Source organism: Tachyglossus aculeatus, chromosome X1 (assembly GCF_015852505.1).
Source record: "Tachyglossus aculeatus isolate mTacAcu1 chromosome X1, mTacAcu1.pri, whole genome shotgun sequence".
NCBI classification, from domain to species: domain Eukaryota; kingdom Metazoa; phylum Chordata; class Mammalia; order Monotremata; family Tachyglossidae; genus Tachyglossus; species Tachyglossus aculeatus.
This window is the reverse complement of record NC_052101.1, coordinates 136056658-136200836: the sequence shown is the minus strand read 5'-3', so window position 1 is coordinate 136200836 and position 144179 is coordinate 136056658. Positions and strand designations below refer to the sequence as shown.

At 50.4% G+C, this 144179-nt stretch overlaps 1 protein-coding gene and 1 pseudogene across 1 annotated transcript; one reads left to right on the top strand and one right to left on the bottom strand.

The window, feature by feature from the left end:
- Positions 1-59519: 59519 nt before the first annotated feature.
- Positions 59520-62482, bottom strand: LOC119949986 (annotated as a pseudogene).
- A 12359-nt stretch (positions 62483-74841) lies between these two features.
- On the top strand, positions 74842-138695 carry LOC119949985 (maestro heat-like repeat family member 5). Its single transcript, XM_038771842.1, is given in 34 exon segments — positions 74842-74900; positions 76640-76884; positions 79181-79322; positions 85264-85399; positions 86304-86463; positions 89333-89388; positions 89924-90031; positions 90832-90948; positions 91238-91357; positions 93532-93723; positions 94861-94983; positions 95380-95459; positions 101284-101419; positions 104627-104722; positions 105969-105977; positions 106217-106312; positions 107548-107683; positions 108350-108468; positions 110374-110523; positions 111972-112126; positions 116224-116374; positions 117713-117844; positions 122271-122434; positions 123436-123550; positions 124363-124506; positions 124756-124932; positions 128374-128523; positions 128961-128966; positions 129153-129208; positions 129899-129965; positions 135476-135578; positions 138434-138479; positions 138621-138661; positions 138664-138695. Coding segments are annotated over 34 exon segments (3819 nt in total).
- Positions 138696-144179: the final 5484 nt, after the last annotated feature.

Here is a 144179-nt window from a genome sequence, read left to right as displayed (position 1 = left end):
CTCCACACATCCAGGACAGGAAAGGCCAAGACACTAGCAGAGGTTTCCAGGGCAACTGTTGACCGAACAAGGATGTGGGAAAGCCCGTGGTGCCTGGGACTTAATCTGCTTTCTAGGGTCCCTACCAAGACTCAGGAGGCACAACACTCTAGAGAAGAATAGGGGTAGCCAGACAGACACATACACACCGTCTTAGTCTTAACACGGACCTCCCTCTCCCCTGAGAACATCCCCTTAAGGCTACAGAGAGGTCCTTACTATGAATGTTACAGATGTGTCAGGCATTTGCAATGCCAGGGCTGTTCACTAGGCTCTACCCTACTCTTGCACTGGACCCCTCTCTACCCCTAAAGATTCCTCCCCATGTTACCCCAGGTATCAGACCTGTATGGTTATTTCCGACTTTAAATGATACCCCACACCTCTATATATCAAAATCAGTTTCTCGTAAAATGCCTGCATTTTCAACCCTCCAGCCTCTTTTCAACTCACTCGCTTCCTCAAACTGTCTCACCACTGACATTTCTCACAATGAAGACGCCTTAATTGTTTTAAGAGGATAAAGGAGACCATGGTCTTCCCAACCTCTCCTCAAAAAGCACCATCCTCCTCTCTTACTGAGAAGCGACTGCCAGACACAAAAGAGTCCCTTTGTGGGAGACTGAGGATGTACAGAGTGACTCTGGAGACGGGACTGTGAGCACCCAGAGATTAGACCCATCTATAAAATTAAGGGCCCTGGGTCTTCTCAGACCCACAGTCGAGTCAAACAGAACCAGTTCCCTCAACAGAGCCCCAACCCCCATTTCCAGAAGCAGCTTGAGTATCCTCACTGGCTTCCTCTTCCTTGCTGCTCTCTCTCCCCCAATCCAGCTAACCCTATACACACACACACACAAAAAAAAAAAACCACCCATCTTCCCTTTGAGGTGACAGTACAGCCCACAGCTCCATCTCAACAGCACATCAAGTCTAATACTTGACCCGATGGTCCAAATGGCAGAGGGGTAGTCCATGAGGCTGGGAAATGTATTGGGCATCTGCTGTAGAGAACGTAAGAGCTAGTCAAAAAAAAAAATTTGCTTTGGGCATCCCACCCCAACCTATGCCTGGCCAGGTGTTGAGGCTGCAGAACTTGTGGGAAAACAATGTAAAGTTGGAGTGGCGAGTTAATTTCTTTTGTTTTCTTAGGGAAAACTGTAGCCATGTTTGATAGCACTGAGAGAATAATTCAGCACAGAGAGCGGTAGAAGACGGTCATCGGGACGGGAAAAAATGTGGTTGTGAGTTTCAGATGTGCCAAGCTAGGGGAATCAAAGTTGGAAGGAAATATTTACAAGTCAGGTGGGACAGCTGGGAAGAATTAAGATGGATGTGGAATAGGTGAGGAACCTTTGGGAAGAATGAAGATGGATGTAGAATAGGTGAGGAACATTTGGGGACAGGGTAAATCCAGGGGCTTCACAGGCACCTGACTCTTGGGTAGTAACAATAACATTTATTAAATGCTTCTGATGTATAGAACTCTGCTTTGAGTACTGGCATTTGCCTCAGTGGGCAAGGAGGGAGTAGGGAACAGTGGGGATTTAAGGGCTGGAGCTAAATCTAGACCAGATGAAGGCAATACCCTTTGGGCAGGGGGGTGTCAATGAGGGAGGGAAACCGTTGTTGTTGAGCACAGAAGAGAACAAAGTTGAATTCACTCTCACCTGCCATGAGAGGATCGAGGTGGTCCTAGTGCCCAGATGGTCCCCAACAGCACTCCGTGGGCACAAGAGCAAAGAGTGAAGGAGATCTGAAGGGGCTCCTGGGGGCTGAGAAGGAAAGGGAAAGACAGGCAGACGATGCAGTTTCTCTCAAACACATTCCTCCACAACCCCCAAAGCAACAGATTGTAGCAAAAAATAAAAATAAAACAAAATCCAAAGAAAAAAGAAGCCACCACACATAATGAGGCACCCACACAGATAACCTGGCTTCTCCACTTTTGACTTCCCCTGACACTGCATCTCCACAAACCCATGGCAAGGATAGCATGGACAAAAAATAAATAAATAAATAAGTGACAACAGGTCCTTCTCCAGGGCAACTACTGACTGAACAGGGGTGTGTTAAGGCCTGCAATGCCCAGGACTTTATCTGCTATGTTCAATACACACACACACAATCTTGACACTCACCTCCTGCACCCCTGGGAGCAACCCCTTACAGATACTGAAAAGGTTCCTTCTGTGGAAATTACATCTGTGCAGAGCAGTTCCAAAGAACTGTTCACTATGCTCAACCCCTCTCGACCGTCAGTATCAGACCTATAAGGCTGGTATTTCTGACAAATATACCCCACACTTCTGCATATTGAAAAGTCAGTCTAGTACCATGCCTGCATTTTCAGCTCTTCACCCTCTAGGCAACTTACTCACCACACCTCATTCTCTCACCAAAGTCCCCATAATTCAGTTTCTCAGATGATCACGTAGACCCACTTCCCTGCCTCTCTCTTCACAAAACCACCTCCCCTCCCCAGAAGTGACCATCATACTCAGAAGAGTCCCTTCGTGGGAGACTGAGGATGTACAGAGTGACTCTGGAGATGGGACTGTGAGCACCCAGAGATTAGACCCGTCTATAGAATTAAAGGTCCCGGATCTTCTCAGACCCACAGTCGAGTCAAACAGAACCAGTTCCCTGCACAGAGCTCCAACCCCCATATCCAGAACAAGCTTCCGGGTCCACAGTGGCCTCCTCTTCCTCGCTGTTCTCTCTCCCCAAATCCAGCTAAACCTATCCATTCAAACACACACACACACACACACACACACACACACACACACACAGAGGAAAAAAAACCTTCCCTTTGAGGTGACAGCACAGTCAACAACTCCATCTCAACAGCAGGGCAAGTCTGATACTTGACCCGATGGTCCAAACGGCAAAGGGAGAGTCCATGAGGCTGGGAAATGCATTGGGCATCTGCTGTAGAGAAATTAAGAGCCAGTCAAAAAATTAGAAGAAAAAAAAAGTCACTTTGGGCCTCCCACTCCACTCCGGTGTTGAGGCTGCAGGACTTGTGAGAAAAGGATATAAAGTTGGAGTAGCAGGCTATTTTTTGTTTTGTTTTCTTACTTAGGGAAAACTGTGGCCATGTGTGATAGCAATGAGGAAATAATTCAGCACAGAGAGCGGTAGAAGAAGGTCATCAGGAAGGGAAAAAAGTGGTTGTGAGTTTCAGATGTGCCAAGCTAGGGAAAGCAAAGTTGGAAGGAATATTTACAAGTCAGGTGGGACAGCTAAGAAGAATGAAGATGGATGTGGAATAGGTGAGGAACATTTGGGGACAGGGTACATCCAGGGGCTCCACAGGCACCCGACTATTGGGTAGCAATAATAATGCTTGTTAAATGCTTCTGAAGCAGCGTGGCTCAGTGGAAAGAGCCCGGACTTTGGAGTCAGAGGTCATGGGTTCAAATCCCGGATCTGCCACTTGTCAGCTGTGTGACTTTGGGCAAGTCACTTAACTTCTCTGGGCCTCAGTTCCCTCATCTGTAAAATGGGGATGAAGACTATGAGCTGCACGTGGGACAACCTGATTACCTTGTATCTACCCCAGCGCTTAGAACAGTGCTTTGCACATAGTAAGCACTTAACTACCAACATTATTATTATTCTGATGTACAGAACTCTGCTTTGAGCACTGGCATTTGCCTCAGTGGGCAAGGAGGGAGTAGGGAAAGGTGGGGAATTAAGGCAGGAGCTAAGTCTAGACCAGAGAGTGAAGGCAATACCCTGGGTGTCGATGAAGGAGGGGAACCATTGTTGTTGAGTACAGGAGAGAACTGTTTAATTCACTCTCACCTGCCATGAGATGACCGAGGTGGGCCTAGTGCCCGGATGGTCTCCAGCAGCACTCCGTGGGCACAAGAGCAAGGAGTGGAGGAGATCTGATGGTGCTCCTGGGGGCTGAGAAGGAAAGGGAAAGAAATGCAAACGATGCAGTTTCTCTCAAGGACATTCCTCCACCAGGCACCCACACAGACAGCCTGGTTTCTCCACTTTTGCCTTCCCCTGACACTGGATCTCCACAAACCCACACCAAGGATAGCGTGGACGAAAAAATGACAAACAGGGCAACTACTGACTGAACAGGGGTGTTTTAAGGCCTTCAATACCCAGGACTTTATCTGCTTTCTATGTTCCCTACCAATAACAAACTCAGGTAGAAGGCGACAATACTCCAGAGAAGAATGGGGTGGACACACACACACCCGAGAGCAAGCCCTTACACATACAGAAAACATTCCTTCTGTGGACTCTAGAGAGGTGCAGAGCAGTTCCAAAGAGGACTGTTCACTATGCTCTACCCTACTCTTACACTCAACCCCTTTCTACCCTCAGTATCAGACCTGTAAGGCTGGTATTTCTGACGTAAATAGATCCCACACTTCTACATATTGGAAAGTCAGTTTCTACTACCATGCCTGCAGTTTCAGCCTCTGGCAACCTACTCATGTTCTCTCTCACCACTGACATTGATCTCACAATCAACTCCCCATAAGTCAGTTTCCCAAAAGATCAAGTGGACAATGGCCTTCCCTGCCCCTCTCTCCACAAAACATCTCCCTCCTCTCTTCTCCCCAAAAAACTGTGTGACACAGAAGAGTCCCTTCAGGGGGGCAGGGGATGTACAGAGTGACTCTGGAGACGGGACTGTGAGCACCCAGAGATTAGACCCATCTATAGAATTAAGGGCCCTGGATCTTCTCAGACCCACAGTCGAGTCACACAGAACCAGTTCCCTGCACAGAGCCCCAGCCCCCATTTCCAGAAGCAGCTTATGTGTCCACAGTGGTCTCCTCTTCCTCACTGCTCTCCCACTCAAACCAGCTAACCCTATCCAGTCACACACATACCATGTGCATACACACACACACACAGGAAAAAAAAAGAAAGAAAAGAAAAAGCCAACACCTTCCCTTTGATGTAGCAGCAGAGCTCACAGCTCCATCTCAATGGCTGGTCTGAGATTAGAACCAAAAGGTCCCAAAGGCTGACGGATCGTTCAAGAGGCCAGGAAATGCATCGGCCATCTGCTGTAGAGAGACTAGTGGAAAAAATAATTTTCATTTTGGTCATCCCACCCTAACCTGTGCACTGCCAGGTGTGGAGACTGAAGAACTTCATAAAAAGAATACAGAGCTGGAGTGGTGGGTCAGTTTTTTGTTGTTTTTTTAGGTGGAACTGAGGCACGTTTGTAAACATTGAGGAAGGAAGTAATTCAACACAAGAAATAGCAGAAGATGGTCATTGGGAAAATAAGACAAGGGGATGTGAGTGTTTAGAATGTGTGAGCTAAAGAGAATCAAAGTTGATGGAATGATTTGGAAGTCGGGCAGGTGGGATGCCTCTGAAGAATGAGGGTGGATGTGGAATAGGTGAGGAATATTTAGGGGCAGGGCAAGCATCATCTGCTTATTTATTAGTAATAGTTGTGATTACATACTCTCTCAGAAGAGAGCCCTGTTTTGAGCATTGGCAGTTGCCTCAGTGGCAAGAAACAAGTAGGGAGCACTGGGGATTTAAGGCAGGACTTAAGTCTACAACAGAGGTTAAAGGCAATAGGAATTCCCATCTGGACTACTGCATCAGCCTTCTCTCTGATCTCCCAACCTCGTGTCTCTCCCCACTTCAATCCATACTTCATGCTGCTGCCCGGATTGTCTTTGTCCAGAAACGCTCTGGGCATGTTACTCCCCTCCTCAAACATCTCCAGTGGCTACCAATCAATCCACGCATCAAGCAGAAACTCCTCACCCTGGGCTTCAAGGCTCTCCATCACCTCGCCCCCTCCTACCTCACCGCTCTTCTCTCCTTCTCCAGCCCACCCCGTCCCCTCCGCTCCTCTGCCGCTAATCTCCTCACCGTTAGGCCTCGTTCTCGCCTGTCCCGCCATCGACCCCCGGCCCACGTCATCCCCCGGGCCTGGAATGCCCTCCCTCTGCCCACCCAAGCCAGCTCTCTTCCTCCCTTCAAGGCCCTACTGAGAGCTCACCTCCTCCAGGAGGCCTTCCCAGACTGAGCCCCTTCCTTCCTCTCCCCCTCGTCCCCCTCTCCATCCCCCCATCTTACCTCCTTCCATTCCCCACAGCACCTGTATATATGTTTGTACATATGTATTACTCTATTTTACTTGTACATATCTATTCTATTTATTTTATTTTGTTAATATGTTTGGTTTTGTTCTCTTTCTCCCCCTTTTAGACTGTGAGCCCACTGTTGGGTAGGGACTGCCTCTACATGTTGCCAACTTGTACTTCCCAAGCGCTTAGTACAGTGCTCTGCACACAGTAAGTGCTCAATAAATACAATTGATTGATAGGAATGGGCCTTAATGATGGAGAGGAATCATTGCTGCAGGTGACAACAAAGTTGAATTCACTCACCTGCTGAGAGGCTTGAAGGGTCCTAGTGCCCACATTGCACCCAATAGCACTCCAAGGCAAGATAGGAGTGGAGAACGTCTGATGGGGCTCCTGGGGGCTGAGAAGTAAAAGGAAAACAATGCAGTTTCTCTAAAGCATACATTCCTTCACCACCCCAAATCAACTTATTGTTCAAAACACATGAGGACAGCCACGGACATCCTGGCTTCTCCACACTTCCCTCCCCCTGGATACCCACACACCCAGGCCAGGAAAGAAAAAGACACAAACAAGAGATTTCCAGGGCAACTGCTCACTGAACAGGGACATGGGAAAGCCTGCAGTGCCGGGGACCATACCTGCTTTCTAGGGTCCCTAAAAAAAAAAAAAAAAAACAAACAAACCTCAGGAGGCTACAACACTCCAGAGAAGAGTAGAGGTAGGCACACAGACACATACACACCGTCTTAGTCTTAACACTGACCTCCCTCTCCCCAGAGAGCAGCCCCTCACAGCTAGGGAAAGGTCCTTTCTGTGAAAACTATAGATGTGTAAGGCATTTGTGATGCCAGGACTGCTCACTATGCTCTACCGTGCAGTTGCACTGGATCCCTCTCTACTTCTGGAGATCCCTCCCCATGTTGCCCCAGGCAGCAGACCTGTACGACTGGTATTCCTGACTTCAAAAGATACCCCACATTTCTGTATATCGTTAAGTCAGTTTCTAGTACAGTGCCCACATTTTCAGCCCTCTGGCCTCTTAGCGACTCACTCACTTCCTCACTCTGTCTCACTGCAGACATGTCTCACAATGAAGACTCCTTAATTGAGTTCAAGAGGATAAAAGGAGACCATGATCTTCCCCGCCTCTCCTCAAAAAGCACCTTCCTCCTCTCTTTCCCAGAAGCGACTGCCAGACACAGAAGAATCCCTTTGTGGGAGACTGAGGATGTACAGAGTGAGTCTGGAGACGGGATTGTGAGCATCCAGAGATTAGACCCGTCTATAGAATTAAGGGCCCTGGGTCTTCTCAGACCCACAGTCGAGTCAAACAGAACCAATTCCCTGCACAGAGCCCCAACCCCCTTTTCTAGAAGCCGCTTCTGTGTCCACAGTGGCCTCCTCTTTCTCGCTGCTCTCTCCCAATCCAGCTAACCCTAACCCTCTACACACACACACACACACAAAAAAAATCTTCCTTTTGAGGTGACAGTACAGCCAACAGCTCCATCTCAAGAGCAGGTCAAGTCTGATACTTGATCCAATGGTCCAACTAGCAGAGGAAAAGTCCATGAGGCTGGAAAATGCATTGGTCATCTGCTGTAGAGAAATAAGAGCTTGTCAAAAAAAAGTTATATATCTTGCTTTGGGCATCCCACCCCAACCTATCCGGGCCAGGTGTTGAGGCTGCAGAACATGTGGGAAAAGACTGTAAAGTTGGAGTGGCAGGTTGCTTTTTCTTTTGTTTTCTTACTTAGGGAAAACTGGGGCCACGTTTGATAACGCTGAGGAAATAATTCAGCACAGAGAGCGGTAGAAGGAGGTCATTGGGAAGGAAAAAAAAGCGGTTGTGAGTTTCAGACGTGCCAAGCTAGGGGAAATCAAAGTTGGAAGAAATATTTACAAGTCAGGTGGGACAGCTGGGAAGAATGAAGATGGATGTGGAATAGGTGGGACAGCTGGGAAGAATGACAATGGATGTGGCATAGGTGAGGAACATTTGGGGACAGGGTAAATCCAGGGCCTTCACAGGCACCCGACTCTTGGGTAGTAATAACGTTTATTAAATCCTTCTGATGTACAGAACTCTGCTTTGAACACTGGCATTTGCCTCAGTGGGCAAGGAGGGACTAGGGAACAGTGGGGATTTAAGGCAGGAGCTAAGTCTAGACTAGATGAAGGCAATACCCTGAGCAGTGTCAATGATGGAGGGAAACCATTGTTGGTGAGCACAGGAGAGAACAAAGTTGAATTCACTCTCACCTGCCATGAGATGATTGAGGTGATCCTAGTGCCCAGACGGTCCCCAGCAGCACTCCATGGGCACAAGAGCAAAGAGTGGAGGAGATCTGATGGTGCTCTTGGGGGCTGAGAAGGAAAGGGAAAGAAATGCAAATGATGCAGTTTCTCTCAAGGACATTCCTCTACAACCCCCCAATCAACCGAGACATCCTGGCTACTCTACTTCTGCCTTCCCCTGACACTGGATCTCCACAAACCCATGCCAAGCATAGCGTGGACAAGAAATGACAACAGGGCAACTACTGACTGAACAGGGGTGTGTTAAGGCCTGCAATGCCTAGGACTTTATCTGCTTTCTATGCTCCTATTAAAAAAAAAAAACAAAAAAAAAACAGGTAGGCTACAATACTCCAGCAAAAAATGGGGGGGGGGGGGGCCCACTCACGTGCACATACACACATACTTTTAATCTTGACACACCTCCCTCACTCCTGAAAGCAACTCCTTACAGATACTAAAAAGGTTCCTTCTGTGGAAGCCACATAGGTGCAGGACAGTTCCAAAGAGGACTTCTCACTATGCTCTACCCTACTCCTGCACTCAGCCCCTCTCTACCCTCAGTATCAGACCTGTAAGGCTGGCATTTCTGACAAATATACTCCACACTTCTGCATACTGGAAAGTCAGTTTCTAGTACCATGCCTGCATTTTCAGCTCTCCACCCTCTAGGCAACTTACCACACCTCATTCTCTCACCGACATCTCTCACCAAAGTCCCCATAATTCAGTTTCTCAGATGGTCAGGTAGACCAACTTCCCTACCTCTCTCTTCACAAACCCCCGCCCCCAACCCCAGAAGTGAATGTCCTACACAGAAGAGTCCCTTCGTGGGAGACTGAGGATGTACAGAGTGACTCTGGAGACAGGACTGTGAGCACCCAGAGGTCAGACCTGTCTATAGAATTAAGGGCCCCGGGTCACCTCAGACCCACAGTCAAATCAAACAGAACCAGTTCCCTGCACAGAGCCCCAGCCCCCATTTCCAGAAGCAGCTTCTGTGTCCACAGTGGTCTCCTCTTCCTCACTGCTCTCCCCTTCAAGCCAGCTAACCCTAACCCTCTCCACTCACACGCAGACACACACACACACACACACACACACACACACAAAAAAAAAAAAAAAAGCCAACACCTTCCCTTTGCTGTAGCAGCAGAGCTCACGGCTCCATCTTAATGGTTAGTGAGATTACAAGCAAAGGTCCCCAATAGGTGACAGATGGTTCTCGAGACCAGGAAACGCTGTGGGCATATGCTGTCGAAAGAATAGAAAGAAAAAAAAAAGTTTTCTCCCTTTGGTCATCCAACCCTAACCTGTGCACTGCCAGGTGTGGAGACTGCAGAACTTTATAAAAAGAATATAAAGCTGGGGTGGTGGGTTTTTTTTTTTTTTTTTTAGCAGACCTGGGGCTTGTTTGTAAATATTGAGCAAGGAAGTAATTCAATACACGGAATAGAAGACAGACATTGGGAAGATACGACAAGGGGATGGGAGTGTTTAGAATGTGTGAACTAAAGGAAATCAAGGTAGACGGAATGATTTGGAAGTCCGGCGGGTGTGATGTCTGCGAAGAATGAGGATGGATGTGGAATAGGTGAGGAAAATTTGGGGGCAGGGCAATTCTAGTGGTTTGAGGAGCATCATCTGCTCGCTTATTAGTAATAGTCATTATTAACTACGCTCTCAGCAATGGGCCCTATTTTGAGCATTGGCAGTTGACTCCATGACAAGCAAAGAGTAGGGATGTAAGGGCTTTACTTACCTGGGGATTTGAGACAGGACTTTAAGTCTACTGCCGAGGTTAAAGGAATAGGAATGGACATTAATGATGGAGAGGAATCATTGTTGCTGGTCACAGGTGACCACAGTTCAATTCACTCACCTGCTGAGAGGGTTGAAGGGTCCTAGTGCCGACATTGCACCCAACAGCGCTCCAAGGCAAGGAAGCAGGAGTGGAGAACATCGGATGGGGCTCCCGGGGGCTGAGAAGGAAAGGGGAGGAAAGGCAAACGATGCAGTTTCTCTAAAGCACACATTCCTCCACGACCCCCAAAGTCAACTTATTGTTCAAAACATATGAGGACAGCCACACACACCCTGGCTTCTCCACACATCCAGGACAGGAAAGGCCAAGACACAAGCAGAGGTCTCCGGAGCAACTGTTGACCGAACAAGGATGTGGGAAAGCCCGCGGTGCCCAGGACTTAATCTGCTTTCTAGGGTCCCTACCAAGACTCGGAAGGCCACAACACTCCAGAGAAGAATAGGGGTAGGCAGACAGACACACACACACCGTCTTAGTCTTAACACGGACCTCCCTCTCCCCTGAGAGCATCCCCTTACAGCTACAGAGAGGTCCTTACTGTGAAAATTACAGATGTGTCAGGCATTTGCAATGCCAGGGCTGGTCACTAGGCTCTACCCTACTCTTGCACTGGACCCCTCTCTACCCCTAGAGATCCCTACCCACTTTTCCCCAGGTATCAGACCTGTATGGTATTTCTGACTTCAAATGATATCCCACACCTCTGTACATAAAAGTCAGTTCCTAGTAAAATGCCTGCATTTTCAGCCCTCCAGCCTCTTTTTAACTCACTTGCTTCCTCAAACTGTCTCACCAGACATTTCCACAATTAAGACTCCTTAATTGTTTTAAGAGGATAAAGGAGACCATGGTCTTCCCAACCTCTCCTCAAAAAGCACCGTCCTCCTCTCTTACTGAGAAGCGACTGCCAGACACAGAAGAGTCCCTTTGTGGGAGACTGAGAATGTACAGAGTGACTCTGGAGACGGGACTGTGAGCACCCAGAGATTAGACTCATCTATAGAATTAAGGGCCCTTGGTCTTCTCAGACCCACAGTCGAGTCAAACAGAACCAGCTCCCTGAACAGAGCCTCAACCCCCATTTCCAGCAGCAGCTTGTGTGTCCACAGTGGCTTCCAATTCCTTGCTGCTCTCTCTCCCCCATTCCAGCTAAACCTCTACACACACACAAAAAAAAAACCAAACACCTTCCCTTTAAGGTGACAGTACAGCCCACAGCTCCATCTCAACAGCACATCAAGTCTAATACTTGACCCGATGGTCGAGGGGTAGTCCATGAGGCTGGGAAATGCATTGGGCATCTGTTGTAGAGAAAGTAAGAGCTAGTCAAAAAAAAAAAAATTTACTTTCGGCATCCCTCCCCAACCTACCCCTGGCCAGGTGTTGAGGCTGCAGGACTTGTGGGAAAACAATGTAAATTTGGAATGGCGAGTTAAGTTGTTTTGTTTTCTTACTTAGGGCAAACTGTAGCCATGTTTGATAGCACTGAGGGAATAATTCAGCACAGAGAGCGGTAGAAGACGGTCATCGGGAAGGGAAAAAAGTGGTTGTGAGTTTTAGATGTGCTAAGCTAGGGGAATCAAAGTTGGAAGAAATATTTACAAGTTAGGTGGGAAAGCTGGGAAGAATGAAGATGGATGTGGAAAAGGTGAGGAACATTTGGGAAGAATGAAGATGGACGTAGAATAGGTGAGGAACATTTGGGAAGAATGAAGATGGACGTAGAATAGGTGAGGAACATTTTGGGGACAGGGTAAATCCAGGGGCTTCACAGGCACCTGACTCTTGGGTAGTAATAATAACATTTATTAAATGCTTCTGATGTATAGACCTCTGCTTTGAGCACTGGCATTTGCCTCAGTGGGCAAGGAGGGAGTAGGGAACATGGGGATTTAAGGGCTGGAGCTAAATCTAGACCAGATGAAGGCAATACCCTTTGGGGTGGGGGGTGTCGATGAGGGAGGGAAACCATTGTTGGTGAGCACCGAAGAGAACAAAGTTGAATTCACTCTCACCTGCCATGAGATGATCGAGGTGGTCCTAGTGCCCAGACGGTCCCCAACAGCACTCCGTGGGCACAAGAGCAAGGAGTGAAGGAGATCTGATGGTGCTCCTGGGGGCTGAGAAGGAAAGGGAAAGAAAGGTAGACGATGCAATTTCTCTCAAACACATTCCTCCACAACCCCCAAAGCAACAGATTGTACCAAAAAATAAAAATAAAACAAAATCCAAAAAAAAAAAAAAAAAGCCACCACACATGATGAGGCACCCACACAGATAGCCTGTCTTCTCCACTTTTGCCTTCCCCTGACACTGCATCTCTACAAACCCATGCCAAGGATAGCATGGACCCAAAAAAAAAAAAAAAAAAAAAAAGACAACAGGTCCCACTCCAGGGCAACTACTGACTGAACAGGGGTGTGTTAAGGCCTGCAATGCCCAGGACTTTATCTGCTATGTTCACTACACACATATACAATCTTGACACTTACCTCCTGCACCCCTGGGAGCAACCGCTCACAGATACTGAAAAGGTTCCTTCTGTGGAAATTATGCATGTGCAGAGCAGTTCCAAAGAACTGTTCACTATGCTCAACCCCTCTCTACCCTCAGTATCAGACCTATAAGGCTGGTATTTCTGACAAATATACCCCACACTTCTCCATATTGAAAGGTCAGTCTAGTACCATGCCTGCATTTTCAGCTCTTCACCCTCTAGGCAACTTACTCACCACACCTCATTCTCTCACCAACATCTCTCAAAGTCCCCATAATTCAGTTTCTCAGATGATCAGGTAGACCAACTTCCCTGCCTCTCTCTTCACAAAACCACCTCCCCTCCCCAGAAGCTACCATCATACTCAGAAGAGTCCCTTCGTGGGAGACTGAGGATGTACAGAGTGACTCTGGAGACGGGACTGTGAGCACCCAGAGATTAGACCCGTCTATAGAATTAAAAGCCATGGGTCTTCTCAGACCCACAGTCGAGTCAAACAGAACCAGTTCCTTGCACAGAGCCCCAACCCCCATATCCAGAACAAGCTTCTGGGTCCACAGTGGACTCCTCTTCCTCGCTGCTCTCTCTCCCCAAATCCAGCTAAACCTACACAAACACACACACACACACACACAAAAAAAAAAAACCCTTCCCTTTGAGGTGACAGCACAGCCAACAGCTCCATCTCAACAGCAGGGCAAGTCTGATACTTGACCCGATGGTCCAAATGGCAAAGGGAGAGTCCATGAGGCTGGGAAATGCATTGGGCATCTGCTGAAGAGAAATTAAGAGCTAGTAGAAAAATTAGAAAAAAAAAATCACTTTGGGCCTCCCACCCCGGTGTTGAGGCTGCAGGACTTGTGAGAAAAGGATATAAAGTTGGAGTAGCAGGCTAGTTTTTGTTTTGTTTTCTTACTTAGGGAAAACTGTGGCCATGTGTGATAGCAATGAGGAAATAATTCAGCACACACAGCGGTAGAAGACGGTCATCGGGAAGGGAAAAAAGTGGTTGTGAGTTTCAGATGTGCCAAGCTAGGGAAAGCAAAGTTGGAAGGAATATTTACAGGTCAGGTGGGACAGCTAGGAAGAATGAAGATGGATATGGAATAGGTGAGGGACATTTGGGGACAGGGTAAATCCAGGGGATTCACAGGCACCCGACCCTTGGGTAGCAATCATTACGCTTATTAAATGCTTCTGATGTACAAAAGTCTGCTTTGAGCACTGGCATTTGCCTCAGTGGGCAAGGAGGGAGTAGGGAATGGTGGGGAATTAAGGCGGGAGCTAAGTCTAGACCAGAGAGCAAGGGCAATTCCCTGGGTGTCCATGGAGGAGGGGAAACATTGTTGTTGAGTACAGGAGAGAACAAAGTTGAATTCACTCTCACCTGCCATGAGATGACCGAAGTGGTCCTAGTTCCCAGATGGTCTCCAGCAGCACTCCGTGGGCACAAGAGCAAGGAGTGGAGGAGATCTGATGGTGCTCCTGGGGGCTGAGAAGGAAAGGGAAACAAATGCAAACGATGCAGTTTCTCTCAAGGACATTCCTCCATCAACACCCAATCAACTGACTGTACCAAAAAAAAACCACACACCACACATGACAAGGCACCCACCCATACAGCCTGGCTTCTCCACTTTTGCCTCCCCGACACTGGATCTCCACAAACCCACGCCAAGGATAGTGTGGACAAAAAGTGACAACAGGACAACTACTAACTGAACAGGTGTGTGTTAAGGCCTGCAATACCCAGGACTTTTTCTGCTTTCTATGTTCCCTACCAATAACAAACTCAGGTAGAAGGCTACAATACTCCAGAGAAGAATGGGGTGGGGACACACACACCCTCACCCCTGAGAGCAAGCCCTAACACATACAGAAAACGTTGCTTCTGTGGACTCTATAGAGGTGCAGAGCAGTTCCAAAGACGACTGTTCACTATGCTTTGCCCTACTCTTGTACTCAACCACTTTCTACCCTCAGTATTAGACCTGTAAGGCTGGTATTTCTGACAAATATATCCCACACTTCTGCAGATTGGAAAGTCAGTTTCTACCACCATGGCTGCAGTTTCAGCTCTCCAGCCTCTAGGCAATCTACTCATGCTATCTCTCTCACCTCTGACATTCATCTCACAATCAACTCCCCATAATTCAGTTTCCCAGAAGATCAAGTGGATAATGACCTTCCCTGCCTCTCTCTTCGAGACATCTCCCTCCTCTATTCCCCCAAAACAACTGTGTGACACAAAAGAGTTCCTTCAGGGGGGCAGGGGATGTCCAGAGTGATTCTGGAGACAGGACTGTGAGCACCCAGAGATTAGACCCATCTATAGAATTAAGGGCCCTGGGTCTTCTCAGACCCACAGTCAAGTCAAACAGAACCAGTTCCCTGCACAGAGCCCCAGCCCCCATTTCCAGAAGCAGCTTCTGTGTCTACAGTGGTCTCCTCTTCCGCCCTGCTCTCCCCTTCAAGCCAGCTAACCATCATCATCATCATCAATCGTATTTATTGAGCGCTTACTGTGTGCAGAGCACTGTACTAAGCGCTTAGGAAGTACAAATTGGCAACATATAGAGACTGTCCCTACCCAACAGCGGGCTCACAGTCTAAAAGGGGGAGACAAAACCAAACATACTAACAAAAGAAAATAAATAGAATAGATATGTACAAGTAAAATTAAAAAAAATTGAGTAATAAATATGTACAAACATATATACATATATACAGGTGCTGTGGGGAAGGGAAGGAGGTAAGATGGGGGGGATGGAGAGGGGGACGAGGGGGAGAGGAAGGAAGGGGCTCAGTCTGGGAAGGCCTCCTGGAGGAGGTGAGCTCTCAGTAGGGCCTTGAAGGCAGGAAGAGAGCGAGCTTGGCGGATGGACAGAGGGAGGGCATTCCAGGCCTGGGGGATGACGTGGGCCGGGGGTCGATGGCGGGACAGGCGAGAACGAGGTACAGTGAAGAGATTAGCAGCAGAGGAGCGGAGGGTGCAGGCTGGGCTGGAGAAGGAGAGAAGGGAGGTGAGGTAGGAGGGGGCGAGGTGATGGACAGCCTTGAAGCCCAGGGTGAGGAGTTTCTGCCTGATGCGCAGATTGATTGGTAGCTACTGGAGATTTTTGAGGAGGGGAGTAATATGCCCAGAGCGTTTCTGGACAAAGATAATCCGGGCAGCAGCATGAAGTATGGATTGAAGTGGGGAGAGACATGAGGATGGGAGATCAGAGAGAAGGCTGATGCAGTAGTCCAAAGGGGATAGGATGAGAGCTTGAACGAGCAGGGTAGCGGTATGGATGGAGAGGAAAGGGCGGATCTTGGCGATGTTGTGGAGCTGAGACCGGCAGGTTTTGGTGACGGCTTGGATGTGAGGGGTGAATGAGAGAGCAGAGTCGAGGATGACACCAAGGTTGCCGGCTTGTGAGACGGGAAGGATGGTAGTGCTGTCAACAGAGATGGGAAAGTCAGGGAGAGGGCAAGGTTTGGGAGGGAAGACAAGGAGTTCAGTCTTTGACATGCTGAGCTTTAGGTGGCGGGCAGACATCCAAATGGAGATGTCCTGAAGGCAGGAGAAGATGCGAGCCTGGAGAGAGGGGGAGAGAGCAGGGGCAGAGATGTAGATCTGGGTGTCATCAGCGTAGAGATGATAGTTGAAGCCGTGGGAGCGAATGAGGTCACCAAGGGAGTGCTTGTAGATCAAGAACAGAAGGGGACCAAGCACTGAACCTTGGGGAACCCCCACATTAAGGGGATGGGAGGGGGAGAAGGAGCCTGCAAAAGAGACAGAATGAACGACCGGAGAGATAAGAGGAGAACCAGGAGAGGACGGAGTCTGTGAAGCCAAGGTCAGATAGCGTGTTGAGGAGAAGGGGGTGGTCCACAGTGTCGAAGGCAGCTGAGAGGTAGAGGAGGATTAGGACAGAGTAGGAGCCGTTGGATTTGGCAAGCAGGAGGTCATTGGTGACCTTTGAGAGGGCAGTTTCCGTGGAATGTAGGGGACGGAAGCCAGACTGGAGGGGGTCGAGGAGAGAGTCGTTGTTGAGGAATTCTAGGCAGCGCGTGTAGAGAACTTGTACAAGGAGTTTCGAAATGAATGGTAGGAGGGATATGGGGCGATAACTAGAAGGTGAGGTGGGGTCAAGAGAGGGTTTTTTTTAGGATGGGAGAGACATGGCCATGTTTGAAGGCAGAGGGGAAGGAACCAGTGGAGAGTGAACGGTTGAAGATGGAAGTTAAGGAGGGGCTAAGGAAGTTAAGGAGGAGGAGCTAACCCCAACCCCCTCCACTCACACACAGGCATGCAGACACACACACACAACTTCTCTTTTATGTAGCAGCAGAGTACACAGCTCCATCTCAGTGGCTGTTCTGATTAGAACCAAAGGTCGACAGCCAACAGATGATTCTCAAGGCCAGGAAACACATAGGGCATCTGCTGTAGAGAAACTAGGGGTGTGCGGGGGGGGGGGAGGGGGAGGAAACAACAAAAACAGAGTCTCACTTTGGTCATCCCACCATAACCTGTGCACTGCCAAGTATGGAGACTTCAGAACTTTATAAAAAAAGAATATAAAGCTAGAGTGGGGGGTCAGTTTGGGTTTTTTTTTAATTAGTGGAACTGGAGCAGGTTTGTAAGCATTAAGGAAGGAAGTAATTCAACACAAGGAATAGTACAAGATGATCATTGGGAAGATAAGACTAGGGGATGGGAGTGTTTAGAATGTGTGAACTAAAGGGAATCAAAGTTGACAGAATGATATGGAAGTCAGGCAGGTGTGATGTCTGCAAAGAATGAGGATACTGTGGAACAGGTGAGGAAGATTTGGCAGCAGAGCAAATCCAGTAGCTTGAGGATCATCTGCTCAGTTATTAGTAAGAGTCTTTATTAAATACTCTCAGAAGAAAAACAGCCCTATTTTGAGCATTGGCAGCTGCCTCAGTGGCAAGGAAGGAGTAGAGACCACTGGGGATTTGCGGCATGACTTAGGTCTAGAACAAAGGTTAAAGGCCATAGGAATGGGCATTAACAATGGAGAGGAATCATTGTTGCTGGTCACAGGTGACAGTTAAGTTCACTCACCTGCTGAGAGGGTTAAAGGGTCCTAGTGCCCACACTGCTCCTAACAGCATTCCAAGGCAAGAGAGCAGGAGTGGAGGACATCTGATGGGGCTCCTGGGGGCTGAGAAGCAAAGGAGAGGAGAGGCAAATGATGCAGTTTCTCTAAAGCACACGTGCCTTCACCACCCCCAGATCAACTGATTGTTCAAAACACATGAGGACAGCCACACACACCCTGGCTTCTCCACACTTCCCGGCCAGGAAAGGCCAAGACACAAACAAGAGGTTTCCAGGGCAACTGCTGACTGAGCGGGGAAGCTTACAGTGCCTGGGTCTTTATCTGCTTTCTATGGTCCCTGCTGAGATTCAGGAGGCTACAACACTCCAGAGAAGAGTAGGGGTAGGAAAACAAATACACACCATCTTAGTCTTGACACTGACTTATCTCCCCTGAGAATGTCCCTATACGTCTACGGAAAGGTCCTTTCTGTGAAAACTATAGATGTGTAAGGCATTTGCGATGCCAAGCCTGCTCGCTAGTTTCTACTCTGCTCTTGCACTGGGCTCCCCTCGACTCTTAGAGATCCCTCCCCATGTTGTCCCAGGTATCTGACCTGTATGACTGGTATTTCTGACTTCAGAAGATATCCCACACTTCTGTATATCATAAAGTCGGTTTCTAGTACAGTGCCTGCATTTTCGGCCCTCCAGCCTCTCTGGCTTCCTCAATCTGTCTCACCACAGATCTCTCACAATGAAGACTCCTTAATTGAGTTTATTTTATTCTATTTATTTTATTTTGTTAGTATGTTTGGTTTTGTTCTCTGTCTCCCCCTTTTAGACTGTGAGCCCACTGTTGGGTAGGGACTGTCTCTATATGTTGCCAACTTGTACTTCCCAAGCACTTAGTACGGTGCTCTGCACAAAGTAAGTGCTCAGTAAATACGATTGATTGATTGATAGTGGAGACCATGGTCTTCCTTGTCTCTCTCCTCAAAGAGCACCTTCCTCCTCTTTCCCAGAAGTGACTGCTAGACACAGAAGAGTCCCTTCGTGGGAGACTAAGGATGTACAGAGTGACTCTGGAGACGGGACTGTGAGCACCCAGAGATTAGACCCATCTACAGAATTAAGGGCCCTGGGTCTTCTCAGACCCATAGTCGAGTCAAACAAAACCAGTTCCCTGCACAGAGCCCCAGCCCCCATTTCCAGAAGCAGCTTCTGTGTCCACAGTGGTCTCCTCTTCCTCACTGCTCTCATCATCATCAATCGTATTTATTGAGCGCTTACTGTGTGCAGAGCACTGTACTAAGCGCTTGGGAAGGACAAGTTGGTAACATATAGAGACAGTCCCTACCCAGCAGTGGGCTCACAGTCTAAAAGGGGGAGACAGAGAACAAAACCAAACATCCTAACAAAATAAAATAGAATAGATATGTACAAGTAAAATAGAGTAATAAATACGTACAAACATATATACAGGTGCTGTGGGGAAGGGAAGGAGGTAAGATGGGGGGATAGAGAGGGGGACGAGGGGGAGAGGAAGGAAGGGGCTCAGTCTGGGAAGGCCTCCTGGAGGAGGTGAGCTCTCAGTAGGGCCTTGAAGGGAGGAAGAGAGCTAGCTTGGCGAATGGGCAGAGGGAGGGCATTCCAGGCCCGGGGGATGACGTGGGCCGGGGGTCGATGGCGGGACAGGCGAGAATGAGGTACGGTGAGGAGAATAGTGGCAGAGGAGCAGAGGGTGCGGGGTGGGCTGTAGAAGGAGAGAAGGGAGGTGAGGTAGGAGGGGGTGAGGTAATGGACAGCCTTGAGCCCAGGATGAGGAGTTTCTGCCTGATGCGCAGATAGATTGGTAGCCATTGGAGATTTTTGAGGAGGGGAGTAACATGCCCAGAGCATTTCTGGACAAAGATAATCCGGGCAGCAGCATGAAGTATGGATTGAAGTGGGGAGAGACACGAGGATGGGAGATCAGAGAGAAGGCTGATGCAGTAGTCCAGATGGGATAGGATGAGAGCTTGAATGAGCAGGGTAGCGGTTGGGATGGAGAGGAAAGGGCGGATCTTGGCAATATTGCGGAGCTGAGACCAGCAGGTTTTGGTGACGGCTTGGATGTGAGGGGTGAATGAGAGAGCGGAGTCGAGGATGACACCAAGGTTGCGGGCCTGTGAGACGGGAAGGATGGTAGTGCCGTCAACAGAGATGGGAAAGTCAGGGAGAGGGCAAGGTTTGGGAGGGAAGACGAGGAGTTCAGTCTTCGACATGTTGAGCTTTAGGTGGTGGGCAGACATCCAAATGGAGATGTCCTGAAGGCAGGAGGAGATGCGAGCCTGGAGAGAGGGGGAGAGAGCAGGGGCAGAGATGTAGATCTGGGTGTCATCAGCATAGAGATGATAGTTGAAGCCATGGGAGCGAATGAGGTCACCAAGGGAGTGCGTGTAGATGGAGAACAGAAGGGGACCGAGCACTGAACCTTGGGGAACCCCCACAGTAAGAGGATGGGAGGGGGAGGAGGAGCCTGCAAAAGAGACTGAGAAAGAACGACCGGAGAGGTAAGAGGAGAACCAGGAGAGGACGGAGTCTGTGAAGCCAAGGTCAGATAGCGTGTTGAGGAGAAGGGGGTGGTCCACAGTGTCAAAGGCAGCTGAGAGGTCGAGGAGGATTAGGACAGAGTATGAGCCGTTGGATTTGGCAAGCAGGAGGTCATTGGTGACCTTTGAGAGGGCAGTTTCCGTGGAATGTAGGGGATGGAAGCCAGACTGGAGGGGGTCAAGGAGAGAGTTGTTGTTGAAGGGGAGAGTTGTTGCTCTCCCCTTCGAGCCAGCTAACCCTAACCCTTTCCACTCACACGCAGACACACACACACACAAGCCAACACCTTCCCTTTGACGTAGCAGCAGAGCTCACGGCTCCATCTTAATGGTTAGTGAGATTACAAGCAAAGGTCCCCAGTAGGTGACGGATGGTTCCCGAGACCAGGAAACGCTGTGGGCGTATGCTGTCGAGAGAGTAGAAAGAAAAAAAGTTATCTCCCTTTGGTCATCCGACCATAACCTGTGCACTGCCAGGTGTGGAGACTGCAGAACTTTATAAAAAGAATATAAAGCTGGGGTGGGTCAGTTTCTTTTTGGCGGACCTGGGGCGTGTTTGTAAATATTGAGCGAGGACTTAATTCAATACATGGAATAGTAGAAGACAATCATTGGGAAGATACGACAAGGGGATAGGAGTGGTTAGAATGTGTGAACTAAAGGAAATCAAGGTTGACAGAATGATTTGGAAGTTCGGCGGGTGTGATGTCTGCGAAGAATGAGGATGGATGTGGAATAGGTGAGGAATATTTGGGGGCAGGGCAAGTCCAGTGGTTTAAGGAGCATCATCTGCTCACTTATTAGTAATAGTCGTTATTAAATACTCTATCAGTAAAGAGCCCTATTTTTAGCATTGGCAGTTGCCTCCGTGACAAGCAAAGAGTAGGGATGTAAGGGCTTTACTTACCTGGGGATTTAAGGTAGGACTTTAAGTCTACTGCCGAGGTTAAAGGAATAGGAATGGACATTAATGATGGAGAGGAATCATTGTTGCTGGTCACGGGTGACCACAGTTAAATTCACTCACCTGCTGAGAGGGTTGAAGGGTCCTTGTGCCCACATTGCACCCAACAGCACTCCGAGGCAAGAAAGCAGGAGTGGAGAACATCGGATGGGGCTCCCGGGGGCTGAGAAGGAAAGGGGAGGAAAGGCAAATGATGCAGTTTCTCTAAAGCACACATTCCTCCACCACCCCCAAAGTCAACTTATTGTTCAAAACATATGAGGACAGCCACACACACCCTGGCTTCTCCACACATCCAGGACAGGAAAGGCCAAGACACTAGCAGAGGTTTCCAGGGCAACTGTTGCCCCGAACAAGGATGTGGGAAAGCCCGTGGTGCCTGGGAATTAATCTGCTTTCTAGGGTCCCTACCAAAGACTCAGGAGGCCACAACACTCCAGAGAAGAATAGGGGTAGGCAGACAGACACACACACACACACACACACACACACCCGTCTTAGTCTTAACACGGACCTCCCTCTCCCCTGAGAACATCCCCTTACAGCTACAGAGAGGTCCTTACTGTGAAAATTACAGATGTGTCAGGCATTTGCAATGCCAGGGCTGGTCACTAGGCTCTACCCTACTCTTGCACTGGACCCCTCTCTACCCCTAGAGATCCCTCCCCACTTTACCCCAGGTATCAGACCTGTATGGTATTTCTGACTTCAAATGATACCCCACACGTCTGTATATCAAAGTCAGTTTCTAGTAAAATGCCTGCATTTTCAGCCCTCCAGCCTCTTAACTCACTCGCTTCCTCAAACTGTCTCACCACAGACATTTCTCACAATGAAGACTCCTTAATTGTTTTAAGAGGATAAAGGAGACCATGGTCTTCCCAACCTCTCCTCAAAAAGCACCGTCCTCCTCTCTTACTGAGAAGCGACTGCCAGACACAGAAGAGTCCCTTTGTGGGAGACTGAGGATGTACAGAGTGACTCTGGAGACAGGACTGTGAGCACCCAGAGATTAGACCCATCTATAGAATTAAGGGCCCTGGGTCTTCTCAGGCCCACAGTCAAGTCAAACAGAACCAGTTCCCTGAACAGAGCCCCAACTCCCATTTCCAGAAGCAGCTTGAGTGTCCACAGTGGCTTCCTCTTCCTTGTTGCTCTCTCTCCCCCGATCCAGCTAACCCTCTACACACACACACAAAAAAAAACCCCACCTTCCCTTTGAGGTGACAGTACAGCCCACAGATCCAGCTCAAAAGCACGTCAAGTCTGATACTTGACCCGATGGTCCAAATGGCAGAGGGGTAAGTCCATGAGGCTGGGAAATGCACTGGGCATCTGCTGTAGAGAAAGTAAGAGCTAGTCAAAAAAAAAAAATTTGCTTTGGGCATCCCACCCCAACCTATCCCTGGCCAGGTGTTGAGGCTGCAGGACTTGTGGGAAAACAATGTAAAGTGGGAGTGGCATGTTAATTTGTTTTGTTTTCTTACTTAGGGAAAACTGTAGCCATATTTGATAGCACCGAGGGAATAGTTCAGCACAGAGAGCGGTAGAAGGTGGTCATCGGGAAGGGAAAAATGTGGTTGTGAGTTTCAGATGTGCCAAGCTAGGGGAATCAAAGTTAGAAGGAATATTTACAAGTCAGGTGGGACAGCTGGGAAGAATGAAGATGGATGTGGAATAGGTGAGAAACATTTGGGGGACAGGGTAAATCCAGGGGCTTCACAGGCACCCGACTCTTGGGTAGTAATAATAATATTTATTAAATGCTTCTGATGTACAGAACTCTGCTTTGAGCACTGGCATTTGCTTCAGTGGGCAAGGAGGGAGTAGGGAACAGTGGGGATTTAAGGCTGGAGCTAAATCTAGACCAGATGAAGGCAATACCCTGAGGTGGGGGGTGGGGTGTCAATGAGGGAGGGAAACCAGTGTTGGTGAGCACAGATGAGAACAAAGTTGAATTCACTCTCACCTGCCATGAAATGATCTAGGTGGTCCTAGTGCCCAGATGGTCCCGAACAGCACTCCGTGGGCACAAGAGCAAGGAGTGAAGGAGATCTGATGGTGCTCCTGGGGGCTGAGAAGGAAAGGGAAAGAAAGGCAGACGATGCAGTTTCTCTCAAACGCATTCTTCCACAACCCCCAAAGCAACAGATTTTACCAAAAAAAAGCCACCATACACGATGAGGCACCCACACAGATAACCTGGCTTCTCCACTTTTGCCTTCCCCTGACACTGCATCTCCACAAACCCATGCCAAGGATAGCATGGACAAAAAAAAAAAAGTGACAACAGGTCCCTCTCCAGGGCAACTACTGACTGAACAGGGGTGTGTTAAGGCCTGCAATGCCCAGGACTTTATCTGCTTTCTACGTTCACCTCCACCCGCTCCCCCCCCCCCCCACACACAATCTTGACACTCACCTCCTGCACCCCTGGGAGCAACCCCTTACAGATACTGTAAAGGTTCCTTCTGTGGAAGTTACATATGTGCAGAGCAGTTCCAAAGAACTGTTCACTATGCTCAACCCCTCTCTACCCTCAGTATCAGACCTATAAGGCTGGTATTTCTGACTTAAATATACCCCACACTTCTCCATATTGAAAAGTCAGTCTCTAGTACCATGCCTGCATTTTCAGCTCTTCACCCTCTAGGCAACTTACTCACCACACCTCATTCTTTCACCAAAGTCCCCATAATTCAGTTTCTCAGATGATCAGGTAGACCAATGTCCCTGCCCCTCTCTTCACAAAACCACCTCCCCTCCCCAGAAGTGACCGTCATCACAGAAGAGTCCCTTCGTGGGAGACTGAGGATGTACAGAGTGACTCTGGAGACAGGACTGTGAGCACCCAGAGATTAGACCCGTCTATAGAATTAAGGGCCCCGGGTCTTCTCACACCCACAGTCAAGTCAAACAGAACCAGTTCCCTGCACAGAGCCCCAACCCCCATATCCAGAACAAGCTTCTGGGTCCACAGTGGCCTCCTCTTCCTCGCTGCTCTCTCTCCCCAAATCCAGCTAACCCTATCCATTCAAACACACACGGAGAAAAAAAAAAACCTTCCCTTTGAAGTGACAGCACAGCCAACAGCTCCATCTCAACAGCAGGGCAAGTCTGATACTTGACCCGATGGTCCAAATGGAAGAGGGAGAGTTCACGAGGCTGGGACATGCATTGGGCATCTGCTGTAGAGAAATTAAGAGCAAGTCAAAAAATTAGAAAAAAAAATCACTTTGGGCATCCCACCCCACCCTATCCCGGTGTTGAGGCTGCAGGACCTGGGAGAAAAGGATATAAAAGTTGGAGTAGCAGGCTATTTTTTGTTTTATTTTCTTACTTAGGGAAAACTGTGGCCATGTGTGATAGCAATGAGGAAATAATTCAGCAGAGAGAGCGGTAGAAGATGGTCATCGGGAAGGGAAAAAAGTGGTTGTGAGTTTCAGATGTGCCAAGCTAGGGAAAGCAAAGTTAGAAGGAATATTCACAAGTCACGTGGGAAATCTAGGAAGAATGAAGATGGATGTGGAATAGGTGAGGAACATTTGGGGACAGGGTAAATCCAGGGGCTTCACAAGCACCCGACTCTTGGGTAGCAATCATTACGCTTATTAAATGCTTCTGATGTACGGAACTCTGTTTTGAGCACTGGCATTTGCCTCACTGAGCAAGGAGGGAGTAGGGAACGGTGGGGGATTAAGGCGGGAGCTAAGTCTAGACCAGAGAGCAAAGGCAATACCCTGGGTGTCTATGGGGGAGGGGAACCACTGTTGTTGAGTACAGGAGAGAACAAAGTTTAATTCACTCTCACCTGCCATGAGATGGCCGAGGTGGTCCTAGTGCCCAGATGGTCTCCAGCAGCACTCCGTGGGCACAAGAGCAAGGAGTGGAGGAGATCTGATGATGCTCCTGGGGGCTGAGAAGGAAAGGGAAAGAAATGCAAACAATGCAGTTTCTCTCAAGGACATTCCTCCACCACCACCCAATCAACTGACTGTACCAAAAAAAAGCCACACACCACACATGACAAGGCACCCACCCAGACAGCCTGGCTTCTCCACTTTTGCCTCCCCGACACTGGATCACCACAAACCCACGCCAAGGATAGTGTGGACAAAAAGTGACAACAGGACAACTACTAACTGTACAGGTGTGTGTTAAGGCCTGCAATACCCAGGACTTTTTCTGCTTTCTATGCTCCCTACCAATAACAAACTCAGGTAGAAGGCTACAATACTCCAGAGAAGAATGGGGTGGGGACACACACACACACCCTCACCCCTGAGAGCAAGCCCTTACACATACAGAAAGTGTTCCTTCTGTGGACTCTACAGAGGTGCAGAGCAGTTCCAAAGATGACTGTTCACTATGCTTTGCCCTACTCTTGTACTCAACCACTTTCTACCCTCAGTATTAGACCTGTAAGGCTGGTATTTCTGACAAATATATCCCACACTTCTGCAGATTGGAAAGTCAGTTTCTACCACCATGCCTGCAGTTTCAGCTCTCCAGCCTCTAGGCAACCTACTCATGCTATCTCTCTCACCTCTGACATTCATCTCACAATCAACTCCCCATAATTCAGTTTCCCAGAAGATCAAGTGGATAATGACCTTCCCTGCCTCTCTCTTCACAAGACATCTCCCTCCTCTCTTCCCCAAAAACAACTGTGTGAAACAAAAGAGTTCCTTCAGGGGGGCAGGGGATGTCCAGAGTGATTCTGGAGACAGGACTGTGAGCACCCAGAGATTAGACCCCTCTATAGAATTAAGGGCCCTGGGTCTTCTCAGACCCACAGTCGAGTCAAACAGAATCAGTTCCCTGCACAGAGCCCCAGCCCCCAATTCCAGAAGCAGCTTCTGTGTCCACAGTGGTCTCCTCTTCCTCACTGCTCTCCCCCTCAAGCCAGCTAACCCCAACCCCCTCCACTCACACGCAGGCACAGGCATGCAGACACACACAAACAACTCCTTCTCTTTTATGCAGCAGCAGAGTACACAGCTCCATCTCAGTGGCTGGTCTGATTAGAACCGAAAGGCGACAGCCAACAGATGATTCTCAAGGCCAGGAAACACACAGGGCATCTGCTGTAGAGAAACTAGGGGCATGGAAGAAACAACAAAAAAATGAAGTCTCACTTTGGTCATCCCACCATAACCTGTGCACTGCCAAGTATGGAGACTTCAGAACTTCATAAAAAAGAATATAAAGCTAGAGTGGTGGGTCAGTTTGGGTTTTTTTTTTTAATTAGTGGAACTGGAGCAGGTTTTTAAGCATTAAGGAAGGAAGTAATTCAACACAAGGAATAGTACAAGATGGTCATTGGGAAGGTAAGACTAGGGGATGGGAGTGTTTAGAATGTGTGAACTAAAGGGAATCAAAGTTGACAGAATGATATGGAAGTCAGGCAGGTGTGATGTCTGCAAAGAATGAGGATTACTGTGGAACAGGTGAGGAAGATTTGACAGCAGAGCAAATCCAGTAGCTTGAGGAGCACCATCTGCTCGGTTATTAGTAAGAGTCTTTATTAGATACTCTCTCAGAAAAAAACAGCCCTATTTTGAGCATTGGCAGCTGCCTCAGTGGCAAGGAAGGAGTAGAGAGCACTGGGGATTTGAGGCATGACTTAGGTCTAGAACAGAGGTTAAAGGCCATAGGAATGGGCATTAACAATGGAGAGGAATCACTGTTGCTGGTCACAGGTGACAACAGTTAAGTTCACTCACCTGCTGAGAGGGTTGAAGGGTCCTAGTGCCCACACTGCACCCAACAGCATTTCAAGGCAAGAGAGCAGGAGTGCAGGACATCTGATGGGGCTCCTGGGGGCTGAGAAGGAGAGGAGAGGCAAACAATGCAGTTTCTCTAAAGCACACGTACCTTCACCACCCCCTGATCAACTGATTGTTCAAAACACATGAGGACAGCCACACACACCCTGGCTTCTCCACACTTAGGGGCCAGGAAAGGCCAAGACAATATTTACAAGAGGTTTCCAGGGCAATTGCTGACTGAGCGGGGAAGCTTACAGTGCCTGGGTCTTTATCTGCTTTCTATGGGCCCAGCTGAGACTCAGAAGGCTACAACACTCCAGAGAAGAGTAGGGGTAGGAAAACAAATACACACCATCTCAGTCTTGACACGGACTTCTCTCCCCCGAGAATGTCCCCTTACAGCTACGGAAAGGTCCTTTCTGTGAAAACTATAGATGTGTAAGGCATTTGCGATGCCAAGACTGCTCACTAGTTTCTACTCTGCTCTTGCACTGGGCTCCCCTCTACCCCTAGAGATCCCTCCCCATGTTGTCCCAGGTATCTGACCTGTATGACTGGTATTTCTGACTTCAGAAGATACCCCACACTTCTGTATATCGTAAAGTCGGTTTCTAGTACAGTGCCCGCATTTTCGGCCCTCCAGCCTCTCTCGCTTCCTCAATCTGTCTCACCACAGATCTCTCACAATGAAGACTCCTTAACTGAGTTTATTTCATTCTATTCTATTTATTTTATTTTGTTAGCATGCTTGGTTTTGTTCTCTGTCTCCCCCTTTTATCAATCAATCATATTTATTGAGCGCTTACTATGTGCAGAGCACTGTACTAAGCGCTTGGGAAGTACAAATTGGCAACACATAGAGACAGTCCCTACCCAACAGTGGGCTCACAGTCTAAAAGGGGGAGACAGAGAACAGAACCAAACATACCAACAAAATAAAATAGGATAGAAATGTACAAGTAAAATAGAGTAATAAATATGTACAACCATATATACATATATACAGGTGCTGTGGGGAAGGGAAGGAGGTAAGATGGGGGGATAGAGAGGGGGACGAGGGGGAGAGGAAGGAAGGGGCTCAGTCTGGGAAGGCCTCCTGGAGGAGGTGAGCTCTCAGCAGGGCCTTGAAGGGAGGAAGAGAGCTAGCTTGGCGGATGGGCAGAGGGAGGGCATTCCAGGCCCGGGGGATGACGTGGGCCGGGGGTCGATGGCAGGACAGGCGAGAACAAGGTACATTGAGGAGATTAGCGGTGGAGGAGCGGAGGGTGCGGGCTGGGCAGTAGAAGGAGAGAAGGGAGGTGAGGTAGGAGGGGGCGAGGTGATGGACAGCCTTGAAGCCCAGGGTGAGGAGTTTCTGCCTGATGGGCAGATTGATTGGTAGCCACTGGAGATTTTTGAGGAGGAGAGTAATGTGCCCAGAGCGTTTCTGGACAAAGATAATCCGGGCAGCAGCATGAAGTATGGATTGAAGTGGAGAGAGACACGAGGATGGGAGATCAGAGAGAAGGCTGGTGCAGTAGTCCAGACGGGATAGGATGAGAGCTTGAATGAGCAGGGTAGCAGTTTGGATGGAGAGGAAAGGGCGGATCTTGGCAATGTTGCGGAGCTGAGACCGGCAGGTTTTGGTGACGGCTTGGATGTGAGGGGTGAATGAGAGAGCGGAGTCGAGGATGACACCAAGGTTGCGGGCTTGTGAGACGGGAAGGATGGTAGTGCCGTCAACAGAAATGGGAAAGTCAGGGAGAGGAAAAGGTTTTAGACTGTGAACCGACTGTTGGGCAGGGACTATCTCTAGATGTTGCCAACTTGTACTTCCCAAGAGCTTAGTACAGTACTCTGCACACAATAAGTGCTCAATATATACGATTGATACATAGTGGAGACCATGGTCTTCCTTGTCTCTCTCCTCAAAGAGAACCTTCGTCCTCTTTCCCAGAAGTGACTGCCAGACACAGAAGAGTCCCTTCGTGGGAGACTGAGGATGTACAGAGTGAGTCTGGAGACGGGACTGTGAGCACCCAGAGGTCAGACCCATCTATAGAATTCAGGGCCCCGGGTCTCCTCAGACCCACAGTCGAATCAAACAGAACCAGTTCCCTGCGCAGAGCCCCAGCCCCCATTTCCAGAAGCAGCTTCTGTGTCCACAGTGGTCTCCTCTTCCTCACTGCTCTCCCCTTCATGCCAGCTAACCCTAACCCTCTCCACTCACACGCAGACACACACACAAGCCAACACCTTCCCTTTGATGTAGCAGCAGAGCTTATGGCTCCATCTTAATGGTTAGTAAGATTACAAGCAAAGGTCCCCAGTAGGTGACGGATGGTTCTCAAGACCAGGAAACGCTGTGGGCATATGCTGTCGAGAGAATAGAAAGAAAAAAAAAAAAAGTTATCTCCCTTTGGTCATCCCACCCTAACCTGTGCACTGCCAGGTGTGGAGACTGCAGAACTTTATAAAAAGAATATAAAGCTGGGGTGGTGGGTCAGTTTTTTTTTTAGCAGAACCTTGGCATGTTTGTAAATATTGAGCAAGGACTTAATTCGATACACAGAATAGTAGAAGACAATCATTGGGAAGATATGACAAGGGGATGGGAGTGTTTAGAATGTGTGAACTAGAGAAAATCAAAAGGTTGACAGAATGATTTGGAAGTTGGGCGAGTGTGATGTCTGTGAAGAATGTGGATGGATGTGGAATAGGTGAGGAAAATTTGGGGGCAGGGCAAGTCCAGTGGTTTGAGAAGCATCATCTGCTTGCTTATTAGTAATAGTCGTTATTAAATACTCTCTCAGGAAACAGCCCTGTTTTGAGCATTGGCAGTTGCCTCCGTGACAAGCAAAGAGTAGGGATGTAAGGGCTTTACTTACCTGGGGATTTAAGGTAGGACTTTAAGTCTACTGCCGAGGTTAAAGGAATAGGAATGGACATTAACGATGGAGAGGAATCATTGTTGCTGGTCACGGGTGACCACAGTTATATTCACTCACCTGCTGAGAGGGTTGAAGGGTCCTTGTGCCCACATTGCACCCAACAGCACTCTGAGGCAAGGAAGCAGGAGTGGAGAACATCGGATGGGGCTCCCGGGGGCTGAGAAGGAAAGGGGAGGAAAGGCAAACAATGCAGTTTCTCTAAAGCACACATTCCTCCACCACCCCCAAAGTCAACTTATTGTTCAAAACATATGAGGACAGCCACACACACCCTGGCTTCTCCACACATCCAGGACAGGAAAGGCCAAGACACAAGCAGAGATCTCCAGAGCAACTGTTGACCGAACAAGGATGCGGGAAAGCCCGCGGTGCCCGGGACAATCTGCTTTCTAGGGTCCCTACCAAGACTCGGGAGGCCACAACACTCCAGAGAAGAATAGGGGTAGGCAGATACATACACACCATCTTAGTCTTAATACGGACCTCCCTATCCCGAGAGCATCCCCTTACAGCTACAGAGAGGTCCTTACTGTGAAAATTACAGATGTGTCAGGCATTTGCAATGCCAGGGCTGGTCACTAGGCTCTACCCTACTCTTGCACTGGACCCCTCTCTACCCCTAGAGATCCCTCCCTATGTTACCCCAGGTATCAGACCTGTTAGGTATTTCTGACTTTCTGACTTCAAATGATACCCCACACGTCTGTATATCAAAGTCAGTTTCTAGTAAAATGCCTGCATTTTCAGCCCTCCAGCCCCTTTTTAACTCACTCGCTTCCTCAAACTGTCTCACCACAGACATTTCTCACAATGAAGACTCCTTAATTATTTTAAGAGGATAAAGGAGACCATGGTCTTCCCAACCTCTCCTCAAAAAGCACCATCCTCCTCTCTTACTGAGAAGCGACTGCCAGACACAGAAGAGTCCCTTTGTGGGAGACTGAGGATGTACAGAGTGACTCTGGAGACGGGACTGTGAGCACCCAGAGATTAGACTCATCTATAGAATTAAGGGCCCTGGGTCTTTACAGACCCACAGTCGAGTCAAACAGAGCCAGTTCTCTGAACAGAGCCGCACCCCCCATTTCCAGAAGCAGCTTGTGTGTCCACAGTGGCTTCCTCTTCCTTGCTGCTCTCTCTCCCCCGATCCAGCTAAACCCTCTACACACACACACACACACACAAAAAAAAACCCACCTTCCCTTTGAGGTGACAGTACAGCCCACAGCTCAATCTCAACAGCACGTCAAGTCTGATACTTGACCCGATGGTCCAAATGGCAGAGGGGTAAGTCCATGAGGCTGGGAAATGCATTGGGCATCTACTGTAGAGAAAGTAAGAGCTAGTAAAAAAAAAAAAATTTGCTTTGGGCATCCCACCCCAACCTATCCCTGGCCAGGTGTTGAGGCTGCAGGACTTGTGGGAAAAGAATGTAAAGTTGGAGTGGCAGGTTAATTTGTTTTGTTTTCTTACTTAGGGAAAACTGTAGCCATATTTGATTGCACCGAGGGAATAATTCAGCACAGAGAGCGGTAGAAGGTGGTCATTGGGAAGGGAAAAAAGTGGTTGTGAGTTTCAGATGTGCCACACTAGGGGAATCAAAGTTAGAAGGAATATTTACAAGTCAGGTGGGACAGCTGGGAAGAATGAAGATGGATGTGGAATAGGTGAGGAACATTTGGGGACAGGGTAAATCCAGGGACTTCACAGGCACCCGACTCTTGGGTAGTAATAATAACATTTATTAAATGATTCTGATGTAGATTCTGATTCTAAATGATTCTCTGTCCTAATCCTCCTCGACCTCTCAGCTGCCTTTGACACTGTGGACCACCCCCTTCTCCTCAACACGCTATCTGACCTTGGCTTCACAGACTCTGTCCTCTCCTGATTCCCCGCTTATCTCTCCGGTCGTTCTTTCTCAGTCTCTTTTGCAGGCTCCTCCTCCCCCTCCCATCCTCTTACTGTGGGGGTTCCCCAAAGTTCAGTGCTTGGTCCCCTTCTGTTCTCAATCTACACGCACTCCCTTGGTGACCTCATTCGCTCCCACGGCTTCAACTATCATCTCTACGCTGATGACACCCAGATATACATCTCTGCCCCTGCTCTCTCCCCCTCTCTCCAGGCTCGCATCTCCTCCTGCCTTCAGGACATCTCCATCTGGATGTCTGCCCGCCACCTAAAGCTCAACATGTCGAAGACTGAACTCCTTGTCTTCCCTCCCAAACCTTGCCCTCTCCCTGACTTTCCCATCTCTGTTGACGGCACTACCATCCTTCCCATCTCACAAGCCCGCAACCTTGGTGTCATCCTTGACTCCGCTCTCTCATTCACCCCTCACATCCAAGCCGTCACCAAAACCTGCCGGTCTCAGCTCCGCAACATCGCCAAGATCCGCCCTTTCCTCTCCATCCATACCGCTACCCTGCTCATTCAAGCTCTCATCCTATCCCGTCTGGACTACTGCATCAGCCTTCTTTCCGATCTCCCATCCTCGTGTCTCTCTCCACTTCAATCCATACTTCATGCTGCTGCCCGGATTATCTTTGTCCAGAAACGCTCTGGGCATTTTACTCCCCGCCTCAAAAATCTCCAGTGGCTACCAATCTGCGCATCAGGCAGAAACTCCTCACCCTGGGCTTCAAGGCTGTCCATCACCTTGCCCCCTCCTACCTCACCTCCCTTCTCTCCTTCTCCAGACCAGCCCGCACCCTCTGCTCCTAATCTCCTCCCCGTACCTCGTTCTCGCCTGTCCCACCATCGACCCCCAGCCCACGTCCTCCCCCTGGCCTGGAATGCCCTCCCTCTGCCCATCTGCCAAGCTAGCTCTCTTCCTCCCTTCAAGGCCCTGCTGAGAGCTCACCTCCTCCAGGAGGCCTTCCAAGACTGAGCCCCTTCCTTCCTCTCCCCCTCGTCCCCCTCTCCATCCCCCCATCTTACCTCCTTCCCTTCCCCACAGCACCTGTATGTTTGTACATATTTATTACTCTATTTTACTTGTACATATCTATTCTATTCATTTTATTTTGTTAGTATATTTGGTTTTGTTCTCTGTCTCCCCCTTTTAGACTGTGAGCCCACTGCTGGGTAGGGACCGTCTCTATATGTTGACAATTTGTACTTCCTAAGCACTTAGTACAGTGCTCTGCACATAGTAGGTGCTTAATAAATACGATTGAAGATGATGATGATGTACAGAACTCTGCTTTGAGCACTGGCATTTGCCTCAGTGGGCAAGGAGGGAGTAGGGAACAGTGGGGATTTAAGGCTGGAGCTAAATCTAGACCAGATGAAGGCAATACCCTGAGGTGGGGTGGGGGGGGGCGGGTGTCAATGAGGGAGGGAAACCGTTGTTGTTGAGCACAGAACAGAACAAAGTTGAATTCACTCTCACCTGCCATGAGATGATCGAGGTGGTCCTAGTGCCCAGATGGTCCCAAACAGCACTCCGTGGGCACAAGAGCAAGGAGTGAAGGAGATCTGATGGTGCTCCTTGGGGCTGAGAAGGAAAGGGAAAGAAAGGCAGACGATGCAGTTTCTCTCAAACGCATTCTTCCACAACCCCCAAAGCAACAGATTTTACCAAAAAAAAAAAAAAAACCCAAAATCCTAACCAAAAAAGCCACCACACACAATGAGGCACCCACACAGATAACCTGGCTTCTCCACTTGTGCCTTCCCCTGACACTGCATCTCCACAAACCCATGCCAAGGATAGCATGGACAAAAAAAAAAAAAGTGACAACAGGTCCCTCTCCAGGGCAACTACTGACTGAACAGGGGTGTGTTAAGGCCTGCAATGCCCAGGACTTTATCTGCTTTCTATGTTCACCCCCCCCCCCCCCCCACACACACACACACACACACAATCTTGACACTCACCTCCTGCACCCCTGGGAGCAACCCCTTACAGATACTGTAAAGGTTCCTTCTGTGGAAGTTACATATGTGCAGAGCAGTTCCAAAGAACTGTTCACTATGCTCAACCCCTCTCTACCCTCAATATCAGACCTATAAGGCTGGTATTTCTGACTTAAATATACCCCACACTTCTCCATATTGAAAAGTCAGTCTCTAGTACCATGCCTGCATTTTCAGCTCTTCACCCTCTAGGCAACTTACTCACCACACCTCATTCTTTCACCAAAGTCCCCATAATTCAGTTTCTCAGATGATCAGGTAGACCAATGTCCCTGCCCCTCTCTTCACAAAACCACCTCCCCTCCCCAGAAGCGACCGTCATCACAAGAGTCCCTTCGTGGGAGACTGAGGATGTACAGAGTGACTCTAGAGACAGGATTGTGAGCACCCAGAGATTAGACCCATCTATAGAATTAAGGGCCCCGGGTCTTCTCACACCCACAGTCAAGTCAAACAGAACCAGTTCCCTGCACAGAGCCCCAACCCCCATATCCAGAACAAGCTTCTGGGTCCACAGTGGCCTCCTCTTCCTCACTGCTCTCTCTCCCCAAATTCAGCTAACCCTAGCCAAACACACACACACACGGGGAAAAAAAAAAAAAACGTTCCCTTTGAAGTGACAGCACAGCCAACAGCTCCATCTCAACAGCAGGGCAAGTCTGATACTTGACCCGATGGTCCAAACGGCAGAGGGAGAGTCCATGAGGCTGGGAAATGCATTGGGCATCTGCTGTAGAGAAATTAAGAGCAAGTCAAAAAATTAGAAAAAAAAAATCACTTTGGGCCTCCCACCCCACCCTATCCCGGTGTTGAGGCTACAGGACTTGTGAGAAAAGGATATAAAGTTGGAGTAGCAGGCTATTTTTTGTTTTGTTTTCTTACTTAGGGAAAACTGTGGCCATGTGTGATAGCAATGAGGAAATAATTCAGCAGACAGAGCAGTAGAAGACGGTCATTGGGAAGGGAAAAAAGTGGTTGTGAGTTTCAGATGTGCCAAACTAGGGAAAGCAAAGTTGGAAGGAATATTTACAAGTCAGGTGGGAGAGCTAGGAAGAATGAAGATGGATGTGGAATAGGTGAAGAACATTTGGAGACAGTCTAAATCCAGGGGCTTCACAGGCACCCGACTCTTGGGTAGCAATAATTACGCTTATTAAATGCCTGATGTACAGAACTCTGTTTTGAGTACTGGCATTTGCCTCACTGAGCAAGGAGGTATTAGGGAACGGTGGGGAATTAAGGCAGGAGCTAAGTCTAGACCAGAGAGCAAAGGCAATACCCTGGCTGTCGATGAGGGAGGGAAACCATTGTTGTTGAGTACAGGAGAGAACAAAGTTTAATTCACTCACCTGCCATGAGATGACTGATGTGGTCCTAGTGCCCAGATGGTCTCCAGCAGCACTCCGTGGGCAAAAGAGCAAGGAGTAGAGGAGGAGATCTGATGGTGCTCCTGGGGGCTGAGAAGGAAAGGGAAAGAAATGCAAACGATGCAGTTTCTCTCAAGGACATTCCTTCACCACCAAATCAACTGACTGTACAAAAAAAAAAAAAAAGCCACACACCACACATGACAAAGCACCCACCCAGAGAGCCTTGGCTTCTCCACTTTTGCCTCCCCCTGACAGTGGATCTCCATGAACCCACGCCAGGGATAGTGTGGACAAAAAGTGACAACAGGGCAACTACTAACTGAACAGAGGTGTGTTAAGGCCTGCAATGCCCAGGACTTAATCTGCTTTCCATGCTCCCTACCAATAACAAACTCAGGTAGAAGGCTACAATGCTCCAGAGAAGAATGGAGTGGACACACACACACACACACACACCCGAGAGCAAGCCCTTACACATACAGAAAACGTTCCTTCTGTGGACTCTACAGAGGTGCAGAGCAGTTCCAAAGAGGACTGTTCACTATGCTCTGCCCTATTCTTGCACTCAACCCCTTTCTACCCTCAGTATTAGACCTGTAAGGCTGGTATTTCTGACAAATAGATCCCACACTTCTGCATACTGGAAAGTCAGTTTCTACTACCATGCCTGCAGTTTCAGCCTCTACGCAACCTACTCATGCTCTCTCTCACCACTGACATTGATCTCACAATCAACTCCCAATAAGTCACTTTCCCAAAAGATCAAGTGGACAATGACCTTCCCTGCCCCTCTCTCCACAAAACATCTCCCTCCTCTCTCCCCCAAAAGCTGTGTGACACAGAAGAGTCCCTTCAGGGGGGCCGGGGATGTCCAGAGTGATTCTGGAGATGGGACTGTGAGCACCCAGAGATTAGGCCCCTCTATAGAATTAAGGGCCCTGGGTCTTCTCAGACCCACAGCCAAGTCAAACAGAACCAGTTCCCTGCACAGAGCCCCAGCCCCCATTTCCAGAAGCAGCTTCTGTGTCCAAAGTGGTCTCCTCTTCCTCACTGCTCTCCCCCTCAAGCCAGCTAACCCTAACCCCCTCCACTCACACGGACACACACACACACACACACACACACACACACACACAAAAAAAAAGACAACTCCTTCCTTTTTATGTAGCAGCAGAGTACACAGCTCCATCTCAGTGGCTGGTCTCATTAGAACCAGATGTCCCAATGGCCAAGGGGATGATTCTCAAGGCCAGGAAATGCACAGGTCATCTGCTGTAGAGAAACTGGGGGGGAGGGGGGCGGGGGGGGGGGAGAATCTCACTTTGGTCATCCCAGCCTGACCGGTGCATTGCCAGGTATGGAGACTTCAGAACTTTATAAAAAGAATATAAAGCTAGAGTGGTGGGTCAGTTTGGGTTATTTTTTAATGGAACTGGGGCATATTTGTAAGCATTAAGGAAGTAATTTAAACACAGGGAATAGTACAAGATAGTCATTGGGAAGATAAGACTAGGGGACGGGAGTGTTTAGAATGTGTGAACTGAAGGGAATCAAAGTTGACAATGATTTGGAAGTCAGGCAGGTGTGATGTCTGCAAAAATTGAGGATTACTGTGGAACAGGTGAGGAAGATTTGGCAGCAGGGCTAATTCAGTGGCTTGAGGAGCACCATCTGCTCAGTTATTAGTAATAGTCTTTATTAAATATTCTCAGAAAAAGAGCCCTACTTTGAGCATTGGCAGCTGCCACAGTGGCAAGGAAGGAGTAGGGAGCACTGGGGATTTGAGGCATGACTTAAGTCTAGAACAGAGGTTAAAAGGCGATAGGAATGGGCATTAATGATGGAGAGGAATCATTATTGCTGGTCACAGGTGACAACAGTTAAGTTCACTCACCTGCTGAGAGGGTTGAAGGGTCCTAGTGCCCACACTGCACCCAACAACGTTCCAAGGCAAGAGAGCAGGAGTGGAGGACATCTGATGGGGCTCCTGGGGGCTGAGAAGGAAAGGAAAAGTAAACAATGGAGCTTCTCTAAAGCACACGTGCCTTCACCACCCCTAAATCAACTGATTGTTCAAAACACATGAGGACAGCCACACACACACCCTGGCTTCTCCACACTTCCCTCCCCCTGGATCCCCACACATCCAGGCCAGGAAAGGCCAAGACACACACAAAAGGTTTCCAGGGCAACTGCTGACTGAATGGGGAAGCCTGCAGCGCCCGGGTATTTATCTGCTTTCTATGGTCCCTACTGAGACTCAAGAGGCTACAACACTCCAGAGAAGAATAGGGGTAGGCAAATACATACACACCGTCTTAGTCTTAACATGGACCTCCCTCTCCCCCGAGAACATCCCCTTAAGCCTACGGAAAGGTCCTTTCTGTGAAAAACTATAGTTGTGTAAGGCATTTGTGATGCGAGGACTGTGTGCTATGCTCTACCCTGCTCGTGCACTGGATCCCTCTCCCCCTAGAGATCCCTCCCCATGTTGCCCCAGGTATCGTTCCTGTAAGACTGGTGTTTCTGACTTCAAAAGATACCCCACACTTCTGTATATGGTGAAGTCAGTTTCTAGTACAGTGCATGCATTTTCAGCCCTCCGGCTTCTCTGCGACTCTCTTGCTTCCTCAATCTGTCTCACCACAGACATCTTTCACAATGAAGACTCCTTAATTGAGTTTAAGAGGGTAAAGGAGACTATGGTCTTCCCTGTCTCTCTCCCCTCAAAGAACACCTTCCTCCTCTCTTTCCCAGAAGCGACTGCCAGACCCAGAAGAGTCTCTTTGTGGGAGACTGTGGTTGTACAGAGTGACTCTGGAGACAGGACTGTGAGCACCCAGAGATTAGACCCATCTACAGAATTAAGGGCCCTGGGTCTTCTCAGACCCACAGTCGAGTCAAACAGAACCAATTCCCTGCACAGAGCCCCAGCCCCCATTTCCAGAAGCAGCTTCTGTGTCGACTGTGGCCTCCTCTTCCCCAACCCAGCTAATCCTAAACACCCTCCATTCTCTCTCTCTCTCACACACACACACACACACACACACACACACACAAAAAAAAAAGCAAACAAAAAACCCCTTCCCTTAGAGGTAGCAGTACAGTCCATGGCTCTATCTCAATGACTGAGCAGCTCCAAAATTTAAGCCCAAGGTCCCAGCGGCAGAGGGATGGTCTGAGGCCAGGAAGTATTGGACATCTGCTGTAGACAAGAGTCATAGCAAATAAAAATCTCCCTTTGGTCATCGCACCCACACGTGCAGGCACTGTAGCTGCATGACTTGTAGGAAAATGAGGTAGTACTTGGGTGAGGGACCACTTAAATAAAATGAGACATCAAGGAACTGTGAGCATCTTCAAAAACATTAAGGAATTAATTCACCACAGGAATAATTGAAGATAATCAGGAAGGGAAGGAAAGTGAATGTGTGAAGGATGTGTGAAGCAAGGGGGAAAACCAAACAGTCAACAGATTTCAAAATCTAGCAGGTGGCATAGCAAAGAACAATGAGAAATGTCGAGTAGGTGAGGAAGGTTTGGGGACTGGGCAGATCCAGTGGCTTCAGGTATCACCAGAGTCTTGGTTAGTAGTAAAGCCTTTTAATACTTCCCAAGTGCAGAACTCTGTACTAAAACACTGACAGTTGCCGCAGTGACAAAGAGGGAATATTGAAAACTATGGAAGTAAGGCAGAAGTCTACAACAGAGGGTGAAGGTAACAGGTATTAAAGTCAGTGAGGGAGATGAGCCATTGTCACTGAGTCGGGCAGAGAGCAAAGTTGAATTCCTTCCCACCTGCTGGGAGATGGTGGAGGTGGTCCTAGGGCCCAGATTCCCCACAGCAGCACCCTGCAGCATGACAGCAGGAGTGGAGAAGATAGCCGATGGGGCTCCCCGTGGCTGAAAAGGAAAGGGTAGGAAATGCAAACAAATTATGACATTCCTCCACGCCCTCAAAAAAAAAAAAAAAAAAAAAAAAAAAAATCAACCTATTGTTCAAAAACCATTAGAGAGCCACCACAGGCACCCTGATTGCCCCACTCTCCTCGGGATCTACACAAACCCAGGCCAAAGAAGACATGGGCCCAAAGGACAGGAGAGTTTCAGGACAAACGCAGACAGAACAGGGATGTGGGAAAGCCTGCAATACCTGGGGCTTTAACTGCTTTCTATGCTCCCTGTTAAATCTCAGGCAGGTGGCTAAAGGACTCCAGAGACCAATGCTGTGAAGATCAATCAATCAATCGTATTTATTGAGCGCTTACTATGTGCAGAGCACTGTACTAAGCACTTGGGAAGTACAAATTGGCAACACATAGAGACAGTCCCTACCCAACAGTGGACTCACAGTCTAAAAGGGGGAGACAGAGAACAGAACCAAACATACCAACAAAATTAAATAGGATAGAAATGTACAAGTAAAATAAATAAATAAATAGAGTAATAAATATGTACAACCATATATACATATATACAGGTGCTGTGGGGAAGGGAAGGAGGTAAGATGGGGGGATGGAGAGGGGGACGAGGGGGAGAGGAAGGAAGGGGCTCAGTCTGGGAAGGCCTCCTGGAGGAGGTGAGCTCTCAGCAGGGCCTTGAAGGGAGGAAGAGAGCTAGCTTGGCGGAGGGGCAGAGGGAGGGCATTCCAGGCCCGGGGGATGACGTGGGCCGGGGGTCGACGGCGGGACAGGCGAGAACGAGGTACAGTGAGGAGATTAGCGGCAGAGGAGCGGAGGGTGCGGGCTGGGCAGTAGAAGGAGAGAAGGGAGGTGAGGTAGGAGGGGGCGAGGTGATGGACAGCCTTGAAGCCCAGGGTGAGGAGTTTCTGCCTGATACGCAGATTGATTGGTAGCCACTGGAGATTTTTGAGGAGGGGAGTAATATGCTCAGAGCGTTTCTGGACAAAGATAATCCGGGCAGCAGCATGAAGTATGGATTGAAGTGGAGAGAGACACGAGGATGGGAGATCAGAGAGAAGGCTGGTGCAGTAGTCCAGACGGGATAGGATGAGAGCTTGAATGAGCAGGGTAGCAGTTTGGATGGAGAGGAAAGGGCGGATCTTGGCAATGTTGCGGAGCTGAGACCGGCAGGTTTTGGTGACGGCTTGGATGTGAGGGGTGAATGAGAGAGCGGAGTCGAGGATGACACCAAGGTTGCGGGCTTGTGAGACGGGAAGGATGGTAGTGCCGTCAACAGAGATGGGAAAGTCAGGGAGAGGACAAGGTTTGGGAGGGAAGACAAGGAGCTCAGTCTTCGACATGTTGAGCTTTAGGTGGCGGGCGGACATCCAGATGGAGATGTCCTGAAGGCAGGAGGAGATGCAAGCCTGGAGGGAGGGGGAGAGAGCAGGGGCAGAGATGTAGATCTGGGTGTCATCAGCGTAGAGATGATAGTTGAAGCCGTGGGAGCGAATGAGGTCACCAAGGGAGTGCGTGTAGATTGAGAACAGAAGGGGACCAAGCACTGAACCTTGGGGAACCCCCACAGTAAGAGGATGGGAGGGGGAGGAGGAGCCTGCAAAAGAGACTGAGAAAGAATGACCGGAGAGATAAGAGGAGAACCAGGAGAGGACGGAGTCTGTGAAGCCAAGGTCAGATAGCGTGTTGAGGAGAAGGGGGTGGTCCACAGTGTCAAAGGCAGCTGAGAGGTCGAGGAGGATTAGGACAGAATATGAGCCGTTGGATTTGGCAAGCAGGAGGTCATTGGTGACCTTTGAGAGGGCAGTTTCCGTGGAATGAAGGGGACGGAAGCCAGACTGGAGGGGGTCGAGGAGAGAGTTGTTGTTGAGGAATTCTAGGCAGCGTGTGTAGACAACTCATTCAAGGAGTTTGGAAAGGAATGGTAGGAGGGATATGGGACGATAACTAGAAGGTGAGGTGGGGTCAAGAGAGGGTTTTTTTAGGATGGGAGAGACATGGGCATGTTTGAAGGCAGAGGGGAAGGAACCAGTGGAGAGTGAGAGGTTGAAGATGGAAGTTAAGGAGGGGAGAAGGGATGGAGCGAGAGATTTCATAAGATGAAAGGGAATGGGGTCAGAAGCACAGGTGGCCGGAGTAGCACTTGAGAGGAGGGAGGAGAGTTCCTCTGAGGATACCGCTGGGAAGGATGGGAGGGTAGCAGAGAGTGTTGAGAGCCGGGGGGATGGAGAAAGGGGGGAAGAGACTTTGGGGAGGTCGGACCTGATGGATTGAATTTTGTTAATGAAGTAGGAGGCCAGATCGTTGGGGATGAGGGAAGGAGGAGGGGGATGAGGGAAGGAGGAGGAGGGGGATGAGGGAAGGAGGAGGAGGGGGATGAGGGAAGGAGGAGGAGGGGGATGAGGGAAGGAGGAGGAGGGGGATGAGGGAAGGAGGAGGAGGGGGATGAGGGAAGGAGGAGGAGGGGGATGAGGGAAGGAGGAGGGGGGGGATGAGGGAAGGAGGGGGGGGGGGGATGAGGGAAGGAGGGGGGGGGGGGATGAGGGAAGGAGGAGGGGGAAGATGGACACACACACACCCCTTACTTCCTTAACACCGACCTCCCACTCCCCTGGAAGCAACCCCTTACAAATATGGAAAAGTCCCTTCTGTGGGAACTACAAGTATGCAAGGCAGTTCCAATAACAGGACTGTTCATGCTACTGTACTCTTTCACTGGACACCTCTCTCCCACAAAGATCCTTATCTTCCCCCCTTCCAAGTGTCAGGGCTGTATGGCTACTATTCCTGACTCCAAAAAAAAACCCCACATTTCTGTATATGGCAAATTCATTTCCTAGTACAGATGTTTACACTTCCACCTCTCCAGCCTCAATGCATCTCCCTCTCTCTCGCCCGACAACCCACTCACACTCAAGTCTCCATAATTCAGTTTTTCAGAAGAGAATAAAAGAGACCAAGACCTTTCCCGCCTCTACCTTCACAAACCACCTCTATCTTCTCCCAGAGTGACCGTCCGACACAGAAGAGTCCCTTCGTGGGAAGCCGAGGATGTACAGAGTGACTCTGGAGACGGGACTGTGAGCACCCAGAGATTAGACCCGTCTATAGAGTTAAGGGCCCCGGGTCAACTCTGACCCACAGTCGAGTCAAACAGAACCAGTTCCCTGCACAGAGCCCCAACCCCCATTTCCAGAAGGTGCTTCTGTGTCCACAGTGGCCTCCTCTCCCTCACTGCTCTCTTCCCCAATTCTGCTAATCCTTTTCGGTCTTACACACACACACACACACACACAAAATAAAATACCTTCCCTTAGAGGTGGCAGTATAGCCCACAAGTCCACCTAGCTGATAGGGCAGGGCTGTGACTTCATCCATTGGTGCGAAATGGCAAGGGCATGGTCCTTGAGGCCAGGAAATGCATTGGGCACCTGTTGTAGAGAGAGTAATAGTGAGTAAGTCTCACCCTTTGATCATCCCACCCCAACCTTTGCACTGCCAGACATGGAAGATTTGGAACCTAGGCAGGTGGGACAGCTGAAAAGACTTAGGAGGAAGTATATGAAGTGAGTAAAGGTTGGGGACGGGGCAAATCCAGTGGCTTCAGGTGTCACTGGACTCTGCTGATAGTAATAGTGCTTTGTGCTGAATGGTTAAATAAACACTATCACCTCAATTACAAAGGGGGAGTATGGAAAACTGGCTATATTGCAGGAATTTAGAATAGAGTCAAGGCAATGGGCATGGACATTCACGATGGTGGGGAACAATTGTTTTTGAGCAGGGGAGAGAGAAAAGTTAAATTTCTTACCTGCTATGAGAGCATGGAGATGGTCCTAGTGCCCAGAATCCCCCCCACAACAGCACTCTGCAGCATAAGGACAGGAGTGGAGATGATCTGATGGTGCTCCTGAGGGGCCGAAAATAGGCAAACAATGCAGTTTTTGTAAAGGAGACATTCCTCCACCACCCTCAAATCAACCCGCTTTGCAAAATGCCTAAGAGGATGGCCACAGACACCCTGGCTTCTCTACTTTTCCCTCCCCCTGCCACTGGATCGCCATACACCCAGCCTGGGGAAGGTCTGGACACAGAGTACAAGCGGTCTCCAAGGCAACTGGTGGCTGAACAGGGGTGTGAGAAGGCCCGCAGTACCCAGGACTAACTGCTCTATACTCCCTACCAAAACCCAGCTAGAAAGTTACAAAAATCCAGAGAAGAACGGTGAGAGGACATACACACCCCTAGCCTTGACAGCGCCAACCCACTCCCCCGGGGAGCAACTCCTCACAGATATACGGTTAAGCGAATTCTGTGGGAGCTACGGATGCGCCGAGGCGGTTCCCGTGAGACGCCCGTTCGCTACACTCCAACCTACTCTGTCACCGGACCCCTCGTTCCATTCCCCAAACGTCAGGTTATTAGTGCTGGCGTTCCTAAGGCCAAAGATACCCCAACCTTCTGCATAGTGCAAAGTCAGTTACTCATACAATGCTTGCATTTTCAGCTCTTCACCCTCTATACAACTTACACACTGAACCTCATTCTCTCACCAACACCCATCTCACACCAAAGTCCCCTTAATTCAGTTTCTCAGATTATCAAGTAGATCAACTTCCCTGCCTTTCCTCACAAAACCCATCTCCCCTCCCCAGAAGTGACTGTCATACACATAAGAGTCCCTTCATGGGCGTCAGAGGATGTACAGAGTGACTCTGGAGACAGGACTGTGAGCACCCAGAGATTAGACCCGTCTATAGAATTAATGGCCCCGGGCCTCCTCAGACCCACAGTTGAGTCAAACAGAACCAGTTCCCTGCACAGAGCCCCGGCCCCCAATTCCAGAAGCACTTTCTGTATCCACAGTGGCTTCCTCTTCCTCACTGCTCTCTCCCCCAGCCCTGTTAACTTTAGGCCTTTACACACACCCACACACACCCACAAAAAAAAAAACCCAAGACACCTTCCCTTTGAAGTGACAGTACAGCCTACAGCTCCATCTCAGTGGCAAGACAGGTCTGAAGTTTGATCCGATGATCCAAAATGACACAGGTATGGTCCTGGAAGCCAAGAAATGCATTCAGCACCTGCTGTAGAGTAATAGTGAGCAAATCTCTCTCTTGGTCAACCCACCCCAATGTGTGTATTTCTAGGCATTGAATATTTGGAACTCAGGCAGATGTGAGATAAGAACACTTAAGATGATGTAGAGTAGGTGAGGAAGGTTTGGGGACAGTACAAGTCCAGGGGTCACAACTTTTTGGTAGTAGTAAGAGTAGTTAACACTTCTCATGTGCACAGCCCTATATTAAGCACTGGTACCTCTTTTAAGACAGGAGTAGGGAAAACTGGGGATTTAAAGGCCAGAGTTAAGTCTAGCAAAGAGTAAAGGCAATAGGCATGGGAGTCGAGGTTGGAGGAGAACTGCTGTTTCTGAGCAGGTCAGAGAGCAAAGTTAAATTCCTTCTCACCTGTTGAGATCTTCAAGATGGCCCAAAGGCCCTCATTCCCTCCCAGCGGTGCTCTGTGGCATCAGGGTAGATATGGAGGAGATCTGATGGTGCTCCTGAGGACTGAAAATTGTAGGGGGATGCAAAAAATTGCAGTTTCTCTAGGTGAGATATTCCTCCACCACCCCGACATCAACCCATTTAGCAAAAAGGTCAGCCACAGACACCCTGGCTTCTCCATTCTTCTCAGTCGACACACCCGGGCTAGGGAAGGCCTGGATGCAAAGGACAAGAGGCCGTGGAGGCAACTGGTGACTAAACAGGAGTATGAGAAGGCCTGCAGTGCCCAGATCCCTATCTGCTTTCTATACTCCCTACCAAAGCCCAGGTAGGAAGCTAGAAGGCTTCAGAGGAAAGGGGTGGGGACAGACAGGTCGACAGACACACACACACACACACACACACACACACACACACACACACACACACTCTTGATACTGACCTCCCACTCCCCTGGGAACAGTTCCTTACAGATATATAAAAGAGTGTCTTCTGTGGGACCTAGAATTGTGCCAAGCCAGGTCCAAAGAGATGCCTGTTCCCTAGGCTCTACTCTTGCAGCGGACCTCCCCCTCCCAGAGATCCCTAATACTGCACAGCCCCCAGCCCAAAGCAGACCAGTAGGACTGTCATTCCTGACTGCAAAGGTAACCCAAACTTCTATATAGTTCAAAGTCAGCTACTACTATGATGCCTGCATTTTCAGCTCTCCACCCTCTATGCAACTTACTCCCTGAACCTAATTCCCTCTGTCACTGACATCCATCTCACCTCAAAAAACTTCCCACGATTCAGTTTCTCAGAAGAGGTTACAGTGAACCAAACTTCCCCACTTCTTCCTTGACAAAGCATCTCCCACCTCTCTTCCCCAGAAGCAACTGTCAACTCCAAAGAGTCCCTTTGTGGGAGGCTGAAGATGCACAGAGTGACTCCGGAGACAGGACTGTGAGCACCCAGAGATTAGATCCGTCTATAGAATTAAGGGCCCCGGGTCTTCTCAGACCCACAGTCAAGTCAAAACAGAATCAGTTCCCTGCACAGAGTCCCAGTCCTCATTTCCAGAAGCATCTTCTGGTGTCCACCGTGGCCTCCTCTTCCTCATCTCTCTCTCTCTCCTAACCCAACTCACACACACACACCCCTCTTCCATTGGAGGTAGTAGTACATCCCAAGGCACCATCTTGGTGGTAGGACAGGTCTGAGATTTCTCCTGATGGTCTAAAACAGCAGAGGCATGGTCCTTGAGGCTGGGAAGTGTGCAACATCTGCTGTAGGGAGTAAGTTTAAAAAAAAAAATTTCTCCATCAGCACAGCCCTACCTTTGCACTACCAATGGTATTTATTGAGCTCTTACTGTTTGCAGAGCACTATACTAAGCGCTTGGGAAGTACAAGTCGACAACACATAAAGACAGTCCCTACCCAACAGCGGGCTCACAGTCTAGAAGGGGGAGACAGAGAACAAAACCAAACATACTAACAAAATAGAATAGATATGTACAAGTAAGGTATAGTAATAAATATGTACAAACATATATACAGGTGCTGTGGGGAAGGGAAGGACGAGGGGGAGAGGAAGAAAGGGGCTCAGTCTGGAAAGGTCTCCTGGAGGAGGTGTGCTCTCAGTAGGGCCTTGAAGGGAGGAAGAGAGCTAGCTTAGCGGATGGGCAGAGGGAGAGCATTCCAGGCCCGGGGGAGGACGTGGGCCGGATGTCGATGGCGGGAGAGGCGAGAACCAGGCCCGGTGAGGAGATTAGCGGCAGAGGAGCGGAGGGTGCGGGCTGGGCTGGAGAAGGAGAGAAGGGAGGTGAGGTAGGAGGGGGCGAGGTGATGGACAGCCTTGAAGCCGAGGGTGAGGAGTTTCTGCCTGATGTGCAGATTGATTGGTAGCCACTGGAGATTTTTGAGGAGGGGAGTAACATGCCCAGAGCGTTTCTGGACAAAGACAATCCGGGCAGCAGCATGAAGTATGGATTGAAGTGGGGAGAGACACGAGGACGGGAGATCAGAGAGAAGGCAGATGCAGTAGTCCAGATGGGATAGGATGAGAGCTTGAACGAGCAGGGTAGCGGTTTGGATGGAGAGGAAAGGGCGGATCTTGGCAATGTTGCAGAGCTGAGACTGGCAGGTTTTGGTGATGGCTTGGATGTGAGGTTTGAGACCAGGCTTTGAGATGGAGGGATTTCTAGGAAAAACAATGTAAAGCTGGGGTGGAAGTCTGGTTTTATTTTTTTTAAGATTGGGGAACTGAGGATATGTTTGAAAACACTGAGGAAGGAATTAATTCAGCACAGGGAGAGGTTGAAGATGATCAGGAATGGGGGAGAGTGGCTTCAGTGGTTTAGGATATGTGTAGCAAGGTAATCAGTTTGAGGGGACATTTAGAATTCAGGCATCTGTGAAAGCTAGAAAAAGTGAGTATGAGGTGCAGTAGGTGAGGAAGGTATGGTACAGGGCAAATCCAGTGGCTTCAGCTGTCACCAGAGTTTTTGGTAGTGATAACAGTATTTATTCAAACACTTCCTCCGTGCAGACCACTATAGTAAGCACTGGCAATAACTTCAATGACAAGGAGGAGGAAGGACTGGGGATTTAATTACGCACCAGAGGGTAAAGGCAATAGAAATAGAATGGGAGTCCATGAAGGAGGTGAACCATGGTTGCTGAGCAGGGGAGAAAGCAAGATTGAATTCCTTCTCACCTCTGAAGTGCTCAGGGTAATCCTAGTACCTCCTCCTCAAAAATCTCCAGTGGCTACCAATCAATCTGCACATCAGGCAGAAACTCCTCACCCTGGGCTTCAAGGCTGTCCATCACCTTGCCCCCTCCTACCTCACCTCCTTCTACAGCCCACCCCGCACCCTCTGCTCTAACTCACCATACCTCGTTCTCGCCTGTCCTGCCATTGACCCCCGGCCCACATCATCCCCCGGGCCTGGAATGCCCTCCCTCTGCCCATCCGCAAAGTTAGCTCTCTTCCTCCCTTCACGGCCCTATTGAGAGCTCACCTCCTCCAGGAGGCCTTCCCAGACTGAGCCCCTTCCTTCCTCTCCCCCTCTCCATCCCCCATCTTACCTCCTTCCCTTCCCCACAGCACCTGTATATATGTATGTTTGTACATATTTATTACTCTATTTTACTTGCACATATCTATTCTATTTTGTTAGTATGTTTGGTTTTGTTCTCTGTCTCCCCCTTTTAGACTGTGAGCCCACTGTTGGGTAGGGACTGTCTCTATGTTGTCAATTTGTACTTCCCAAACACTTAGTACAGTGCTCTGCACACAGTAAGTGCTCAATAAATATGATTGATTGATTGATGATGATGATGATAATAGTACCTGGATTTCCCTGAACAGCATGCTGTGGCATCAGAGCAGGAATGGAGGTGGTCTAATGCTGCTCCTGGGGATGGAAAAGGAAAAAAAAAAAAAATAGGACTTGGAAAGAAATGCACACAATGCAGTTTCTCTGAGACATTCCTCCACTACACCAACTTATTGTACAAGAGGCATTAGAGGACATCCACAGAAACCTGGGCTTCACCCCTCCCGCTCCATCTCACACACCCAGGGCAGCAGAGACTTGGATATGAGGCAAAATGGCTCCAGGGCAATTGCTGAATGAACAGGGATGTGAGAAGAACTACAGTACCCACGACAGAGGTGGACATGCGTGTGTGTGTGTACACACACACACACACACACACACACACAAATTTCCCTCCCACACCAAAGGCAACAACCCTTCAGATATGGAAAGGTCCCTTCTGTGAGAATCACAGATGGGCAAGGCAGTTCCAATGAGAGGGACTGATTATGTTTGACTCTACTGTTCCATTAGACCCCTCTCCTCCCCCTCCCCCCCCCCCCACCAGAGATCCACCCCCAAGTCTCAGACCTGTAGGCCTGGTATTTCTGAATTCAAATACCCCTAACATCTGGGTATTGCAAAGTCACTTTCTAGGGCAATGCCTGCATTTTCACCTCTCCAGTTTACTCACACCACCTCATTCTGTCTCTTGCCACTGACAATCTCAAGTCCCCATAATTCAGTTTCTCAAAACAGGATAAAGGTGACCACAACCTTCCCTGAAGCAACTGTTCAACACAGAGTAGTCCCTTCATGGGAGACAGAGGATGTACAGAGTGACTCTGGAGACATGACTGTGAGCACCCAGAGACTAGACCCATTTACAGAATTAAGGGCCCTGGGTTTCTCAGACTCACAGTTGAGTCAAACAGAACCAGTGCCCTGCACAGAGCCCCAAACACCCATTTCCAGAAGCAGCTTCAGTATCCACAGTGGCCTCCTCTTGCTCACAGCTCTCTCCCAGCCCATTTAACCCTATCTCTCTCTCTCTCACACACACACACACACACACACACACACACACACACACACACACAGAGAAAGAAAGCCTTCCCTTTGATGGAGCAGTGCAGCCCATGGCTCCATCAACAGCGGGGCAGAGCTGAGATTTAACATGATGGTCCAAATAGCAGAGGGATGGTCCTCGAAGCTGGAAAATACATTGAACAGCCACTGTAAAGACAATAAGACCTATTAAATATCTGCCTCCAATCATCCCAACCTGGTCTCTGCCAGAAATTAAGGCTATCATCATCATCAATCGTATTTGAGCGCTTACTATGTGCAGAGCACTGTACTAAGCGCTTGGGAAGTACAAATTGGCAACATATACAGACAGTCCCTACCCAACAGTGGGCTCACAGTCTAAAAAACAGTGGGCTCATAGTCTAAAGGCTATGGGACTTGTAGGAAGATAGTGTAAACCTGGGGTGGAGAGCATTTAATTGGGGGGGGGGGGGGGGGGGGTAAGATGAAGAAACTGTGGGCATGTTAGAAAGCAGTGAAGAAGCTATTAATTTGGCACATCAGGAGAGCTTGGAACTGGTCATTGGGAAGGGAAGAAGAGAGGATGTGAATGTAATCAAAAGCTTGAAGAGACTAATCTGAGTGAGGCAAGTGTTACAGCTGTGAACAATCAGGATCAATGTGGAATGTTTGGGGATGGAAAAAAATCCAGTAGCTTCAGGTATCAGATTCCTGGATAGGATAGTAGTAATAATATTTATTAGACACTTGCCAAGTGCAAAGCACTGTACTAAGTGCTGATAGTCACCTCAGTGACAAGGAGGAAGTAAGGATTTCAGGGCAGAGTTAAGTCTGGAACCCACGATGAAGGCAATAGGAAAGTCAATGAGAGAGGGGAACCATTGTTGCTGAGCGAGGCAGAGCAAAGTTGAATTCCTTCTCACCTGCTAGGACATGGTCCTAGTGCCCAATTCACACCAGCTTCCCTCTGTGGCATGAAAGCTGGAAAGTAGAAGAGCTGTTGATGCTCCTGGAGGCTGAGAAGGAAATGAGAAGAAATGCAAACAATTCAGTTTCTCTAAAGGATGGATTCCTCCACCACCACCCCCAAATCTACTTATTGATGAAGATGTGTGAAACGACACCCACGGGCACCCTGGATTCTCCACTCTTCCCTCCCCTCCCCCTAGGCTAGTTAAGGTCTCCACACAGAAAACGGGAGGGCTCCAGGGCAACTGCTGAATAAATGGGGCTGAGAGAAAACCTGCAATACCCAGGACCATTTCTGCCTTCTATGCTTCCTACCCCAACTCATAGAAGAGACTATAGGGCTTCAGAGAAGAATGGGGTGGGGAGACACACACACCTTTCTACCTCATCTTGACACTGACCCCTCACTCCCTTGTAACTCCTTACAGATATAGAAAAGTCATTTCTGTGGGTACTACAGATGTGTAAAGCAGATTCAGTGAGAGAATTGTTAACTATGCTCTCCCCTACCCCTGCACTGGATCCCTCTCTCCCCGTCAAAGATTCCTCACCCCTGAGAAAGTTTCAGACCTGTAGGGATGATATTCTTGACTCCAAAGATACCCCACACTTCTGTATATTGGAAAAAATGAGTTTATAGTACAAATGCCTGCATTTTCAGCTCTCCAGGCTCTATATGACTCAAATTTGTCTCATAAGTATTTCTTACTAGAGAGAATCAAGTAGACAGTGACCTTCCCTGCCTCTCTCCTAGAAGTACCTCCCACCTCTTTTCCCCCAGAAGCAACTACTAGACACAGAAGAGGCCCCTCGAGGAGGACTGAGGATGTACAGAGTGACTCTGAAGACAGGACTGTGAGTAACCAGAGATCAGACCCATCTGTAGAATTAAGGGCCCTAGGCCTTCTCAGACCCACAGTCAAACAGAACCAGTTCCCTGCACAGAGCCTCAGTCCCTTTCTCCAGAAGCAACTTCTGTTGTCCGTAGTGGCCTCCCTTGGCTCACCACTGTCCCCCAGCCCAGCTAATCCTAACCCCCTTCACGCATTAAAAAAAAAAAAAAGACTCCCAAAACCTTCCCTTTGAAGGTTTGAATCCCACAGCTCCACCTCCATAACAGGGCAGGGCAGGTCTCGAAGTTGACCTCAATCCAAATGGCAGATAGATGGTCCTCATCAGGCAACCTCTGTGGAAATAGTACTACCTAGTCAGAGGCTGCCCCTAGTCACCACCACCCCAACCTGTGCAGAGCCAAGGATTGAGGGTGCAGAACTTCTTTCCCGGTCTCAGATTGGGGCAGTTAGAGGAGCGGTGAGAGACAGGTAAAAGGACTTCCAAAATAAACAAAAATAGTGGGTATTGGGGAAAAAAAGTTAAAAGCAGCAAAGGGGATTGCATGATAATAAAAAAAAATAGATATTTAAGTGGTGGAATGAAGTACAAGATCTGGGTTTTAGCCAGCTAAATTACTGAAGAAGAGAATAGGATAGAGATACAGTAAAAAGGTTAGCATTGGAAGAATAAAGTGCCTGGTGTGAGTAGGAGTACAGGAGAAAAAGAGAGGAGGTAGAAGAGAGAAGATGATTGTCTAGAAGATATTTATTAAGGCCTGCGGTGGAAACAAGTCACGTTAGATGCAATCCCTGCCCCTCATGGAATTCACAAACTCCATTGCTACTTTACATATGAGATCCTTGAGGACCAGAGAAGTGAAGTAACTTACCCAAGGTCACACAATACAGCAGCAGTAGAACTGAGATTAGAACCCAAGTCCTTCTCATTCTCAGGCCTATACTCTATCTCCTATACCGTACTGCTTTCTTAAAAAACAACTGGTCCCAATACTGATATGAGAGAATTAGAGGTGTGGGGAAGCAAATTGCAGGAATAAACTTCAAGAGAGAAGAGGACAGAAAAATCCTTACCATAGTCAATATTGAATGCAGAAAGAGGAAGACGTAAGAAAAAGAAAACACAACATTTACATTATTCATCTGGCGGGGGGGGGGGGTGGGGGCGGTTGGTTACAAACAGCCAAGTCACCACCACATTCTAGATCAGCATGTCACCTGAAAATGAATGCAGAAAGTTAATCTGAATGAATTAGTTTAGCAACATGGTGAAAAGGAAAATAGATGAAGCAGGTGGTCCTCAAAGCCCCAACCAGCACCAGCCCCCTCCCCACACATCCACCACCATTACAACCACCTGCCCCCCACCCCAGGAGTAACATGGCATACTCCCCCAGAGCAAACGCCCCTACCCCCCCCCAAAAAAGAATGAAAAAAAAACCAAAATGACCCCCCCCCCCCCCCCCCCCCCCCAGCAAAACAACCCTTCAACAGAACCCACACAAGCAACCCAATAAAAGTTGGTACCTCCCTGGAGGCTTATATGGGCCGGGAGCTTAATTGGGAGCAGCTGATTAGGACGGGAAGCAAGCAGGGGCCGGAAGGCCAGGAGTAGCTCATCTCCCGGGTTGGAGGAGGAACACCTGGGCTGGGGGTGGAGAGGGGTCGGCAGCCTCCTGGAAGGAAATCACTGAGGCCTCCATGGAGGAGGGGGGCTAGGGTTAGGGTCTCCCCAGGACCCCCACAAGTGAACCCACTTTCTAAAAAGCCGTGGTTACAGCGGGCTGGCCGCCCCACTTTTGATCTCTTTATCGGGGATTTGACAACACCACTATTCCCTTTTCCACTGACATTTTGGTTGGATTTGGTCCCTCCTGAGAAGCAGGGGGTGGGGGCGGGGGATCTTGGGGAGGAGGTGACAAAGCCCCCCGCCCCCGCCCCCACGGCTCTGCCCGGCCGGCTGCCCCTGGAGGGGTCCCCTGCCATCCGGGGGAGGGGGACCCCCTTTCTCTGGATCCTCAGAGAGAGAATAACGATAATAACTGTGGCATTTGTTAAGCACTTACTATGTGCCAGGCACTGTTCTGAGCGCCGGGGTACCTACAAGGTAATCAGGCTGGGCACGGTCTCTGTCCCACGTGGGCCTCGCCATCCTAATCCCCATTTTACAGAGGAGAAAAGTGAGGCACAGAGAAGTGAAGTGATTTGCTCAAGGTCACCCAGCAGAGGGTTTAGTGGATAGAGCAAGGGCCGGGGAATCAGAAGGACCTGGGTTCTAATAACTTCTCTGCCACTTGTCTGCTGTGTGACCTTGGGCAAGTCACTTCACTTCTTTGGGCCTCAGTTCCCTTCTCCGGAGAATGGGGATTAGGACTGTGAGCCCTTTGTGGGACAGGGACTGTGCCCAACCTTGCATCTACCACAGTGCCTGGGACATAGTAAGTGCTTAACAAATACAATTATGATTATTACGTGGCAGAGCGAGGGTGAGAACCCACGGCTTCTGACTCTCGGGCCCGGGATCTTTCGGCCTCCTCCCGCTCCGATCGACCTTCGATCGACGGATCGTATCGATTGAGCGTTTCCTGAGACTAGAGTGGTAGGGCAGTTTTATTTAATGAATGCTAACTGTGCAGAGCACTGTACTGAGTACTTGAAAGAGTACAAGAGCACTGTACTGAGTGCTTGGAAGAGTACAGTGTAACAATATAACAGACACCTTCCCTGCCCACAACAAGTTTACGGACTGGGAGACAAACATTAATATACATCAATAAAACTACAGACCCATCCATAAGCAGGTGGGAGAGTACAATACAACAGTGCCGGTAGGCACATTCCCTAGTGGAAAGAGGACAGGTCTGAAAGTCAGAGGACCTGGGGCCCGATCCCAGCTCTGTCACGTATCCACTCTGTGACCTCGGACCGGTGACTTCACTTCTCTGTGCCTCAGTGACATCATCTGTAACGTGGGGATTAAATCCTACTCGGTCCTACTTAGACAGCACACCCCAGGTGGGATGGGGACTGTGTCTGACCAGGTTAATTTGTACCTACCCCGGTGCTTAGAACTGTGTTTGATACATAGTAAACTCTAAACAAGTACCATGATTATCATTGTCATTATCACTAAATTAGAGCTATATACATAAGTGTTGTAGAGCCGAAGGTGGGGCAGATAGAGAATGCAAACCCAAGCGCTACCATGGCCCACACCCCTGCTCCTCACTTGTACCTCAGCGTGGCATCTGCACCCAGAAAGCAAACTAGAAATAATGCCTATGGTCTCCGTTAAGCATTTACTAGGTAACAGCCACCGTACTGAGCGTTGGGGGAGATATGAGATAAACAGATTAGACACAGTCCCAGTCCCACATGGGCTCATGAAATAAATGGGAGGGAGAACAATCAAATCATCAGTAGTATTTACTGAGCGCTTACTGTTTGCAAAACACTGTACTAAGCGCTTGGGAAAGGACAGTATAACAGAGCCGGTAGATACGTCCCCTCTAGACTTGAAGCTCGTTGTGGGGTGGGAAAGACAGATGTTAAAATACTAAATTATAACTATGGACTTAATTGCTGTGAGGTTGAGGGAGGGGTGAATAAAGAGAACCGATCCAGGGGCAGATATTCAATCAACATTTTACAGGTGAAGGAACTGTGGCACAGAGAAGTTAAGCGACTCGCCCGAGGTCACAGAGCGGGCAAGGGACGGAGCTGGGATTACAACCCGGATCCTCGGACTCCCGGGCCTAGAACTCTTCCCGCTTGGTCACGCTGCCCAAACTAAAGCTTTATGAAATGATCGAGTTCACCCTTCCCAAAGATTATACCCTTTCTGATCTGATCGGGAAGCTCAGAGGCCAAGAAGCTTGACCCAGCTGTCCACTGTAAAGACAGTAGAGTGGGCTGGTGAAAAAGATTCAGGTGAAACTCTTCTGGTGATCATTGCCTGAATTAGCAGAAAGCTCCTCAACTTGTTGAGCCTCAAAATGTGGCTCAGTTTTCAAAAACCTAAGGGTAGAGTCAAATTAAGGGGAAACTGAGGAAGCTAAACCCATCTCTGCTCTCCCCTAAACCCGGTTCAAGAAGACCCAATTGTGAGAATCGAGTCCCGAGGTTCGTGGCACGAAGCCAGCCCCTGCTTTTGCCGGCCCCCCTGTTCCTATTGTTCTTCCGGGTGCCTGGGCCACGAAGACCCCAGATAGCAGATTCAAATGCAAAGTCTCTGGCACAAAGCCAGGCCCACCTCTTTGGGGGTAGCTACATTTTTATTTTTCTTCCCGGCACCTGGGCCGTGAATGCCCGACAGGGAAGACTCCGATATGGGGTTTGAGGGTTGAGACCTGCCCTGCTTTTGTCAGAAACCATATTTTTATTGTTCTTTCCCTAAGACTGAGCCATGAAGGTCCAAATACAAAGAATCAAATCTGGGGTCATAGCGTGAGGTCAGCTTAACATATTGCTGGCATACTTATTTTTACCACTCTCCTGGCACCTGGACCATGAAGACCCTAAAGGGGAGTCTAATCTGGGGTTCTTGGCTTGAGGCAGTCCCTCATTTGCCAGTACCCATATTTTTATTCTTCTTTCTGGTACCTGGGGCTTGAAGATCACAAAATAATAATTTTGGTATCTGTTAAGCGCTTACTATGTGCCAGACACTGTACTAAGCGCTGGGGTGGAAACAAAGCAAATTGGGTTGGACACAGTCCCTGTCCCACGTGGGGCTCACTGTCTCAATCCCCCATTTATAGATGAGGGAACTGAGGCCCAGAGAAGTGAAGTGACTTGCCTAAGGTCACCCAGCAGACAAGTGGCAGAGAGGGGATTAGAACCCATGATCTTCTGACTCCCAGACCCGTGCTGTATCCGCTAAGTCATGCCGTTTCTCTGTAAGGGAAGGGGCAAAACTCCCCAAACCTCTCAAACTCCCAAAAGGGAGTTTAACCTGGGGTTAGAGTTAAGTAACTTTGCAGGTAAAGAACGGCTGGGATTAAAACGCGGGTCCTCGGACTCCCAGGGTTAGGGTTAGGATTACGATTAGGGTTATGGTATATGGACATCATAAATGTTGTAGGGGTGAGAGTGGGGTGAATAAAGGGTCCAAACCCAAGTGTAAAGGCTAGGGTTGGAGTTAGTTCACACAGCAGGCCCAGCACCCTGGGCTTCAAGGCTGTCCATCACCTCGCCCCCTCCTACCTCACCTCCCTTCTCACCTTCTACAGCCCAGCCCACACCCTCCGCTCCTCTGCCGCTAATCTCCTCACCATACCTCGTTCTCGCCTGTCCCACCATCGACCCCCGGCCCTCATCATCCCCCGGGCCTGGAATGCCCTCCCTCTGCCCATCCACCAAGCTAGCTCTCTTCCTCCCTTCAAGGCCCTACTGAGAGCTCACCTCCTCCAGGAGGCCATCCCAGACTGAGCCCCTTCCTTCCTCTCCCCCTTGTCCCGCTCTCCATCCCCCTCATCTTACCTCCTTCCCTTCCCCACAGCACCTGTATATATGTTTGTACATATTTATTACTCTATTTATTTATTTTGCCTGTACATATCTATTCTATTTATTCTATTTTGTTAGCATGTTTGGTTTTGTTCTCTGTCTCCCCCTTTTAGACTGTGAGCCCACTGTTGGGTAGGGACTGTATATGTTGCCAACTTGTACTTCCCAAGCACTTTGTACAGTGCTCTGCACATAGTAAGCACTCAATAAATATGATTGATGATGATGATGATGACAGTAAGCACTCAAGAAATACAATTGATTGATTGATTGATTGATAGACCTGGGATTCAATCCCAGGCCCTCTGACTCCCAGGCCTGGACTCTTCCCACTTGGTCATACTGCCTAAACCAAAATTTTAGGAAAAGATGAAATGTGCTCTGCCCCTAGATTACGCCCCTTATGACACATGCCGGAAGCCAGGAGTCTGAGGGGCTTGGTACAGCTCTTTTGCATACATGTTTAACCAATTGTGTATTCAGCAGTTTAGCTCCATAACTTGTAAATATTTTTATGCCAGTCTTCCCCATCAGCATGCAAGCTCTTTTGATCCTAGGAAGGTGTCACTTCTTTGTTTTTACTTCAAATGCTCTTCAGGACATCACACCCCATGGGTGCGCAGTAAAATAGTCTACTACTATTGCAGAGTTATGTGTGGTGCAGGCACCTGAAGGTCATTTAATTGATATAAACATTAAAAAGAGCAAAAAAGTATTTACACCTGAGCTATTTAGCACCATACTAAAAACCTGGGTTGCAGTGTTCACAGTCTGTGTATGCTTTTTGCATTAAAGCCATAGCTTTCTTAGAAAGACTAGATGCATTTGTGTGTTTCATTTTTCCGGGGCTGGATCTGAGTGCCCACAGACAGACCCCCTCCTTCGGAGTACGTCACCCTGTGCTTATCAGTAATAATGATGGCATTTGTTCATTCATTCATTCAATCGTATCTATTGAACACTTACTGTGTGCAGAGCACTGTACTAAGCGTTTGGGAAGTACAAGTTGGCAACATGTAGAGATGGTCCCTACCCAATAACGGGCTCACAGTCTAGAAAGGGGAGACAGACAGCAAAAGAAAACGTGTCTACAGGTATCCTCAGAATATAAATAAAGCTAGATGCACATCATTAACAAAATAATTAGAATACTAAATATGTACAAGTAAAATAGAGTAATAAATCTGTACAAACATATATGCATATATATATATACACATATATATATATGTTAAGCGCTTACTATGTGCAAAGCACTGTTCTAAGCACTGGGAAGGATACAAGATGATCAGGTTGTCCCAAATCTTAATCCCCATTTTACAGATGAGGTAACCGTGGCACAGAGAAGTTAAGTGACTGCCCAAAGTCACACAGATGACAAGCAGCGGAGCCGGGGTTAGAACCCATGACCTCTGACTCCCAAGCCCAGGCTCTTTCCACTGAGCCACACTGCTTATTGTTCTTCCCCGTGACTGGGCCCTGAAGAGCCAAAAGGGAAGACTCAGATATGAGGTGCATGACATGAAGCCAGACGGGTGCTCAGAGGGGAGGAGTTTCTGCTGGATGTGGAGGTGGATGGACAACCGATGGATGGTCTTGGGGTCCAGAACCACATTCTGTGTGTACATCTATATGGCTGGTATTTAAGTGTTTACTACGTGCCAAGTACTGTAGTACGCGATGGGGTAGATACGAGCTGATCAGGGTGGATGTAGTACCTCTCCCACATGGGGCTCACTGTCTTAATCCCCATTTCACTGATTAGGTTACTGATGAGAAGTGAGGTGATTTGCCCAAGGTCACGCAGCAGCAGAGTGGCAGAGCTGGGATCAGAATCCAGGCCCTCATTCTATTCCCTAGGCCCCACTGCTTCTTTAAGGGGTTAGGGGGTTTTTTTTATAGCATTTATTAAGCGCTTACTATGTGCAAAGCACTGTTCTAAGTGCTAGGGAGGTTACAAGGTGATCAGATTGCCCCATGGGGGGCTCTCAATCAATCAATCAATCGTATTTATTGAGCGCTTACTATGTGCAGAGCACTGTACTAAGCGCTTGGGAAGTACAAATTGGCAACACATAGAGACAGTCCCTACCCAACAGTGGGCTCACAGTCTAAAAGGGGGAGACAGAGAACAGAACCAAACATACCAACAAAATAAAATAAATAGGATAGAAATGTACAAGTAAAATAAATAAATAAATAAATAAATAGAGTAATAAATATGTCTTCATATCTTCAGTCTTCATCCCCATTTTACAGATGAGGTAAGTGAGGCCCAGAGAAGTGAAGTGACTTGCCCAAAGTCACACAGCTGACAAGTGGTGGAGCTGGGATTTGAACCCATGACCTCTGACTCCAAAGCCTGGGCTCTTTCCACTGAACCACGCTGCTTCTCCAGAAGGTAGGGTTCAGGCCTACCTGCTCTGCAGAGCCCTCGGCCAGCTATGAGGAAGAATGCGGTAGACCCGTTCACTGACCTACAAAAACGTTGGTTGTGAAAGGAGCTTCTGTCCTGCCCGTCGGCAGACTCCACCCCTTAGGACGGCACAGACCCAATCCACGAACAAGAGACCACCGACAGACCTGAGGCTGGGGTTAAGAGATTTTTATTCATTCTTCCCCGTGTGTATGAGACCAGAGGGTCCCTGGGCCTATCTCGGGGGGCACCCGAAGGCGGTCAGAGATGACCCGGGTGGACGTTCTCTGACCGTGGCTCGGGTGGTCACGGCTGGGGGTGTCGAGGAACGGCAAATCCGGAGCTTTGCCGGATGGCTGTCGGTGGATTCTGGCGGGAGGCGGTCCAGCTGGCAGACAGCAGGCCTGTGGTCCACGATTGTGGAGTCTCTGCTCTATCTATTGCTGGCTTTATTTCGGTGGGGGCCAGTAGGGGAGTACTGAGAGGAGATGAAGTCAAAGCAGGGAAAGGGCAGGGGGGCAGGGGGAGGGGCGCATGGGGAGAAAGAGTCCCCAAGCATTGCCTTCCTCCCTGCCCAACCCTCCCTGTAACTGCCACTGTTCCCCCTGCAATCTCTCCCTCAGGAGGGTCAGGGGGCACTTAGTGGCAGTGCTGTAGGGAGTTCAGACCCACAATCCCACCTATTCCTACACTGTCCTCCCACTCCCCCTCACTGTGCCACCTCTACTGCCCCCCTGCAATATGGGGCTGCAGAGATGGCCTCCGGCCACAGAAGCAGACACAATCGCAAGACCGCATTGCCGGACACGTAGGTTGTCTCTCTCTCTCGGTTGCCTCTTCTCCTCGTTCTTCCCGGAAGCGGGGACGTCCGGGTCCGTTCTCAAGCTGGAGGGTAAAAATGACCTCTAGGCAGATTTTGAAGGGGAAGACCCAAGGCAGAGGTGAAAGTCTTGATATGGAATTGGCCCGAAATTCCCTCGCCCACACAATTCACGCCACGGATCACCGGGGAGCCCTCCTCCTCTGGAAGTCTTCTCCGACCCACCTATCTCGGCCCGGGGCCCGCTGGCCGTGCCATCCAGGGAGAAGCCGTCTCCCGGAGGGGATTTGAATTTACAGGGAAAAATCATTCTCTTACACCAAATTCTCTGCTGAAAACGGTTGCTCTCTGTGGGCCCGACACACAGCCGGAAGAATCCCACAGACCTGTCGGTTTCTCCTCCGTCATTCTGGGAGTCACGGTTGAACCCTGCATCTACAGAAAAGGCAAGAGACATTTAGATTCCGTTCGGTACCTGATGGGGCTGCAGATATACAGAAGACTGTCAACTCCTCCTGGGCAGGGACCGTGTCTATCGGCTGCATTATACCTTCCCCGGTGCTCAGTACAATGCTCTGCACACAGATGCCCATCGTGGACTGAGATCGGTTCAATAAAGGGATGTGGGAGGAAACCGATCATGCAGTAGCACATAGGCTCAACTAATCATTGGACCCTTTTTAAAAACCAACTTCCTTAGAACGAGCCAAAAGTGAGAGCTTAGGTCTAGACTCTAATTCTCTGCTAGGAAATCCAAAGTTTGTTGGACCTAGAGTAACTCAATCAGTGGCATTTATGGAGCACTTACTTTGGAGACTAAGCACTTGAGAGAGTACAAGACAGCAGAACGAGTAGACCCATTCCCTTCCCCCAATGAGCTCACAGTCTGTAAAGGGATACAGCCATTACTATAAATGAATTCTAGATATGGACTAAATAATAATAATGGCATTTGTTAAGCACTTACTACATGCTGAGCACTGTTCGAAGCGCTGGGGTAGACACAATGGAATCAGGTTGTCCCACATGGGGCTCAGTCTTTATCCCCATTTTACACATGAGGGAACAGAGGCCCAGAGAAGTTAAGTGACTTGCCGAGGTCACACAGAAGACAAGTGGAGGAGTCGGGATGAGAACCCATGATCTCTGACTCCCAAACCCGGGCTGTTTCCACTGAGCCATGCTGCTTCTCTAGATAATTATCATAGCACTTTGGGAGCCTTTTCGAAGACTTCAGAACTCAGACTGCCACTCTCCCAGAATAATAATAATAATGGCATTTATTAACTGCTTACTATGTGCAAAGCACTGTTCTAAGCGCTGGGGAGGTTACAAGGTGATCAGGTTGTCCCATGGGGGGCTCACAGTCTTAATCCCCATTTTACAGATGAGGTAACTGAGGCACAGAGAAGTTAAGTGACTTGCCCAAAGTCACACAGCTGACAGTTGGCGGAGCTGGGATTTGAACCCATGACCTCTGACTCCAAAGCCCGTGCTCTTTCCACTGAGCCATGCTGCTTTGCTGCTTCTCAGAAGAACTTACCCCTGAGACTTCTACCATCCTGAAGTGCAGGCTGAAAAAGACAAGATGAACTTCAGCTGGGGTTTTGTTCCTCCTGAGGAAGGGTCTCTCTGGGGTTTCCCTCTTCCTCATGGCCGATTCCAGGGCAGCTCCAGCCTGGGCAAGGCCAAACAACGGGTATCACGGGGTCCTTGCAACCACCTCAAGTCTTCTCCCAGATAGGTACGTCCTGAAGCTGGTCCCCATGCCGTGTCGGGCTGCTGGTTCTGGCCATCAGGGAGGACACTGAAGACCCTTGTGGCTCCTTCGCCGGGCTGGATCCGGTGAAGCATCGGGGCACCGGAAGTGCAATCGAGGGCTATGGGGTTGAGGGAGGGGAGAATAAAGGGAGTAAATCCAAGTGCAGGTATTGAATCAACATGTTACAGGCTAAGAAACTGAGGCACGGCAAGGTTAAGTGACTCGCCCAAGATCACAGAGCAGGCAAGAGAAAGCTGGGATTATAACAGGTCCTCCAATGCCCAAGCCTGAACTTTTCCTGCTCAGCAACACTGCCCAAACCCAAGTTTTAAGAAAAGATGAAAAGCACCCTGCCCCAAAGTCATGGTGCTTCTAACCTGTTCAGTAGGCCCAGAGTCTGAGAAATGCGGTCCATCTGGTCACTGCAAAGATAATAGAGCATACCAGTGGGAACGATACAGGTGGAAACTCTTCCGGTGATCGTCGTCCGAAGGAGTGGGAAGCTCTTCGACCTGTTGGGCCTCAAATATGGCTGAGCCCCAATACCAAGGGTAAAGTCCAACCAAGGGCAAAATGACAAAACCAAAGCCATCTTCCCTCTCCCTAAAGCCCAGGCACAAAAACCCAACTGAGAGAATCAATTACCCAAGGTTCTAAAGCCAGTCCCTCATTTTCCTCGCTCTGCCCGATACTCAGGCCATGAAGACCCAACTGGGAGAGTTACATCTGGGGTTCGTGGCATGAAGCCAGCCCCACTTTTGCTGGCACCCATACTTTTATTGTTCTTCCCGGCACCCGGACCGTGAAGGCCCAAAGGGGAAGACTCAAATTTGGGGTTCAGGGAATGAAGGCAGCCCCCTTTCGCTGACACTCCTATTTCATTGTTTTTGCCGGTGCCTGAGCCATAAAGACCCAAACGGGAAGACTGAAGTCTGAGGGTCATGGCATGAAGGCAGTCCCCACTTTTGCTGGCACATGTCATTTTTATTCTTCTCAACACCTTGGCCATGAAGACCCAAAATTAGAACACTCAAATATAGGGTTAGTGATATGAAGTCAACCCCCCATTTTGCTAGCACTCATGTCACTATTGTTCTTCCCGGCACCAAGGCCACAGAGACCCAAATGGGAAAACTCAAATCTTTGGTTCATAGCATGAAGCCAGCCCCTCTTTTGCCAGCCCTCGTGTTATTATTGTTCTTACCCGTGCCTGGGCCATGAAGACCCAAACGGAAAGGCTCAAATCTAGGGTTCGTGGTGTGAAACCAGCCCACATTTTGCCAGCACTCAGATTCTCTGTAGCCTTTGTGCCTGGGCCATGAAGACCCAAAAGGGAGTCAGATCTGGGGTTCATTTCATGAAGCCACACCCTCTTTTGCCACCATTCATTTTTATTGTTCTTCTCAGTGCCCAGGCCTTGAAGACCCGCATGGAAAGACTCACATCAGGGGTTCATGGCATGAAGTCACGCCCCCTTTTGCCGGCATCAATATTTCTCTCTCCCCCGGTACCTGGGCCATGAAGACCCAATAATGGAGTCAAATCTGGGGTTCGCAGCATGAAGCCAATGTCTCCCTTTTGCTGGCATATTTTTATTGTTTGTTCTGGTGCCCCAGCCGTTAAAAGACCCAAATGAAACTGCTCAGATCAGGAGTTCATCATCATCAATCGTATTTATTGAGCGCTTACTATGTGCAGAGCACTGTACTAAGCGCTTGGGAAGTACAAATTGGCAACATATAGAGACAGTCCCTACCCAACAGTGGGCTCACAGTCTAAAAGGGGGAGACAGAGAACAAAACCAAACATACTAACAAAATAAAATAAATAGAATAGATATGTACAAATAAATTAAATAAATAGAGTAAAAAAATATGTACAAACATATACATATATACAGGTGCTGTGGGGAAGGGAGGGAGGTAAGATGGGGGGATGGAGAGGGGGACGAGGGGGAGAGGAAGGAAGGGGCTCAGTGTGGGAAGGCCTCCTGGAGGAGGTGAGCTCTCAGCAGGGCCTTGAAGGAAGGAAGAGAGCTAGCTTGGCGGATGGGCAGAGGGAGGGCATTCCAGGCCCGGGGGATGACGTGGGCCGGGGGTCGATGGCGGGACAGGCGAGAGCGAGGTACGGTGAGGAGATCAGCGGTGGAGGAGCGGAGGGTGCGGACTGGGCTGTAGAAGGAGAGAAGGGAGGTGAGGTAGGAGGGGGCGAGGGGATGGACAGCCTTGAAGCCGAGGGTGAGGAGTTTCTGCCTGATGTGCAGATTGATTGGTAGCCACTGGAGATTTTTGAGGAGGGGAGTGATATGCCCAGAGCGTTTCTGGACAAAGATAATCCGGGCAGCAGCATGAAGTATGAATTGAAGTGGAGAGAGATACACGAGGATGGGAGATCAGAGAGAAGGCTGATGCAGTAGTCCAGATGGGATAGGATGAGAGCTTGAATGAGCAGGGTAGCGGTTGGGATGGAGAGGAAAGGGCAGATCTTGGCAATGTTGTGGAGCTGAGACCGGCAGGTTTTGGTCACGGCTTGGATGTGAGGGGTGAATGAGAGAGCGGAGTCGAGGATGACACCAAGGTTGCGGGCTTGTGAGACGGGAAGGATGGTAGTGCCGTCAACAGTTCATGACATGAAGCCAGACCCCTCTTTTGCTGGCACCCAAATTTTTTAATTATTCTCCCCAGTACACAGGCCCTGAAGACCCAAACGGGAAGACTCAAATCTGGGGTTCATGGCATGAAGCCACTACCCCCTTTTGCCGGCCCTCAAATTTTTAACTTTTTGTCTCCGGTGCCCAGGCCATGAAAGCCCGAATGGGAAGACTCAGATCTGAGGTTTGTAGCCTGAGGCCAGTCCCCTCTATCTTTATTGTTGTTCCCAGTGCCAGGGTGATGAAGTCCCAAATGGGAAGGTTCATATCTGGGGTTCTTGGCATGAAGATAAGGCCCTTTTGCCAGCATCCACATTTTTTCTCTCCCCCTGGTACCTGGGCCATGAAGACCCAATAGAGGAATAAAATCTGGGATGCATCACACACCCTCTTTTGCCAGCACTCATTTTTTTTTTGTCTTCCCAGTGCCCGGGTCATGAGAAGACATGGGAAGACTCAAATCTAGGGTTTGTGGCATGAAGCCAGTCCCCGCTTTAGCCGGCATCCATCTTTTAATTGTTCTTCCTGGCACCTCGGCCATGAAGACTCAAATTGGAAGACAAATCTGGGGTTCATGGCATGAAGCCAGTTACCCCTTTACCGGCAGCCATATTTTTATTGTTGTTTCCAGTGCCTGGGCCATGAAGACCCAAATGGGAAAACTCAAACTGGGGATAAGTGGCATGAAGCCAGTCCCCCAGCTCTGCCGGCATCCATATTTTCACTGTTTTTCCTGGCACGACAGTCATGAAGACCCAAATGGGAAGACTCAAACTGGGGGTTTGTGGCATAAAGCCAGCACCCGCTTTGGCCAGGATACATGTCATTAATGTTATTTCCAATGCCTGGGCCATGAAGACCCAAACGGGAAAACTGAAATATGGGATTTGTGGCATGAAGCCAGTTTCCCCTTTTGCCAGCACCCATATTTGTAATTACTCTTCCCAATGCCCGGGCCATGAAGACCTAAATGGGAAGACTCAAATCTGGGGTTTGTGGCATGAAGCCAGTACCCCCTTTTGCCAGGACACATGTCATTATTGTTCTTCCCAGTGCCTGGGCCATGAAGACCCAAATGGGAAGACTCAAATCTGGGGTTTGTGGCATGAAGCCAGTACCCCCTTTGGCCAGGACACATGTCATTATTGTTCTTCCCAGTGGCTGGGCCATGAAGACCCAAATGGGAAGACTCAAATCTGGTATTTGTGGCATGAAGCCAGTTTCCCCTTTTGCCAGCACCCATATTTTTAATTACTCTTCCCAATGCCTGGGCCATGAAGACCTAAATGGGAAGACTCAAATCTGGGGTTTGCAGCATGAAGCCAGTACCCCTTTTGCTGGCATCCATATTTTTAGTGTTCCGCCTTGCACTTGGGCCATGAAGACCCAAATGGGAAGACTCAAATCTGGGGTTTGTGGCACGAAGCCAATGCCCTTTTCTCAGCACCCATACCTTTTTCACTCTTCCCAGAGCCTGGGCCATGAAGACCCAAAAGGGGAAATCAAGTCTGTGATTTATTGCATGAAGCCAGCTCTCCCTTTTTCCAGCACCCAGATTTTAATTGTTCTTCCGGGCAACGGGCCACAAAGACCCAAATGGGAAGACTAATCTGGGGTTCGTGGCATAAAGCCAGCCCCCTTTTTTCAGTCACTCTGCCCAATGACCAGATCCTGAAGGCTCACAGGGTCAGACAGGTACATTGTCCGTCAGAGCGGCCCTGCCCCTCGGTACAGTGTGAGGGCTCAAGGATCAGACAGGCACAACATTGGGTGGCCCTGCCCTGGGAGGGCACTCACAGTGTCACACAGGTACAACATCATGGCAGCCCTGCCCCACTGGGCACTCAGAGTGTCAGATGGGCACAACATCATAGCAGCCCTGCCCCCAGGGAGCTGAGAGTGACAGACAAGCCCATTGTCAGTTGTGGTGGCCCTGCCCCTCGTTGCAGTGCAGGGGGTCACAGTGTCACACAGGCACAATGTTGCAGCAGCCCTGCCCCGGGGGGGCACTCAGATTGTTAGATGGGCACAACATCATAGCAGCCCTACCCCCAGGGAGCTCAGAGTGACAGACAAGCCCATTGGCGGTTGCTGTAGCCCTGCCCCTAGGTGCGGTGCGGGTTGGGTGGGAGGCACAGTGTCACACAGGCACAACGTTGTGGCAGCCCTGCCCTAGGGGGGTGCTCAAAGTGTCAGATGGGCACAACATCATAGCAGCCCTGCCCCCAGGGAGCTCAGAGTGTCTCACAAGCCCATTGTCAGTTACGGTGGCCCTGCCCCTCGTTGCGGTGAGGGGGGTCACAATATCACACAGGCACAATGTTGCAGCAGCCCTGCCCCGGGTTGGGGGGGGGGTGCTCAGAGTGTCAGATGGGCACAACATCATGGCAGCCCTGCCCTCAGCGGGCTCAGAATATTAGACAGGCCCATTGTCAGTGGAGGCGGCCCTGTCCCTCGGTGTGGTGGTGGGGTTGTGGGGGGCTCACGGTGTCACATGGGCACACAGTCACGGCGTCCTAACCCTGCCCCCAGGGGGCTCACAATGTCAGATATTCATTCATTCAATCGCAATTTTGGGGCGCAGATCACTGTACTAAGCACTTGGGGGAGTACAATATAACAATAAGAGGACACATTCTCTGCCCACGAGTTTACAGTCTACTGATAAGCTTACAGCGCCAGTCAGGTCTAACGATCTGGCAGCCCTGCCCCAGGTGGTTGCTCAGAGTGTCAGATAGGCACAACATCACAGCAGCCCTGCCTCCGGGGGGCTCAGACGGGCCCATCTTCAGCTTCAGCGGCCCACAGTGTCATACAGGCACAACGTCGCGGTGGGGCTCGGTGTCAGAGAGGCGCATGGGTCTGAGGCATGAAGCCAGCCTCCTTTTGCCAACTAGTATTTTTAGTGTGCTTCCTGGCACCTGGGCCAGGAAGATACAAACAGGTACCGTCAAAACTTGGGTATATGGCATGGAGGTAGTCTTGCCTTTTGCCACCACTCATGTTATTATTGCTCTTCCTGTTGTCTGGGTCATGAAGATCCAAATGGCAAGACTCAAATCTGGGGTTCATGGCATGAAGCAACTACCCACTTTTGCCAGTACCCCTATCTTTATTGTTGTTCCCGGTGCCTGGGCCATGAAGACCCAAATGGGGAAGAGTCAAATCTGGGGTTCGTGGCATGAAGCTAGTTCCCCCTTTTGCCAGCAACCATATCTTTACTGTTGTTCCCAGTGCCTAGGCCATGAAGACCCACATGGGAAGATTAAAATCTGGGGTTTGTGGCATGAAGCCACTACCCCTTGTTGCCGGCACCCAAATTTTTAAATTATTCTCCCCAGTGCCCGGACCATGAAGACCCAAGTGGGAAGACTCAAATCTGGGGTTCACGGCATGAAGCCACTACCCCTTGTTGCCGGCACCAACATTTTTTACATTATTTTCCCTGGTGCACTGGCCATGAAGACCCAAATGGGAAGACTCAAATCTGGGGTTTGTAGCATGAAGCCAGTCCCCTGTTTTGCTGGCGCCCTTATCTTTATTGTTGTTCCCAGTGCCTGGGCCATGAAGACCCAAATGGGAAGACTCAAATCTGGGGTTCTTGGCTTGAAGCCAGTCCCCCCTTTGCCGGCACCCATATTTTTCATTACTCTCCCCGGCACCCAGGCCATGAAGACCCAAATGGGAACATTGAAATCTGAGGTTCTTGGCATGAAGCCAGTCCCCCTCTTTTGCCGGCACCCATATTTTCAGTGTTCTTCCCGACACCTGGGCCATGAAGACCCAAATGGGAGCACTAAAGTCTGGGGTTCTTGGCATGAAGCCAGTCCCCTCATTTTTGCCGGAATCCATATTTTCATTGTTCTTCCCGGCACCTGGGCCATGAAGACCCAAATGGGAACGTTGAAATCTGCGGTTCATGGCATGAAGCCACTCCCCACTTTTGCCGGCATCCATATTTTCATTGTTCTTCTCAGCGCCTGGGCCATGAAGACCCAAAGTGGGAAGACTTAAATGTGAGGTTTGGGACATGAAGTCAGTCCCCATTTTTCAGGGCACCCATGTTGTTGTTTTTCCCGGGACCCAGGTTGGGAAGACCTAAATCTGGGGCTCATGATATCAAGCCAACCCCCTTTTCTGGCATCCAGGTTACTGTTTGTTCTTCCCAGTGCACGGGACAAAAAGATCCAAATGGGAAGACTAAGGTCAGCCCCCTTTTGCCACCACCCATATTTTTAATCATTCTTCCCAGCACCCGGGCCCTAAAGGCTTACAATGTTACACAGGCACAACATTGCTATGGCCCTGCCCTCGAGGGTTCACAGTGTCACACAGGTATAACGTCACGGCGGCTCTGCTATGGCGAGGCTCACAACATCACACGGGTAGAACATTTTTGTGGCCCTGCCCTCGTGGGGGGGGGGGGGAAGACTCATAGCATCCAACGGGTCCAATGTTGCGGTGGCCCTGCCCTCGAGGGCTCATCGTGTCACACAGGTACAACGTGATGATGGCTCTGCTCTGGATGGGCTCACAGTGTCAAACGGTCAGAACATTTTTGTGGCCCTGCCCTCAGTGGGGGGGTGGGGGGGGGGACTCACAGTATCCGACGGGTCCAACGTTGCGGCGGCCCTGCCCTTGGCGGGCTCCCAGTGTCACCCAGGCACAAGATCACGGCGGCTCTGCCCTGGAGGGGCTCATGGCTTCAGACCACTCCACAGTTGTGGCAGCCTTGCCCTCGGTGGCGGTGGGTGGGGAAGGGGCCGACAGCCACAGATCACGGCCGGCCACCCTGCCCTCAGTGGGTTCACCATGTCCGACGGGCCCCAAGTTGTAGTGGTCCACCCTTAAGGGGGCTCACCGTGTGCAACGGAGAGCCCAGACCACTAGAGTAAGCACAATTTCACATTAAAGGCATTTAACAAGTGCAGTTGCATGCTAAACTTTTGGGAGGATTCAGCACAAACACACCCCACCCCTGTGCTTCAGGAGTTTACAAGTTCTCGGCACACGGCACGTGTGCAATACATACCATGGATTCATTGTATTATACTCTCATTCATTCATTCAATTGTATTTATTGAGCGCTTACTGTGTGCAGAGCACTGTACTAAGTGCTTGGGAAGTACAAGTTGGCAACATATAGAAACAGTCCCTACCCAACAAGTGGCTCACAGTCTAGAAGGGGAAGACAGACAACAAAACATGTGGACAGTTGTCATCAGAATAAATAGAAATAAAGCTAGATGCACATCATTAACAAAATAAAAAGAAGGGTAAATATGTACAAATAAATAAGTAGAGTAATAAATCTGTACAAACATATATACAGGTGCTGTGGGGAGGGGAAGGAGGTAGGGTGGGGGGATGGGGGGGAGGAGAGGAAAAAGGGGGCTCAGTCTGGGAAGGCCTCCTGGAGGAGGTGAGCTCTCAGTAGGTCTTTGAAGGGAGGAAGGGAGCTAGCTTGGCAGATGTGCTCCCACATGCTTATTTCAGTGCCCTGCACATATAAAGTGCTTAAATACCATTGACTGCTTTGAAGGAACACAAGCATTATAATTTTTTTTACAGCATTTGTTAAGTGCTTACTATTTACCAGGCACTGTACTAAGTGCTGAGATAGGTGCTTAGAACAGTGCTTGCCACATAGTTAGTGCTTAGCAAATGCCATCATTATTATTATTGGCCTAATTTATCAGTTTGGACACGATCTCTGAGCCACAAGGGGCTCACGGTGTTTACCCCAGTTCTAAAGGTGACGCAACTGAGGCAGAGGGCAGCCTTGCCCAAGGTGATGCAGTACACACGTGGCAGAGCTGGGATTAGAATCCAGGTCCTTCTGATTTCCAGGTCCAAGTACACTGCTTCTCTGTTGTCTGTAATTCCTTACACCTGGCTGGAAGAGAAAAAAGAGTAAAAACAGAGATAGAGCAGGAAGCAGCCCCCCACCCTCTAACCCCCCACTCCCAGACTGGAGGAAGAGACACAGTCTCTGCCCAGAGGCCCGGGCTCCTCGCCCACAACCCTGCAGGGATGAGACCTTATACCCAAGCCCCATACCGCAGCCAGGGCAGGGGCGGGCCCTCTCCACCCTCCACTGGTAAATACTGGGCAACGGGCACCGTTTTGACTTCTGGGCTCTTTTACGATAGCTGCTAAGTGTTTCCTGTGTGTCAGGCGCTCTAGTAAGCATAAAGATAGGTACAAGCTTATTGGACTGTGTCCGACCTGATTACCTTGTATCTACCCCAGAGCTTAAAAGCAGTACTTGGCACATTCTATTACTATCAGATCATTATTATTAAAATTATGGTTATATTGCAATTCTATATCATTATGGAGTATATACTATATTATTTATTATATAATATAACATGTATTATATAATGCATTTATGCCTATTATGATATGATTATACAATATAATTTATAATTATGATTGTCATGATTATATAATAATATAATTATAGATTATGCATTGTATGATTATATCATATATTATGTAATATATTGTATATTACATATTATATGATATAATAATACAATATAATCTATGATTATGATTTTGCACCTATATATATGTTTGTACAGATTTATTACTCTACTTATTTATTTGTACATATTTACCATTCTTTTAATTTTGTTAATGATGTGCATCTAGCTTTATTTCTATTTATCAGATCAATATTATTAAAATTATGGTTATATTGCAATTATATATCAATTATAGAGTATATATGATATTATTTATTATATAATATAACATGTATTATATAATACATTTATGCCTATTATGATATGATTATACAATATAATTTATAATTATTATTATCATGAATATATAATATAATATAATTATAGATTATGCATTGTATGATTATATCGTATATTATGTAATATATTGTATATTGCATATATTATATGATATAATAATACAATATAATCTACTTACAATATAAGCTCCTCTAATGCTAACCTTCTCAACTGTATCTTGATCACATCTATCTTGCCGCCACAGGCTTGCCCACCTCCTGTCTCTGGCCTGGAATGCCCTCCCTCCTCAAATCTGACAGACAATTACTCTCCCCTTCTTCAAAGCCTTATTGAAGGCATATCTCCTTCAAGAGGCCTTCCCTGACTAAGCTCTTCTTTCCTCTTTTCCCACTCCTTTCTGCATCACCCTCACTTGCTCCCTTTATTCATCCCTCCCTAAACCCACAGCACTTCTGTACAAATCTGTCATTTACTTACATTAATGCCTGTCTCCCCCTCTAGTCAGTAAACATAATGTGGGCAGGAAATGCATCTGCTTATTGCTATATTGTCCTCTCCCAAGTGCTTAGTACAGTACTCTGCACAAAATACGTGCTCAATAAATACAACTGAATGAATAAGGCTTTGAAGGTGAGGATTTGGATTATAGTAGAAGGTCAGCGAGGCAAGGTAGGAGGGGGCAAGCCAACTGAGGGCCTTAAAGCCAGTGATAAGAAGTTTCTACTCTATGCAGGCTGTAAAGGTTACTGTGGGTAGGTACCGTATCTACCAATTCTGTTGCGTTGTACTCTCCCAAATATGGAGTACAGTGCTCTGATCATAGTAAGTGCTCAATGAATACTATTGATTGATTGATGCAGAAGTGGATGGGAAATCCTGGAGGTTCTTGAGGATTGGGGAGACAGGAACTGAAGGTTTACTTTAGCACAATGATCCAGGCAGCAGAGCCCCGCAACACTTATGTACATATCTAATTCACTTATTAATGCCCACCTCCTCCTCAAAACCGTAAGCTCGATGTGAGTAGGGACTGTGTCGACCAGTTGTGTGGCACTGTGGGTAAACTCAAGTTTCTGTCTGATGCAAACTGTAAGCTCATTGTGTAACTGTAACTTTAACGCCCAACCCTAACCCCCAACCCCCAACCCCAACACCCTAACCCGTCCAAACCCTAACCCCAGCTCCACTCCAACTAACCCTAACCCTAATGTTAACCCTAAGCCCCCAAGTAGCAGTCAGTGAGTCAATTGTTTTTATTGAGCACAATACAACAAACACATTCTCAGCCTGCAACAAGATTACAAACTACGGGGAAGCTGACAAATATAAATATTATTACAGATATGTATATAAATTACATATACTATAGCACATAACTAACTAGACATCCTTTAATTTCACCATAAGACAAAACAAAAAAACCTTTTCTATAAAGAAAAACACATAGCTCAAGTGGTGGGTGGGGGTGCTGAAGAGAAGGACTATCAGTAACACCAATGCTCCAGAACCACTGAGGTTCATGGTTCCGGAGCAACCTTTTCTCCACCCCTGAGTAATGTGGAGGGTTTAGAGTTCCTTTCATTCATCATTCTATAAACTATTGACAAGCGCTTAGCTACAAACGCTTAGTACACTGCTCAAGCGCTTAGTACAGTGCTCTGCACACAGTAAGCGCTCAATAAATACGATTGATTGATTGATTATTGACATGAAAAGGACCTTCAACCCCCCCACCAGTCTCTGAAAGCTCACTTCCTCCAGGAGGCCCTCCCAGACTGAGCCCCCTTCTCTGCTCTTCCTCCCCTCCTTATCTCCCCAACTCTTTCCCTCTGCTCTACCCCCCCCACCCCACACCACTTGTGTGTATATGTACATATTTATTATTCTATTCATGTTATTAATGATGTGTATATATCTATAATTCTATTTATTTATATTGATGTTATTGATGCCTGTCTATTTGTTTTGTTTTATTTTGTTGTCTGTCTCCGCACTTCTAGACTGTGAGCCCGTTGTTGGGTAGGGATTTTCTCTATTTGTTGCAGAATTGTACTTTCCAGGTGCTTAATAAAGTGCTGTGCACACAGTAAGTGCTCAATAAATATGATTGATTGAATGAATGAATGGTGGAAACTACTATCCCTTTGCTTGCAGGTGAGGACAATACATTTTCCAGGACAATTGTCACTGCAGCAGCCCCCCACTGATTTGGTCTCAAGTATTCCCGAGAATACTGCTCCTCCACAAATGATGAGACCCACCCACATACATCTCCGGGAAGCCTAAGCCTTTCCTAAGTGATCTCTCGGCCCACCCACCCTATTCTTCCTCCTTTCTGTGTCGCCTCTGCATTTGGGTTGGTATCCCGTAAGCAATTTGGTATCACCTCACCCCAACCCGATCCAACAGCACTATTGTTTTTTCCCCTAATGGTGATGAATTTGTTAAGTTTGTCTCCCCTACTACACTATAGGCTGCCTCTACTCCCCTAAGCCCTCAGCACACAGTACACTATAAATTCCTTTAGGACAGGGATCCTACCTACCTACTGAATGGTACTCTCCCAAATGCTCAGTACAGAGTTCTGTGCACTGTTCTAGGTTGTAAACTACTTGAAGAAAGGGATTCTAGGTACTAAAACTACCACACTCTCTCAGATGCTTAGCTGTGCACACCGTAGGCTGTAAACTCCTATAGGGGAGGGATTGTGTCTACTAGCTCTCTTGTACTCTCCCAAGCACTCAGTACAGTGCAGTAAGTGCTCAATAAATACCACTGAATGATTGACTGATAGGCAATCAGGGTTGTAAAGACCAAATAGTAATAGTAATAGTGGGATTGAAAGAGAGAAGCCCTGGTTTCTCCAGCAGAGAGCAGTCACCAGTAAACAAACCTGGGATTGGTTTTACCTCAGGAGTAAATCCATAGAATGATTGAGTCACATTGAGTTTGTCTGCTTGCAGCAGTTCAACGGGGATCAAAAGAACAAGGATCAGTCTCCCCGCCTCAAGCTTTCCAACTGCACATCACCCTGAATGGTCTGACCACACCCCACATAGCCTGACCACAGCCTGAATGATCTGCCATGCCCTGGACAGTGTGACCATATCCTGCCCCACACCCTGCACAGTGTAACCATAACCTGCATATCTGACAGCACTCTCTACAATGCAACGGCACTCTGTGAGACCTGACCACCCCCTGAACAGGGTAACTACATCCTGCAAGCCTGACCACACACTGGGGAGTGAAAGCAGGCCCTATGTGGTCTGACCAACTCCGGAACAGTGTAACCACACACCCTGCACTCTCTTACCCCTCTCTGTCAGGTCTGACCATAGAGCAGGGAAAGTATGGCACTCGAGCTAGAGAGGTATGGGGAACCTCTGGCCCAAGAGGGCAAGCAGGGGACAGATTCGCAGTATGAACCTGAAACACAAGTGGGAGGTGGAGATGCCGGTGGTCTGTAAAGGAGAGACGCCTTCTGGGAGTGTCTTGTTTGGAGGCGGAAAGGGGATTTGGTCAAAATACAGGGTCACACCCCACGTGCTATCAACGGGCACCTCAAAGCCACGTGGTCCTGCGTGGAGCCGACTGCCCATTCCCGGGAGGTGAAAAGCCCCGACAGGGACACGCTGGATGGCGAAGTGAGGTAAAGGGCCCTTCAGGCAGGCTTAGATAACATGACCCTGACCCCTGACCCTTGACCTTCACCCTCTCCTTGACTCCTGACTCTGATGCCTGCCCACCCACTCCCCTTCCATTTCTCCCCACCCAGTGTCATCAGCTGAGAGGTCTCCATTCCTACATCACGGGAGATGTCACAATAGTTTCAGGGTAGGGCAGGCAGGGGAGGCAGACAGACCTGGCCGACAGCTGGACCGCCAGTGACGTGGTGGCGACTGCCGGCCATGGGGTCCTCGGGTGTAGGGCTGCCGGCGCTGAATGTTCCCCAGCTCCTGTTTAGCAGCGGCTGAGTCCTGTACCATGTCTCAAGGTGACAGGTTAGGCGTTTGGGGTCAGAGCTGCTAATAAGGATAATGACTGTGGCAAAAGATCACCAGCTCAGACACAGTCCCTTTCCCAAATGAGGCTCACAGTTGAAGTAGAGGGAGAATCCCCCATTTTACAAAAGAAGAAACTGAGATACAGAAAAGTGAAGTGACTTGCCCAAGTTCACAGAGCAGGCAATTGGCAGAGCCGGAATTAAAACCCAGGTCCTCAGACTCCCTTGTGCCAGCCCAGGTGGTCAACCACCACCCACCCATTCATGCCTTCCCTAAAACATGGCCAGGAAAGTGAGCTCAGGTGGACAGCTCAAGGAGGGTGGCTGACCAGGGTATCCCACCCCCCACCCCTGGGAACAATAGGGGCCTTCTGTAGTCTGAGCGGCCTTTGGAGGGATTCCTGAAGCCTTCCCTCACTTTCCCTGTGCAGACCATCCATGCCCTGGAATCTGGCTTCTGGAGGAACAGGGGCTGCTTCTTTGATAACAATAATAATAATAATGATGATGATGGCATTTGTTAAGTGCTTACTATGTGTGAAGCACTGTTCTGAGAGCTGGGAGGGATATAAGGTGATCAGGTTGTCCCACGTAGGGCTCACAATCTTAATCCCCATTTTACAGATGAGGTAACTGAGGCTCAGAGAAGTTAAGTGACTTGCCCAAGGTCACACAGCAGATATATGGTGGAGCCAGGATTAGAACCCATGACCTCTGACTCCGAAGCCTGGGCTCTTTCCACTGAGCCATGCTGCTTTCAGGACAGTAGCAGGAGAATAATCCCGAGTCCAGCTCTCAGGTCTCCCTGATTTGGAGAATGTGGCTGAAGGAAACAGGTGCCCCAGGAAAACACCATCCTGGGAACAGAGACTGTGCATAGGGAAAACCCTCAACTTCCATTGCTCTTGCTCTCTTTGGAAGTCGAGCCCATCTGGAACCACGCTGAACAATTTCCTCATGGCAAAGAGTCCGGCTATATTCAGTCCTTTGGGGGATATGGGCCCCTAGAGATCTTAGAAGACCCCTGCCCTGCACTACAGGGAATGGACTCCCAAATGCCTGGCCACCTGAAGGAGTCATCCCGGGGTTGAGATGGCAGTCCTCAAAGTCCGCAACTACAATTCTCTCAACAACCAAACAGACGCTCTCCCAGGCTGATCCCAGAGGGCCAGGCCCCGTGAGGGCTGGAAGAGAGGGAAGGGCTAAACTGACAACAGCCACTTTCCTCCTAGCACTGCTGGACCGAGGGCATGGCCAGTGTGGCCACTCCTCAGGGCTCACCCTCCCATGGGGGCAGGGGAGAAAGAGGGTCGCCTGCTGGGACAGGGGCAGGGTCTGCACTGGATCACCCCAGATTGTCTCTCTGGAGCTGTGCGTGGGTTCTGAGCCTTAGATATTGGAATGCTTTTCTTCTCTGGCTCGGCGGCTCCAGGAAAAGTCCTCCAAGTCCTCTCACCCCAGCCACAGCCCCCCTGCCACAGGCCCAGGGGAGTAAACCTCCCCGGGAGAGAGGGGAGCGTGAGCCCCCACGCCCTCCTCCCCAGCTGCAGGCCCTCTGCCCTGGGCCCAGAGGAGCCTAGCTGCCCCAAGAGTAGCCCCGGGGAGCCAGCCATGCCGGGAGAGGGGCAAGTGTGAGCCCCTAGGGGCTGGGGCCAGCTGAACCTGCTGGACATTGGGAACCTTCAAGAGGGAGTCCAGCCTCAGCAGCCTTCCTTCCTCTGCCATGGTTCATTTCAGACTATTTTCTTTCATCCCCCATGACTGGAGGGTTTCAACGAAAGAACGGCCTTGCCGGGAGTGGCCCCCAGGAGACAATCTAGGGACCCCCAGCAGGCCCCCACTCAGGAAGTCCAGCGGCAGCAGAAGCAGCCACAGCAGCAGCAGCAGCAGCAGGAGCAGCCACAGTAGCAGCAGCAGAAGCAGGCCTGCCGCCCTGGCCCCGCAAGGCAGCCGTGGGCTCCCAGACAAGGCTGACAGTGAAGGTGACCGGCTGCCTGAGATCCACTTGTGGCCTGGGGACTAGGATAAGTGAGTCTAGGGTGGGGCTCACTAGGACATACCAACCTGATTGTCAGGGAGGGCAACTGGGACCACATTCTGGCTGGGTGGACTGATGAGTTGGATGCTGATTGGAGCTTCTGCTTCTCAGTGAGGGGGCAGCAGGAGATATTCAGGAGAGGGTAGTAAGGTGGGAAGTCAAATGGTCATGTCAATCAATCAATCGTATTTATTGAGTGCTTACTTTGTGCAGAGCACTGTACTAAGTGCTTGGGAAGTACAAGTTGGCAACATATAGAGACAGTCCCTACCCAACAGCGGGCTCACAGTCTAAAAGGGGGAGACAGAGAACAAAACCAAACATACTAACAAAATAAAATAAATAGAATAGATATGTACAAGTAAAATAAATAAATAAATAGAGTAATAAGTATGTACAAACATATATACATATATACAGGTGCTGTGGGGAAGGGAAGGAGGTAAGATGGGGGGATGGAGAGGGGGACGAGGGGGAGGGGAAGGAAGGGGCTCAGTCTGGGAAGGCCTCCTGGAGGAGGTGAGCTCTCAGTAGGGCCTTGAAGGGAGGGAGAGAGCTAGCTTGGCGGATGGGCAGAGGGAGGGCATTCCAGGCCCGAGGGATGATGTGGGCCAGGGGTCGATGGCGGGACAGGCGAGAACGAGGTACGGTGAGGAGATTAGCGGCAGAGGAGCGGAGGGTGCGGGCTGGGCTGGAGAAGGAGAGAAGGGAGGTGAGGTAGGAGGGGGCGAGGTGATGGACAGCCTTGAAGCCCAGGGTGAGGGGTTTCATGTCAGGCCCTGCCAGGCTTCGGTATTACCAGCGGCCACAGCAGCAGCAATGGCGGACACAACAGAAGCCAATAAGGCCACCACGTTCATTGTCGTAATAGTGCCTGGCTTCATTCATTCATTCAATTGTATTTATTCAGTGCTTACTGTGTACAGAGCACTGTACCAAGCGCTTGGGAAGTACGAATCGGCAACATATAGGGATGGTCCCTACCCAACAACGGGCTCACAGTCTAGAAGCTCAGTCCCTGGCTCTGAGGAATTTCCTCTCTATCTCTAGCCAGAGATAGGCACTGATCCCACCCATAAATTCCTCTTTCTCTGCCATGCTGAGGGTCATGGGCCTTCCGAGGGTGGGAGTGGACATTTTCCACCACCTGGCCCAGACTTAGGTTTATCTTGCTGGACTCTGGGGGAAAATCATGACCGGACCTAAGAAATTGGAGAAGGATTAAATCTCCCCCACCCACCCCACTGCCAAACTTCCCTACGGGAGTAGATTCCTAAACATGGAAGAAGAGGAAGAGGAAGAGGAGGAGGAGAAGAGGGAGGGGGAGGGGGAGGAAGAGGAGAAGGAGGAGGGGAAGAGGAGGAGGCACTGAATTAGGAGTGGGTGGGACCTTGGCCTTGGATTTGACCCTGAGGAGGGTTTGCAGCTTTGCATGTTTGCAGATCCAGGCTTGGAGTGGGGAGTGATGAGCAGCATTCCACGGCTGCTGGATTAGCCTGTTCAGTTTTTCAATTATTTTTCACGGTCCTATTTGTAAATATTTTTCTGTTGTTTGTCTCTCCTGTTAAAGTATAAACTACCTGGTGGGCAGGAATTATGTCACTTTGTTACTCTGTCTTTCCCAAATACCTACTACAGTACATTTTACCAAGAGGGCACTCAAAAACTGTTCCTCTTATTATTATTACTCCTCCTCAATCAATCAATCAATCGTATTTATTGAGCGCTTACTGTGTGCAGAGCACTGTACTAAGTGCTTGGGAAGTACAAGTCGGCAACATATAGAGACAGTCCCTACCCAACAGTGGGCTCACAGTCTAAAATATTTCTGTATATACATATGTGGTGAGAGAGAGAGAGAAGTCAACTCCTCCTCCTCCTACTACTACCACTACAACTATTTTTACTACTACTACTACTACTACTACTACTACTACTACTACTACTACTACTACTACTACTACAAGGGAAGAGGCTGCCCCTGATTGTGGCAATGTGAATTTACTCTTTACTGTGGCTCTTTGTAGGCAGGGAACTTATCTATCAACTCTGTAATACTGTACTCTCCCAAGCACTTAGTATACTACTTTGCATGCAGTAAGCACTCAGGAAATACATTTGACTGTTTGATTGATTTCCTCAGCTGAGCCAACCCACAATTATCCAATTGTAAATATGCGGTTCTCCTTTCAAATCGGTCCCCTCCGCACCCACCCCATCTTTTCTGGTGCTACCTTTAGCCATCTGCTTCAAAATGCTCCAGGACCTGAGTGGAACAGATCTGGCCCACGTGAAAGCCATCTCTAAGAAACTCACCTATATGGCCAAGGCCAACCAGAACTTGGTGCTGGAAACAATCAATGAATACTTTCTGGACAACCAGCAGATAGGGACACCCCATCGTCCCAATTCCAAGCTCGTGGAGCCCTCACCCCCCATCCTCCCACCTCAAGTGCTCCTCATCCACCCTGAACCTAAGGTCAGTTCTCGGACTGGGTGAAGATTTCTCTTTTTTATGGTGTTTGTTTAGTGCTTACTCTGTGCTGGGCACTGTACTAAAGGCTGGGGTAGATACAAGCTAATCGAGTTAGACACAGTCCATATCCCACATGGGGCTCACAGTCTTAATCCCCATTTTACAGATGAGAGAATTGAGGCATAGAGAAATTAAGTGACTTGCCCAAGGTCACACAGCAGACAAGTGGCAGAGTGTGGATTAGAACCCAGGTCCTTCTGACTCCCAGGCCTGTGGTCTATCCTCTAGGCCACGCTTATTTCCCATTTGGAAGAAACTCAGCATGGCAGCAGGATGGCTGGATCCCATTCCAGCAAACTAGCATCAAGGAACAGGTCTGGGGAGTTATAGAAATGATGCTGGATCTAATAGAAATCAGGCTGCGGACCAGTCAGCATTCAACAAGAATTGAAAACATAGACCCCCAACACCAGTTATGTGTTTCTGTAGGCTACTGAAAGGAAAGAATGTGAGGAAACAGGGAAGAGTCAGAAGACCTGGGATCTGACCACAGGGCTGCTCCCTTACGCTGGTTGTGTGATCTTGAGTGGAACACAACCTCGCTGGGCTACAATCAATCAATCAATCAATCGTATTTATTGAGCGCTTACTGTGTGCAGAGCACTGTACTAAGCGCTTGGGAAGAACAAGTTGGCAACATATAGAGACAGTCTGTACCCAACAGTGGGCTCACATTCTAGAAGGGGGAGACAGAGAACAAAACCAAACATACTAACAAAATAAAATAAGTAGAATAGATATGTACAAGTAAAATAAATAAATAAATAGAGTAATAAATATGTACAAACATATATACATATATACGGGTGCTGTGGGAAGGGAAGGAGGTAAGATGAGGGGGATGGAGAGGGGGACGAGGGGCAGAGGAAGGAAGGGGCTCAGTCTGGGAAGGCCTCCTGGAGAAGGTGAGCTCCCAGTAGGGCCTTGAAGGGAGGAAGAGAGCTAGCTTGGTGGATGGGCAGAGGGAGGGCATTCCAGGCCAGAGGGATGACGTGGACCGGGGGTCGATGGCGGGACAGGCGAGAATGAGGCACGGTGAGGAGATTAGCAGCACAGGAGCGGAGGGTGTGGGGTGGGCTGTAGAAGGAGAAGGGAGGTGAGGTATGAGGGGAGCCTTGAAGCCAAGGGTGAGCAGTGTCTGCCTGATGTGCAGATTGATTGGTAGCCACTGGAGATTTTTGAGGAGGGGAGTAACATGCTCAGAGCGTTTCTGGACAAAGACAATCCGGGCAGCAGCATGAAGTATGGATTGAAGTGGGGAGAGACATGAGGATGGGAGATCAGAGAGAAGGCTGATACAGTAGTCCAGATGGGATAGGATGAGAGCTTGAACGAGCAGGGTAGCAGTTTGGATGGAGAGGAAAGGGCGGATCTTGGCAATGTTGCGGAGCTGAGACCGGCAGGTTTTGGTGACGGCTTGGATGTGAGGGGTGAATGAGAGAGCGGAGTCGAGGATGACACCAAGGTTGCGGGCTTGTGAGACGGGAAGGATGGTAGTGCCGTCAACAGAGATGGGAAAGGCAGGGAGAGGGCAGGGTTTGGGAGGGAAGACAAGGAGTTCAGTCTTGGACATGTTGAGTTTGAGGTGGCGGCAGACATCCAGATGGAGATGTCCTGAAGGCAGGAGGAGATGCGAGCCTGGAGAGAGGGGGAGAGAGCAGGGGCAGAGACGTAGATCTGGGTGTCATCAGCGTAGAGATGATAGTTGAAGCTGAGGGAGCGAATGAGGTCACCAAGGGAGTGCGTGTAGATCGAGAACAGAAGGGGACCAAGCACTGAACCTTGGGGAACCCCCACAGTAAGTGGATGGGAGGGGGAGGAGGAGCCTGCAAAAGAGACTGAGAATGAACGACCGGAGAGATAAGAGGAGAACCAGGAGAGGACGGAGTCTGTGACGCCAAGGTTGGATAGCGTGTTGAGGAGAAGGGGGTGGTCCACAGTGTCGAAGGCAGCTGAGAGGTCGAGGAGGATTAGGATAGAGTATGAGCCGTTGGATTTGGCAAGCAGGAGGTCATTGGTGACCTTGGAGAGGGCAGTTTCCGTCGAATGTAGGGGACGGAAGCCAGACTGGAGGGGGTCGAGGAGAGAGTTGGTGTTGAGGAATTCTAGGCAGCGAGTGTAGACAACTCGTTCAAGGAGTTTGGAAAGGAATGGTAGGAGGGATATGGGGCGATAAGTAGAAGGTGAGGTGGGGTCAAGAGAGGGTTTTTTTAAGATGGGAGAGACATGGGCACGTTTGAAGGCAGAAGGGAAGGAACCAGTGGAGAATGAGTGGTTGAAGATGGAGGTTAAGGAGGGGAGAAGGGATGGAGCGAGAGATTTCATGAGATGAGAGGGAATGGGGTCAGAAGCACAGGTGGCCGGAGTAGCACTTGAGAGGAGGGAGGAGAGCTCCTCTGAGGATACTGCTGGGAAGGATGGGAGAGTAGCAGAGAGTGTTGAGAGCCGGGAGGTTGGAGAACTGGGGGGAGTGACTTTGGGGAGGTCGGACCTGATGGATTTAATTTTGTTAATGAAGTAGGAGGCCAGATCATTAGGGGTGAGAGAAGGAGGAGGGGGAGGAACCAGGGGCCTGAGAAGGGAGTTAAATGTACAGGAGAGCTGGCAGGGATGATGGGCATGGGTGTCAATAAGGGAGGAGAAATAGTTTTGTCTGGCAGAGGAGAGGGCTGAGTTAAGGCAGGAAAGGATAAACTTGAAGTGAACGAGGTTGGCATGGTGTTTAGACTTTCGCCAGCAGCGTTCGGCAGCTCGAGCATAAGAGCAAAGGAGGCGGACAGTGGCAGTGATCCAGGGCTGTGGGTTAGTGGTGCGAGAGCGGCGAAGGGAAAGGGGAGCGAGTGAGTCTAGCTGAGTAGAAAGGGTAGAGTTGAGAGCAGTAATCTGATCGTCAAGACTGGGTAGAGAGGAGAGGGCAGCGAGGTGGGGTGTGAGGCGCTCAGAAAGATGGATGGGGTCAAGAGAGCGGAGATCTCTGTGAAGGAGTAATATGGATTTACAGGATAAAGGAGTGTGAGTGAAGAGGCAGGTGAGAAGATTATGATCAGAGAGAGGGATTTCAGAGTTGGTGAGGGTGGATACAGTGCAGTGATAGGAGATGATGAGGTCGAGAGTATGACCAAGTTGGTGAGTGGGTGAGGTGGGGTGGAGCAAGAGGTTGGCAGCGTCGAGGAGAGATAGAAGGCGGGCGGCAGAGGAGTCATCAGGGATATCCATGTGGATGTTGAAGTCTCCGAGGATCAGAGTGGGCATGGAAAATGAGAGAAGGAAGGTGAGAAAGGGGTCAAAATCGTTAAAGAAGTTGGAGGTGGGGTCGGGGGGGCAGTAGATGACGGCTACAAGAATCTGGAGGGGGTGGGAGAGGCGAATAATGTGGGCTTCAAAGGAAGGGAAGGAAAGGGAATGGGGAGGAGGGCTAGTGCGAAAGCGACATTGGGGCTCGAGAAGGAAACCGACACCTCCTCCTTTTCCGGTGAGTCTGGGGGAGTGGGAGAAGAAGAGGCCTCCACTGGAGAGAGCAGCAGAAGAGACCGTGTCGTCCGGAGACAATCATGTTTCAGTTAGGGCGAGGAGAAGTAGAGAGCTGGAAAGGAATACGTCCAGGATGAAAGGGATCTTACTTAAAACGGAGCGGGGGTTCCAGAGGCCACACTTGGCAGCAGCTATCGAGGGAGGGGAGGGAGGGGGAAGGGTGCAAGGGGTGGGGAGGGTTTAGATTGGGATGAGTTGGCGGGGGCCTAGGCGGGGAGAGTGGGAATCAATCAATCAATCAATCGTATTTATTGAGCGTTTACTGTGTGCAGAGCACTGTACTAAGCGCTTGGGAAGTACAAGTTGGCAACATATAGAGACAGTCCCTACCCAACAGTGGGCTCACAGTCTAAAAGGGGGAGACAGAGAACAAAACCAAACATACTAACAAAATAAAATAAATAGAATAGATATGTACAAGTAAAATAAATAGAGTAATAAATATGTACAAACATATAACATATATACAGGTGCTTTGGGGAAGGGAAGGAGGTAAGATGGGGGGATGGAGAGGGGGATGAGGGGGAGAGGAAGGAAGGTGCTCAGTCTGGGAAGGCCTCCTGGAGGAGGTGAGCTCTCAGTAGGGCCTTGAAGGGAGGAAGAGAGCTGGCTTGTGTGGGCAGAGGGAGGGCATTCCAGGCCCGGGGGATGACGTGGGCTGGGGGTCGATGGAGGGACAGGCGAGAACGAGGCCTAACGGTGAGGAGATTAGCGGCAGAGGAGCGGAGGGGGCGGGGTGGGCTGGAGAAGGAGAGAAGGGAGGTGAGGTAGGAGGGGGCGAGGTGATGGACAGCCTTGAAGCCCAGGGTGAGGAGTTTCTGCCTGATGCACAGATTGATTGGTAGCCACTGGAGATTTTTGAGGAAGGGAGTAACATGCCCAGAGCGTTTCTGGACAAAGACAATCCAGGCAGCAGCATGATGTATGGATTGAAGTGGGGAGAGACATGAGGATGGGAGATCAGAGAGAAGGCTGATACAGTAGTTCAGACGGGATAGGATGAGAGCTTGAACGAGCAGGGTAGCGGCTTGGATGGAGAGGAAAGGGCAGATCTTGGCAATGTTGCGGAGCTGAGACTGGCAGGTTTGGGTGACGGCTTGGATGTGAGGGGTGAATGAGAGAGTGGAGTCGAGGATGACACCAAGTTTGCGGGCTTGTGAGATGGGAAGGATGGTAGTGCCGTCAACAGTGATGGGAAAGTCAGGGAGAGGGCAGGGTTTGGGAGGGAAGACAAGGAGTTCAGTCTTGGACATGTTGAGTTTGAGGTGGCGGGCAGACATCCAGATGGAGATGTCCTGAAGGCAGGAGGAGATGCGAGCCTGGAGAGAGGGGGAGAGAGCAGGGGCAGAGATGTAGATCTGGGTGTCATCAGCATAGAGATGATAGTTGAAGCTGAGGGAGCGAATGAGGTCACCAAGGGAGTGAGTGTAGATCGAGAACAGAAGGGGACCAAGCACTGAACCTTGGGGAACCCCCACAGTAAGGGGATGGGAGGGGGAGGAGGAGCCTGCAAAAGAGAGTGAGAATGAACGACCGGAGAGATAAGAGGAGAACCAGGAGAGGACGGAGTCTGTGACGCCAAGGTCAGATAGCGTGTTGAGGAGAAGGGGGTGGTCCACAGTGTCGAAGGCAGCTAAGAGGTCGAGGAGGATTAGGATAGAGTATGAGCCGTTGGATTTGGCAAGCAGGAGGTCATTGGTGACCTTGGAGAGGGCAGTTTCCGTCGAATGTAGGGGACGGAAGCCAGACTGGAGGGGGTCGAGGAGAGAGTTGTTGTTGAGGAATTCTAGGCAGCGCGTGTAGACAACTTGTTCAAGGAGTTTGGAAATGAATGGTAGGAGGGATATGGGGCGATAAGTAGAAGGTGAGGTGGGGTCAAGAGAGGGTTTTTTTAGGATGGAAGAGACATGGGCATGGGAAGAGGGGTGGCGATGGGAAAGGAGAACTGGGACGGGGTGGGGGCGGGGAGAAGGGAAGGGAGGGGGCTGGGAGGGAGGAGTGGAGGACTGGCGCTGGTACAGAGGAATCAGTTTTCCCATGTGCCAAAGAAGCCCAAGACATTCAACAAGAAGCTCCCTGCTTCACCTGCTCAACTCAGTGCAGCTGAGCCTGCCTGTTTTCTGTGGCTCAGTCCCCTCTGTGGGACCGATGACCAGCCTGCCGCAGGTCTGCCCACTCTAATGTTGGCATTCCAGGCGGGCCTGGCACCTGTGACCCTGGAGCATCCCGCTCTGCCAAAGCTCTTCTCCACTCTCTGCAGGGGATGTCCGCCAAACACAAGTTTTTGATCTTCGGGGTCTTAGAAAGGATCATCAGGGGTGCCAGGAAGCTGAATGCCAACATGGACCACACCCTCATCGGGCTGGCACTGGAAAATATGACCAAGATAACGGTAAGAAGGCTCAGGTGCAGCTTGAGTAATTGATTGATGGATCACTGACCAGGTAACTCCCCAGAAAGAACCACCGTGGATTTCCCCAGATTGAGCTTTGTCATAATAGGTCAGTATTCAGGGAAATCTTCCTTGGATCTAGCCTTAATTCTTCTTACTGCAATTGAACCAATGAACCAGTAGCCACCATCACAGGTCACATGCCCATCTGTCCTGGAGACAGGACCATGGAAGGAGGGAGGGAAATGGATTCCATGACCTCTGAAGGTCCCTTTCAGCTCAAGTAAAGCAGGCCTCCCTAAGTCAAGAACCAGCTCTGGGCTTCCCAGCAAGAGCGGAGAGGTAAGCCAGGCCCACTCCTGGTGTGGACACTGCAGACCCAGCTGCCTGATACTGCTCCATTTCCCACCTTCGGGGCTAGGTGTTCTGGGTGATTTTCTTTCCCACTGAATCCTCCCTTCCTCCTTCCCTCCCTGCCCTTCTCTTTCCTGCCAGGCCTGCCGGCCTTGGTCCCCAACTCCCCCCCTGCCTTGGTCCCCAACTCCCTGCCTACTTGCCTGCCTCTTTCCTTCTAAGTCTGCCTGCTTTCATCCCTCCGTGCCTGCTTGCTTCTTTCCTTCCCTCCCTGCCTGCCTTTAGGCAACCTTCCTTCCCTCCCTGCCTTCCTGTCTGTCACCCTTCCCGTCTCTCCTCAGTCCCAGTCTCCCTCTCTCCCCCTTCCAGCCTCCCCACCCACCCCCTACCTTCTCTCTATCCCAGCTGGTCTCCCAGCCTCCCTCTCTCCTTGCCTACCTCCTAGGCTCCATCTCTCCCCTCCTACCTTCCATCCTACCTCCCAGCCTCCCTCTCTACCCAACTCCCTGCCATGTTCCCAGAGCATCCCCCTCTGTCTCTGCTGCTCTAGGAGCTGAAGGACGCCTACCAGAATGCTGCTAGCGACATTCTAGTGGCGCTGTATGCACACTCAAAGCAACTGGTGATCCACAAGTTAGAGGAAGAATTCCTGACTGGGACATTCCCCCACCGCAGTTTCCTATACACCATGGGCACCATCTCCTCGAGCGGTAGGTGCTTCCTCCTCTGCCGAGTCACCTGGCAACCCCTCGCTCTGCCCAGGGGCAACTCTACCACTCTACCCTCAATGTCCTCTTCCAACATTAGCCCAGCCAGACAGGAGAAGACAAGCCAGAGCAAAGGTAATCCCATGCTTCCGGTTGGAAATGGGACCTTGGGACCCCATCCAAGCTTGCTCGCTTCCCACTTCCCTTCTGGTAGCCATGGCAGCCCGGGAAAGGGGTAGCAGTGTGGGCTTAAAGTCCCCCAGCACTTGGGGGTGTCAGGACAACAAGTCTCAGAATGCCATGGGCTGAGCCCGCTCCAGCCAGAATAAGGGGTGAACGAGGGCTCTGCTGTTAGACTGAGATCTGGTGGGGTGGGTTCAGGGCAGGTTGACCCATTCCACCTGGATGATTCTCACTTGGTGAAAATGGTATATTTTTCTCCAATTGCCCAGGATCCCATCAAATAACAGGACACTCCCCGGCCAAACAGGGAAGCTTGGTCGGACTTCAACTAGGGGTGCTGTCTGTTTGGGATATGCATTTTTGGGGAGATGGCTTTTCAGAAGAAAATTCCAACTTTGGCCCAAATTTCCCAGAGGGAATCTGTAGGCTAAATTCCAATAGAATCTGGATGTTGGTGCCTCAGCCATGGGTCCCATAATAGGTTGGTGAGAGAGCAGGTAGGCAAGCCTCTCCATCAATCCACCCTACAATTGGTTCTATTGACTGTATTGACTGATTGAATCCATACAAAAACTGTATTGAGTTCTTTGGAGAGTATGGTAGACAGAGACAACATGATCCCTGCCCTCAGGGCGCTTATAATCCAGAGGGGTAGAGAGACACTGAAATTTTCGACAGGTAGGAGGAAGCAAATCATCATCATCAATCGTATTTATTGAGTGCTTACTGTGTGCAGAGCACTGTACTAAGCGCTTGGGAAGTACAAGTTGGCAACATATAGAGACAGTCCCTACCCAACAGTGGGCTCACAGTCTAAAAGGAAAGCAAATGAGGATTAAAGATACGTACATCAGTACTCCATGGAGTGGGGAGATGGGGTGATGCACTGAGGGTTGGGAAATGGAACTATGCCCGGGTCTCACCTTGCTCAGGGCTGTAGTTCCTTTCCCTCCGGCCCAAGGAACAAAACAGAAATCACAACGATCCCATTCCAAATCATCTGGGAATTGTTAGCAACACCCCAGATGAACTGTGGGTTTTAGCCATAGAACCAATCATTTTCCCCCAGATGCTGGAAATAAGGTGTGCATGGCCCAAGATTTCACTAAACACACCTGCCCTCCCAAATCCACTCCTCCCCAGATCCTGCTCCATCTCCGCTGACCACACCCACCATCGTACCCATTTCACAATCCCGGTAACTCAAAGCATCTAGGGTTCCCGGGGGCCAAACATGACCCAATCGAATTGGATTTTCAATGGATTTCAGCCCTTCAAATCATAGAACCCGTCATCATAGCCCAGATGCTGGAAATGAGGTGTCGTCCTTGACTCTACTAATCTTCAACCCACGTATTCAGCCTGTCACCGAATCCTGTCAGTTCTATCTGTATAACATCTCCAAAATCTGCCCCTTCCTCTCATTTCAAAACCCAAAATGTGCCGAATGAACCCTGACCTGGGCTCCTCATTCCTCGCCCTGGCAGGCTGGGAAATCTCCCATGGTGCCAAGGCCAGTGAATGGGAATTTCCGGGTTGAGGCCAACCAAGACAGCTGCACCCAGGGTGGTGCCATTGGGGTGGAGCTGGTGAGTCGGAGATGTAGAGCTTAAAATTAGCCAACTCTTTAGCCTTCCCTCCCCGTTAGAGGTTAAAGCCACCCCACCAGCCACCGGGAAAATACCCAAATATAGCCTGGGAGGAGCCGGCCCTGCCCAGCCCAAGTTAAAACAAAGAGGGAGCCTTTTTCCCAGGAATTTGTCACTGCTCCCTGGGACACTCGCTGTCCAGATCAGTCCCGCCTCAGTCCCACCAAGTCCTCACCCCTCTAACCAGGACAGGAGGGCTGACGAAATCAAGCTGTTCAGCGGGGTTGAGGCTATGGTCTTGATCGATGATTCACTGTGGAGCTAGAAGGGCAATGGGCACTGCAGCGTCCAGTGCAGCCAAGTGGTCACTGAGGGACCAGGGCCAGAGAAGCAGCGTGGCTTACTGGAAAGAGCACGGGCTTGGGAGTCAGAGGACGTGAGTTCTAATCCTGGCTCTGCCACCTATCTGCTGTGTGACCTTGGGCAAGCCACTTAACTCCTCTGTGCCTCAGTTACCTCATCTGTAAAATGGGGCTGAAGACTTTGAGCCTCACGTGGGACAATCTGATTACCTTGCATCTACCCCAGTGCTTAGAAAAGTGCTTGGCACTTAGTAAATGCTTAACAAATACCATAATTATTATTATGATTGTGAAGGAGACCAGAGTCTCAGGACAGAGGCTACGTCTACATTAGCTGGCAATCTTGGGGAGATTGGTAATAATAATAATGATAGTATTTGTTAAGCGCTTACTATGTGTGAAGCACTGTTCTAAGTGCTGGGGGGATGCAAGGTGATCAGATTGTCCCACGTGGGGCTCACAGTCTTAATCCCCATTTGACAGATGAGGTAACTGAGGCACAGAGAAGTGAAGTGACTTGCCCAAAGTCACACAGTTGACAAGTGGTGGAGCCGGGATTAGAACCCATGACCTCTGACTCCCAATCCCTGGCTCTTTCCACTGAGCCACGCTGCTTCTCTGACAAGAAGCTTGGCCTGGAATAGTTGAATAATTCAGTCCAAAGTGTGTATTGAGATTTCAATTGTATGAGGAATTATCTGAGACTCTCTATAAGGCTGACATATCTCTCCTCACCAGAACACCTACAGGACTCCCCAGAGAAAAAGGAATACTGGGAAGAACAGCTGACTCGGGTAAGGAACATTTCAGTCTTCTCCCATCCAGTCCTATGCCAAGATTCACCAGAACAGCGATGTTCACCTTTCAGCAAGCCTGAGTTTGACCTGGACCGGACATCAGTAGAGATGGCACCCTCACTACCAGCACCACCCGGACTTTCATCATCAACATCATCATCATCTTTCACCTTCATTATCACTACTGTTACCACTCCCACTCTTTTATCTTCTTCATCATTATCACCATCTTCACCATCATTGACATCTTCATCATCGCCACCCTCGCCACAATCATCTTCACTATCACCCCCCACCCCCACCATCATCATCGCCATACCTTCCACTATCACTACTATCATTACCTTCATCCTCAACACCATCACTTATTTCAGCACTCATATTCACCTTCATTAGCGCTTAGAACAGTGGTTGGCACTTAGCAAGCACTTAAATACCATCATCATCATTATCACATTGGTAGCTCACCATCCTGCCCTCTTTATCCCCATCACTGCCAAATCCTCTAATGAGCCTCCTTATCGGACAACAGGTAGGTGCCAAATCAACTGGATTCTTATTGGTGAATGACTGGGCTCAGCAGCTGATGTGGGCTATCACCCGGTCTGATCGAGACTGTCCCGAGCCTACCCCCGAGAAGGTCAGTGGTTTGCTTGGCTTTTTTTCTTGATGTCAATGGGAGCCGGGTGTCTGAAAGGATAGGACAGGACTGGAAGAGGGACAGAGGTGGGTAACCAGGATGATCAGGGGGATGGAGCCGCTTCAAAATGAGGACAGACTGAAGAGGGAAGAGCTCTGCATCCTGGATGGGGGACAGGATTGAAGTTCCCAGAGTCACGACAGATGGGGAAAGGGCAAAATGCAACTCTTGTCCCCAAAATCCCACACCCTCAGGATCAGGGGCCCGCACTGAAGCGTGAGGGTGGTGGGTTAAAAATAATTCAAAGGAAACACTTCTTCATATGGTAGTGGGGACATATAAGGGATTTTTTTCACCTCATAAGAAGCATTCAGGTTGAAAATATTGATAAGTTGATTCGTAGTGGATTTCTACAGTCAGCCGATCATATTTATTGAGCATTTAATGTGTGCAGAACACTGTAGTAAATGCTTGGGAGAGTACACTATAACAATTAATGGATATATCTTCTGCCCACAGTGAGATTACAGTCTAACAGGGGTTAGTACTATTTCTAGAGGGGTTAGTACAACTAGTAGGGAGAGGGGTGTTGGATGGGGGGGGATTCTGGGTATCCTGAAAAAATAACCACCGCTTAGTTTCTCCAAGCTTCCTGATGCTGCTGTTGGAGAGAGAGTCCTGGGTGGGGGGAGGCGGGGAGATGAACCGTGGGCTGACCCTTAGGGCATTGCTTACTTTTATATTCCTCCTCTGAGTATGGAGCCCACCTCACTCGGTTCTCACCCTTTATCCCCTTCCAGGCTTTCCTGTTCACCAACTATGGGATGATGCTCCGAGCAACTAACAACAGTGCTCTGGTGTGAAAGCATCTCAGATCCCTCCTGGAGGTGTCACATCAATCACCAGCCCACAGAGAGGTGAGACAGGGGACCTTAGCACCCACTGGCTCCAGAGTCCCACAACCATTTGTCCAGGCCTGGGAAGTTGGGATGTGGCCAGGAGTGGGACCAGAACTACTCCGATCTGGCTGCTGCGATCCTGATCATTTCCACCTCTGGCCAGGAGAGACTGGAGGACGATGGGGTGGGCAGAGGGGAACAAGAAAGCCTCGGCTTCCCACTTCTCTCAAGACCCACCTCTTCACCAGAGGTGAGCTCGATCGTCAGGATGAAAAGAGGGGGTTACCTTCCTCTCTTCTCCTCATAGGGTGTGGCCCTAACCCTAGGACTGGCAGCCACCCACCATCTTACTGACACCTGGGCTGTGCTGGATGAGTTTGGCCGAATGGGACCTCAGAGGAAGTGTTGGAGCCACCTAAGCCACTAGGTACCAGACCCCAACAATCAGTCACTCAGTGTCAGTCAGCCTTTTTCAGGTCGGTTAGCCATGACTCGGTCTATCAGTGTCAGCAACAGGAACAGAGGAAGGAGAAGACTAGATTTTATAAGCTAACTCATTGCCTGGTCCTGGTGGCATCCCCAGGTTGGGGAGAGGATAGCACCAGAGAAACAGCATGGTGTAGTGGATAGAGCATGGACTTGGGAGTCAGAAGGTCATGGGATCTAAGCCCGGCTCCACCACTTCTCTGCTGTGTGACCTTGGGCAAGTTACTTCAATTCTCTGAGCCTCCGTTACCCCATCTATAAAATGGGGATTGAGATTGTGAGCCCCATGTGGTACAAGGGACTGTGTCCAACTCAATTTGCTTGTATCCATTCTAGCACTTAGTACAGTGCCTGGCACATAGTAAGTGCTTAACAAATACTATAATTATTGTTGTCTCCAAAAGCAAAAGTGGGCACCGTCCTGGCCCCGAGGGACCTGTGAGTATTGAGCAGTTTCCTTCTCAGCTGTCATTCAGCTGCTGGACCCCTGCTCCAAGAGCACCTGAGCAGCCTCGTCCATGTTCGATGCCTGCTCAAAGCCTGCTCGAAGTCTGCTCAGGACTTTGGCTCCCAGATTATGAGGGCCTGCTCAGCAGTGCCACAGAAGCGTGGGAGGGTGGGGAAGGGGGAGGGGAGGGGAAGAGAAGGAGTCTAACCCAGGCCCAGTGGCCTCTAGACAGGCCATCCTTCCATCTGCTGGGAGGTTGTAGGGACAGGATCCCAACAACGTGACCACCCCTCCTCAACTCCACTGCCTCCCTACTCCCTGCACAGACCTTCCTCACCTCCCATTCACAGATGGAGACGGTCACTGCCAGGCCCAAGACAGTGCCTTAGCCCAGGTCACTTGGAAACAGCCCAGGAACAAGAATTTTCCATCCTTCCAAGCCTCTCTCCCCAACTTGAGACACAGCCTCCCTCCCTTCCCTCCTCCCGAGAGTTATGTTTCTTAACCAGAAAGTATGTTTCTAAACTAGAAAGCCCATGATGTCTCATCTGAAGAGGACCCAGAGTAGAAGGGTGATGCCATCGGCTCTCCGGGGGGAATGGGTAGGAAACCCCCCCAAAAAAGAGGCCATTACCTTTTTCCATGCACCGCCCAGCCTCACCCTGCCCACAGAGCCTTTCTCTAGAAGTCCAAGGGCTGCAGGACCACAGGAACAAAGATCAAGGTCACACTAGGGCTGTGGAGCTGGACCAGCCCTTCCATCTCAGAGGACAGGTTTCCCTCTGGACTCTGGCCTCCAAGACACCAGGGCTGGAGGATGGCTGGGTGGGCTGGAGGGAGTGAGGGAAGGAGAGGAAAGGAGAGAGGCAGGGAGGGAGGGAGGAGAGAGAAAACTGAGCAACTGGGCCACTCTGGTCTCCTTTGCCCTAGAAACCAGGTTGCCTGGGGCAGTGTGAATTAAAAGTCAGGGATGGCAATGGGTGCCTGGGTGGATATTGAGATGGCAACTGAGGGGGCGTGCTGACTGGACTGGATCGTGCTGGCTGGACTAGGTCGTACAGTCCAGACTGAGCTTTGTTGGTCAGACTGGGCTGCACTGAGAGGCACTATGCAGGGTGACCTGGTCCTTTAAACAGCATTGCCCCTGGTCACCTTTCCTAGTGCACCTCCCCTCCCCAACCCCCACAGGTCTCTGAGGAAGGGTCTGTACCCAGTCATTTGGCTACTCCCCTCCAGAATCCAATTTAGGGTGGTGGCATATGTATTGAGCACTTAATGCATGCAGAGCACTGTACTAGGCGCTTGGGAGAATACAATATAACAATATAAAAGACGCATTCCCTTCCTACAACAAGCTTACAGTCTAGAGGGTGGTGAGGAGAAAAGATGGGCACAGGGTCACCCTCCAAGCCCCATCCCCTCCTGCTTCCAGCTCTGGGGACGCAGCAGGGGTTGGGGCCGGGGCTCGGGTCAGTGCCGGGGCCAAATACCAGAACACCTCCCAGGCCTGCCCCTGCCACAGTGGCCCAACCCAACAGCCTTTCTGGGCCTTTTTCCTTCCCCAGAGTCAAGTTCAGGTCTGTTCTAACAGAGATCCAACACTACCTCCTCTCCCGTCCTTCTCCCTTCTCTCTTTTCCCTTCCCTCCTCCGGTGGCCCTGAGGGAGGCATTGCATCTGCAGGGAACTTGTCCACTTCTCTTCACCCTCCGGGACACCCAAGATGTGCAACGAAAGTGGATGGGCAGCACCATCCTCCTTTCCTATGGCCAAATTGTGGCCAAAGCCAAAGAAATGATCCTGCCATGGGTGGATAACATCGCATCGCGGATGGTCAACTATTTCCACTGCAGCATCTGGGTACCGAGTCGTTGCAGTCCGGCCACATCCAGCTCCCAGGGACTCCTGGGCCAAAACCCAACAGCCCAGCCAATTATGGCTCCCAGGGACTCTTGGGCCCAGAGACCTAAATCACAGCCATATCCAACTCTCTGGGACTGCTGGGTCCCGAGACCATAAATCCAGTCCACGTTCAGCTCCCAGAGACCCGGTCAGGCTCATAAATCCTGTCCATGCCTAGCTCCCTGTGACTCCTGGCACTGGGTCATCTCTCTGGAGATGCCATAGTCCCAGGTTTTGGGAATGGATGGAGAGGACATGGAATGGTTAGATTAGGCCTGAAGGCAGGGAGTGGGATGAGATCACTTCACCTGAAGAGCTAAGGGACAGGATTTGTATCCCCTGGCAAGCTGGGAGCCTGTCCCCTCCTTCCCTTCTGATGTAAACCACAATGGGTCAAGGAGACTCCAAGTCCAGATCATTTTCTGAAGGAGAGGAAGGACTGAGAGGTCCTGGCATGTTCAACACGACCAGAGTCGGAGGTGGTTTATCTATAAAGGCTTCCTGGAGAGAGTGGGTTTGTTGGGGGATGAGGAATAAGAAGGGCACCCCAGAGAGGGGGACTGGAACGGACCAACCATAGCAGCCCCGTCTCTGGGCTAACCAGTTATGTGCTTCCAAAAGAAACCTTCTACATTTCCAACTAAAACTTTTTCCTCCAACACTAGTCATTCACCTTTCATGAATATCTCTTGTGTGTTTGTCACTGCTGACTGGCAGTCCTGGGAGGGGCTTCTCGGTGCCCTCAGCTCAATTTGGAGGGGCAGGACGGGTCTGATGAATCCCCGCTGTACACAAAATCACCATAACTGGCCACTGACATGGGTTAGCCACACCTGTTTCCGTCCCTGGGGCTGGTGGCCTGTGATAACATCAGTGCCCCTCAGAATGGGCTGGGGCTGTTAAGAAAAGGGAGGCCTCTGGGCTCATCTCTCTGGTCCATGAGCTGGAGGCTGGGTGCTCCCATGGGGCTTTTGGTGGCTGAAGGGTTAACTCCATGCTGGGGTGGAGGAATCCAGGAACCCCAGCTCTGCATTTGGGGTAGAGACATCCCCACGGCCTAGCACCACCCTGACCCGTGGCCTTCCCTTGCTCCAGGACGACTCTCTAAAGCAGAGCTTCCTCACGGCCACGCTGATGCTGGTCCAGTCCATCAGAAGGACCGAGGGAGCCCAAAGCTATGCATTCCACCAGGCCCAGGAGCTCACCCGCTGTCTTGTAGTGAGTGGGCAAGGATGTGGCAGAGGGGTGGAGGGAGGTTTGTCAGGCCGGCGGGTGGCTCAGCACAGGGCTTAGCAGTCCCTCGCCCCGCTTGGATGCCCAATCTCCCCAACACTGCACCTCTCCTGCTCAGTTCAGGAAGGAAAGAAATCCTGCCTCTGGGAGGTGTGAGTGCTGGAGGTTCCAGGCATCTCTGCCCTCAGAAGGCTCCAGGAAGAGGCCCGCAGCTGTACCCACACTGTCCGCAGCTTTCCCGCCGCTGCCCGCAGTTGTCCCACTGCAGAGGGATGAAGGGAAGGAGCCTGAGATTCAGCACCAGGCTGCTGGAGGGAAGCCCTGGGGAGCAGATCCATGGCAGTCACCAGCTCATGGGCACCGGTCATTTCGGGTTCCCAGATGCTGGTCGAGAAGGAGCAGCTGGATTCCCTCTGCACCTCAGCCTGCCAGCAGGCCATGCTCATCATTGCAGATCTCAGGTAACCCCTCCTTAATCCATCTGACTCTTAAACTTCAACTTGAGACCCACCTCCCCCAGGAAGCCTTCTCTGGTTTTACCCTGTCCTCTCTCCAACTAGTTGGGATAATTCAAGACCCTGCAGCCCACCTCAGCTCATTCACTGTATCAGCCTCCTCTCCAATCTCCCATCCTCCTGTCTCTGCCCACTTCAATCCATACTTCACACCGCTGCCCGGACTGTTTTTGTCCAGAAATGCTCTGGGCATGTTACTCCCCTCCTCAAAAATCTGCAGTGGCTACCAATCAACCTACACATCAGGCAGAAACTCCTCACCCTCGGCTTCAAGGCTGTCCATCACCTCGTCCCCTCCTACCTCACCTCCCTTCTCTCCTTCTCCAGCCCAGCCCGCACCCTCCGCTCCTCTGCCGCTAATCTCCTCACCGTACCTCGTTCTCGCCTGTCCCGCCATCGACCCCCGGCCCACGTCATCCCCCCGGCCTGGAATGCCCTCCCTCTGCCCATCTGCCAAGTTAGCTCTCTTCCTCCCTTCAAGGCCCTACTGAGAGCTCACCTCCTCCAGGAGGCCTTCCCAGACTGAGCCCCCTCCTTCCTCTCCCCCTCCTCCCCCTCTCCATCCCCCCCGCCTTACCTCCTTCCCTTCCCCACATCACCTGTATATATGTATATATGTTTGTACATATTTATTACTCTATTTATTGATTTATTTTACTTGTATATATTTATTCTATTTATTTTATTTTGTTAATATGTTTTGTTTTGTTCTCTGTCTCCCCCTTCCAGACTGTGAGCCCACTGTTGGGTAGGGACCGTCTGTATATGTTGCCAACTTGTACTTCCCAAGCGCTTAGTACAGTGCTCTGCACACAGTAAGCGCTCAATAAGTACGATTGAATGAATGAATTCACCATAAGGCTTTGTCTGCTACTATCACTAGAAGGAGTAACAACGTTGACATTTTTCACCACTTATTTGGTGCCAAGTAACCACTCTAACCTTGCTAGTGTCCTCTATAGCCCATCCCACACACTTCATTCCTCTACCACCACCCTAACCTTGCTGTGGCTTGATCTCATCTCTCTTGCAGCCAACCATCGCCCACGGCCTCCCTCTGGCCTAGAACTTCCACGTACTTCATATCCGACAGATCACCATTCTCCTCCTCTTCAAAGCCATGCTAAAATCATATCTCCTTCAAGAAGACTTTCCTGACTAAGATTTCTTTTCCCCGACCTATTCACCCTCCTTTCTGCCTCGCCTATGTGCTTGGGTCTGTAACCCTTAAACACTTTGAGTGTCATCCCACATCTAGCCCCATAGCACTTAACTGCACATATCCCTCCACTCTGCCCCTTCCCCTATTTGTAATTTATTTTAATATTCACATCCCTATCTATATCGAAAGCTCCCCTTAGGCAAAAATCACAACTACCAACCCTACCGTATTATACTATCCCAAACACTTAGCACAGTGTCCAGCATGCAGTAAGTCCTCAATAAGTACAATTGATTGATTGATCATACTAAGTGCTGGTGCAGATACATGATGATGAGGTCAGACACAGTCCCTGTTCTACGTGGGGCTTACATTCTGGTGGGGTGGGAGCTCCCCATTTTACAGATGAGGAAATGGAGACAACAAGAAGTTAAGCAACTTGCCCAAGGTCACTAGCAGGTAAGTGGATTAGAACCCAGGTCTCCTGACTCCCAATCTAGTGATCTTTCCACTAGACCACCCCGTTTCTCCTCCATTCATTCATTCAGTCAGTCAGTCGTATTTATTGAGCGCTTACTGTGTGCTGAGCACTATACAAAGCACTTGGGAAGTACAAGTTGGCAACATATAGAGATGGTCCCTACCCAACAGTGGGCTCACAGTCTAGAAGGGGGAGACAGAGAACAAAACAAAACATATTAACAGAATAAAATAAATAGAATAAATATGAACAAGTAAAATAAATTAATAAATATCATCATCATCATCATCATCAATCATATTTATTGAGCGCTTACTATGTGCAGAGCACTGTACTAAGCGCTTGGGAAGTACAAATTGGCAACATATAGAGACAGTCCTTACCCAACAGTGGGCTCACAGTCTAAAAGGGGGAGACAGAAAACAAAACCAAACATACTAACAAAATAAAATAGAATAGATATGTACAAATAAAATAAGTAAATAAATACATAGAGTAATAAATATGTACAAACATATATACATATATACAGGTGCTGTGGGGAAGGGAAGGAGGTAAGATGGGGGGGATGGGGAGGGGGACGAGGGGGAGAGGAAGGAAGGGGCTCAGTCTGGGAAGGCCTCCTGGAGGAGGTGAGCTCTCAGCAGGGCCTTGAAGGGAGGAAGAGAGCTAGCTTGGCGGATGGGCAGAGGGAGGGCATTCCAGGCCCGGGGGATGACGTGGGCCGGGGGACGATGGCGGGACAGGTGAGAGCGAGGTACGGTGAGGAGATTAGCGGCGGAGGAGCGGAGGGTGCGGGCTGGGCTGGAGAAGGACAGAAGGGAGGTGAGGTAGGAGGGGGCGAGGTGATGGACAGCCTTGAAGCCCAGGGTGAGGAGTTTCTGCCTGATGCGCAGATTGATTGGTAGCCACTGGAGATTTTTGAGGAGTAGAGTAAATAGAGTAATAAATACGTACAAACATATATACATATATACAGGTGCTGTGGGGAAGGGAAGGAGGTAAGGCGGGGGGATGGAGAGGGGGAGGAGGGGGAGAGGAAAGAGGGGGCTCAGTCTGGGAAGGCCTCCTGGAGAAGGTGAACTCTCAGTAGGGCCTTGAAGGAAGAAAGAGAGCTAGCTTGGCGGATGGGGGGAGGGAGGGCATTCCAGGCCCGGAGGATGACGTGGGCCAGGGGTTGATGGCAGGACAGGCGAGAACGAGGCACGGTGAGGAGATTAGTGGCAGAGGAGCGGAGGGTGCGGGCTGGGCTGTAGAAGGAGAGAAGGGAGGTGAGGTAGGAGGGGGTGAGGTGATGGAGAGCCTTGAAGCCCAGGGTGAGGAGTTTCTGCCTGATGTGTAGGTTGATTGGTAGCCACTGGAGATTTTTGAGGACTCCTCAAAAATCCTCAAAGCACTGTTCTAAGCACTGGGAAGGTTACAAGGTGATCAGGTTGTCCCATGGGGGGCTCATAGTTTTAGTCCCCATTTTACAGATGAGGTAACTGAGGCACAGAGAAGTTAAGTGACTTGTCCAAAGTCACACAGCTGACAGTTAGCGGAGTCAGGATTTGAACCCATGACCTCTGACTCCAAAGCCCATGCTCTTTCCAGGGAGCCACACTGCTTCTCCAATGGTCCCTACCCAACAATGGGCTCACAGTCTAGAGGAGGGAGACAGACAACAAAACAAACCATGTGGACAGGTGTCAAGTCATCAGAATAAATAGAAGTAAAGCTAGATGCATATCATTAACAAAATAAACAGAATAGTAAATATGTACAAGTAAAATGAATAGGGTAATAAATATGTACAAACATATATACAGGTGCTGTGGGGAGGGGAAGGAGGTAGGGCGGGGGGGATGGGGAGGGGGAGAGGAAATAGGGGGCTTAGTCTGGAAAGGCCTCCTGGAGGAGGTGAGCTCTCAGTAGGGCTTTGAAGGGAGGAAGAGAGCTAGCTTGGCGGATGTGCAGAGGGAGGGCATTCCAGGCCAGGGGGAGGATGTGGGCCGGGGCCCGACAGCAGGACAGGCGAGAACGAGGCACAGTGAGGAGGTTAGTGGCAGAGGAGCAGAGGGTGCGGGCTGGGCTGTAGAAGGAAAGAAGGGAGGTGAGGTAGGAGGGGGGGAGGTGATGGACAGCCTTGAAGCCCAGGGTGAGGAGTTTCTGCCTGATGTGTAGGTTGACTGGTAGCCACTGGAGATTTTTGAGGAGGGGAGTAACATGCTCAGAGCATCTCTGCACAAAGATGAACCGGGCAGTGGGGTGAAGTATAGACTGAAGTGGGGAGAAACAGGAGGATGGGAGATCAGAGAGGAGGCTGATGCAGTAATCCAGTTGGGATAGGATGAGACATTGAACCAGCAGGGTAGAGCTGTTTGGATGGAGAGGAAAAGGCAGATCTTGGCAATGTTGCGGAGGTGAGACCGGCACGTTTTGGTGACGGATTGGATGTGAGGGGTGAATGAGAGAGCGGAGTCGAGGATGACACCAAGGTTGCGGGTTTGTGAGACGGAAAGGATGGTAGTGCCGTCAACAGTGATGGTAAAGTCAGGGAGAGGGCAGGGTTTGGGAGGGAAGACAAGGAGTTCAGTCTTGGACATGTTGAGTTTTAGGTGGTGGGCAGACATCCAGATGGAGATGTCCTGAAGGCAGGAGGAGATGTGAGCCTGAAGGGAGGGAGAGAGAGCAGGGGCAGAGATGTAGATTTCGGTGTCATCAGCATAAAGATGATAGTTGAAGCCGTGGGAGCGAATGAGTTCACCAAGGGAGTGAGTGTAGATAGAGAACAGAAGGGGATCAAGAACTGACCCATGAGGAACCCCTACAGTAAGGGGATGGGAGGGGGAGGAGGAGCCCGCAAAGGAGACTGAGAATGAATGGCCAGAGAGGTAAGAGGAGAACCAGGAGAGGACCGAGTGTGTGAAGCCAAGGTTGGATAGCATGTTGAGTAGAAGGGGGTGGTCCACAGTGTTGAAGGCAGCTGGGAGGTCGAGGTGGATTAGGATAGAGTAGGAGCCTTTGGATTTGGCAAGCAGGAGTTCATTGGTGACCTTTGAGAGGGCAGTTTTGGTGGAATGTAGGGGATGGAAGCCAGATTGGAGGGGGTTGAGGAGAGAGTTGGCATTGAGGAATTCAAGGCAGTGGGTGTAGACGACTCATTCAAGGAGTTTGGAAAGGAATGGTAGGAGGGAGATAGGGTGATAAATAGAAGGGGAGGTGGGGTCAAGAGAGGGTTTTTTTAGGATGGGGGAGACGTGGGCATGTTTGAAGGCAGAGGGGAAGGAACCAGTGGAGAGTGAGCGGTTGAAGATGGACGTTGAGGAGGGGAGGAGGGAAGGGACGAGAGATTTCATAAGATGAGAGGGAATCCACCTCAGATGGCTGAGATGGATGCTCTGGGTGTCTGTCAGCCAAACTGCATGGTCTTTCTGGATGGGGAGGGGACTGATCTCCAACCTGCCACCGGGGGCCTAGACCCCTTGTAAAAGGGATAGGTAAAGACAGGCAGATTGGCTGTTCCGGACCCAGTCCATCAGGTCCTTGTTTGAGTGTCTGTGCCCTCGGCAGGCAAAGCTAGGACTTCCCGCTCACCCCGCTGTGACTCCCAAGCCCAGAAATCCCTCTGCTTCCTGTTTTCTCTCTAGCACCAAGAACCACGCAGGAGGGAGCACTGCTGAAAATGCTCCTAGCTCAGATGTGTGCTCAGTTTCTCCAAAGGCCAGGGTGGAAGCACCATGATCTGGTGGATAGAGCACAGGCTTGGGAGTCAGAAGGACCTGGGCTCTAATCCTGGCTCCCCCACTTGTCTGTTGTGTGATCTTGGGCATGTCACTTCACTTCATCTGGGGATTACAGGGATTACAACTGTGAGCCCCATGTGGGACATGGACTGTGTCCAACCTGATTACCTTGTATATACCTTAGTGCTTAGTACAGTACCTGCATCATAGTAAGCAACTAACAAAGATCTTAAAAAAAAAGGCTAAGCTCTTCCCCCACCTGGACCTCTGGGTTCTCCCTCACCTCCTGCCTCCACCTATCATGATCCCGTTAACCATGGGGGCCGGGGTGCAATGATGGGTGGCGGGGTGGGGTTGCAAAGTGACAAGCCCAGAGAGTTTTCTTTGCTCCTCTCTCACCAGCAAGCTGAGACAAGCTCTGGAGCCCAAGAAGAAATCTCACTTGCTCTTCACATGCTTCCGAAGCGTGTTCACACTGCCCCCGATGGAAATGTTGGAGAAGCATATGTGCCTTCTGACCAACCCTCCTGATGTCCAAGTGAGCCACCCCTCTGCACCCTCACAGCCCACCATCCTTTCCCAAGCTTCCGGGGTCTTCTCTGAACACCTGTGTGCCCTCTGGTTCCTTCCTGCTGGCCACGAGGATGCCAAAGAGGCCCTGAGCAGTGCCACATGGGCTCAATGAGGTGCTACATGGGCTCGGAGTGGTGGACCATCAGCCCTGACTCCGTCTCCCAAAGTGGCTGCTGGACCCCTGGAGGAACAGTGTGACAGATGCCCACCTGGACAGTCACTGTTACTAATGCTCAGGGACGGTCCATCTAACTTTTCTGTCCTTGGAGATGGTCCATTTAGCCTCCCTGCTCTTCTCTACTTAGAGCCCCCAGACCCCTGAGTGGCCAAAATGAATCTATCCAACTTGTCCTGAGTCTACTGAGTCCCTTCCCCCCACCCATATCACACCAGCACAATGACCCACACACTGACCCATGTGGCACTTGGGCCCGGCATCTGTTGGCAGGGGAAGAGATTGACACCACTGGCTAAAATGTGGAGTTTGGATTTACTCTCTGTGGATTTGGGTCATCCAGCTCCTGGTCACCAATGTGGGGAGAGAGAAGGCAGAGTGTTGGCAGTAGGTCAGGCCAGAGGCCCTATTTTGGGACAAGACCTGGATTGGTGGGGAAATGAAAGTCCCAGGTCAGGGAATCACAGGCTGCTCCCTGGCTGTTAACATATTGCCCTCAGGGCCAGTAGCGGGGAGTCCCTCCCTCAGGCGAATCCCAAACCCACTGGCCTCTCTTGTCCATTCATTCAGTCGTATTTATTGAGCACTTATTGTGTGCAGAGCACTGTACTAAGCGCTTGGGAAGTACAAGTTGGCAACATATCATCATCAATCGTATTTATTGAGCACTTACTGTGTGCAGAGCACTGTATTAAGCACTTGGGAAGTACAAATTGGCAACATATAGAGACAGTCCCTACCCAACAGTGGGCTCACAGTCTAAAAGGGGGAGACAAAACCAAACATACTAACAAAATAAAATAAATAGAATAGATATGTACAAGTAAAATAAATAAATAAATAAATAGAGCAATAAATATGTACAAACATATATACATATATACAGGTGCTGTGAGGAAGGGAAGGAGGTAAAATGGGGGAGATGGAGAGGGAGACAAGGGGGAGAGGAAGGAAGGGGCTCAGTCTGGGAAGGCCTCCTGGAGGAGGAGAGCTCTCAGTAGGGCCTTGAAGGGAGAAAGAGAGCTAGCTTGGCGGATGGGCAGAGGGAGGGCATTCCAGACCCGGGGGATGACGTGGGCCGGGGGTCGATGGCAGGACAGGTGAAAACGAGGTACGGTGAGGAGATTAGCGGCAGAGGAGCGGAGGGTGCGGGCTGGGCTGTAGAAGGATAGAAGGGAGGTGAGGTACGAAGGGGCGAGGGGATGGAGAGCCTTGAAGCCCAAGGTGAGGAGTTTCTGCCTGATGCGCAGATTGATTGGTAGCCACTGGAGATTTTTGAGGAGGGGAGTGATATGCCCAGAGCGTTTCTGGACAAAGATAATCCGGGCAGCGGCATGAAGTATGGATTGAAGTGGAGAGAGACACGAGGATGGGAGATCAGAGAGAAGGCTGATGCAGTAGTCCAGACGGGATAGGATGAGAGCTTGAATGAGCAGGGTAGCGGTTGGGATGGAGAGGAAAGGGCGGATCTTGGCCATGTTGTGGAGCTGAGACCGGCAGGTTTTGGTGACGGCTTGGATGTGAGGGGTGAATGAGAGAGCGGAGTCGAGGATGACACCAAGGTTGCGGGCTCGTGAGACGGGAAGGATGGTAGTGCCGTCAACAGTGATGGGAAAGTCAGGGAGAGGGCAAGGTTTGGGAGGGAAGACAAGGAGTTCAGTCTTCGACATGTTGAGCTTTAGGTGGCGGGCAGACATCCAAATGGAGATGTCCTGAAGGCAGGAGGAGATGCGAGCCTGGAGTGAGGGGGAGAGAGCAGAGGCAGAGATGTAGATCTGGGTGTCATCAGCGTAGAGATGATAGTTGAAGCCGTGGGAGCGAATGAGGTCACCAAGGGAGTGCGTGTAGATCGAGAACAGAAGGGGACCAAGCACTGAACCTTGGTGAACCCCCACAGTGAGAGAATGGGAGCGGGAGGAGGAGCCTGCAAAAGAGACTGAGAAAGAACGACCAGAGAGGTAAGAGGAGAACCAGGAGAGGACGGAGGAGAGGACGGAGTCTGTGAGATGAGAGGGAATGGGGTCAGAAGCACAGGTGGCCGGAGTAGCACTTGAGAGGAGGGAGGAGAGCTCATCTGAGGATACTGCTGGGAAGGATGGGAGAATAGCAGAGAGTGTTGAGAGCCGGGGGGTTGGAGAAGGGGGGGAAGTGACTTTGGGGAGGTCAGACCTGATGGATTTAATTTTGTTAATGAAGTAGGAGGCCAGATCTTTGGGGGTGAGAGGCCAGATCGTTGGGGGTGAGAGGCCATATAGAAACGGTCCCTACCCAACAGCAGGCTCACAGTCTAGAAGGGGGAGACAGACAACAAAACAAAACATATTAACAAAATAAAATAAATAGAATAGTAAATATGTACAAGTAAAATAGAGTAATAAATCTGTACAAACATATATACAGGTGCTGTGGGGAGGGGAAGGAGGTAGGGCTGGGGGATGGGGAGGGGGAGAGGAATAGGGGGGCTCAGTCTGGGAAGGCCTCCTGGAGGAGGTGAGCTCTCAGTCCACACTCGTTCCCACCCCAGCGAGAGCCTTCCCCAAGGGAGAGTCCGGCACCCCCTTAGGCACCACAGCAGGCAGACCACCCTTTGGTCCATGAGGCAAGACAGTAAGCGCTTAGTACAGTGCTCTGCACATAGTAAGCGCTCAATAAATACGATTGATTGATTGATTGATTGGAGTCCGAGTTCGGCCCTGGCCCTGAGCCCATGCGACCTCCACTGGTGAGACTCTGCTCTGGGCCCCTGCTGAGCATCCTCAAATCCCCACACACCCGTTCCTCCATGCACTGGAGGCAGCAGGGAGGCGAGGCAAGTGCTCTGCACACAGTAAATGCTCAATAAATACGATTGAATGAATGAATGAGGCAAGGGGACACAAGGTGAGAGGAGCAGAGATGAGAGAAGAGAGGAGGGGAAGAGGAGCCCCTCAGCATCCCCATTTCTCCCCACTCCCTTTCCCAAGGGGCACCCGAGAACAGATTTTTCTTCCACCCTAGGCCCTGTTCGAGGAGACCAGGGAGGCCCTGGAGAAGATTCTTCAGAGCTTCCTCTCTGAGAACCCATGTCCTGAAGAACTCCACTGCCTCGTTGGAGTAAGTTTGGGAGGTGGCCTGAGGAATCACCAGGGAATTCCTAGTGACGTCGCTCTCCTCGTAAAAATGAGGAAGGGGGAGGAAAGGATGGGACAGGAAAAGGGGCCCTGGGGGGGCTAGGGTTTCTGGGGACAGCAGACTCAAGTTTCATGGAACACCCTTGAGACACCTCAGTACTCTGTTTAACACAGGAGAAGAAGCAGGGCCTAGTCAAAAGACCACAGGACTGGGAGTCAGGAGACCTGTGATCTAATCCTGACTCCGCCACTTGCTCGTTGTGTGATCTTGGGCAAGTCATTTAACTTCTCTGGTCCTCTGTTTCCTCCTCTGCAAAATGGGGATGAAATACCTAATTTCCCTCTTCCTTAGACTGTGAGCTGAGCTCCAGGTGGGACAGGGCCTATTTTGGATGTGCTTGTCATGTATCTACTCCAGCGCTTAGTACAGTGCTTGACACTGAACAAATACCACAATCATTATTATTGTTTTTATTATAATTATGAATAGCCACTACTGAATCAGCCTCCCAGCCTGACTAGCCCAGAACTCTATCACTAATGGGACCCCAATACATTTGGAGGGACTGTGTGCTGGTTGCCCTGCAGGTTGCCCACTCAGCAGTCCTGACTTTCCCCCTCTCCATCCCTCCAGTATCCCAGCATGGCCCATCCAACTCCCCAGACTTGTTGAGGAGAGGAAAGACCTGCCCCACAGTCCCTCCACTGAACGCTCAGGGGAAAGGCAAAGGAGGAGAAGACTCCCCATATCTATTTCTCCATTGAGACTGGCCTTGAAGGCAGGGAGAAATTGGGTCTTAAGCAGAAACCTCAGCAAGCTGTAAGAGACTCCAGGAACTCCGGGTTGACATTCAGGGAATCTAAATCAATGAGCCCAGGTTTTTTGTCTCCTTTACTGGGAGACATCCCCAACCCCTGCCCCCTTCTGTCTTCTGGAACCTGGACTCTCCCGCATGTCTTCCCAGCACATGTACACTCCGCTCCTCTGCTGCTAATCTCCTCACCATACCTCGTTCTCGCCTGCCCCACCATCGACCCCCGGCCCACGTCATCCCCCGGGCCTGGAATGCCCTCCCTCTGCCCATCCGCCAAGCCAGCTCTCTTCCTCACTTCAAGGCCCTACTAAGAGCTCACCTCCTCCAGGAGGCATTCCCAGATTGAGCCCCTTCCTTCCTCTCCCCCTCGTCCCCCTCTCCATCCCCCATCTTACCTCCTTCCCTTCCCCACAGCACCTGTATATATGTATATATGTTTGTACATATTTATCACTCTATTTATTAATTTATTTTACTTGTACATATCTATTCTATTTATTTTATTTTGTATGTTTGGTTTTGTTCTCTGTCTCCCCCTTTTAGACTGTGAGCCCACTGTTGGGTAGGGACTGTCTCTATATGTTGCCAACTTGTGCTTCCCAAGCGCTTAGTACAATGCTCTGCACACAGTAAGTGCTCAACAAATACGGTTGATGATGTACAGCTGGCTGGCATCTGAGCGAGCCCACGAGAGACAGCGGGCCATGAAGAGCTGTGTTTCACTCCTCAGATTCACTTACCAGAACCTTTGTTTTGATGTGAGTAGCCATATCCTCCTCCTCCTCCTCTCTCTCTCTCTTTCTCTGTCTCTCTCTGTCTCTGTCTCTCTCTCTCCCTCTCTCTCCCTCCCTCTCCCTCTCCCTCCCTCCTTCCCTCCCTGCCCTCCCTGCCCTCCCTTTATAGCCCTTAGATCACTCCACTCCCCAGCTTCAAAACCCTGTGGAATGGCCATTGCCTAGAGGAGGCTTCCCCATTCATCTCTCACCTTCCCCCAACTGCCACCTTAGCCCAGGAGTGCTCATAACACCTCGGTCCCCCTATCACTCATGCACATGTGAAGGAGCAGCGTGGCCTAGTGGAAAGAGCATGGGTCTCGGAGTTAGAGGACCTGGGTTCTGCTCCAGGCTTTGTCCTTTGCCTGTTGTATAACCTTAGGCTAATCATTTCACTGCTCTGTACCTCAGTTTACTCATCTGTAAAATGGGGATTAACTTCTATCTACCTCAGTGCTTAGAACAGTACTTGACACATAGTAAGAGCTTTACAAATACAAAGAGATAATAATAATAACAAACATCATCTTTATACTCTACTACCTCCTCTTATCAATGTAGGGCTAATGAGAATATTCTGTCGTTAAATTATCTTAGACCTTTCAACTAATCAGTGCCTGCCACATAGTAAGTGCTTAACAAATATCATCAAAAAAAATTTTAAAATCAGTCCTTCAATAAAGGTTATTGCAGAGGATTGAATCAATCAATCAAATTTATTGAAGGCTTACTGTGTGCAGAGAACTGTGCTGAGAACTTGGGAGAGAACAATATAATAATATAGTAGACACATTCCCTGCCCACAGTGAGCTTACAGTCTACAGGGGGAGAAAGACTTTAATTTAAATAAATAAATTACAAATACATACATAAGTGCTGCAGAGCTAGAGTTGAGAGCAAATCAGGGTGACACAGAAAGGAGGGTGAGAAAAAAAATGAGGATTTAGTCAGGGAAGGCCTCTTGAAGGAGATGTGCCTCCAATAATGTGCCTGCTTTGAAAGTGGGAGAGTAATTGTCGAATGGTACTCTCTGGACAGATACTACATGTCTTCTGATTTGGCCTGTCTCTCTCTCTCTCTCTCTCTCTCTCTCTCTCTCTCTCTCTCTCTCTCTGTCTGTGCATCTCCCTCTGGCTCCCTCTGGCTCTGCATTATCCCCTGCCTTGCACACCCCCCCACACACCCCCCAACCATGCCCTCATCTCCTCCCTCCGTCTCAGTCATCTTTGGAGTTCAGGCACATCGGGCACTTGGTGGGAATGCTGGGCTTGCTGTGCCGGGACCCTGACAGGGTCACCCACCATTTGGACCTAGAAGGGATTGGCTACCTGTGGCTGCTGCTGCTACGTCACAAAGTTGAGGAAGCGCTACAGGCTCGGGGCTCTCTGCAAATGGGGCACAAACCTCACCCCAGGAGACCTCCAGACCTGAGCACCGACACAAACACCCCTGCCACAGTGGCCCATACCAAAGTGCTAAGCGCTTAGTACAGTGCTCTGCACACAGTAAGCGCTCAATAAATACAATTGAATGAATGCCACCACAATGGCCCCCACCACAACTGCCCTGTCCACAACTGCCCACACCACAATGGCTGCCACCATGACTGCTCCCGCTTCAACAGCCCCCGCCACAACAGCACCTACCACAACAGCCCTGCCATGACAGCCCCCACTACGACTTCCCCCACCACAAATGCCACCACCTCAGCTGTCTCTACTCCCACCCTTTCTGCCTGGGCCCCCTCCCCTTTCTCCTCTCATGTCCCTGCCATCCTGCAGGACACACCAGACCTCATTCAGGACAACAAGTTGTTGTGCCTGGCATACTTTTCTCATTGTATTCTAGACCATTCTAGACCTTGGGAGACTGGGCCCAAGACATTTCTCTTCATTCTTACCCATGGGGAAACTTAGGTCCCAGAGAGGTTCAAGGGCACGTAGCCAGCTGCTCCAAGGAAGGACAAGGACTCCTGCCTCCGGCTGTATGTGCCCAGGGTATTCAAGTGTCTTTCTGGGCCAAGTCTGAAGGAGGACCTCAGTGTCATGGGCCCAGAGCTGGAGGCTTTCAAGGGATTCAGACAGCAGTCAATGCCTTCAGACCTGGCTTTTCTCACCAACTACAGCTCCCAGGTTGTCAAGGTCAGTGTCATTAGCCATGGGCTATCTATCTGGTTCAGAACTCTGCTCCGCTCAGAAGCAGCGTGGCCTAGCAGATAAAGCACAGTCCCGGGAGTCAGAATGATCTGGGTTCTAATCCCCACTCTGGCACTTGTCTGCTATGTGACCTTGGGCAATCCACTTCACTTCTTTGGGCCTCACTTACCTTATTTGTAAAATGGGGATGAAAACTGTGAGCCCCAGGTGGGACATGGACTGTGTTCAACCTGTCTATCTTGCATCTAGCCCAGCACTTAGCATAGTGCCTAGCACACAGTAAGCGCTTAAAAAGTACCATTAAAAAAAAACAACCTCTCCCTCTGCCCCAGTCAGCCTCATGGGCCATCTGGCTTGGAAATCTGTCCCTGCCATGGTCAGTCCAATGGGCCATCTGGCTGGTAACTCTGTCCCTGCCACAGTCAATGCCGTGGACCATATGGTTTGGAACTCTATCTCTGCCAGCAGCACTGGGATGCTTGGAAGGACTGAGAGCTGGTTGCCTTCCTGGACACCTAGTCTCATGGTCCATTAGAGATGGACCACCATCCAACACACAAGGGAAGCAGCGTGGCCTCATGGAAAGAGCATGAACCTGGGAGTCAGAGGACCTGGGTTCTAATTCTGTCTCCACCACTTGTCTGCTGTGTGACTTTCGACAAGTCACTTAGCTTCTCTGGGCCACAGTCTAAACTGTAAAATAGAGATTCAATACCTGTTTTCCCTCTTATTTAAACTACAAACCCCATTGTAGGACAGGGACTCCGTCCAACCTGATCAACTTGTATCTACCCCAGCACTTAGGAAAGGTGTTTGATACATATTAAACACTTAATATAGTAATAATAATAATACCCCAGACGCTTCCCTCTCCATCTCTAACTTTCCCTCCATGAATCCCTCATCCATGAACTTATTTAAAATCAGAAACCCAAGAAATTCCAGATTTGAAGGTGGAAATTTGCCTAGCTAGCTGTGGAGTGCTGAGTGCTAGCCCGGTTGTTTTGGGCACCATCACCTCCATATCCTCACAGGACCCCGCAGCCCTGCTTTCCCAAGCTTCTGGGACTGCTCCCCTCCCATTCTGCTCTTATTGCCTCAGCCCCTATCCCTCGCCTTCTACCTTGGAGGACGAGGCCCTGAAAAACACAGGAAAACTTTCAGTGTGAAAAGACACGGCAGTTGTCCGAGCCGTTGAGGAAGCCACCCAGCAGTCATGAACCTCCAGCGGTAGCTCATCCACCTCCGCATCAGACAGGAACCCCTTACCATTGGCTGAAAAGCCCCCAGTCAGCTTTCCCCCTCCTACCTTACCTCCCGGATCTACTAGAGGTCACCTCGCACATGCTGCTCCTCTGGAGCCAGCTTACTTGCTCACCGTGCCTCGATCTCATCTACCTTGATGCCGACCCCTTTCCCTCATCCTCCCTCTGGCCTGCAACTCCCTCCCCCTCCATACATGCCAGACCACCACTCTCTCCGCCATGGTGAAGGCCATGGGTTTAAGACATTTGCTTTAAAGTTCTGTGGGCATTTACTTTTTCTGTGGATTGTGTAGCAGTTTACAACAGATCACAGAAGAAACTAAGCAACTACCTGAAAACTGTAGTTTCTGAAGCTACTATCAACCCACACCTTAACTTCAAATACTGTGAACCAGTCCAACTCTTGACCCTTGCTTTCCATGTTGAGGAAGTGACTGTCAGCTGGTGAGTGGGTGTAGGTCCCTTAAGCCCCTCCTGGAACCCCTGCTCAAAAACTCTGTTTCCTGCCACAGACTGGCTGGCCCAAGTCCCTTGGGGAAAGAAGGGGATAGGAGAGCAAGCAGTAGTCCATAATTACTTCCCAAAGACCAAGGGCTCAGAGTAACCATCCCCCTGTCCGGCACAGGCCTTTGGGGACCATCTCTCCCTAGCCCAGCTCCGGGATCTCATCTGGACAGTGTTAGAAGGCATGCAAGGCTCTGTCCACTTCCGTGTTGAGGCTGCTGCTGACATGCTCCTTGCCATTCTAGAGGACTTTGGGGCCAAGCTTGAAAAGGTGAGCGGGGGAGTGGGAGAGAGGTGGGGGAAGGGGAGCAGGAGGAGGGAGTCCAGAGTCCAGAGTTTCCAGCCTCGAAGGTGGATCCTTGATTGGTGGCCGCCAGCTCCGGCAACCAAGAACCCAGGTATGGGCTGGGCCTGGGCACACCCTCCCATGGTCACCCCTCAGCTCTCCCCATCCAGCAGGCCAGAAACAGGGAGAGATTCCAGCCTCTGGCAAATGTCATGGCATCACCTCTTCCCGCTCTGGGCCCTCCAAGCCCCCCAAGTCTTGTGACCTCTCCCCAAGACCCCCAAGCTTCCCAAAGCAAATTCTGCATTCTCCAGCACAAGGGGAGGTGGAATGGGGGCAAATGGGCCCACGTCCAACAATCGGGCTGGGGTTGGGCCTCACCCCTGAGAGACCCGTCAAGCTCAAGCTGAACAACTTCTGGACCGAGCAAACCTCTCCCTGACCTCTTCCTCTCTGACCTCTGTGGGCCAAAGGTTAGCAGAGGGGGCCTCCTCACAGGAGCCCTGCCCCGACTGCCCTCACTAGAATGCTGGTCTGGGGCCTCTGGGCCCCAGATGCTTCCAAATGGATGTGACGGTGGACAGAGTCTCCTCTGGTCGAGAGTGACAGGGTGAGGCTGGATCCGAGACGTCAGGACCGAGAAACCACATGGAATTGATGACAGGGCTGGTGGTTTTGCCCTGCTGCACCACTCGCTTTCTCTCATCTCTGTTTATCCTGTTCCCACTGGGGCAAGGTGCTCCATAAGCGAGGAAGTGGGCAGAAGCGCAGCCCAGGGAAGAGTGAGCACAAAAGTCTTTGTGTGCAGGACCCTGTGACTTCCCACATGACCTCTGTATAGTGCTAACGCTGTGCTGCAGCACCTTGGCCTGGGCCAAGAGGTTGCCTTGGTCAAAGCCACAGCCTTCACCACCCACATCGGCAGAAAATTCTTTGGATTGCTGCTGTGCTTATCAACTTCACTGTGGTGGTTCTTCAGTCAGAAACCTTCACCTCTTGTGGCCCGGCCACAGCAGGGTGGCCCGGGACTAGAATCAAGGCAGGGATCCAAGCTAATTCTCCACCCAGGACAGGGTGGGGCCTATTTCCACAGAGCCTCCCCAACAGGAAGCTGGAGAGGAAGAGCTGGTGTAGGTCGTAGCCTCGGGGCTGATTTGCTCAGAACCCTGCTCCAGCCTTCCTGTTGTGGACTGTGAAACCCTCCAGCTCCACCCCTAACCAGTTCTTCATCTTCTGCTCCCCAACTTAGAACCTTCCTCTGCGGTTCACGTTTCCTCCTTGGGGTCGAAAGTAGCACTGATTTTGAGAAGTGCCTAAAGCGGGAGGGGTGCAGGAGCCGGTGGGCAAGGCGGGAAAGAACCCCAACTCCTGGGCTTCCTGGCGCTCCAGAGTCTTGGGGCCACACCCAGCCGGCAGGCTTTGTACCCATGCAGGTGGCCGACATCGGCAGGACTCTCTACCTGCAGCTGGCCTCCATCCGTTCCGTGGCCATCAAAACTACCGCGCTGAAGGCCCTCACCCTGCTGGCCAGGGATCATACCTGGGAGCTGGTGTCTGCCTTCCTGGAGTTCTCGCTACCGCCAGACAGGTGAGGGGTGAGAGGCCACAGTGGCGATCCGACAGAGAACACGAGCCCCTGCGATTGCCAAGGAGTCTTCACTTGAGTGACCTTGCTGTCCTTACTCTGCCCATTCTTTACCCACCTGGAGAAACTGAGACTCAGAGAAGCCAAGTGAAACATTAAATCGCTGAAAACTAATCCCCAAGCAAAAATTCACCTTGCTGTTATGAGAGGGGAATCCAAAAGACATCCCTATTACAATGCACTCCTGGATACATAACCTGCCAGCAGCAAACACAGACTCTTACATCCTTAAAAGGGCTCCCAAAAGCACAAAAATTTTCCACAAGACACTCGTGGCAGCTCCCTAGCAAAGGACAAGAGAGGATGATCAAAAATCAATCAATCAATCGTATTTATTGAGCGCTTACTGTGTGCACAGCACTGTACTAAGCGCTTGGGAAGTACAAGCTGGCAACATATAGAGACAGTCCCTACCCAACAGTGGGCTCACAGTCTAAAAGGGGGAGACAGAAAACAAAACAAAACCTACTAACAAAATAAAATAAATAGAATAGATATGTACAAGTAAAATGAATAAATAAATAGAGTAATAAATACGTACAAACATATATACATATATACAGGTGCTGTGGGGAAGAGAAGGATGTAAGATGCGGGGGATGGAGAGGGGGGCGAGGGGTAGAGGAAGGAAGGGGCTTAGTCTGGGAAGGCCTCCTGGAGGAGGTGAGCTCTCAGTAGGGCCTTGAAGGGAAGAAGAGAGCTAGCTTGGCGGATGGGCAGAGGGAGGGCATTCCAGGCCTGGGGGATGACGTGGGCCGGGGGTCGATGGCGGGACAGGTGAGAACGAGGTACGGTGAGGAGATTAGCGGCAGAGGAGAGGAGAGTGCGGGGTGGGCTGTAGAAGGAGAGAAGGGAGGTGAGGTAGGAGGGGGCGAGGTGATGGACAGCCTTGAAGCCCAGGGTGAGGAGTTTCTGCCTGATGCACAGATTGATTGGTAGCCACTGGAGATTTTTGAGGAGGGGAGTAATATTCCCACAGTGTTTCTGGACAAAGACAATCCGGGCAGCAGCATGAAGTATGGATTGAAGTGGGGAGAGACAAGAGGGTGGGAGATCAGAGAGAAGGCTGACGCAGTAGTCCAGACGAGATAGGATGAGAGCTTGAACGAGCAGGGTAGCAGTATGGATGGAGAGGAAAGGGCGGATCTTGGCAATGTTGCAGAGCTGAGACCAGCAGGTTTTGGTGACAGCTTGGATTTGAGGGGTGAATGAGAGAGCGGAGTCGAGGATGACACCAAGGTTGTGGGCTTGTGAGACGGGAAGGATGGTAGTGCCGTCAACAGAGATGGGAATGTCAGGGAGAGGGCAGGGTTTGGGAGGGAAGACAAGGAGTTCAGTCTTGGACATGTTGAGTTTGAGGTAGCGGGCAGACATCCAGATGGAGATGTCCTGAAGGCAGGAGGAGATGCGAGCCTGGAGAGAGGGAGAGAGAGCAGGGGCAGAGATGGAGATCTGGGTGTCATCAGCGTAGAGATGATAGTTGAAGCCGTGGGAGCAAATGAGGTCACCAAGGCAGTGCGTGTAGATCGAGAACAGAAGGGGACCAAGCACTGAACCTTGGGGAACCCCCACAGTAAGAGGATGGGAGGGGGAGGAGGAGCCTGCAAAAGAGACTGAGAATGAACGACCGGAGAGATAAGAGGAGAACCAGGAGAGGACGGAGTCTGTGAAGCCAAGGTCAGATAGCGTGTTGAGGAGAAGGGGGTGGTCCACAGTGTCGAAGGCAGCTGAGAGGTCGAGGAGGATTAGGACAGAGTAGGAGCCGTTGGATTTGGCAAGCAGGAGGTCATTGGTGACCTTTGAGAGGGCAGTTTCCATGGAATGTAGGGGACGGAAGCCAGACTGGAGGGGGTCGAGGAGAGAGTTGTTGTTGAGGAATTCGAGGCAGCGCATGTAGACGACTCGTTCAAGGAGTTTGGAAAGGAATGGGAGGAGGGATATGGGGCGATAACTAGAAGGTGAGGTGGGGTCAAGAGAGGGTTTTTTTAGGATGGAAGAGACATGGGCATGTTTGAAGGCAGAGGAGAAGGAACCAGTGGAGAGTGAGTGGTTGAAGATGGAAGTTAAGGAGGGGAGAAGGAATGGAGCAAGAGATTTCATGAGATGAGAGGGAATGGGGTCAGAAGCACAGGTGGCCGGAGTAGCACTTGAGAGGAGGGAGGAGAGCTCCTCTGAGGATACTGCTGGGAAGGATGGGAGAGTAGCAGAGAGTGTTGAGAGCCGGGGGGTTGGAGAAGGGGGGGAAGTGACTTTGGGGAGGTCGAACCTGATGGATTTAATTTTGTTAATGAAGTAGGAGGCCAGATCGTTGGGGAGGAGGTGGAGGAACCGGGGGCCTGAGAAGGGAGTTGAATGTACAGAAGAGCTGGCAGGGGTGATGGGCATGGGTGTCAATAAGGGAGGAGAAATACTTTTGTCTGGCAGAAGAGAGGGAGTCTTTTCAGCATATAAGGGGCTCTGCCCAGGTGGATTGGCTTGAATTCCCAGATGATTCTGGGAAATGTATTTCCCAGGAAGGCTTTCTGCATCTCCTCAACCCCTGGCCCTCAGCTTCACCCCTTGACCCCATCTCCAACTCCAGGGGAAAGCCTTCTGGACAGTGTTAGAATGTGGTCACAGAAAGCTGGGCCGTCATATCACAACCCCAACCCCAGCCGGGCATCTTCCCAACCAGTGACCTGGTGCGAGGCTCCTCCCCTAGGGTGGCTGAAACCTTCCCTTCCTGTTCTCAGAACTGCTCTCTCCTGCCCTGCCCCTGTGCCCTCTCTTGCCTTAACGTGGCTCCATTCCATGCTGTTCCAGCCGCACCCCATCCTGTCCTGCCCCACCTTGATCTTGCCCTGTCCTGACCTGCCCCAAGCCCTTCGCTGACCTGCCTTGAGCCCTGTCCCACCACTACCCTGTACTGCCTTGGCAATTTCCTGCCCCTGCCCTGCCTGCCCTGCCCCGTCCAGCCTCATCTGGCCCTGTCCTGAGGAAGAATCATAAAATCAGAGGGTTCAAGCAGTGTTGCCTAGTGGAAAAAGTACAGGTCCGACAGTCAGAAAGCACAGGTCTAGAAGTTCTGCGTTCTAGCCCCAGTTCCGCCACTCTGAGCAAGTCACTGAATCATTCTGTGCTTCAGTTACCTCATCTGTAAAGTGGGGATAACTACCCAGGCTCTGTCCCTCTTAGACTGTGAGTCCCTTGTGGATCTGCTTGCATTGTATCTGCCCCACAGCTGAGTGTACTTGGCCCCTAGTAAGTGCTTAACAAGTATCAAAATTATTATCGTTATTGTGATGGAGCGCTTACCAGTCATTTTGTCTGTCCCTTGTCTCTACACTTAATACCAACCCACCTAAATATAAACATCAGCAACATTCTGAAAGATTCTGCAGAAAGGCAATTCCACAACCTCATTTGGTCACAGATGTCCAAGGTCTTCAAGGCCCCATCCCTAGCTCACATGCCTGACCCCTCCTGCTTGGTAGTCATGCATGTAGAGAAGGGGAGAGATGTGTGCAATTAGCACCCTGGGGCAGTTAGCTGAACTACAAGTCCCATAATGCCATGGGTCTAGATGATGCATGTTACTGCCTGCACCGGAAAGTTGTAAGAGCTTCTGGGATGGGAGCCGACAGACAAACCAGCTTGTCTTTCTCTAGAGTTGATGGGACCATCTGGAACCATCCTCATTCAGGACATAGGCCAGTCTCTTCAAAATGACTGGACTCAGTGTGATTTTCTCCACTAATAATAGTGTTTATTAAATGCCTATTAGGTGTCAAGCATATTGCTTAGCCCTGAGGCAAATTCAAGAGAAAAAGGTCAGGTTCAGTGCCTGTTCCACAAGAGACTCACAGACTACAGGGGAGAGAGAACAAGAATTGAATCCCTATTTTACAGATGAAGTTAAGTGGCTTGCCCAAGTTCACACAGCAGGCAAAATGCAAAGCAGGGACTAGAATCCAAGTTTGTGACTTCCAGTCCTGTACTGTTTCCAATGCTCCAGGCTGCCTCCCTCAATCTAACCAAAATCCTTCCTCTGCCCCCAACAGCCAAGCGTTTGACCTATGGCGGGCAGTGGGCACTGAACAGCACGTCAGCGCAAAGGTGCTGAAGGTCCTTCTGGCTAAGCTGCAGGAACGACCACCCCCGGAGGAAATCAAAGGGGTCATCGAGGAGAAAGCTCACTTCAAGTCCCTTGCTGTGAGTCTCTATGCCAGGATCTAAGTTTTCTGCCACCCTGGGAGAATGGGTTGTGCTTCTGCCACATCTCCCAAGAGCTCGGTATATCGCTCTGTACTCGACTGGTACCCAGCACAATGTTCTGCCTTCAACTAGTGCTCAATGCAGTACTCTGCACTCAGTAGGTGCTCAGTGTAGTGATCTATATTTGATCCAGGACACATTTGGTATAGCTCTCGGCAGTCAGTAAAGGCTCGGAAGAGCACTCTGCACTCAACTGGCACTCAGTACAGCATTCTGCCCTCACTTAGTACTCAGAATAGCCCTCTGCACTCAATAGTCATTCTGTATTGAACTCTGCCCTCAGTAGATGCTCAGTACAGCACTCTGCACTTGGTACACCACATCGCTGCTAAGAAAGAACATGTTGAGCCTGCTCCATTCATGGAGACCTCAGGCTAGAGAGGCATAAGTGCCATTATGTTCCTCTTCCTCCAGGCAGAGCCTCACCACTGACAACCATATTAGACAGGAGAATCTCTTGTGTGCCCAACACCCTCTGGAAAAGGAGAATCCATAGTCTCCCCACCCACCCACGCCAGGGCCCAACAGCTCCTGCTGCTTCCAGTTAGTTCTCCCTGATCGCTAACCTAAATCCTTCATGTTGCAGTGTCAGCTTCTTTTCTCTTGCAGGATCCTTGGAGGAAGAGGTGGGGAACAGCTCAAGGCCACTGTTTCCTCGGAGCAAACCTTTCCTGCTGGTCTTTCAGCCCTTCAGGGAGTTGTTCTCCCCTCCTCTGTCACTTCAGACTGAAGAGTGCCCCGTCTTTCACCTTTTCCTGTGGTTTTTGTTTTCCATCTTGGTTTTATTTCCCCATTTCTCTTTGGCCTCCTGTATCAGCTCCCCACATCCCTCTGCCCCTGATTGGGAAGGCCCCTCCAGATAGACCCAGGGTTCACTCAATCCACCAGTCGGAGATGTTTATTGAGTCCAGAGCACTGTACTAAATGCCTGGGGAGGGCCCACCAGAAGCGAAACTTTTGGTCCCTACCTTCAGAAACTGTATGATCCAACAGGGGAAGCAGGCAGAAGGATGACTTTCAGGAAGTGGAAGAGGAAAAAGGAAGGAAGCAGGAAGGGTACAAGAAGACTGCAAAGACGTTCTGTTTTTGGGTATTGTTTTTGTTTAACTGCCTGGCTTTAGGGCCACTCTGAGCCCTAGATCCTCACCAGCTAAACTCAGCACCCAGAGCCAACCCTTCTCCATGCTACATTTGGGCACCTCAGAATCCTCTTGGGCCCCGGTTCGATCTGGCTCCTCACTCTGTTTCTCTCTCCCCTTCTGGCTGTTCCCACAGGCAATGAACATCCTCCTCGAGGTGTTGTTTGCCCACGAGTTCAAGGCTGCTGTGCAGGAGGCCTACCCAGAGCTCTTCCTGGCTCTCGTCACACAGCTGCACTACATCTTCGAGCTGGGCCTGCCAGGGCAAGCCTGACCCTCAGAGGTACCCTAGCCTGAGGGACACCAAGTGGGGCAAGTGGATGGGTGGACAAGGTCAGCCTTGCCAAGAGTTTCCAAAAAGGAGGAGGTTTGAGGAGTTAGCACTGGCCAATCCACATTCCCACAGACCACTTCTGCCTTCTCCTCCTCATCATCATCATCATACGATTGATCATCATCAATCGTATTTATTGAGCGCTTACTATGTACAGAGCACTGTACTAAGCCCTTGGGAAGTACAAATTGGCAACATATAGAGACAGTCCCTACCCAACAGTGGGCTCACAGTCTAAAAGGGGGAGACAGAGAACAAAAGCAAACATACTAACAAAATAAAATAAATAGAATAGATATGTACAAATAAATAAATAAATAGAGTAATAAATATGTACAAACATATATACATATATACAGGTGCTGTGGGGAAGGGAAGGAGGTAAGATGGGGGGGATGGAGAGGGGGACGAGGGGGAGAGGAAGGAAGGGGCTCAGTCTGGGAAGGCCTCCTGGAGAAGGTGAGCTCTCAGTAGGGCCTTGAAGGGAGGAAGAGAGCTAGCTTGGCGGATGGGCAGAGGGAGGGCATTCCAGGCCCGGGGGATGAGGTGGGCCGGGGGTCGATGGCGGGACAGGCGAGAGCGAGGTATGGTGAGGAGATTAGCGGCGGAGGAGTGGAGGGTGCGGGCTGGGCTGTGGAAGGAGAGAAGGGAGGTGAGGTAGGAGGGGGCGAGGTGATGGACAGCCTTGAAGCCCAGGGTGAGGAGTTTCTGCCTGATGCGCAGATTGATTGGTAGCCACTGGAGATTTTTGAGGAGGGGAATAATATGCCCAGAGTGTTTCTGGACAAAGATAATCTGGGCAGCAGCATGAAGTATGGATTGAAGTGGAGAGAGACATGAGGATGGGAGATCAGAGAGAAGGCTGATGCAGTAGTCCAGATGGGATAGGATGAGAGCTTGAATGAGCAGGGTAGCGGTATGGATGGAGAGGAAAGGGCGGATCTTGGCAATGTTGTGGAGCTGAGACCGGCAGGTTTTGGTGACGGCTTGGGTGTGAGGGGTGAATGAGAGAGCGGAGTCGAGGATGACACCAAGGTTGCGGGCTTGTGAGACGGGAAGGATGGTAGTGCCGTCAACAGAGATGGGAAAGTCAGGGAGAGGACAAGGTTTGGGAGGGAAGACAAGGAGCTCAGTCTTCGACATGTTGAGCTTTAGGTAGTGGGCGGACATCCAGATGGAGATGTCCTGAAGGCAGGAGGAGATGCGAGCCTGGAGAGAGGGGGAGAGAGCAGGGGCAGAGATGGAGATCTGGGTGTCATCAGCGTAGAGATGATAGTTGAAGCTGAGGGAGCGAATGAGGTCACCAAGGGAGTGAGTGTAGATCGAGAACAGAAGGGGACCAAGCACTGAACCTTGGGGAACCCCCACAGTAAGAGGATGGGAGGGGGAGGAGGAGCCTGCAAAAGAGACTGAGAAAAAACGACCGGAGAGATAAGAGGAGAACCAGGAGAGGACGGAGTCTGTGAAGCCAAGGTCAGATAACGTGTTGAGGAGAAGGGGGTGGTCCACAGTGTCGAAGGCAGCTGAGAGGTCGAGGAGGATTAGGACAGAATAGGAGCCATTGGATTTGGCAAGCAGGAGGTCATTGGTGACCTTTGAGAGCGCAGTTTCCGTGGAATGAAGGGGACGGAAGCCAGACTGGAGGGGGTCGAGGAGAGAGTTGTTGTTGAGGAATTCTAGGCAGCGCATGTAGACAACTCGTTCAAGGAGTTTGGAAAGGAATGGTAGGAGGGATATGGGATGATAACTAGAAGGTGAGGTGGGGTCAAGAGAGGGTTTTTTTAGGATGGGAGAGACATGGGCATGTTTGAAGGCAGAGGGGAAGGAACCAGTGGAGAGTGAGTGGTTGAAGATGGAAGTTAAGGAGGGGAGAAGGGATGGAGCGAGGGATTTCATAAAATGAGAGGGAATGGGGTCAGAAGCACAGGTAGCCGGAGTAGCACTTGAGAGGAGGGAGGAGAGTTCCTCTGAGGATACCGCTGGGAAGGATGGGAGAGTAGCAGAGAGTGTTGAGAGCCGGGGGGTTGGAGAAAGTGGGGAAGAGACTTTGGGGAGGTCGGACCTGATGGATTTAATTTTGTTAATGAAGTAGGAGGCCAGATCGTTGGGGGTGAGGGAAGGAGGAGGGGGAGGAACCGGGGGCCTGAGAAGAGAGTTGAATGTACGGAAGAGCTGGCGGGGGTGATGGGCATGGGTGTCAATAAGGGAGGAGAAATAGTTTTGTCTGGCAGAAGAGAGGGCTGAGTTAAGGCAGGAAAGGATAAACTTGAAGTGAACGAGGTTGGCATGGTGTTTAGACCTTCGCCAGCAGCGTTCGGCAGCTCGAGCATAAGAGCAAAGGAGGCGGACAGTGGCAGTGATCCAGGGCTGTGGGTTAGTGGTGCGAGAGCGGCGAAGGGAAAGGGGAGCAAGTGAGTCTAGCTGAGTAGAGAGGGTAGAGTTGAGAGCAGTAATCTGATCATCAAGACTGGGTAGAGAGGAGAGGGCGGCGAGGTGGGGTGTGAGGCGCTCCGAAAGATGGGTGGGGTCCAGAGAGCGGAGATCTCTGTGAGGCAGTAATACAGATTTACAGGGAAAAGGAGTGTGAGTGAGGAGGCAGGTGAGAAGATTATGATCAGAGAGAGGGATTTCAGAGTTGGTGAGGGTGGACACAGTGCAGTGGTAGGAGATGATGAGGTCGAGGGTATGACCCAGTTGGTGCGTGGGTGAGGTGGGGTGGAAGAAGAGGTTGGCAGCGTCGAGGAGAGATAGAAGGTGGGCGGCAGAGGAGTCGTTAGGGATATCCATGTGGATATTGAAGTCTCCGAGGATCAGAGTGGGCATGGAGAAGGAGAGAAGGAAGGTGAGGAAGGGGTCAAAGTCGTTAAAGAAGTTGGAAGTGGGGCCGGGAGGGCAGTAGATGACCGCTACAAGAATCTGGAGGGGGTGGGAGAGGCGAATAATGTGGGCTTCAAAAGAAGGGAACGAAAGGGAAGGGGGAGGAGGGATAGTGCAAAAGCGACATTGGGGGGCGAGAAGGAAACCGACACCTCCTCCTTTTCCGATGAGTCTGGGGGAGTCTGGGGGAGTGGGAGAGCCAATTGTCACCTCGCTCTTCTTCATGGTCCCCCTGGACTTGCAGCCATTGGGAACTCCCAGAATTCAGGGCCAAGAGACCTGGCCTGGCCTTGGATGAGGGTCTAGAGGCCCCTCCCCAACTCCACCAGGGAGCCGCATCTGTGGTTCAGCTTGGCTGGGCCTGACTATGGGAGTACAACACAGACATTCTCCTCTTCCTCCTCGCCATCCTTCTCCCTTCCTCCCTCCCTCCCTCCCGCCTGCTCTGACTTTCATGGCCAGTGTCCTAGTCCCAGTTCTGAGCAGCTGAACCATCCTGGATTGGAGAGATCCAGCCCCTGCCCAACAGGCTTAGTCCAGTGACAAATGGCCCAGAGGAGACGTACACCAACCAGCCAATCAGTGGCACCTGCCAAATGCCTTCAATGGGCAAAGCAATTTGCTAAGCCCAGGAAGAGAGCTGTCTCCTGGGGGAGGAGGTAGTGTGGAGAGGGAGGTGGCAGTGTGGAGGAGGTGGGCGCAGGGTGGTGGGGAGGAGCAGCTTAGAGAGGGAAGGGGCAGCCAGGAGGGGGAGGGGGCAGTGTGGAGGGGGAGGCACTGTGGGGTGGGAGAGTCACTGTAAGTGGTGCTGGCAGTGTGAAGGAGGTGTCAGTGTGGTGGGAGGGAGGTAGTATAGATGTGGGGAAGCAGTATGAAGAAAGTAGTAAGCCAGTATACAGACATCTCGAAGAAGAGTTCTGGGAGAGAGTAAGAAATGAGAGGGAGCAGAAGACTGAAACTAACTTTCAAGAGATCAGCTTGTCCTACCCCTTCCGACAGGCAGGTGAATAGTACCCCAACTACCCTTTCCCTTAAACCCTCACAGGGGCAGAGACTGCCCAGCCCTACTGGAGGCCAGGGGCTGGGGTCCATCCTCCTCGAGACCTGCTGAAATGCCTCCTGCCTCCGCTGGCCCTTTCCTTTTTGCTTGTCTCCCCGGAGGGAGTGGACAAAAGATGGTTTAGCTGAAGCAGAGAAGGATGTAGGGGTGGCTGTTTAAGGCTTTGGGACCCGAGGGCAACTGGAAAGAAAGCAGGGGTTTTTATTCCTCCCTCTTCACTGAAGGTGAGACTGAGGATGTCGGCTTTAATCACCACAGAGAGGGAGGGAGCCTAGGCACCAGAAAAAATATTCCTGCCTGGCAAGGCTGTTGATGAGGGAGGCCACACCAACTCCTTACCTACCTGCACTGGAGGCCAAGGCATGGATGGGGTGAACTCTCTGGGTCTCCCAACCAGAGGATTCTGGAATTCTGGGATCCAAGACTAATTTTTGCTCCCCCGGATCCAGCACGGCCCTGGAAGTTGTCAAGACCCTCCTCTCCACCTCAGGCCACTGGAAAGATCTGGCGCACGTGGAGCTTCAGAGCGGCTGGGATCTGTTGGCCAGCTTGGGCACCTACCCCAAGGGCCTCACCCTCCTCGCCAGGTACTGCTCCCAGCTCCACACCCTGGTCTGGAGGACCCCTCCACCCTCCTTCCTGCCTCCCCTTTCCTCTTCCTCTCCCACTCTGTGTGCTTTCCTCCATTCAACCTCCACCCCTGCCCGGGCCCCTCCTCTGACTCCACACCTTCCATCCACCTGCCCTAGTCTGCGGGGGATGGGGGCCCTTCCTGCTCCCCCTCCCCCTCTTTCACCTGGGCTTCTTCCCTGGTGTATACTCAGGATTACAGATGCTCAACATCAACAATCCAGAACAAAACTCTCCCCTACCACCTGCTCCTTCTCCTCCTCCCACCTCTCCCACCTGGTTTCCCTCCCTTGCCTCTGTCGACCCATTCCCACTCCTTGTCCCCTCTGCCTGTCTGCCGTGAGCCCTCTGGATGAACCGCCCCGGAGGTAGCCGTTACTCCATTATTCAGTTTGGATCATCTGGGTCCATATCCTCCCTCCTGAGGCTGAACGGCGGTGGGGTGGGTTAATCTGCTCACCAAGCCCTGCAGTCCTTGCCCCGAGACTCTTCTCTGGATAATAATGATAGCATTTGTTAGGCGCTTATGCCCCGACACTTTCTGCTGACCCATCCACTCCTGTCCCCTGACCCACAGCTTAACCTTCTGACACCAACCTCTCGTTGGCCCCACCTATCCCTCATCTTCCCAGCCGCCCCTCCAACCCCCTACCCTCCCGTCAGCCTTTTTGCCCTTTAACCTTCCCACCCACCTATTCCCTCTGACAGACACTTTCGCCAATGCCCCTGACCTTCCCCCTGGCCCACCCACACCCACTCACGTCCCTACGAGGCCTGCCCACCTGGATGGACTCCCTGGATGTGCAATCTACCCACACTCTTCAGAGTTCACTCTGACTCACCTGCTTCATTTTATCGTGCATAATTAGAGTCTTTGTGAAAATGGGGTGGGGAGAGGGGAGTGGTCAGTGACTCTCAGGGGCGAGGACTTGCCCAAGACCTGTGCTTCCGATGTCAGGGCCATGGTTCAGAACAGGTGTCCTCAGCTCTGGGCAGTATTAAAGCTCACGGTCCCCGGCCTGGAGAGCGAGCATGAGAGAGAGCGGAAAGTGGTCATTATGATCTTCACAGAGGTGGGACATCTTCCTTCTTCATGGTTTCTTGAGCAGGAGGGGACCCCTGGGAGGAGGACGGTGGGAGCAGAAGCAGTATTTAGAGACCACCAGAAGGGAAGACTTCAGTTAGTAGTAGTAGTAGTCATTGTGTTTATAAAACAGATCACAGTAAGAAGCACTGGGAAAGAGTATACAAGTGGGAATCAGGCAGAGACCCTGTCCCTCGAGCGGCTGGCAATCTATGAGGGCCTCCAGTCCGACCCCGACGATCAAAGCTTGGGGAAGGTCATGGAGATGCCCCCTCAGGAGACCCTGCTGGAGCCAGGGCCTGGAGCTGACTTCATTCTGGGCCAAAGCGGAACTGAAGGCTGCCTGGGCCCTGGAGAGACTCCAGGGTCTGTTGGGAAAGTAGCCAATAAGACCACCAACAGAAGTGCGAGGAGAGCCTGAAACCAGAAGAAGTAACCCAATCCACCAAGGAAGTAACAATAGATGGAGGGGAAAACCAATCAACTAAGGAAGTAACAATGGATGGAGGGTGAGCAGATGGAGGGGACAGGGCCAAACACACCAAAGAGGCACAAAGCCCAGCACTGGTGCAGGGGGTTGGCTGTCTAGGATGTCTGAGATGTATGGACTCTCCCCTCCCCGACCCCAGCCAGAGACACAAGGCCACAAAAGGGGGCAGGCTACTGCTTGTGGGGATGGAACTAGGACAGGGTATAATCCCAGAAAAGTTCCCTGAAGGAGGTGGCCTTTCAGAAACAGCTCTGGCTTGAGAAAAGAACTGAGCTCCCTCCAAAGGGAACTCAAACTTTTCCCTCCCACAGTTTCTCCACAGCCCTACGATGCTTCAGGAGCTGCCCAAACACACCATCCTGTCCCTCCTTCACAAGTCGCTGGCAGACCCCAGTCCCGCTGTCTGGGTCATCGGCCTGCAGGGTCTCGGGAATGTCCTGTTCCACCCTGAGAAGGTGTGAGTGAAGAGCAGAGCCCGAGATTCCTCTCTTGACCCTCTAGAATGGGGAAATGAGAGCCCTTGGGGCCTGGCCCTGGCAGGAGCTGATGGGACCCATGGCAGAAATTGGGGCATAGGGAGACGGGGGCGGGCCACTGACCTAAAATTGGAAGGAGGAGTGGCGGGGAGGTGGGGGCTGGGTTGAGGGTGGGGAGTTTGGCCGGGGACAGTGTCTCCTGCTTCTTTTTCCTCTCCTGCTCTGCAGGGGGTGCTACTCCAGGCCCAGCTGGGAAGATTCCTGAATGGGTTCTACCAAGACAGGGAGCAGGTGGTCACTGGAGTGATGGACACCATGTCCGATATGTTGTACCGCTTAACCCAGAAGGGGGCAGGCCCCCAGAGCTTGGACATCGCCCTCACACTACGCCCATTCTTTGATGATGTGAGTGCGTGTGTGCATAATAATAACAATAATAAGAATTAGTAATTACAGTCTTTGGTAAGCACTTACTATGAGTCAAGCACTATATTAAGCGCTGGGTTTGATACAAGATCAAAATCGGGTCAAACAGTCTCTGCCCCAGACAGAGCTCACAATCTAATAATAATAATACTAATGGCATTTATTAAGCGCTTACTATTTGCAAAGCACTGTTCAAAGCGCTGGATATCTACTATGTTGAATCCTTATTGTAAGGATGAGAAAAGTGAGGTGCAGATAAGTCAAGTTACTCATTCAAGGTAGACTGTGAGCCCACTGTTGGGTAGGGACTGTCTCTATATGTTGCCAACTTGTACTTCCCAAGCGCTTAGTACAGTGCTCTGCACACAGTAAGCGCTCAATAAATACGATTGATTGATTCAAGGTCACACAGCAAGCAGTTGCCAGAGCCAGAGTTAGAACACAGATCCTTCGACTTGCAGGCCTGGGCTCTTGCAGGAGTGAGTGGGAGTGTTACCAAGAGGGACTCTGTACTCAATTGTGTATGATTCGTGGACAGATGTGTGTGTGGCAGGTGTGTGTGCATTTGTGTTGATGTAGTTACCCAGATGTATGTCCCTCTGAATACGTATGGCCTTTATGCAGGCATGGGCATAGCTGTGTGTGCACATGCACATGCATGTATGTGACCACATGCACATTCATGGGTGTGTGTGTGTATGCGTGCTGTTCACAGGCCTGCAGAAGCAGCACTGAGCCTAAGCAGAGCACTGACCAGGTTCTGGCAAATAGGCAGTAGAAGGGGAGTGACGGGGTTTTGCCTGTGCGGAGAGGGCCAGCTAGTGTGGGGTAATCATGTCATGCAAAATGCAGACATGCAAGAGGTTAAAAGAGTCAGAGCACAGACTCAAATGATGGAAACCAAGGGAGTCACAAGGAAATCAGTATGTAAAAGTTGAGCTGGACGTTTTTAGTCAGATCAGGCACAGTTGGGCAAGGCTGTGCAGGAGATAAGAGGCATTTCCAGGCCTGGGCCTGGGGCTCTGAGTTCAGCCCTGCTTCTCTTCGATGGTGATGGAAAAAGCAGGAACCATTGTGGCCTGGTGGAAAGAGCACGGGCCTGAGAGTCAGAGGACCCAAGTTCTAATCTTAGTTCCTTCCCTTCTCTGCTGGGTGATCTTTGGCAAGTAACTTAACTTTTTCAGACCTCAGTTCCCCCGTGTGGGACCTGGACTGTGTCCTAGCTGATTAACTGGCATCTATTCCCATGCTTCGTACAGTGCCTGGCAGATAGTGAGCATTTAACAAATTACATAAGGAAAAAAAAAGAAGGTTCGACAAAGCCCTCCAATTGAGGCCTGGCTGGTCTTACTATGGGGGAATCATTTCAAGATCTTGAAAGACTTTTCAAGGTTGACAAACATTTTCATTAGTTGTCAGAGATTTATTCAGCTGATGTTGTCAAACGATTTTATGGGCCTGGGGGTGAGGGGTGCAGATCAGGAGCTAAGGTCAACAGAAGGACCCCTCTGAAGCCACCCCAACTCTGGGTTTCCAGGGTATTGGGTGGGGCTTTTCCTTCCACCACACACACTAACCTGCCCTAGTGAGACCCCTCTGGGTTGAGCCCCTACTCAGCCTCCCTTCCACACTGACCCAAACCCAGGGAGACCCTGCTGGGTCGGCCTCTCCCCAACCCTACTGGAGGAAGACCCCTCTGGGTTGGCCTTCTCCTTCTTCCCCGATTCAGCTTCACTCCCACACTAACCCAGGCCCAGGGAGATTCTTCGAATTCCTCAACAACAACACTCTCCTTGACCCCCTCCACTCTGGCTTCCGTCCCCTACATTCCACGGAAACTGCCCTCTCAAAGGTCACCAATGACCTCCTGCTTGCCAAATCCAACGGCTCATACTCTATCCTAATCCTCCTTGACCTCTCAGCTGCCTTCGACACTGTGGACCACCCTCTTCTCCTCAACAAGCTGTCTGACCTTGGCTTCACAGACTGCGTGCTCTCCTGGTTCTTCTCTTATCTCTCCGGTCATTCATTCTCAGTCTCTTTTGCAGGCTCCTCCTCCCCCTCCCATTCTCTCACTGTGGGGGTTCCCCAAGGTTCAGTGCTTGGTCCCCTTCTGTTCTCGATCTACACGCACTCCCTTGGTGACCTCATTCGCTCCCACGGCTTCAACTATCATCTCTACGCTGATGACACCCAGATCTACATCTCCGCCCCTGCTCTCTCCCCCTCTCTCCAGGCTCGCATCTCCTCCTGCCTTCAGGACATCTCCATCTGGATGTCTGCCCACCACCTCAAACTCAACATGTCCAAGACTGAACTCCTTGTTTTCCCTCCCAAACCCTGCCCTCTCCCTGCCTTTCCCATCTCTGTTGACGGCACTACCATCCTTCCTGTCTCACAAGCCTGCAACCTTGGTGTAATCCTCGACTCCGCTCTCTCGTTCACCCCTCACATCCAAGCCGTCACCAAAACCTGCCAATCTCAGCTCCACAACATTGCCAAGATCCACCCTTTCCTCTCCATCCATACCACTACCCTGCTCATTCAAGCTCTCATCCTATCCCGTCTGGACTACTGCATCAGCCTTCTCTCTGATCTCCCATCCTCGTGTCTCTCCCCACTTCAATCCATACTTCATGCTGCTGCCCGGATTGTCTTTGTCCAGAAACACTCTGGGCATGTTACTCCCCTCCTCAAAAATCTCCAGTGGCTACCAATCAATCTGTGCATCAGGCAGAAACTCCTCACCCTGGGCTTCAAGGCTGTCCATCACCTCGCCCCCTCTTACCTCACCTCCCTTCTCTCCTTCTACAGCCCACCCCGTACCCTCTGCTCCTCCGCCGCTAATCTCCTCACCGTACCTCATTCTCGCCTGTCCCGCCATCGACCCCCGGCCCACGTCATCCCCTGGGCCTGGAATGCCCTCCCTCTGCCCATCTGCCAAGCTAGCTCTCTTCTTCCCTTCAAGGCCCTACTGAGAGCTCACCTCCTCCAGGAGGCCTTCCCAGACTGAGCCCCTTCCTTCCTCTCCCCCTCGTCCCCCTCTCCATCCCCCCCATCTTACCTCCTTCCCTTCCCCACAGCACCTGTATATATGTATATATGTTTGTACATATTTGTTACTCTATTTATTTTACTTGTACATATCTATTCTATTTATTTTATTTTGTTAGTATGTTTGGTTTTGTTCTCTGTCTCCCCCTTTTAGACTGTGAGCCCACTGTTGGGGAGGGACTGTCTCTATATGTTGCCAACTTGTACTTCCCAAGCACTTAGTACAGTGCTCTGCACACAAAAAGCGCTCAATAAATATGATTGATGATGATGATTCCTCTGGGTTGGTCTCTTCCCCCATCTCCCCCTCCTTCCTGCAATGACCCATCCCAGGGAGACTTCTCTGGCTGAACACATCCTTTCCAGGAGAGAGACCAGGTCTGGGCTGCAGCTATCTCCCTGTTTGGAGACCTGGTGACTGTGATGAAGGGGAAGGATCGGTCCACCCTCAAGACCCAGGTGTGCCGGAGCCTTGTCTCGCTCCTCCTGCATCTGAAAGACAACAGTCCTTCGGTGGTGACCATGCGTACAACTCTGAGACTAACCCCCTGCTCTGGGTGGAGGGGGCCTCCGGGACTGGAGGGGACCTGTGAAACTTGGGGGACCTCGGTCACCAGAATTTCTGAGGGAGAGAGAGCAGAGTCCCTGTGACCAGTTTGCTAACACTGTGCAGAGCCCTGTCCTCGGCAGGATGGAAAAAGTCAGGCCCCTGCCTTTGAGGAGCTCACAGGCAGAAGATTAACAAGGCTCCCAACACGTAGCACAGCCTTGCAGATAGGTTTCAAAGTTTCAGTCCCCAAAATTATCACCAGCCCAACCCATTGCCAGAGTCCCAGTGACAGTGCACATGGTGGTCCTGGGCATCAATATGCACGAGGGGTTGAGTAATCAATTAATCAGTGAAATTTATTGACCACTTCCTGAGTGCTTGGGGAAGTGCAAGATAAAAGGAGCTTACAGTCTCCTCTTATATTTTTCACTTTTCCCCTAAAACTCATCCTCACCTCCAGCCCAATTTCTTTTAGACCCAAACCCAATTTCCTTTCAGGACCAGGTCATCAGGCTTAAGCCAGTTTAGCCGGCCTAGTGCCCAGCACCCCCCTCCCCTGGGGTGGAGAAATTCCCAGTCTCATCTTACCTTGCAGAAATCCAAATTTGCCTTCTTCCGTTGTGCTGTCTTCCTCAAGTTTCGGCTCCGCCAATCAATCAATCAATCAATCAATCGTATTTATTGAGCGCTTACTGTGTGCAGAGCACTGTACTAAGCGCTTGGGAAGTACAAGTTGGCAACATATAGAGACAGTCCCTACCCAACAGTGGGCTCACAGTCTAAAAGGGGGGAGACAGAGAACAAAACCAAACATACTAACAAAATAAAATAAATAGAATAGATATGTACAAGTAAAATAAATAAATAAATAGAGTAATAAATATGTACAAACATATATACATATATACAGGTGCTGTGGGGAAGGGAAGGAGGTAAGACGGGGGGATGGAGAGGGGGACGAGGGGGAGGAAGCAGGAAGGAGGGGGCTCAGTCTGGGAAGGCCTCCTGGAGGAGGTGAGCTCTCAGTAGGGCCTTGAAGGGAGGAAGGTCATGGGTTCAAATCCCAGCTCTGCCAATTGTCAGCTGTGTGACTTTGGGCAAGTCACTTCACTTCTCTGGGCCTCAGTTACCTCATCTGTAAAATGGGGATGAAGACTGTGAGCCCCACGTGGGACAACCTGATCACTTGTAATCGCCCCAGCTTTTAGCACAGTCCTTTGTACATAGAGTAGGAGCTTAATAAATGCCATCATTATTATTCCCTCTTATTAAAACATTTGCCCCATCTTCTTCTCTCCTTGACTGCCATCTTCAACCGTTCGGTCTCCAACAGCTCCGCCGCACACTGTTCTGCACGTTGGCCTGGGAGCAGGGCCTGAGCGCCCGCCACTTCATCTGGACTTGCCTGGTGAGAGGATGCTCCTTGGGCTGAGCTACAGGGATGTGATCTGCAGAGGTGCCCTTAAGCTGAGCCATGGAGCACCCCTCAACTGAGCTATGGGGCAGACTTATGGGGGTGCACTGCGGGCCGAGTTGTGGGGATGTGATCTGCGTTACTGCCTCTAGGGCTGGGGCTTGGGACCCTCCTCAGCTGAGCCATGGGGAAGACTTGTAGGGGCACACAGTGGGTTGAATGGTGGGGTTGTGATCTGAGGAAGGAGACCCCCTCACTCCCTGAAGGCTAGTAAAAACAGTGTGGGAGATCCTTGCAATACAAGGGCTGGGTGAGGGGGTGGGTGGTGACTCCTGAAGTAGCCCTCTGACCCACTGAGCCAGACACTTGCACTGAAGAAGAGGTTCAGGAGGCTTTTGGGGTTCCCCTACTGCTCCAGAGCAAGTGGCTTCCCCTTGACATGCCCCCTGCCCAGTCACCTGTCATTCAGCTGGTCCCAAGAGGATCCTGAGTGATCACTTCCTCAAGTTTCTCTGTTACTCTGTTACTCTGTTATTCTATTTATTTATTTATTTATTTATTTATTTATTTATTTTACTTGTACATATCTATTCTATTTATTTTATTTTGTTAGTATGTTTGCTTTTGTTCTCTGTCTCTCCCTTTTAGACTGTGAGCCCACTGTTGGCTAGGGACTGTCTCTATATGTTGCCAACTTGTATTTCCCAAGCACTTAGTACGGTGCTCTGCACACAGTAAGTGCTCAATAAATACGATTGATGATGATGATGATGATGATCGCTACTGCAGTCTCCTCCATAGTGGGGACCTTCAGCAGGCCTGAGCCCCCTTAGCCCACATAGATGTACTAGCAAAGTGTCTTCCTGTCATAGAGGGGAGGCAGGCTCCCCAGAGCCCCCATCTTCCCTGGTACCCTCCCTTAGCAAAGTATAGACCACCACCACCAGCAGCAGTGGCAATCAATCAATCAATCAATGATATTTATTGAGCATTTACTGTGTGCAGAGCACTGTACTAAGAGTTTGGGAGAGTACGGTACAATAAGTTGGTAGACATGTTCCCTGCCCTCAAGAAGCTTACAATCTAGCAGCAGCAGCAGCATCTCCAAACACCTGGACAGAGGGGATGCTGCTCCTGCCTCCTCCACCCCAACATAAGCACACACAAATGGGCACACACACATATGTGTGTGAACATATATGCACACACAGAAGTGCAGTCTCAGGAACAGAACGGAAGAAGAAAGAAGAAGACAGAAGAAGAAGTGTGGCCATGTGGAAAGAGCATGGGCCTGGGAATCAGAGGACCTGGGTTCATATCCTGGCTCTGCCAATTTGTGACCTCGGACTAGTCCTGTAACTTCTCTGTGCCTCAGCTTCCTCAACTGTAAATGGGGATTAAATTTTTGTTCTCCCTTCTACTTAAACTATGAGCCCCGTGTGGGACAGGGACTGTGTCTGACCTAATTAATTTGTACCTACCCCGGCAGTTAGAACAGTGTTTGACCCATAGTAAACACTTCACAAATATCATAAAACAGAACTAACTGTGGTATTTGTTAAGCCCTTACTATATCCAGACACTGTACTATGTGCTGGGGTAGATACAAACTAATCTGGTCAGACACGGTGCCTGTCCCACATTAAGTGACTTACCCAAGGTTACACAGCAGACAAGTGGCAGAGTCAGAGTTAGAACCCAAGTCCTCTGACTCCCAGTGCCATTCACTTTCCACAAGGCCACTCTGCTTCTCTGCCGGTCACAGTCCGGGTGACTGGCATTTGCCTCACGAATGCACAAAAGGTCTGGACTGAGACGCTAGCCTCTTGGGACACCAAACCTCATCTGCAAAGCCCCTGGACCACTATTCAGCCTTGATCACAAATGTCCCCCTTCTTCTCTCCACTCCCACCCCACAGTGGATCCAAGCTTTCCTCTCCTGGCCAGTAGAAGAACTGGACTCAATGCTCGTGCTGAGGGACTTGGTTTTATGGCTATATCAATCAATCAATCAATCGTATTTATTGAGTGCTTACTATGTGCAGAGCACTGTACTAAGCGCTTGGGAAGTACAAATTGGCATCACATAGAGACAGTCCCTACCCAACAGTGGGCTCACAGTCTAAAAGGGGGAGACAGAGAACAGAACCAAACATACCAACAAAATAAAATAAGTAGGATAGAAATGTACAAGTAAAATAAATAAATAAATAAATAAATAAATAAATAGAGTAATAAATATGTACAACCATATATACATATATACAGGTGCTGTGGGGAAGGGAAGGAGGTAAGACGGGGGGATGGAGAGGGGGACGAGGGGGAGAGGAAAGAAGGGGCTCAGTCTGGGAAGGCCTCCTGGAGGAGGTGAGCTCTCAGCAGGGCCTTGAAGGGAGGAAGAGAGCTAGCTTGGCGGATGGGCAGAGGGAGGGCATTCCAGGCCCGGGGGATGACGTGGGCCGGGGGTCGATGGCGGGACAGGCGAGAGCGAGGTACAGTGAGGAGATTAGCGGTGGAGGAGCGGAGGGTGCGGGCTGGGCAGTAGAAGGAGAGAAGGGAGGTGAGGTAGGAGTGGGCGAGGTGATGGAGAGCCTTGAAGCCCAGGGTGAGGAGTTTCTGCCTGATGCGCAGATTGATCGGTAGCCATTGGAGGTTTTTGAGGAGGGGAGTAATATGTCCAGAGCGTTTCTGGACAAAGATAATCCGGGCAGCAGCATGAAGTATGGATTGAAGTGGAGAGAGACACGAGGATGGGAGATCAGAGAGAAGGCTAGTGCAGTAGTCCAGACGGGATAGGATGAGAGCTTGAAAGAGCAGGGTAGTGGTTTGGATGGAGAGGAAAGGGCGGATCTTGGCAATGTTGTGGAGCTGAGACCGGCAGGTTTTGGTGACGGCTTGGATGTGAGGGGTGAATGAGAGAGCCGAGTCGAGGATGACACCAAGGTTGCGGGCTTGTGAGACGGGAAGGATGGTAGTGCCGTCAACAGAGATGGGAAAGTCAGGGAGAGGACAAGGTTTGGGAGGGAAGACAAGGAGCTCAGTCTTCGACATGTTGAGCTTTAGGTGGCGGGCGGACATCCAGATGGAGATGTCCTGAAGGCAGGAGGAGATGCGAGCCTGGAGGGAGGGGGAGAGAGCAGGGGCAGAGATGTAGATCTGGGTGTCATCAGCGTAGAGATGATAGTTGAAGCCGTGGGAGCGAATGAGGTCACCAAGGGAGTGAGTGTAGATTGAGAAGAGAAGGGGACCAAGCACTGAACCTTGGGGAACCCCCACAGTAAGAGGATGGGAGGGGGAGGAGGAGCCTGCAAAAGAGACTGAGAAAGAACGACCGGAGAGATAAGAGGAGAACCAGGAGAGGACGGAGTCTGTGAAGCCAAGGTCAGATAACGTGTTGAGGAGAAGGGGGTGGTCCACAGTGTCAAAGGCAGCTGAGAGGTCGAGGAGGATTAGGACAGAGTATGAGCCGTTGGATTTGGCAAGCAGGAGGTCATTGGTGACCTTTGAGAGGGCAGTTTCCGTGGAATGTAGGGGACGGAAGCCAGACTGGAGAGGGTCGAGGAGAGAGTTGTTATTGAGGAATTCTAGGCAGCGAGTGTAGACAACTCGTTCAAGGAGTTTGGAAAGGAATGGTAGGAGGGATATGGGACGATAACTAGAAGGTGAGGTGGGGTCAAGAGAGGGTTTTTTTAGGATGGGAGAGACATGGGCATGTTTGAAGGCAGAGGGGAAGGAACCAGTGGAGAGTGAGCGGTTGAAGATGGAAGTTAAGGAGGGGAGAAGGGATGGAGCGAGAGATTTCATAAGATGAGAGGGAATGGGGTCAGAAGCACAGGTGGCCAGAGTAGCACTTGAGAGGAGGGAGGAGAGTTCCTCTGAGGATACCGCTGGGAAGGATGGGAGAGTAGCAGAGAGTGTTGAGAGCCGGGGGTTGGAGAAAGGGGGGAAGAGACTTTGGGGAGGTCGGACCTGATGGATTTAATTTTGTTAATGAAGTAGGAGGCCAGATCGTTGGGGGTGAGGGAAGGAGGAGGGGGAGGAACCGGGGGCCTGAGAAGGGAGTTGAATGTATGGAAGAGCTGGCGGGGGTGATGGGCATGGGTGTCAATAAGGGAGGAGAAATAGTTTTGTCTGGCAGAAGAGAGGGCTGAGTTAAGGCAGGAAAGGATAAACTTGAAGTGAACGAGGTTGGCATGGTGTTTAGACTTTCGCCAGCAGCGTTCGGCAGCTCGAGCATAAGAGCGAAGGAGGCGGACAGTGGCAGTGATCCAGGGCTGTGGGTTAGTGGTGCGAGAGCGGCGAAGGGAAAGGGGAGCGAACGAGTCTAGCTGAGTAGAAAGGGTAGAGTTGAGAGCAGTAATCTGATCATCAAGACTGGGTAGAGAGGAGAGGGTGGCGAGGTGGGGTGTGAGGCGCTCTGAAAGATGGGTGGGGTCCAGAGAGCGGAGATCTCTGTGAGGGAGTAATACGGATTTACAGGGGAAAGGAGTGTGAGTGAGGAGGCAGGTGAGAAGATTATGATCAGAGAGAGGGATCACAGAGTTGGTGAGGGTGGACACAGTGCAGCGGTAGGAGATGATGAGGTTGAGGGTATGACCAAGTTGGTGAGTGGGTGAGGTGGGGTGGAGGAAGAGGTTGGCAGCGTCAAGGAGAGATAGAAGGTGGGCGGCAGAGGAGTCGTTAGGGATATCCATGTGGATATTGAAGTCTCCGAGGATCAGAGTGGGCATGGAGAAGGAGAGAAGGAATGTGAGGAAGGGGTCAAAGTCGTTAAAGAAGTTGGAAGTGGGGCCCGGAGGGCGGTAGATGACGGCTACAAGAATCTGGAGGGGGTGGGAGAGGCGAATAATGTGGGCTTCAAAGGAAGGGAAGGAAAGGGAAGGGGGAGGAGGGATAGTGCGAAAGCGACATTGGGGGGCGAGAAGGAAACCGACACCTCCTCCTTTTCCGGTGAGTCTGGGGGAGTGGGAGAAGAAGAGGCCTGCACTGCAGAGAGCAGCAGAAGAGACCGTGTCGTCCGTCGACAGCCATGTTTCAGTTAGGGCGAGGAGGAGTAGAGAACTGGAAAGGAAAAGGTCCAGGATGAAAGGGATCTTACTTAAAACCGAGCGGGGGTTCCAGAGGCCACACTTGGCATCAGCTGTCGAGGGAGGGGAGGGAGGGGGAAGGGTGCGAGGGGTGGGGAGGGTTTGGATTGGGATGAGTTGGCGGGGGCCTGGGCGGGGAGAGTGGGAAGGGGGGTGGCGATGGGAAAGGAGAACTGGGATGGGGTGGGGGCAGGGAGAAGGGGAGGGGGGGGCGGGAGGGAGAAGCGGAGGACCTGCGCTGGTACAGAGGAATCCTTGGTAGGGGTTGAGGGGGAGCGGTCTTGGTGGGTGAGAGGGAGGGCTATATCTAAGGTCTCCTGGGCTTATCGCAAGCTGGGTGTCCCTGGGAGGTGTAGGGGAATGGGGGCGTGGAGGGAGAAGTAGGACATTCCCACTGAGCTCTCCTCTCTATCCCAGATGTCGAACAGCAGTGATGAATTTCACATCCACCTCTCCCAGGCCCTCGGCTACCTCCACAGCCCCCTCCAGCACCTGCGGATGGCTGCAGCTACATTCATCGGTGATTCCCGGCCTTCCAGAACCACCTCCCTCCCTCCCTTCTGCCCCTCCCTCTCTCCTTCCTTCCCTCCTCCCACACTGTAGTCATTAGATCTGAACACATGCTGAGCAGGAGGGGTCTCCCTCTATCTGGCACCCCATGAGTGCTCTGGGCGGCCCCGACCCAGCTCAGCTCCCTCCCCGGAAGCCTCTTCCAACTACTACATCAGCCTCCTCACTGACCTCCCTGCTTCTAGCCAGTCCTTTCTCCAGTCCATGCTTCACTTTGATGCCCACATCAGTTTTCGAAAAACTCATTCTCAGCACATCTCCCCACTCTCTAAAACCTCCAGGGTTGCCCACCCATCTCCACATTGAGGAGAAACTCCTCACCATTGGATTTTAAGTACTCTATCAGCTTTCTCCTACTACAACCAAGCCCACACACTTCACTCCTCAAACACATCCTTCTGCCTCAATCTTGTCTTTCTCATCTTTGACCCCTTACTCGTGTACTTCCTCCTGCCTGAAACTCCCTCTCACTTCATATCCATCAGACCATTTTCCCCAGCTTCAAAATCCTACAAAATGGTCTCGCCTCCAATTCTCTCCTTGAGCCCCTCCAATCTGGCTTTCGCCCCCTTCATGCCACAGAAACTGTCATCTCTAAAGTCACCAATGATCTCCTTCTTGCCAAGTCCAAGGGCCTCTACTCCATCCTAATCCTCCTTGACCTCTCAGCTATGTCTGTCACTGTGGACCACCCCTTTCTTCTGGAAACATTATCCAACCTTAGCTTCAGTGACACTGTCCTCTCCTGATTCTCCTCCTGTCTCTCTGGCTGTTCCTTCTCAGTCCCTTTCAGAGCTTTCTCCTCTGCCTCCTACCCTCTGACAATGGGAATCCCTCAAGGTTCAGTTCTGGGTCCCTTTCTATTCTCTATCTAGAGCCATTCCATTAGAGAACTCATTTGCTCCAAGGGCTTCAACTACCATCTTTATATGAATGATTCCCAAATCTGCATCTCCAGCCCTGACCTCGCTCTCTTTTTTTCCAGTGGTATTTGTTAAGCACTTACTATGTGCCAGGCAGGGTTCTAAGCTCTGGGGTAGATATAAGGTAATCAGGTTGGACAGAGTCCCTATCTTGCAAGAGGCTCAGTCACAATCCCCATGTTTACAGATGAAGTAACTGAGGCATAGAGAAGTAAAGTGACTTCCCCAAGGTCACACAGCAAACAAGTGGTGGAGCCAGGTCCTTCTGACTCCCAGGCTTGTGCTCTATCCACTAGGCCAGGCTGCTTTTCTCTCTTTCTCTGCAGTCTCACATTTCCTCCCGCCTTCAGGACGTCCCTACTTTGGATTGAATGATTGAATGAATTGGATATCGTTCTGACACCTCAAACTTATCATGTCCAAAACAGAACTCCTCATCTTCCCAAGCAAATCCTTTCTTCCCTGTCTTTCCCATCACCGTAGACAATCAATCAATCAATCAATCAATCGTATTTATTGAGCGCTTACTATGTGCCGAGCACTGTACTAAGCGCTTGGGAAGTACAAATTGGCAACACATAGAGACAGTCCCTACCCAACAGTGGGCTCACAGTCTAAAAGGGGGAGACAGAGAACAGAACCAAACATACCAACAAAATAAAATAAATAGGATAGAAATGTACAAGTAAAATAAATAAATAAATAAGTAAATGAATAGAGTAATAAATATGTACAACCATATATACATATATACAGGTGCTGTGGGGAAGGGAAGGAGGTAAGATGGGGGGATGGAGAGGGGGATGAGGGGGAGAGGAAGGAAGGGGCTCAGTCTGGGAAGGCCTCCTGGAGGAGGTGAGCTCTCAGCAGGGCCTTGAAGGGAGGAAGAGAGCTAGCTTGGCGGATGGGCAGAGGGAGGGCATTCCAGGCCAGGGGGATGACGTGGGCCGGGGGTCGATGGCGGGACAGGCGAGAATGAGGTACAGTGAGGAGATTAGCGGTGGAGGAGCGGAGGGTGCGGGCTGGGCAGTAGAAGGAGAGAAGGGAGGTGAGGTAGGAGGGGGCGAGGTGATGGACAGCCTTGAAGCCCAGGGTGAGGAGTTTCTGCCTGATGCGCAGATTGATTGGTAGCCATTGGAGGTTTTTGAGGAGGGGAGTAATATGCCCAGAGCGTTTCTGGACAAAGATAATCTGGGCAGCAGCATGAAGTATGGATTGAAGTGGAGAGAGACACGAGGATGGGAGATCAGAGAGAAGGCTGGTGCAGTAGTCCAGACGGGATAGGATGAGAGCTTGAATGAGCAGGGTAGCGGTTTGGATGGAGAGGAAAGGGCGGATCTTGGCAATGTTGCGGAGTTGAGACCGGCAGGTTTTGGTGACGGCTTGGATGTGAGGGGTGAATGAGAGAGCCGAGTCGAGGATGACACCAAGGTTGCGGGCTTGTGAGACGGGAAGGATGGTAGTGCCATCAACAGAGATGGGAAAGTCAGGGAGAGGACAAGATTTGGGAGGGAAGACAAGGAGCTCAGTTTTCGACATGTTGAGCTTTAGGTGGCGGGCGGACATCCAGATGGAGATGTCCTGAAGGCAGGAGGAGATGCCAGCCTGGAGGGAGGGGGAGAGAGCAGGGGCAGAGATGTAGATCTGTAGACAACACCACTGCCCACAGTAAGCACACAATAAATACGATTGAATGAATGAGGTCAGAGCACTGAAGCCAGGAGCCTGGTCATCTCTCCCTTTCCATCATGCTCCTTCTCCCTCCCAGTGTCCCAACTCTTCCCATTCCTTCTCTTCCTCTTGATCTTCCTCTGGCCCCCCCGTCCATCCTATCCCCTCCCTGCCTCCTCCCTGCCCGTCCCTTTCACCATTTTCCCTGAAGCTGAGACCTTACATTCCTTTCTTGGAGCTTTTGAAGATCTACAGCGGGACCCTTTTAGACTGTGAGCCCACTATTGGGTAGGGACTGTCTCAATATGTTGCCAACTTGTACTTCCCAAGCGCTTAGTACAGTGCTCTGCACACAGTAAGCGCTCAATAGATACGATTGATGATGATAATGATGATGATGACCCTGACCCAGCCATCAGGGAGTTTGCCAGGAGACACTTCGGTTCCTGCAGGAGGTAGCCAGACTCCACTGAGCCACCAGACCTTGGTTTCCACCTGGCCTCCAGCGTCCTTCATTAGTGGCTTTTCATCATCATCACCAATCGTATTTATTGAGCGCTTACTATGTTCAGAGCACTGTACTAAGCGCTTGGGAAGTACAAATTGGCAACATATAGAGACAGTCCCTACCCAACAGTGGGCTCACAGCCTAAAAGGGGGAGACAGAGAACAAAACCAAACATACTAACAAAATAAAATAGAATAGATATGTACAAGTAAAATAAATAAATAAATAAATAGAGTAATAAATATGTACAAACATATATACATATATACAGGTGCATTTTCCATTAAAGAGAGTTTCCTTGGTCAGTCAGGCTTCAGTCTCCTGCTTCTCTTCCTCTTTGCTTCACCTCTCTTTTTTTATGTGGCTCATTCCCCGCCTTAACGCATCATCATAATGATCATGGTGGTACTGGTTGATCACTCATTCTTTGCCATGCACTGTGCTAAGCGCTGGGATAGATACAACACAATCTGATCAGATGGTATGTATTGAGCACTTAGTATTCATTCATTCATTCAATCATATTTATTGAGCGCTTACTGTGTGCAGAGCCCTGTACTAAGGGCTTGGGAACTACAAGTTGGCAACATATAGAGACGGTCCCTACCCGACAGCGGGCTCACAGGCTAGGAGGGGGAGACAGACAACAAAACAAAACATATTAACAAAATAAAATAAATAGAATAGTAAATATGTACAAGGAAAATAGACTAATCAATCTGTACAAACATATATACAGGTGCTGTGGGAAGGGGAAGGAGGTAAGGCAGGGGGGTTGGGAATGGGGAGGAGGGGGAGAGGAAGGAAGGGGCTCAGTCTGGGAAGGCCTCCTGGAGGAGGCGAGCTCTCAATGCTATTCCTTAATTCAATCGTATTTATTGAGTGCTTACTGAGTGCAGAGCACTGTACTAAGCGCTTGGGAAGTACAAGTTGGCAATATATAGAGACGGTCCCTACCCAACAGCAGGCTCACAGGCTAGAAGGGGGAGACAGACAACAAAACATATTAACAAAATAAAATAAATAAAATAGTAAATATGTACAAGTAAAATAAATAGAGCAATAAATCTGTACAAACATATATACAGGTGGTGTGGGGAGGGGAAGGAGGTAAGGTGGGGGGAATGGGAAGGGGGAGGAGAGGGAGAGGAAGGAGGGGGCTCAATCTGGGAAGCCCTCCTGGAGGAGGTGAGCTCTCACTGCTATTCATTCAATTGTATTTATTGAGCACTTACTGTGTGCAGAGCACTGTACTAAGCACTTGGGAAGTACAAGTTGACAACATATAGAGATGGTCCCTACCCAACAGTGGGCTCACAGTCTAGAAGGAGGAGACAGACAACAAAACATACTAACAAAATAAAATAAATAGAATAGTAAATATGTACAAGTAAAACAGAGTAATAAATCTGTACAAACATATATACAAGTGCTGTGGGGAGGGGAAGGAGGTAGGGCAGGGGGTGGGGAGGAGGAGAGGAAGGAGGGGGCTCAGTCTGGGAAGATGGGGGGGGGTCTCACCGGGCTTCAGCAGATGAGGGGGTCGGTGTCCGGGCCGCCCACCAGGCTCCAGAGTTTGGTTAGGAAGGCCGGGCCGTTGCTGGGCCCCGTGGCTCCGTGGGCCCCCGACAGCTCCATGCCCCGGGGTGAGTGCGGGCTGAGTGCGGGGCTAGCGCGGGCCGGCCACCCTCAGGCCCAGAATGGCTGCCGCCATCTTCAGCCGGGCAGAGCACTGTAATCTGTGCTTGGGAGAGTACAATATAACAGAGTTGGCAGACACAATCCCTACTTACAACAAGCTTACTGTCTGGAAGGGGACGCAAATGTAAATTTAGATAATTTATAACATATAATTGAAAGGTATGTACTGCAGCTTGGTGAGGTGCTCGATGCCAACAGGCATGATCTCCCTGAAATCTCCCCTGCTCCTCTCCAATCCCCGCCTCTTCCACCCTCCTTGACTCTCCCTACAGCTTGCCGCCAATCAATCAATTGTATTTATTGAGTGCTTACTGTGTGCAGACCACTGTACTAAGCGCCAATCACTCTCCTATGTTCTCCCTCTGGCCTGGAACTCCCTCCCCGTCTATATTCACCAGATCACCATTCTCCCCACCGTCAAAGCATTATTAAGGTCACATCTCCTCCAAGAGGCCTTCCCCATTTAAGCCCTCTTTTCCCCAGGTCCCTCTCTCCCTTCTGAGTCGTCTATGTACTTGCATCTGTAACCTTTGGAAATTTGATATTCATCCCACTCTGAACCCCGCAGCACTTATGTATATACCTTTAAATTATATGTTATAAATTATTTAGAAAGGGGACGTTTGTGTCCCCTTCCAGACAGTAAGCTTGTTGTAGGCAGGGATTGTGTCTGCCAACTCTGTTATATTGTACTCTCCCAAGCACAGATTACAGTGCTCTGCCCATACTAAGCACTCAATAAATACCACTGATGAGGATTCATTCATTCATTCATTCAATCGTATTGATTGAGCACTTACTGTGTGCAGAGCACTGTACTAAGCACTTGGGAAGTACAAGTTGGCAAAATATAGAGACGGTTCCTACCCAACAGTGGGCTCACAGTCTAGAAGGCAGAGATAGAGAACAAAACAATCAATCAATCAATCAATCATATTTATTGAGCGCTTACTGTGTGCAGAGCACTGTACTAAGCGCTTGGGAAGTCCAAGTTGGCAACATATAGAGACAGTCCCTACCCAACAGTGGGCTCACAGTCTAAAAGATTAAAAAAATAAAATAGAGTAAATATGTACAAATACAATAAATAAATAGAGTAATAAATATGTACAAACATACATACATATACACAGGTGTTGTGGGGAGGGGAAGGAAGTAAGGCGGGGGGGATGGGGAGGTGGAGGAGGGGGAGAGGAAGGAGGGGGCTCAGTCTGGGAAGGCCTCCTGGAGGAGGTGAGCTCTCAGTAGGGCCTTGAAGGGAGGAAGAGAGCTGGCTTGGCAGATGTGGGAAGGGAGGGCATTCCAGGCCAGGGGGATGACGTGGGCCGGGGGTTGATGGCGGGACAGGTGAGAACGAGGCACGGTGAGGAGATTAGTGGCAGAGGAGCAGAGGGTGCGGGGTGGGCTGGAGAAGGAGAGAAGGGAGGTGAGGTAGGAGCGGGCGAGGTGATGGACAGCCTTGAAGCCCAGGGTGAGGAGTTTCTGCCTGATGTGCAGATTGATTGGTAGCCACTGGAGATTTTTGAGGAGGGGAGTAACATGCCCAGACCGTTTCTGGACAAAGACAATCCGGGCAGCGGCATGAAGTATGGATTGAAGTGGGGAGAAACAAGAGGATGGGAGATCAGAGAGGAGGCTGATGCAGTAGTCCAGACGGGATAGGATGAGAGCTTGAATGAGCAGGGTAGCGGTTTGGAAGGAGAGAAAAGGGCGGATCTTGTCAATGTTGCAGAGCTGAGACCGGCAGGTTTTGGTGACGGCTTGGATGTGAGGGGTGAACGAGAGAGCGGAGTCGAGGATGACACCAAGGTTGCGGGCTTGTGAGACGGGAAGGATGGTAGTGCTGTCAACAGTGATGGGAAAGTCAGGGAGAGGGCAGGGTTTGGGAGGGAAGACAAGGAGTTCAGTCTTGGACATGTTGAGTTTTAGGTGGTGGGCAGACATCCAGATGGAGATGTCCTGAAGGCGGGAGGAGATGCGAGCCTGGAGGGATGGGGAGAGAGCAGGGGCAGAGAAGTAGATCTGGATGTCATCAGCGTAGAGATGATAGTTGAAGCCGTGGGAGTGAATGAGGTCACCAAGGGAGTGAGTGTAGATCAAGAACAGAAGGGGATCGAGAACTGAACCTTGAGGAACCCCTACAGTAAGGGGATGGGAGGAGGAGGAGGAGGAGGAGGAGCCTGCAAAAGAGACTGAGAATGAACGACCGGAGAAATAAGAGGAGAACCAGGAGAGGACGGAGTCTGTGAAGCCAAGGTTGGATAGCGTGTTGAGGAGAAGAGGGTGATCCACAGTGTTGAAGGCAGCTGAGAGGTCGAGGAGGATTAGGACAGAGTATGAGCCGTTAGATTTGGCAAGCAGGAGGTCATTGGTGACCAGCAGGAGGTCACTGTTGACAGCACTACCATCCTTCCCATTTTATAAGCCCGCAACCTTGGTGTCATCCTCGACTCCACTCTCTCGTTCACCCCCTCACATCCAAGCCGTCACCAAAACCTGCCAGTCTCAGCTCTGCAACATTGCCAAGATCTGCCCTTTCCTCTCCATCCAAACTGCTACCCTGCTCGTTCAAGCTCTCATCCTATCCCGTCTGGATTACTGTATCAGCCTCCTCTCCGATCTCCCATCCTCCCATCTCTCCCCACTTCAATCCATACTTCACACCGCTGCCCGGATTGTCTTTGTCCAGAAACGCGTTACTCCCCTCCTCAAAAATCTCCAGTGGCTACCAATCAACCTACGCATCAAGCAAAAACTTCTCACCCTGGGCTTCAAGGCTGTCCATCCCCTCGCCCCCTCCTACCTCACCTCCTTTCTCTCCTTCTCCAGCCCAGCCCGCACCCTCCGCTCCTCTGCCGCTAATCTCCTCACCGTGCCTCATTCTCACCTGTCCCGCCATCGACCCCTGGCCTGGAATGCCCTCCCTCCACACATCCACCAAACTAGCTCTCTTCCTCCCTTCAAAGCCCTACTGAGAGCTCACCTCCTCCAGGAGGCCTTCCCAGACTGAGCCCCCTCCTTCCTCTCCCCCTCCTCCCCCTCCCTATCCCCCCCTTACCTCCTTCCCCTCCCCACACCTGTATATATGTACATACGTTTGTATGTATTTATTACTCTATTTTGTTTGTACATATTTACTCTATTTTATTTTGTTAATATGTTTTGTTTTGTTGTCTGTCTCCCCCTTCTAGACTGTGAGCCCACTGTTGGGTAGGGACCGTCTCTATATGTTGCCAACTTGTACTTCCCAAGTGCTTAATACAGTGCTCTGCACACAGTAAGCACTCAATAAATACGATTGAATGAATGAATACATCATCATCAATCGTATTTATTGAGCACTTACTATGTGCAGAGCACTGTATGTGCAGAATATGCTCTGCACACAGTAAGTGCTCTGCACACAGTAAGTGCTCAATAAATACAACTGAATGAATGAATGATTGGATGAATGGAGGAGAGGAGGGGTCTGTGAGCCAAATGATGCTTCATAATAATGGCCAAACCACTACTCCCAATCAAGCTCACGAGGCACGAAGATGGGGGATAAACTGCCAACAGTGATGGCCTCCCAGAAGTTAGATATACCCCTGGACACGCAAGAGTTAAGGACAAGGATGGAAATGTTCCAACAGATGTCAACTTCTAACAATTGTTTTGTGTGATTCAAATCATCAAGTGGTGCAGTTGCTCTAAAAATTCACTTTCTGGCCTCTTTGAAAAACCAAGCTGTATGTGTCTGTAAAAT